The sequence below is a fragment of the Cottoperca gobio genome, chromosome 9 (genome assembly GCF_900634415.1).
Source record: "Cottoperca gobio chromosome 9, fCotGob3.1, whole genome shotgun sequence".
NCBI lineage: Eukaryota > Metazoa > Chordata > Actinopteri > Perciformes > Bovichtidae > Cottoperca > Cottoperca gobio.
The window spans coordinates 14,202,974-14,347,152 of record NC_041363.1 but is presented as its reverse complement, the minus strand read 5'-3'; the positions used below and the strand labels follow the sequence as shown (position 1 = coordinate 14,347,152).

The 144,179-nt window shown below is 40.0% G+C and overlaps 9 protein-coding genes across 12 annotated transcripts; 4 read left to right on the top strand and 5 right to left on the bottom strand.

The window, feature by feature from the left end:
- Positions 1 to 40,638: 40,638 nt before the first annotated feature.
- Positions 40,639 to 47,510, top strand: mier3b (mesoderm induction early response 1, family member 3 b). 4 transcript variants are annotated; one of them, XM_029439809.1, is made up of 13 exons: positions 40,639 to 40,735; positions 41,573 to 41,597; positions 41,895 to 42,040; positions 42,503 to 42,625; positions 42,777 to 42,900; positions 43,712 to 43,785; positions 43,909 to 43,981; positions 44,129 to 44,277; positions 44,481 to 44,562; positions 45,935 to 46,029; positions 46,149 to 46,276; positions 46,367 to 46,521; positions 46,955 to 47,510. In XM_029439809.1, exons 1-13 carry the CDS (start codon positions 40,727 to 40,729, stop codon positions 47,428 to 47,430), a joined length of 1,659 nt encoding a protein of 552 aa, XP_029295669.1. In that variant the 5' UTR covers positions 40,639 to 40,726; the 3' UTR covers positions 47,431 to 47,510. The 4 variants fall into 4 exon arrangements, with proteins under 4 accessions (XP_029295669.1, XP_029295672.1, XP_029295671.1 ...); XM_029439812.1 differs by lacking the exon at positions 40,639 to 40,735 and adding an exon at positions 40,755 to 41,174; XM_029439811.1 differs by lacking the exon at positions 40,639 to 40,735 and adding an exon at positions 40,755 to 41,390.
- A 2,389-nt stretch (positions 47,511 to 49,899) lies between these two features.
- On the bottom strand, positions 49,900 to 54,941 carry elac1 (elaC ribonuclease Z 1). Its single transcript, XM_029440517.1, has 5 exons — positions 54,692 to 54,941; positions 53,658 to 53,861; positions 53,061 to 53,119; positions 51,526 to 51,736; positions 49,900 to 50,995 (listed from the first exon to the last, which is right to left on the bottom strand). Exons 1-5 carry the CDS (start codon positions 54,846 to 54,848, stop codon positions 50,520 to 50,522), a joined length of 1,107 nt encoding a protein of 368 aa, XP_029296377.1. The 5' UTR covers positions 54,849 to 54,941; the 3' UTR covers positions 49,900 to 50,519.
- Positions 54,942 to 55,458: 517 nt separating this feature from the next.
- me2 (malic enzyme 2, NAD(+)-dependent, mitochondrial) lies at positions 55,459 to 70,862 on the bottom strand. Its single transcript, XM_029440002.1, has 15 exons — positions 70,715 to 70,862; positions 66,909 to 67,048; positions 63,612 to 63,745; positions 63,310 to 63,459; positions 62,868 to 62,943; positions 62,413 to 62,574; positions 62,113 to 62,326; positions 61,614 to 61,711; positions 60,485 to 60,598; positions 60,234 to 60,345; positions 59,528 to 59,670; positions 59,280 to 59,382; positions 58,888 to 58,958; positions 58,234 to 58,332; positions 55,459 to 57,911 (listed from the first exon to the last, which is right to left on the bottom strand). The coding sequence occupies exons 2-15, from the start codon at positions 67,020 to 67,022 to the stop codon at positions 57,753 to 57,755; spliced, it is 1,749 nt and encodes a 582-aa protein (XP_029295862.1). The 5' UTR covers positions 67,023 to 67,048; positions 70,715 to 70,862; the 3' UTR covers positions 55,459 to 57,752.
- Positions 70,863 to 71,849: 987 nt separating this feature from the next.
- mapk4 (mitogen-activated protein kinase 4) lies at positions 71,850 to 87,356 on the bottom strand. Its single transcript, XM_029440100.1, is given in 10 exon segments — positions 71,850 to 75,333; positions 75,510 to 75,605; positions 75,607 to 75,676; positions 75,879 to 76,098; positions 76,407 to 76,485; positions 76,697 to 76,779; positions 78,213 to 78,357; positions 83,341 to 83,516; positions 84,135 to 85,609; positions 87,012 to 87,356. Coding segments are annotated over 9 exon segments (2,193 nt in total). The 5' UTR covers positions 84,502 to 85,609; positions 87,012 to 87,356; the 3' UTR covers positions 71,850 to 74,376.
- A 6,113-nt stretch (positions 87,357 to 93,469) lies between these two features.
- On the bottom strand, positions 93,470 to 99,055 carry tspan36 (tetraspanin 36). The gene is made up of 7 exons (XM_029440442.1): positions 98,478 to 99,055; positions 96,110 to 96,301; positions 95,797 to 95,871; positions 95,561 to 95,656; positions 94,775 to 94,924; positions 94,443 to 94,526; positions 93,470 to 94,115 (listed from the first exon to the last, which is right to left on the bottom strand). Exons 1-7 carry the CDS (start codon positions 98,535 to 98,537, stop codon positions 94,035 to 94,037), a joined length of 738 nt encoding a protein of 245 aa, XP_029296302.1. The 5' UTR covers positions 98,538 to 99,055; the 3' UTR covers positions 93,470 to 94,034.
- A 2,176-nt stretch (positions 99,056 to 101,231) lies between these two features.
- LOC115014101 (protamine-like protein) lies at positions 101,232 to 102,122 on the top strand. The gene has a single exon (XM_029440752.1). The coding sequence runs from the start codon at positions 101,328 to 101,330 to the stop codon at positions 101,874 to 101,876; it is 549 nt and encodes a 182-aa protein (XP_029296612.1). The 5' UTR covers positions 101,232 to 101,327; the 3' UTR covers positions 101,877 to 102,122.
- A 2,601-nt stretch (positions 102,123 to 104,723) lies between these two features.
- mpeg1.1 (macrophage expressed 1, tandem duplicate 1) lies at positions 104,724 to 107,717 on the top strand. The gene is made up of 2 exons (XM_029440847.1): positions 104,724 to 105,282; positions 105,592 to 107,717. Exons 1-2 carry the CDS (start codon positions 104,833 to 104,835, stop codon positions 107,272 to 107,274), a joined length of 2,133 nt encoding a protein of 710 aa, XP_029296707.1. The 5' UTR covers positions 104,724 to 104,832; the 3' UTR covers positions 107,275 to 107,717.
- An 815-nt stretch (positions 107,718 to 108,532) lies between these two features.
- Positions 108,533 to 112,919, top strand: prf1.5 (perforin 1.5). Its single transcript, XM_029439563.1, is given in 6 exon segments — positions 108,533 to 108,868; positions 109,241 to 109,516; positions 109,699 to 109,970; positions 110,493 to 110,634; positions 110,817 to 111,071; positions 111,073 to 112,919. Coding segments are annotated over 5 exon segments (1,572 nt in total). The 5' UTR covers positions 108,533 to 108,868; positions 109,241 to 109,246; the 3' UTR covers positions 111,706 to 112,919.
- smarcad1a (SNF2 related chromatin remodeling ATPase with DExD box 1a) lies at positions 112,578 to 126,449 on the bottom strand. The gene is made up of 23 exons (XM_029439561.1): positions 125,999 to 126,449; positions 125,067 to 125,205; positions 124,858 to 124,987; positions 124,478 to 124,544; positions 124,085 to 124,179; positions 123,620 to 123,748; positions 122,549 to 122,627; positions 121,765 to 122,429; positions 120,843 to 121,039; positions 118,855 to 118,945; positions 118,349 to 118,448; positions 117,894 to 117,953; positions 117,661 to 117,736; positions 117,360 to 117,495; positions 117,004 to 117,135; positions 116,538 to 116,633; positions 116,050 to 116,167; positions 115,821 to 115,936; positions 115,462 to 115,650; positions 115,236 to 115,354; positions 114,752 to 114,934; positions 114,459 to 114,565; positions 112,578 to 113,791 (listed from the first exon to the last, which is right to left on the bottom strand). The coding sequence occupies exons 1-23, from the start codon at positions 126,105 to 126,107 to the stop codon at positions 113,730 to 113,732; spliced, it is 3,195 nt and encodes a 1,064-aa protein (XP_029295421.1). The 5' UTR covers positions 126,108 to 126,449; the 3' UTR covers positions 112,578 to 113,729.
- Positions 126,450 to 144,179: the final 17,730 nt, after the last annotated feature.

The window sequence follows — 144,179 nt, the reverse complement described above, 5'->3', positions numbered from 1 at the left end:
CAATATATAAACTTTGAACAAAGCTACAATCATCACCTAAATGGTTGGAGTGGGTGTTTTATTAAATGCATGTAATGAAGGTTTTCTTTATTAAGACATTAATCACACGTGTCAGACTTATTCAGCTGGAGTGTCCTGACATGAACTTTTGCACACAGCCTTCGTCACATCGATGCTGGATTGACGCAAAAGCTGTCATGTGCAGTGGATGAGCATCGCAGGCTGATCGGTATAATTAAGTGACTGATCTTTTTTTATTCAGTTTCTGTGATAACAGATTGTGCTATGTCTCCTTCAACTGCACCAGCACCCTCCTTTGTGATGTCAGTAGAGAATGTGACTTCCTCGAAATGGAGTAACGACCTGCTGACTCCTTTAAAAAAAAAAAATCCCATGGTTGTGTGTGGGCAGACAAAGGGCGAAGATAAGACTGAAGAGGAGAAAATGAGAAAAACTCTGCATGAGCTGCCACACCAGTGAACAATCTAAAATATTTAGCTTTATGCACCATTACATAACCTAACTTGAATTTATAACAACATTAAACAATATACTGGCTAGTAAAAATATTGCAAAAATCCAGCGTTAACAAATATTATGCTGTACATCCTATTACAAATGTAGTCATTGTGTACCAAATTCACGGACCGCCTCCAGATCTTTTATACTCAATGTGAAAACTATATTCATAAAGGTCCTCCGGCCAGTCCAGTATTCAGACCAATCTTAAAATCTTAAGTGTTATAATAATCAGAGATCATAAAAGGAAGAGTTTTGTTCATATATCCGTGGTTCAATATGGTGGCAGAAACAACTGTAGAACCTGTCTCTGCCCCCAGAAATTAAGCTTATTTGGGTTACAATTCCTGTGGGAAGCAAAGCTCCAAGAAGTCCAAAGGTCTTGCAGCTTCAACCTGCCCATCCTGTCATTATAACATAGTAGTTTCACAGATGATCATGAAATGCATTGGGTTGGGAGATAATTACTGTTTAAATTCTGTGGAATAGCAGCAGCAAAGTAGACATTGCATTCCACCCATACCAGCAAATGAAAGGGTGTGCTTTAGGCAAGTTCATTTTCTCCTACTCAAATTCCTCTTTGCAAAGATTCAACATGTCTGAGAGTTAGCAGCTTAGGGGACGGAGTTAGCTACATTTTATTTGTTCCAAAATTTTTTCAAACACTGCTCTATAAAGTCTGTACAGTAGTTTTTAAGATTGCAAATCTGCCTGTCTGTCTGTCTGTCTGTCTGTCTGTCTGTCTGTCTGTCTGTCTGTCTGTCTGTATGTCTGTCTTGAAAACGTGTGGTCCTTCTTCTATCATCCCATTATCCCACTATTATAGGCACATGGTTCAAAGGCTATGTAAGATTAACAATGTCACTAAATGTGGAAAGCAAGACATTTAGCAGAGATTCCGTGAAGTGTGGCAAGTGTTTAAATACAGCCCTGCCTTGTGGAGGGAGGAAACTCCAGAGGCTTCAAAGACAGCGTCTCAATCCTGTGACTCACATCAGAGATAGAAGGATAAAGCAAATGCCACACACACACACACACACACACACACACACACACACACACACACACACACACACACACACACACACACACACGCACACGCACGCACGCACACACACACGCACCATCCCCTTGGGATTTAGGTGGGACTTTATTGCTCAACAAGTTACCATCTGAATGTTAATATGCATCTCTGGATTCATGTGGGAGCTTTACATTCTATCATCTCTGCTAGATGCAGACAAATGTTTTATGTAACAATAATACAAAATGTAAATCATTGCTAGCAGATGCAAAATTGTTGATACAAGGTTACAGCTTGATTCCGTGTTACAGCTCCCACAATGTCATAACTTGCCCAAACACTTAAGTGCCAATAAAACTGCAAATTACATATTATCAACCCTCCTGAGTTAACACTGTGTGCATTGTGAAAATGCAGAAGTTCTTGTCTTTGGGAATGGTGTGTTTTGTTCATTTATTACTGAAAATACCTTTTTATTAATGAAAAAATGTGGATTACTATAAAGTTTGTTCAGAGATTGTAACTGGAAGGTCTGTGACACAACCCATGCACCTTTGGCATTTCTCTGAGCCCACAAGCCTCAATTCGGTAAATGCCAAAGGTATGTTATCCAAGATGCAGGGGCGGACAAATGGACTGTGGTGCCGGATGGAGTAGGATCAGATTCATGATGTCAGCTGGGGGAACATGAATCTCCACAGGACCAACTTTTAAACTTTGATGACGCTTCAGAGTGCTGGCATTTCAGGACACACACATACATAAACATGTTTTCAATGCAGCTAACGAGGGGAGAAAAAAAGGAACATCGCAATGGGTTTTTTTCTTCAATGAAGAGCAATTTATATTCAACTAAAAGTTTTGTGTAGAAGACAAACAAATACATCTGCCTTCTCTGTGACGTAACCTCTCACCATACCATGTTTATTCACATGTTGCTACATGCAGGGTATCAGCTGAATGTTTTCATCGAAAGCAGGAAAGAAGAAAACACCTTTCATTATGCAGCTGTTGAAACTGCTTTGGGAATGACTGAATGAAATGTCCTGTCATTGTAATGCAGACAGCAGTTTCAATGCAATCATGTCTGTCTGTTACATATTGCTGACCTCTTTGTGTGTCCTTGAGCTCTCATTTATGATAACTCTCTGCCTGCTTCAGGGTGAAATAAATGGTAGACAGCCAGGGCAAAGAGGAAACGGGAGAGTCTGGCATGAGGCTTGCATATATGGCAGTGTTTCCGGGGATTCGTCTGACAGCCCCATCAAAGAGCCAATCAATGCATCATCTTTGATAATACACCAGCAGTCTCCACTTCCTCTGCCATCGAGTTGAGTGGGAGACACACTACTGTTTCCATGGCAACTGGTATTCTCATCCTCGCCTGCACGTAAACCCCCAGCTGCAATTTATTTTGCTGTTCTTTTGTTAGTCATCTTGTATTGCGTGTACACTTCCTTTGTTAAGCGTTGTTATCATGTTATTTATTAAAGTTTGTGAAAAAGTTTGCCAGTGCACATTTGTAACACATTTGTATTTAATTTAAACAGAATGGTCTTCCTTCTTACACGCATGCCATTTTAATTATTCAACACCTGTTGATGCAAAATTAGTTTTGCATTTTAGCCATGTAGCTTTAGCATTAATCCATTTGTTTACAGAATAGCTTGATTGAGGAATGTAGTACGATCTGAATCTTTGGGACTTTGTGCTGAACTTACAGAATGCTGCTCACCTCAGAATTGTATCTAGTGATTTGTTGACATAGTTTGAGGTCTCATTTCCCACTTTAAGACGAAGCATTTTTCTATCTTTTCTTGCGTTGTCATTTGTTTTCAATCATGTTTATCTGCTTTATCCCTTTTGTTTAATTTTGCACCAGCATTATCCCATATTGTTACTCTCCGCTCCAGATACCCGCAGAAAGTGTCCACTTTTGCAAAATCATATACAAATTGTGACTCTGATAACATTGATTTGTAAGATTCAAGCTTGTTCTAGCTGCTAGAATTACAAAGGTATAGTCTATAAATGGGCTGTTTGAAATATAACAACATTGTACTGGTTGTTAAAGATAATTGGCTGCAGTAGCTACTATGGAACTAATGAATGTTTGAGAATGACTGGCGCAGGACTGATGCCTACATATATTTATGAATTCAATTAACCAAATGTCGCACAATAACTGTTGACAAACTGTCATTACAGTTACTGGTAACCATTTGGCAGGACAATAGCTTTTTCTCACTGTTTGTATTCCTTTCAGGGGAAGTGAACAGGAACACATCTTCCTGGATATCCTCTGTTTGGCCTGGCAGGCGAGATGAGAACAATAAACCAGATGAGTTTAGGAATGGAAGAAGGAGGAGGAGGTGAACTGCAGCTTCAATCTCTAGTGTAGTGTAGTGACTATTAGGTTGTATAGAAAGTAAATATGTAATAAGCAGCCCTATATATCCTTTGGCAGTTAAATATGGCCTGTGGGACAAATAGAAGGAAAGCCAAAAAGACAACAGAGCAGATATGTATGAATGTACTGACAAATTAAAAGATTTAAAACATTAAAACATGGCTGGTGTTACACAGATGATGTCATACAGCTGATGGTATAACATGGTGTTAGTGCCCTCAAGGGTCCGAAGATAAACCAAAAAGGTTACAAGATAATTAACAGGTAATGTTACAAAATCTTTATTGTCCCCCCAGAAATTTGGTTTGCAGCCATGATAAATAATTCAGTTACACATCATTAAAAGATTATTTATTTTTTATCTGACATAATTTTGGTTATTTTCTTGTGAAGTCCTCGACACTTTCACGTCTTCAGGCCTTAAAAAAATGACCATTTTATTTCAAGTCCCTCAACCAAAAATAATTATCCGACGTCTACTGATATTACGATTTTTAAATGACAGAACATGGTCCATCAACAAAAATAAGTTCGAAAAATAAATGCGGACATAAAAAAACCAGCTCACCGTTAACAACCTTTGATATGAAAAATAATCACAATTTTGAGACTGAAATCATCCAGGTTCATGAAACACCATAAACTAAATTCCAAAAGTTCTATTTTTTAAATGTATGAATGTACACAAGAATGTGTTTTGATTTTGCAGAGTGTATTTTAACATCCATATAAGGACATGCTGTCTGTTTTACAGATGAGTTTACTTTCCGTGCCAATGAGCAGGTGTTATCGTGCACTGCGAGGCTCTGCTGAGTTCACCTGTGTGACTACAGCGGCTAAGTGCAGCAACACAGACAAACAGCTTACTCACCCTCACTTCAGTGATGTGATGACTGTTGGTAATTGTAAGTTTTGTCTGTGCATCTGCGTGTGTGTCAACTAAAAGCCCACCTGCAGACCCATATCTAGGCTTGACTAACACCTTTTAAATGTAGCTGCAAAAACAGAAACAGATTCACTGCAGCACAGTGATTCAGTGGATTCAAATCCGTAGCCTTGTCACTGTGGAGTTTTTATGTGTAAGGGTTTTTTTTTCCCACATTCAAAGACATACAGCTCATGCAAACAAAACTCTAGACATCTGACCTCTCTTCAGGATGATTTCTTAGGTATAAGAAATGTGCTAAAGTGCTGCTATCATGTGTAATTACTGCTTTTTCCTTCCTGGGATGTATTTTACTCTTTGATCCACTACATTTAATTGACGGCTTTAGTTTCTAGTTACTCTGATAACTTAAGATCCAAACTACATCTGGTTCAAATATATAGGCTAGTTAGAAAATGACCCAAATCTAAAAAGTGTATTGTAAAACTGTTGCTTAAAACTGGATAAAATGTCAATTTATGACAGCTTCTGGTAGACAAACACAACACTGAAGCATGCACAGATTACAGCAGACCACATGAAATAGCCCGTTACCTTGATTGAAATGATGGATTCATTTAGGTTTAAGAATTGTAAGAAACATTGGTTTAGTGGTTTTCATTTTAACGCGGAAATGTTACATATTATATCTTTAAGTACATTTTTGTACTTAGACTTGAAATTTAACTGCAGTACAATTTTGAAGGCATAACATTATATTTATAGTGCAGTATGTAGGCTCTGAATACTTATCCACCAATGACTATATAATAACTACTGTGAAACCACACAGGAATGACTGTGCTGAGAGAGGTGGGTGTTGAGTGAACTGGGTGTGTTGAGAGATAGTTTCGGAGGGATAACTCACGTCTCTGTCTTCTTTCACTATACACCATGTACACACATGTTGTGCTGGCCCCGTGAATAGGAATAAACAGCTGTAGAAAATAGAGGAATGGTTTTATGTTCATTATAAGTCTGTGAACGTTGCTGGATACAATCACTTTGCATGAACAATTCTAGCTCTCAGCTATTAATAACTGGACAGAAAACATTCTCGTTGACAACTGTTCAAAAGAACAAATACCTTCTGCATAGGAAATCATGTCCACAAGTAAGCCTTTGAAACAGTATGAACAAGTCCAGACACACTCAGAGTCCAACCCTCACACCTCCCATATCAAGAATGAGGAAGATACTTTATGTAGTTGGGCAATCCCTGCGCCTTGCAGTGTTTTTTTTTTTTTTTTTTAAATCTGCCTCTGCCATCTATGGGTAGAAGAAGTTGTTGGTCATTGTCTCTAATGTTTCTTAATGTGAGGATTTATTGTCCAAAACCACAGGAAGATAATGATCTAGATACCATGTTGAGACGCTTGTGTGTCTGAAGTCACAAGGTGGGCGCCAGCTATCTTCCTTGAGACATGGAGGATAAGATATCTATCAGACTATTGCATTTGTCTCAACATCAATAGATCTCCACACACAGAGAGAAAGATATACACTCAGAAAAACACACACACGTACGTCAAGGCCTTTCCAATATATATGGAAGTATATCCGGCATCCAGGAGGAGCTGCAAAAAGCACCATAATTATCGTCATTTTATTTTTGTCACTGTCACCAAAGTTCAAGCAGAATACCAAGAATAGAATGCAATTTAGTAGAGGATTCTCAGAGACGTTATCTGTGATTCAACATCTGGGAATGAACACTGCCACATTGCATATTTCAGTTCATTAAAAGCTGTCAGGTATTTTTTATCGTTTCATCCTTTTCCAGGTTTTGAGTCAGCCCTCGTGCATTTATCTCAGAAGGTTTGATGCCACGATAAAGCTGGCAGTGTCTCTTCTGGTTTTATACATACTGATGATGTCATTACTCTCCAGTCATAGGACTCACACAAAATCAGATCACATGCTTACACGTCCATTCATAGGAACTAGACTATTTTCTAGCTGGCAGTAACATTCAAACGTAAAACTGTAGGCGTATGACAGTTTGTCTCTCTCTCCCTCTTTTTTTACTCAAAATAAATTAAATCTCCTCTCTGACGCATTGACTAGACAACATTATACAACTATGACTGCCTTCAGCATCAGGGTTTGTGTCATATCCTCGGCCGGAGACATTTTACTGCCAGCGGCTTCAGAGGACTGATGTCTTTAAAAATACATTAGACTTTTACTTTTGAAAGATTATGTAATGTGACGTGCTATGTTTAGTAACTGTGTCGTACTGTATTGTCTCAGCCCAAAAGCTATTATATTACACCACCAGCATTTGAGCTGCTCTGACAAGAAGTGAGATGGTCAGTACAGTACCTCAGAGCTTTTACAGTTAGTGTGTATGATTGATTAAAAGTCTACATGGATTCACTCACAAAAAAGATGTGGATAGGTGGAAGCTCTTCCCCAGAGATTGAGTTGAAGTTATTTTTCACTGCTTTGTTAGATTTACTTTGTCCAAAGATATTCTGCTTCAATGCACCATGTTGTTGTTTCCAAACTAAATATTGACAGTATTAGAGGGATAGTTCATAAATGCTTTAGCTTTTTAGAAGTGCTTTGTTTATGTAGAGTTTGCTAGTAATTAATCTGGAGTCCCACAAGGCTTGGTTTTTAGTATCAAAGAGTTTGCAATTTGTTCGGTCTGCAGATGACACAAACCTTCTTTGTTCCATATATGACTTCAAATACCAATTATAAATCTAAGAGGTGTTTAGATGTGAATTAAGTATTATATTTTCAAGGTGAATGGCATCCCCCCTCACCTCCCCTCAAATCGCATACTGGTTATAATTGATAATCAGTTGTATGCACACGCTGCAAAGTGGCCCTAAATTGAATTTATTGTTGGTTTGGAAGGGGTCAAGTTGCTGATGTTGTTCCACTAGTGTATATGTTGACATTTAATGCAATTTATTTTGTAGCCTAATATGTTCTTTAATTTAACAGCAGGATCATTTATCATCCTTTTCTACTTTTATTTAAGTACATTACACAGGTAGTCTATGCTTTCACTTTTATTTGAGTGTAATATTCTAGTAGCTACTCTTTCTCCCTCTGTCCCTAGTGAGAAGCAGCCACACTTTAGTTTGTTTAGTACCATTGTAGTCAGTTTCCTACAGATGTTGTGAGTGTGTTGCTGAAGGAGAAAAAAAAAGTATTTCAGCATGAGGGAGGGTTGAGTTCAAGGTAGTGTGTTGTTCGCTGTGAGCAGCTAAAGACAATGTGCGTAACAGTTGTGGGATTAGGAGATCAAAAGATTGTTGGAGGAAGGGGGTGATTGTTGCAACTGGGTAAGGGACTGGAATGACGATGAGGTGACACAGGAACCTGTGGTTACAGTCTATTAGCAATCAACAGAGCACTGGGGAAAACTGCAAGCTACATAGCAAGCCAATTAGGGCAAAGTGTGTGCATATAGTGGTGTGCATGTGTGTCACTCTGTTCATGATTATGTTTCTAACAGGCGAGACATAGCATAAAGAGCTACATGAGAATGAGAATGAATATAGTGTATTCCTGGAATACACAATATTTAGTCAATTAAATGATTTCATGTGACATCTGAAATTACTGAGAAAAATGAGTCATAGTTTTGTGATTAAGAAATGCACTGTACTTGACCTCACAAATGGCCAGTTGAGATGCCCAGTGCTGACAGGTAAATAACCAAATGACAAGAGAGCCATTTGCTTGCCAAATTTACCCTGTAGTGGGACACATTACGTGTTTTAGAATCAGAGGGGATCTTGTTGTGAATATTAACTAAGAGTGTGAAGAGGGTTTTTTTTGTTTCCTGTTATTGACTGCAGAGACACAAGTTCACAAAAAGTGCAGCTCTGAACAGCTTTTGCAAGGCTCTGAAATATGTCAGCAGAAATGACAGCTCATTATTCAGTTGTGGGAACATTATTACTATTTTCCAGTGTCATGTCTGGTCAAATTTGTTGAGTTGTTCATGTTGTCTTGTCACTTCCTGTTATATTTTGTACCTACCTCTTGTTTCTCAACCCAGATCCCTTTACTTCCTGTCCAGGTGTGATGTCCCTCCATCGTCAGCGTCTGCCTCGCCCCTGATTGTTTTCACCTGTTCCCACTCACCTCTTGTATAAATTGTCCTGTCTCCCCTTGTCGTGTGTCAGTTCGTCTGGTCATATCCTTGTAAGAGCCTATACCAGTACCAGCACCAGCGAGCCAAGAAGTGTGTTTTTCAGTGAAGTCTGTATATCCTCCTAGTGAGTGCTTTGATTTAATATTCTGTTTTACTGAAGTAAAGTATTGTTTTTTACACTTTACCTTTGTGTCCAGAGTCGTGCGTATGAGTCTTCCTTCCCTGTGTCTGAGGCGTAACATCCAGAACTTCAATAGCTTTTTCTCATGTTTATGTTGAATGATTTTCACTGTCCAGGAGTGGGATGAGAGCTGAACGGACAACTAACTGATAAGGATGTTTTCTGCATCACTATCCCAAGCATGTGTACAAAAAAAGTCAACATTTATAATGTGCTTATATACTGAAGTTGTTTTATTGTGGTTGGTAAATCACTCATCAATGCTTTACACAAATAGAAAATGAACAACAATAACATGTGGGGTTACCAGGTGGTAAATAAGGTGACTCGTCTCTTTGGCAGAATCCAAGCCAAAAAGTATTTATTGGTGGCTTACAGAGTCCACCCTGCAGCTGCAGATCAGTGAGTGCGTAAGTGATCACACCTTTCCTTCCAGCAGGAAGGAGTTGGCTGTCTAAGCAAAGCGCTTCCTGCAGCCTAAATTAACCCAATAGTTACTTTTCTGCCAGACCGTTTCCTGCATAATGAGCCATTGCTAGCTTCTTACAATGGAAATATGCAACTGTAGAGACCTAGCTTTGTATGTTATTTTCAGAAAAACTGTTTGTTTGCATTTCTTTTTATTTCACCTTGTTTGAAAAATGTACTTTGACTTAATTTAATCTGTTTTAATGAGCCACACTTGGTTAAATCAGTCTTGGTTATTTATTAACAATTCATTCACACCTTGCCTCACTCGCTGACTCGCCCTTGCTCTCTATCTCTCTGTCACATGCAGTGTTTACTCTCCGACCAGTGGGTGGAGCGGATTTAGCTACGCTTCCTGCACAACAGGAAGCAGTGAGTAGGGCAAGAGAGATGGGAAGGGCGCAGAGGAGTTGATAGATGAGCTCGTTTTACCCCATTGTCTCTGCCTTCCTCGACAGGTGCTCTTGAGCATTTAGCAGGATAAAAAAACAGTATAGTGGCTTTTCTGTTTGTTTTCAGAAGATTAGACATTATTTTGGTCTGGAAGAGTTTTGTGGGTTGAACTGTACGGGAAGATACTACAACTATGAACATTGAGAGTTGTGAATCTGAAAGTTTCTCTTCAACAAAACTGCAATGCTCCCAATAAATACAAAACAATGGTGAAGAAACATGAAAACAGTACTGCTACTTTACAGTTTTCTTTTCTTTTACCATTTAAAAGCAATACTCTATCCCTATACTGCACACGTTCAACCCCAGCCATTAACCTAATTACATTAACTGATCAATAGGGTAAATCTGGCTAGTTTGAAGTATTACATTTATCTAACTAAATAGATTTTTTCTCACAGCTGAAACCAGTTACTCATTTGCACTCAGGTGCAAATCAGAAACAGTTAGTTCTCAAAAGCACTTATATACTAAAAGGTTACCAATGATGATTGTAGTTATGTTATCATACAAGAAAGGGGTATTGTGAAATAGATGTTTTTATTGTGTTTTGTGTGAGGAATAATGTGTCCGCCTAGGTTGTTGAAGTTATTGTCTTAATAATGGAGGTGTATGTTAAGTTATGTTCTAACAAGATCAGGAGCTGTGTAGTTGTTAGTGATATGATGTACATGTGTAAAGCTCAGTGCTTGTGTTGTAACAGGATCAGTTGACTGCTCAGCTTGGGCTTGATTTTGTGCTGCAGCTGCAGAAAATGTCCGGGCATGTCTGACATGCGTGCAAGAATATAAGCCAGAATGAAAGAAAGAATTCCTCAACTGTTTGCCAGGCAGCTCAGAAGTTTTGCATATTGTCTTGCTCTCCTTTTATAATGTCAAAGCATGAAATAGTGCAAGTTCAAATAGAGAATCCAAAACAATTACTTTAAATAAAAATAAGTGAATCCAGTGAGCCATTACCCCAAGTGAAGGAGTTCAAGTACCTCGGGGTCTTGTTTGCGAGTGAGGGGACAATGGAGCGAGAGATTGGCCGGAGAATCGGAGCAGCGGGGGCGGTATTACAGTCACTTTACCGCACCGTTGTGACGAAAAGAGAGCTGAGCCAGAAGGCAAAGCTCTCAATCTACCGGTCGATCTTCGTTCCTACCCTCACCTATGGTCATGAAGGCTGGGTCATGACCGAAAGAACGAGATCACGGGTACAAGCGGCCGAAATGGGTTTTCTCAGACGGGTGGCTGGCGTCTCCCTTAGAGATAGGGTGAGAAGCTCAGCCATCCGTGAGAGACTCGGAGTAGAGCTGCTGCTCCTTTACGTTGAAAGGAGCCAGTTGAGGTGGTTCGGGCATCTAGTAAGGATACCACCCCTAGAGAGGTGTTCCAGGCACGTCCAGCTGGGAGGAGACCCCGGGGAAGACCCAGGACTCGGTGGAGAGATTATATCTCCTCTCTGGCCTGGGAACGCCTCAGGATCCCCCAGTCGGAGCTGGAGGATGTGGCCCGGAGAAGGGAAGATTGGGGTTCCTTACTGGAGCTGCTGCCCCCGCGACCCGATCCCGTATAAGCGGTAGACGATGGATGGATGGATGGATAAGTGAATCCATTTGTTGCATATTTTTTATCAGACAACAGATTTTGAGACAAGCTGCAGATTTGGAGCATAACCCAGCAAAAGAGAAGAGAACACACATGCACACACAAAACATTTTAATGTTTAGCATCATTATTGCTCTGAATGCCTTCAGCTTGTTCGTACCAGTCATTAGTTGCTCAATGGCATACCAACAATACCACGGGTGACTCACTTCTTAATAGCAGGCAGAGAAATGAGAATTAAGGTGAGGCTGCACCAACCTTTTCTTGCAGTACATTTTAAACAATGATGGAAAAAACAGTAAGAAAAAAACAAACCCTCCAACAACCTACAGTACATTCTGCATGTGCAAGTTTTGCTTACACCCCAGGCTAATTACAGGGGACAATGTCGGTGTCTGATTTGTTTTAGAATGTCACTGTGTTCTCACAGGACCACAGCTGGAAATGACTTTGTCACGGTACTTGGAAGGCTTATGAGAGAGAGAGAGAGAGAGAGAGAGAGAGAGAGAGAGAGAGAGATCTCCATCTGAAGAGCACTTTGATTGCTTTGTGCTCTACTAACTAAATTGATGTACAGTACAGGCCTCAAATGAAAATCTCAGGAGAGGAAAGAGAGGAGATGTTGGGCACATAATGTGCATGAGGCGGCCAGTGTGATGCTGTTGGTTACATGTGTGTTCCTGCCATCTGTGTTCAGTTATTTTGTACATCCAGACACAGAAGCACCACTCAAAGGAAAAGACTGAATGGATGGAAGTGGACACATTTCTAAGTAGCTAAGCAGCACAGTTTACTAGGTTCATCATATTGATTCTTCTGGGTAGCAGAAACGGAAATAAAAACACCACTTATCCAAGGAATGGATAATGGATTTTTTTTTGTTTTGCTGGAGCTCTTTGCATTGTCCCCATAGACCAGGAGTCGGGAACATATGAGCCATATAGGTAGTGTGCAAACACGTGACAAAACTGTGTGGCGTATGCGTGCGACGCCATGTTGGATGATATGCAAATCAACAATGGCGTCTAAAGCGAACAACTACAGCAATACAACTCCGACTTCTTCAAAGTATTGTGACTCTCTGGAGTCCTCTGCAAAGGCAAGATTCAGAGGAAAAAGTCAAAATTTGCGGCCGTGACCCGTACACGCTAAAGCCGTCGGATTATATTGAGGATTTAGATTCATTACCGCCGATTGAATATCCGGATATTGTGAACTACCTTGTCCTACAAACGTCGTGGGCAACCAACGCACAAATGAAGGCGAATGAATTGTGCTTCCTTTCTTGTGCTGTTAAATCCTCACGAGTTATGTTGCTAAACCAGTTTACGACGTTCGGTAGACAGCAACTCATCCCTCTCTTGTGGATCGTTGTTTTTGATGATTTTAGGAAATCTAAAGAACCGTTTCTCTAGGTCACGAGTAGCGTTATGACCACAAGTATACACTGCGCACACGATTGGCATTTTCTTTCAATCTTAGACGTTTAAATACAAAGAAAATTACGAAGCGTTGCAGCAACTCCCACGTGAACGGGCGCAGTCTTGGTTGTGTATATCATCCAACATGGCTGATTTACGGGTTGGGACGTAAGCGTGACGTCACATGCACACGATCTATATGGCTCTTTCGATGACGCATTATGGCTCGCAGACAATTTTGACTTTCTGAATTCTGAATTTCTGACATTTTTTAAGATGTTTAACAAGTACATACTTATACTGTGTCATTTTAAAGTAAAACATTTAGCAGCGGATTTTGTTTTAGTTCTAGACAATGGTAGGGAAACACTGATACCGCTTTTAATACTCGGAGATGTGATATACTTATTAAATATATGGCTCTCAAGGAAATATATTTAAAAATATTTGGCTTTTATGGCTCTCCCAGCCAAAACGGTTCCTAACCCCAGCCATAGACTGTATACAATATGGCAGTGTGTCTCCATGAAATCCCCTATAGATTTCTGAAGAGCCGTTGTGAAGCTCAATGTGAGTGGCTCCGGCCATCGCCATCTTGGCAGTGATGACATTGCCTAACTCCCTGCTGACTCAGCTAATCCAAAAATGGCAAAGATGTGGCTACTCCCTTAATTAGGCCTAACTTTAAGCCTTAATATAATGTAAACGGGTGAGCTATATGAAATATTACGGGATAAATTAGCAATAGAGACAAATACAGTTTTTTGTACCAGGCTGTAAACATGTTTATTTATGCTGTAAAGTTGGACATTTTAACATAGGGGTCAATGGGGATTGACTCGCTTTTGGCACCATCCTCAAGTGACGATTTGAGGAACTGCAGTTTTTTGGCACTTCCACGTTGGCTTTATTTCTCAACACCGGAGGTTGCCACTTGGTTGGCATCCCCGCTGACCTTTCAAATGAATGAGGGGGCTACGTTTTTTTCATGCACGTTACAGGAAACACACACCTCCAACTCCTCAGCCAACTTTACTGTGCCCTGGTGTTGTGTGGAAAACTACTCACACCATGTAGAGCATACAATAATACATGTGGCTGTGGCAGCTCGCAATGCAGCAGCACTACTTACCACCACACAGGAGAGCGGGAGAGATAGGGGGGTGGGGGGAATATGGGGTATCACATGAGATATAGAGATAGGTAGAGATTTAGCAGAGAGCTAATGTGTGAGGTTGTCTGTGTATGTGTGTCTGTTTGATTAATTACACTCCTGTGCCCTGGTGTTGTGTGGAATACTACTCACACCATATGGAGCATACAATAATACATGTGGTTGTTCATGGCATGATGGAAAAAAGCTGATAATAGTCTATTTTATTAAAATGACTGGGTATGTTTGACAACACAAATCACACTTCTTGTTACCCGCAGTACCCATAGGTGTCACCAAATAAACCAGGATTTAAATCTCAAGGATTATACTTTAAATGCATTTCAAGACTATAATGTTCCAAAGCAAAAATGACTCATAACAACTGACAATACTTGTTTGACAGGTTACATATGAGGACTGTGGTGAAAGTGATACATAGAGATCACACAGTTTATGTGGTGACATATATGACATCTGAAATATCTAGCCTTAGGCTGTGAACTGGTGTCTCATGAGACGACAGGGACAGAGAACAAAGTTGTGTGTGCGTGTGTGTGTGTTGTGTGTGTGTGTGTGTGTGTGTGTGTGTGTGTGTGTGTGTGTGTGTGTGTGTGTGTGTGTGTGTGTGCGCGTGCGTGTGTGTGCGTGTGTGTTCCATGTTTGTATTGCATGTCCACACATAGTCAATACCTATGACAGTGACAACTTCAAACCATTGAAACGCTGTACATTGATGGCCTGAGGGTCAGATTTCTGATTTTTCTGGCTTTACTGCAAGAGAGTGAAACACATGGAGGCATGGCTCCTGCAGCATAACTGGAATTATCATATTTTCCAAGCAGGAGCTGAAGCATCCTGCTTTGCTTGAGTTGGCATTGAAGTGAGAATTAGCATCTTCTGCTCTACTGAACATTTGAATGTCTTTACAAATGCCATCTGTGTTACTAAGATACAGCAGGTATTCAGTGAAAAACAAGCAATGTTACAGTGCAGTCAAATCCTAAAAACAATGTTTATAGTATACAGTGTATGGATTTCACATGAAACTCCCAGAGGAAAAGTAAGCCCGGAGGATGTGCATGACAAAGATTCATCATTTATGTTTTATAAATAAAGCTGTTGTGATTTGTTGTGTTGTAATTTCAGGGTTATTGTCAAGATAATGTGTCGTGCTGTGTTTACCTTTTTTTCCTGCTCCTTTCGCTTTGTCATGATGTGTAGTGTTGTGCTGTTGAAGGCTTTGTTGTGTGTTGTGCTGTGTCATGATGTCTTGGGTCTTTGTCTATCAAGGCAGACAGTGAGACAGGCTGTATTACAGCTCTAATGAAATCTGTCAGCACTGACTGCACTCAAGGGCAGCTCGCAGTGCTACTTACCACCACACAGGAGAGCGTGAGAGATAGGGGGGTGGGGGGAAGATGGGGTATCACATGAGATATAGAGATAGGTAGAGATTTAGCAGAGAGTTAATGTGTGAGGTTGTCTGTGTATGTGTGTCTGTTTGATTAATTACACTCTGATGAATAAAGCACATGCCGTGCTGGGGTGCCTCACTCCAGTGGGTTCAAACCAGAGGAGCAGACAACCACAGCCTCCCTGCTAAGACCTACTGAGACTGTCCAGAATACTAATGTGCACAGGAGACAGAGGGAGAGGGAGAGATAGAAGAGACAGAGTGATGAGGGGAGTGGAGAGGGAGAAGGAGAAAGCTAGTGTGAGGGGAAACACACAGGGGGAGCATTAACGACGTGCGGAAATAAATCCCTTCAATTCTGAAAAAACAACAAAGAGATTAAAGAAAGGGAATGGTGAGGAAAAGTGAAGGGTCATTGAGGTGAAGAATGAATCATCCGAGATAAAAGGCCAAACATGAGTGAGTACAGAATTTTCAAAGCATCATGCATGACATATGCTTATGATATAAACATGTCTTCTCAACACCATTAGTATTATATTACAATATTGAGGTCTGGTAATGTGACCATTATGTAGTTTGTGAGGAAGGAACTACATCAAACATAATCAATACGTATAAGTTAAGCATGACAGTTCATGGGTTCTATCTTTGTTTTGATTTCAATTCCTTATGTAGTTTGTCCTGCAGGGAAGAAATCACATAAATGATACCTTTAAATGATGATAAATGCCATTTTAAACATTTGGTTTCGAGTATGTCAAGGACACATTTTAGATTTTGGATGCTTGCTCTATAAAAGCTGCCATGGCAAATGAAAATATGTTAGGGCTGGAAGAATATCTAGGTATGAATCATGAAAATAGCTAAAATATTACAAAAGCATGTGACAATAAAAGATAGTCTGACAGAAGGGGAGATAAAGTAGCCTGGGTTATGTGCTGTATACAAATCTCACTCTCCACTGTGCTCCATTTATCGTCTCTCTACGGACGACCACCGAATGCAATTCAAGTTAACAATTCAATAACAAAACAAAGTGATGGATTGTTCGAGTCATTTCCAATTGGGTAAGTAGCAAGAATATGACATCATCCTCACTGCTTAGCATGCCATTAATTTTCAGGGTGTCACGTAAATACTGATCACTGCTGTGTGAAGCTGTTGAGCTGCATTTCCTGAATACCAAAGCAGGTACTTTCTACTGCTCAGTGATTCCAAACATTACCACTATTCTCATGCAGGGAGTTTACACAGTGTGACATTTTCATGTCAGAGATGGATACGTAACATTTTTTGTGATTCATTCTCCGGTTGTTCTGACATTTTATGCTCTTTTACCAAATGCAGCCTTTCATTTTTCATTAATATTTTTGGATTTGCTTTGCCCTCTGTCTAAGTTGCATAGCAAGTCTTGCGAGGATCAGTGCCCCCCAGGTTACATAACCCTGGCACACATTTTGCAAGTCCAAGGGAAAACTTTCTCTTGATCTGTTTGTTGTGGTCTTTCCCAAGGTCGAGCTGAAGCTATGAAACTCATATTAACCACTGGCATCATGTAGTATCTCTGTTGTTTTTAAATTGTGAAAAAGGACTTTAAATCAATCAAAATGATTTAGTTTGGAGAAAATGTTCATCAGGTGTTTCCCGTGGTATGCTTGCTCAAACACAACTGAAACACATAAAGGTATGCTAAAACAGGGGTCCCCAACCACCGGGTTGCGGACCAGTACCGGGCCGTGGATCATTTGGTACTGGGCTGCACGGAAAGAATAAAACAGGTTTTTTTTGTGTAAACATTTTATTTACATTAGTCTGGAAGGTATTTTCTTTTGAAAAATGACCACTTCCATTTAAAAGCCAACAAGCTAAATGAGTAAAAAACAAAATGTCGTTGGAGCGCTTCTTTGAAACGGGGGAAAGACTCAATGATGAGACAGCAGAAGACTTCAACCCTACCAACAAAAATAAAGCTGCTTTTAAAAGAAAACACCAAGAGTCCTGCTTAAATTACAGATTCATCACATCAGGTGATTCACACGCTCGACACGAAGGACAAAAGCAATTATTGAAGGCCACCACTTAATCAAATGTGTCTGCACTGAGAGCATCATTCTTAGCGGCTAACCGCATTGCTAAAGCTAAGGAGCCCTTTACTATTGGTGAAGAGTTGATCCTGCCCGCTGCTAAGGACATTTGCTTTGAACTTAGGAGAGGCTGCAGTTAAAAAGGTAGCACAGGTTCCTCCTTCGGCCAGCACCATAACTCGGTGAATTGATGAAATAGCAGAAGACAATGAGGCACAACTGTTAGAGAGGATTAATGAGTCACCGTGGTACGCAATCCAGTTTGATGTTGATAATGAGGCAATAATGGTTATTATATTATAATATTACAATGTAATATAAATAAAGTGCATACTATAAAATGGAATAATTACATCTACATTATGTATGTAATAATTAGATTATATGTTTTGCTCTTTGTGTGTTTTTGTTTCGGCCTGTTCGGTAATCCATTATGCTAAACTGGCACTGTGGCTTGTCAGTCGGGAAACTAGTATATCTCTGTTTCTGCTATGATCGATTTCTTCTGGTATGGTTGCTGAATATTGCGGCTTAAAAGGTCTAGAAAGCAAACGTTGCTCTTTGATTCTGAGGGGCTGTAGTTGCTCTTCAAATACTTTATCTGGCTATGATATCAAATCACATATTCTTTGACAGTTATCAAAACTAATGAGAAAAATACACCATCAAAGTAACAGCATTAAAAATATCAATTCCAAATGTAGTTCTTTAATAGCCTAAAAGGGTTGAATATTTACTGCTCATCAAAATCAAAAGCAAATAGAATTCTCTGAGATCTCAGTGGACAACATTAAAATAGAAACACTTCCTCCCATGTCAGCAGCATTATTAGTCCTGTCTTACTGAGACACTGAAAAATACAACTTTATCAAACACGTACAGTCTCATTGCAGCGAGGCTTGTTACCATGACGAACACTGGCAATGTACGTCTCATCATCATCATAATACATTTGCTTTAGATCATCATAGCTACGTTTCCGGTTGTCGTATCCAAGGAGACACGAGCACAGATGATGATTCAAGGAGCTGTTTATTCTTAAGGTCACCTCTGTCAACTACAGCCTCCCCTGCTTACATGAGTCACTCTGAGGGCTGACACTGCAGCATTTCAACACTCACTTCAAAATAAAATAAAATCCTTGCTTGACATAAAATATAACAATAATGCTGTGGAAGTGTGATATGACAAAGACAGCAAACGACGGACTTTGCAGAAGAGGAAGACTGCGGAGACTATGCAGTGATGAAGATGATGATGGTTTAATTAATTAGGTCATGTGTTTGAATACAATTTTGCGTATAATGATGATGTATGCCAAGAATGATGACATAATATATACAATGAGGAGAATACAATTAAAAAAAAAAGACGTTTCATAAAATACAATTTCTAATTGATATTTGTGAAATGGTAATACTATGGTAGTATAATGCTTTGCAAATATAGTATGATAAAGACAGCTACAATGAAATTACATGATGATGTAATACTTTATATGATTATGATGATGGTGATGAGAGATGATTTTTCTTTTCATTGTGGAAGCTGCTTAATGCCAATGTGTTTTTTATATGTTCATAAACTAGGAATATACAATGAAAAGTAATGCATGTATGTCTTATTACTGGATGTAAAACAGTAATATCCTGCTGTTCATGATGCACAGAATGTGGACCTTTTCACTTGATAGTGGCTGCCAGTGTTTACATGTCTGCTCCAATCCACCCAGCCTTGGTCCCCTACAGCCACACACAAACACACACAGACACTTTGTCAAGAGTCATAATATTCAACCACCAAACAACACTAGCCACCATTGCCCCATGTGGCCATTACCTAACACCTTTGACACACATGCACAGATGCACGGTGTCATACACACACATGCACAAACAGACTACAAGTGCACAGATGCATGCTACACGCACATTTCCAGTATGTCCTTAGTTCACCCTCTCTCTTTCTTTCTCTTCCACCCACACAGACACACTCACACACACACACACACACACACACACACACACACACACACACACACACACACACACACACACACACACGCACACACACACACACACACACACACACACACACTCATACAGTCAAATAGAGGTGGAAAGTAACAGTGCATTTTCTCAAATAATGTACTGAGGTACTGGCACTCAACTAAATGTTAGGATGATACACTATACTTATGACATTATAATACAATAATCTGATGGTAAGTCTACATGAATAACATTTTACATGATAAATATAGTATTGTCTCATAAAATATTATCAGATCATAGAAATACACATTGCAGCAATGATATAACAATCTCTAAAAGGAGCATTTGACCGAGTGAGCACTTTTACTACTTACCGTAAGTATATTTCACTGCCAAAAATATGATTACAGACTTGAGTCCTCTCTCTCTCTACTATACTGAATACACAGAAACAGATGATACAATTGCTCCCATCCCTCTGACCTTGCTGACTGCTATTTCCTCTCATCCAGATGGAGTAACATATAATTACAACCAGTTAAGCTGCCCAAAATCCTCTCTTACTCTTCAGGCAGCTTGAAAAGATTGTGCTGGTCTTTCAAATCTACAGTCTGTCTGGTAAAGGTCACCCACTCTGTTCCCCTCTCCTCCATCTTTGTTATTTTTCTGTCTTCTGCAGACCATAATGCAGTGAACATCCTGGATAGTAAAAACCCAGGAGACTGTTTGAAGACTGACCTTTTTTGTAGGTAAAAACAAAAAAACTTTTGTTTTTTTAATACATCCAAGTGGACTTTTTCCATTTAAGAGAAGAACTACTTCAACATGTAGGCTACAATGTGTGTCTTTATCGACAAACTGACCATCAGTGGTCTTTAACTAAACCAGGGGCTTTCTGGTGTGGTGAACTTTCCTCCACTAACCACAGCGTTCAGGACAACAAGCCCCTGTGTGCGTTGTCTAGCCAGCTGCACTCTATGTTTTAACGAGGACACATGTAGCTCGGTAAACAGAGGTGGGAGCTAGATGATGGGTTGGGGGTCTAGTGCGTGTGTAAACACGATGGAGAGCAGGTCGGGATAATGCTGGCTACATCAGGCATAAAGTAGGAGACAAATATTTACAAATCCAAGCTTACTCATTAATCAAAGAAATGTGCTTACAATAGCGTAGTAAAATCACAACTGTTTTTACTATGAGGCATTATGCTCGCAGATGTTCAGATGCTGGTATGCTGCATCACATTAGAGACGTCTGAATAGATGATGCAACATATGTTAGATTTTTGCAATGATTTTGAGAAACCAGTATGTAAGAATATCCTGATACATCAAGGTTTATACATCACTTCTCCTTTCCAAAAAAAATCATTCAGCCATTCAGCCATATTGCATAGGTGTTAGAATACAAAATAAAATCAATTTGTGGTAACAAAGAAAATCACCTTTTAAAGACATTTTTAACTAGTTACAGCCCAAGACTAAGCATGATAGACTGTAGAGAATAGAGCAAGAACAGCGTGTGACAAAGTAATAACCACACGTTAGAAGCCAAGAACATTGCACCCCCCCCCCACTGTCTGTGTCTCTGTGTCTCTCTCTCCATGATAGTTGCCACTAATGACTCATATACTGAGGTAACAAGATAATATCCAGAACAATGACTCGTAATAAGCTTTAATTAAGCTGCTGGTAATTTCGCAGACATGTATTGCTGACAATGTCAGTGAAAGGACTTTTTATCAAAGAAAAATCTGGGAAGATCTAGATTGTTGGATCATTATTGGACATAAATAAGCATATTCATTATAATTAAACAGGATTAATATAGCACACAGATATTGCAGATATTATATATAATATAACACCATAATGAAGCATTGATTCTGTTTAACTGTGTGTGTGTGTGTGTGTGTGTGTGTGTGTGTGTGTGTGTGTGTGTGTGTGTGTGTGTGTGTGTGTGTGTGTGTGTGTGTACATGAAAATACCTAGACACAAAACATATTCACATCAGGCATTATAGGTATTAACATACAACCCACCCTACACAACTGTCTTTACAGGGGTAAGTCATACAATTTACAATTTTGTGAACCTGACAGAGTTTTAACTGTGTCACTCCAGACTGTCCAGAGAGCCAGTTTAGGTGCATGAATGGGTTCCTCTCTATGTGCTCTTGTGGACCAAGACCTAAAACCACCACAACCAGAAATTCTTTTGGGAGACCTGAAGTTTTATCTTCCATAGATGGAAAGACTACAGTAACAGAATGTGTTAGAAAATCAAAGTGGCGTTGGATTAAGCTGGATGCCATGAATCTCCGACTTTCCTATCAAGGAACGCTAACTTTCTGGTCAAGAACTTAGTTCTTGAGTTTACCTTTCCTACCCCTATCAGGGCCATACCTGCACTCCCTGTATTGCTGTCAATTGTACAGCCTAAGTAATTGAGAAATGTCATATCCATTAAACATATTATAAAAGCTTTGTTTATTATGGGTTTAGAGCCAAAAAGAATTGACTCCACATGCAATTTCCCAAGGTGTAAGGACAGTTAATTATCAGAAAGCCATAAACTCATGTTAGTCAACTGTTTGCTAAACCTAATCCTGAGGGAACATGAATGAATGTACCAAATGTCATGGCAATCCTTTCAATAGTTATTGAGACATAACTCAAAACCACAAATGTGAATCTCATGGTGGCGCCAGAGGAAAAGTAAGGGGATCACCAAAGTCAGTAGGTTTCATCCGTTCAATCCGTCTAACAGTTGAAATGACCTTTGGCTATTCAGTAACATGTGCTTGGAATTGTTGACTTTGAAGTTCATGTTTTCTGATCTAATGATAGTTTCCAGTGATGGTTCCTCTTAAACACAGACTGTTGTACTATCCTGCAGGTACCACAGGGACTTTCCCAAGGGATTGGTCGTGTTTATTCCTTTCACTGTTTGTTTCACATTGTTTTGCTCCTCCAGCTCAGTCAGTGAGAACCAAGGCCTGCAAGGTCCTCCCCTTCCTCCCCCACCAGCCCCTACCTCTTTCCTCTAGGTTAAAAACATCCCTAGAAGAAAGGCAATTTTTGCCTCTAAGAATCACCTCATCCATTGTTTTTCAGACTTAACGCTGAAACACTGTTAAACATTGACTCACTGAATGACGTCTACCTTAGACTGCATCTTGTTAACAGCCAGAGAGAAAACCTGCAGTCTCTGTTGATAGAACATTTTGCATTGAATCACAGAATAACCTCAACCTACGAATTATTACCTGTTAATCTCTGGACACTACAGTATGTTGAGGCAGACTGCTTGAATATAGTCACAGAAATTTATTTTGAAAAAGAAATCAAAAGGATGTTAATATATATATATATATATATATATATATATATATATATATATATATATATATATATATATATATATATATATATATATATATATATATATATATATAATCCTTTTGATTTCATTAGCTGTGTGCAGTTTTATTTTCCAAAATAACTTTCATGAGAAAGTTCATGCAACAAATCCTCATCCTGTTTTGTTTCCGGACTTTTTGACCTGAGCTGTACGTCAGAGATACGTGAATAAGACCTTGAAAAGCCTGAGGCAAGTGAGTGTTACAAAAGGATTTGTAATTCAGCATCTGTCCCAGCATGCCGCCGTCTTAGATTCTGTAGTAAGAGCAGTAATTAAATAATAACTGATGTATTACCCTGCATAACTACATACAAGTAAATATAGTTTGTAAAATGATTATACTCTGGTTTGCATGCACTCATGTGGCAGACTTTGAATTGCCCAAAGGTGTAAATGTGAATCTGACTGAGAACATACTATACGAAGGACAGGCTGTACCTATCCAGGATGTACCTGTCACGGTGGGGAAAAGGTGAGGACTCAAATGCAAGACGAGGAGATTAACAAAAAGAGGGCTTTATTCCAAAAAGCTTACAAAATAACAAAAAGTAAAAAGTAAACTGAAAAGACAAACCAGGATGACACGGGGAGCAAGAGGAAGCACGAGGAGACATCTGCAAGGGAGACACTTAGATGACAAGGAACACTGGGAAAGACAGGGAAACAAGGAGGCCCCCGATCTGGAGGCTGGGCAGGAGGCCGGCGAAGCAGCTCAGGAAGCCGGCAGAGAGGCCGGGCAGGATGCGGGTGGAGCTGCTCAGGAGGCCGGCGGGGAGGCCGCGCTGGAGGCCGGCGGAGACGCTCAGGAGGCCGTGCTGGATGCGGGCAGAGCCGCTCAGGAGTCCGGGCTGGAGAAAGCACTAGGGTCTGGAGAGGAGAGGGGATCGAAGGGGTCTCGGGAAGAGAGGGGAGCGATGGGGTTGGGGTCTCGAGGGACGGAGGGAGCACAGGGGCTGGGGGATGGAGGGATGGAGGGATGGAGGGAGCACAGGGGCTGGGGGATGGAGGGATGGAGGGAGCACAGGGGCTGGAGGGATGGAGGGATGGAGGGAGCACAGGGAATGGGGTATCGAGGGACGGAGGGAGCACAGGGGCTGGAGTCTCGAGGGACAACGGGAGTAAAGGGGCTGGGGTCTCGAGGGACAACGGGAGTCTCAAGGGGCAGCTGGGGAACAGCTGGGGTCTGCAGCAGTCCGGCATCAGCTGGAGCGGATGTCTACAGAGATCCAGCAGCGGGGATGGGGGTCTGCGAAGGTTCGGCAGCGGGAGTCTGCGTAGTCTGTCGCGGCCCAGCAGCAGAAACAGGGGGCTGTCGCGGCCCAGCAGCAGAAACAGGGGCTGTCGTGGCCCGGCAGCGGAAACAGGGGGCTGTCGCGGCCCAGCAGCGGAAACAGGAGTCTGTCGTGGTCTGGGTCTCTTGCGCCAAGACCTGGAAGTGCCCTGGAGACTCCGAGGACCTCCCAGGGCCAGGCGAGTGCCCACAAATGGCTCAGGGACTGAGTCTGGTGCGGCCTGACAGTAGTAGGAGGTTGCCGCAGCGCGACTGGAGAAGGGAGTTGCCGTAGCTCGGCAAAAGGAAGTGGGGTGGAAGGATCGGCAGGGTTAGGCTGGCAAGGTGGGGTGTCCACAAAATCCTGAAGCCACTCAGGTAAAAGGCTCTTCAACTCTAGCTTCTTAGCAACCTCTTTTCTCGCCAATCCAGGTGCAGCCTGTTGCATCCTCCAACAGGGTCCACTCACCAAACATTATAATTAAAGTGTACACTAAATCATAGGTCTCCTCGTCCATGACATCTGCTGAGTCCATGTTTCTGGTCAGTTCGTACTGTCACGGTGGAGAAAAGGCGAGGACTCAAATGCAAGACGGCAGACAAGGAGATTAACAAAAAGAGGGCTTTATTCCAAAAAGCTTACAAAATAACAAAAAGTAAATAGTAAACTGAAAAGACAAACCAGGATGACACAGTGCGCACAAGGAAGCACGCAAGGGTGACACTTAGATGATGAACTGACAAGGAACGCTGGGAAAGACAGGGATATATACACAGACACTAAATGAGGGGAACGAGACACAGCTGGGGAGAGAAGCTAAAACACAAGGGCAAGGTGAACGGACACAGGAGGAACAAATCAACAATCACAGAGGGAAAACACACAGACAGGAAGTACAACTAGACATGACATAAGGGGGAGTGAGCACTTCAAAATAAAACAGGATATACATAATCACGATCATGACAGTATCTAAACATTTAATCCAACGCAGTCTGGCATAGACATAAACCCCTAAAGCTTGAATAACAATCAGAGGATGGAAGATTCTCTCCGTTCCAATTCATTATAGTGGGGACATTTCTGCCATTAAACTTACCATCTAAGACTCAACCACTCTTTCTCAGGCAATGCAAGAAACAACCTGTAAATGAGACAGCTTTAGAGTTATTATTTCCCCTTTAAATTAAGCTAACTATTGTTTTAAGATAGGATAATCACATGCCAAACCAATCTCTGCGTTGTAAGATGAAACTGATATCTTATCTGACTGTTGGTTTGATGGCAAAAATAGTGCATTTCCTAAAATTCCTTTAACCACACAAAATACACATAGTTGAACTATAGTGGTGCCCTACCTAGTTCTGCTTTAGGATTATAAAATAAGGGTGTGTCAGTGTTTTCATATAAGCACTCACTGGCAGATGCCCTCAAACCCTCCTGCAGAGGAAACACAGGAAAAACAAAGACACAACACACATTTAGTGAACAGTCTCTGTTGTCATGCAGAACAATGTCTGAGCAATGACAAACTAAAAACGAGTTTTGGTTTAAATCTTAAGACCTACTTTGAGGACTTTGTGTGACATTTATATTACAGTTTTTTACAATTGCTAAAACACAAAACCCCATCCTCTGAACCAAATCATCAGTTGCCTAAACCCATTTGTCGAATCAACCACTGTTTTAGCAAAACCCTAAACAAGTTCAAGTAGTTAGACATTATTTGCAAAACTCTAAACACATTCTCCTTTACTTTAAAACACAATTCCCACTGTGATGCACATGTGTTGCAAAATGCCAAACACAGGCAGCAAAAGTTGAACACAACTACAACACAGTTTAAACACAACGACTCAAAATTGTACACACATGTTTCTAATGATGTGATCAACCAATTTAACACACTATATAAGCAAGTTCAGAGTGCACATATGAATACCGACAATGGATAAAAACATTTTGAGAGGCAGAGGAGGAAGAGGAGGAAGAGGAGGAAGAGGAGGAAGAGGAGGAAGAGGAGGAAGAGGAGGAAGAGGAGGAAGAGGAGGAAGAGTACAAGTAAGAGTACAAGTAAGAGGTGATAAGAGAGGAAGATATCAGGGTCGAGGAAAACCAGAACCATCATTTCAGATGTAATCCGGGCTACGGTCACAGACCATGTTCTTGTTCATGGCTTGACAATGAGGGAAGCAGGACAAAGAGTGCAACCAAATTTGAGTAGGTTCTCTGTGGCCACCATTGTAAGAGCATTCAGAGAATAAAACAGGTACAATTAGAGATTGTTTGAATTTGATTCTATGGAAAGGGCCCATGAATAAATTTTTGTAGATGAAGCAGGGTTCAATCTGACAAAGAGGAGAAGGAGAGGCAGGAACTTAATTGGCCAACGGGCCATTGTGGAAGTCCCTGGTCAGCGTGGTGGCAATGTCACCCTTTGTGCGGCCATAAGTAATTGGGGGGTTCTCCACCATCATGCAAGCCTGGGGCCTTACAACACCGAGCATCTTCTCACAAATCTGGTGGTCTTCGGGATTTTCTGATTGATCGTGAGCAAAATAGCAGACTATTTATGTTGTAGTCTGGGACAACGTCAGCTTTCACCGTGCAGTCCGCATACGTGAATTCAACCAGCGCTTCATAAATGTTTGCCTTCCACCATACAGCCCATTCCTCAACCCAATAGAGGAGTTATTTTCTGCGTGGCGCTGGAGGGTCTGTGACCAGAACCCCTACACCAGGGTAAACCTCCTACAGGCAATGACATTTCCCCCCGTTGCTTAGCAAGAGAAAACATTGCGTGTGATGTAGATGAAGTCCTCTGGCCGGTCCCAGCACAAAGGTTTGATGTTGTTGAAGCAGAATGAATCGTATTGAATGTGAAACTGTTGGTGTCCCAGCCTCTTATAATCCTTCTGTAAACTCTGATACAAAGCTGTCCTTGACATTACTCCCTTGTTCACATTTGTAATGTTAAAGCAGTGAGTCATTTTGAACTTATGAATCAGAGGAGGGTGCACACTTCCTGTTAAAGCCGGCAGTTCAACATTCTGTAGTCTTAAGAATGTGACACAATCATCATGCAATGCAATGCCAATTCTGGTTAACCTGTAATACATGAGGCTCATGCAGGCGATGGCCTAGTGGTCTAGTGATACTGCTTCCAAATACAATACCAGATGTGTTGTGTGTTCAATACCAGGGCTGCCACCATTGTACCCCTGAGCAAGACACTTAACCCTGAGTTGCTCCAGGGGGACTGTCCCTGTAGTTAGTTCACTGTAAGTCCTGTAATGTAAAAAAAAAACAGAATGGTATTTTATTGTTAGAAGGGAGAATTACCTCGCACAATCTTATGTGGCATACCGGAGACATATCAGTTATTTTATAGCATTTGGTTCTGTGCTGTGGTTTCCTGTGGGTTCCTGTTGAATAGTCTATTTGCAAGTACTGTATGTCCTTGATGTTTTATGATGTCATCACTCTCCCACTCATATCCTCAGCTAACACGTACATTTAGTTAAAAATGGTAATAACATAACAGGATTTTTACAAATACTGGCTTGCTACAGAGACACACAGGTGTGTGAAAACTACACATTCACACATACGGCATTTGTGCAAGCCAAAGCCCATTCACAGAGACAGACATTCCCACACAAGTGTGAATAATCAGCATAGGCATTGCAGAGAATGCAGAGTAATGTTTAAAATATGTCAAAAATGTTGTCATGGAGCTATTGAAAACTGGGGGAAATGTGAGTATGCATTGGTTTTCTTTGCAGAAAGCAGCACATGATTGAAGTGTTTCTCTTCCACTAAAGTAGAAATGCCTTTTCACTGGTGACGTTTGACATGAGTGACCCCAGCTTCGTCCACACTTTGTCCAATGCAGTTGTCCTGAACTTCTACCGCAGAGATGAATGTTCCCCAACAAGAGGAAGTTCTCTGGCTCTCACCTATTCACCCTATGGGAGAGGCTTCCTCTGGACTTGCTAAGGGGGAGGCTTCACCACCCTGTGTGTTCAAGGGATCCCAATGATGATTCACTAAGGTAACTTGCTCTCGAGCAAGTTATCCTCTCCTCTTCCTTCCTTCGACGAGCAACATTTCACACTCCTCCTCCTCCCCCCCCCCCCCCCCCTCCTTTGTCAGAGAAGCATCGCTTTTTTTCAAAGTGAGTCACAAACGGATGCACAGATATAGAAGTCCTGTGTGGGTGGATGGTGCCCCTTGTGCTCAGCTGCTGTTATTGCATATGCTATTAAGCTCATCCAGCATCCTTTAGAGACTATGAGAAAAGACAACTCCCCCACATTTTCCTCATTTTCAATAATGTTTAATATGAATTGTGTGAAATACGAAGTTTGGATGTTCTCCATGAGTGTCTGGACTGTTAATAAATAAGGTATTGTTTGACAAATGGAATCACTACACACCAATGCACAGATTAAATCTATTTATCAACATGTCCTGGACCCTGGACTATTACAGTTTAGTGATACAGCATAGAAGTTAGGCTGTGTTACATAACGTTGAGTTTATGATTTGGTTATAGCTGGTAGAAATATTGGGATGGACATTTGTCTCAGAGGTAATTTGCTTTTAATAATTCCGAGGTTTCCTTTACTATTTCAACAGTCCCTTGCACACACAATACACAAACAGTATCCATGCACACAAAAATGTTTAATTGCACACCCATAATGTACGTATATTCCCCTTTGTACTCCGCAATGAGATATGATCAGGATTTAATGTACGAAACAGAGCATGAGTACTCCACACCCAATCTTCACAGTTGAACTTGACTGGGCGAGGGGTTTAAAGTGAGGAAAGGGTGGAAAGGGTGGAACCTTCAGAGTGGAGGAGGTGTGATGACATCCTTCCTTAAAGGAAGCATATGGATGGTTGAAGAGAGGAAACCAGCTCCTCCAGAGGGAAAAGTAAAGGATGTGTAGAGGAAGTCTAATTGATTACGAGAATGTGAGAGATTTATTTACATTCTTTAAGTTAGTGAGTATCATAAAGACACTATATTTCTATGTGTGTGTTCTATGTCTTTTGGAAGGTGTTTTAGAGGAATATTAAATACCTTGAGGCACGATTTCTTTCGAATACAAAGTGTAGAGCAAATGTAAGAGTCATTTGAATACATTGTTTACTGGCATTGCTCATCATCTGATGGAAGATGTTCTAAACCATTATGTTATTTTCTTAGGTAAAGTGCGTCTTTGTTGCAGTTTAAATATTTAATCTGAGCCATAAGGGCTTCCAGTCATGACGGTTTTAAATGAATAAGGGTGATTGCATTTTGTCAGATTTTGTAAAAAGATAATGCGGGAGGAGGGAAAAGGACTGGTGATAAATCCCACAAGCCAATATTCAGCGTAGTGTTCTACATATAGTTACATTGTGGATCATCTTTATGATGTGCTCTACACATCATACCATCATCCAATTGCCAAAATATGTTTTTATTTTTTAACATGTAATTCAATGACATAATAATGTCAGTGTTGATTAACATAAAAATTCTTACTTGAATTTTCAAAGGGGATCATTAAAATTAGATTCTTCTCATGTTTTAATAGATTCCCTCTAAATCTTTCAGTCTCCTCTCTCACTAAAATCAAATGCAGTCTGAAGTGCCCACAGGTAAATGAGATTGTGTATGTTCGGTGTGATGGACTGGCAAGATGTCCACCGTAAGCATTCACGGATAAGCCCCATTCGCCTGCGACCCTGGGAAATGTGGGCCAAGTGAGGACCAATTGCAATGCAATTATTGATATGACATTCAATCATGGAAATTAGTTCCACTAGGCTCTGGCAGACTGTGAGCATTTAACAACTGATTGGAGTGTTACATGATAAATGTTCATCAGATTGGCATGAGGGTGGAATATCTTTCAGTCTGCTCAAGTGTCCGGAAACCTTTTCAATCCCAGCTGTTCTATCACTGGCTGATAAGATTGTGATAAGTAAACATTCATCTACAATCATCAAAAAATGTACATGATCTGTGTGCTGTATGTCTTCACAACCCCATGTGAGTGCTTGCAGAATCTGCATGGTTATTAAATTGACTTCAAATCTGCTAAAAAGCCCAGGGATTATCAGGATCACTGCACAGAGACAATAACGGGCGCAGCTAAGATGTCTCACCAATTGTATTATCTGTGATGTAATTGTTGATGCCCAAATAATATCCTCATCCATTCTCAAGAACCCTTTCAACATGCAGGCATGAGGGCATCAGTCCCTCAATAAGAATGGGTTCATTAGGTGTGCACAAACTGCATAATCCTACAAACCCTAAAATAACTTTTGATTGCTCAGTGCAAGAATGTGTTTTATGTTACCCTTATTCTGTTATATTACGAAGACCGCAAGTATTTCTTGTCTTCGAGCCTGTACAAAATAACCTGTACATTGCAATATCCTTGAATAGTTTTGCACACGTACAGGCAAGGGTTTTTTTTCCTTGGAAAGGAAAGCAGATGTGCTTTTGGTTTTATCCCATCATCCCCTGGGGGTCATCTTCAAATCAGAGAGGGGCATCCTGAACTCAGGCTGGGGGGAATCATGAAGGAAAAGGATGTGTATACTGTGTTTGTGTGTGTGTGTGTGTGTGTGTGTGTGTGTGTGTGTGTGTGTGTGTGTGTGTGTGTGTGTGTGTGTGTGTGTGTGTGTGTGTGTGTGTGTGTGTTTGTGCTTGCAAAAGCTCTTTAGTTCACAGAGCTGGGAACAGCTGCAGGCAGGACTTCCTCTTCTGCACAGGAAACAAAATGGCGGAGTATGGGAGGCCTGGAACAATGCTGTGAAAGTCAGCCACCACCCAGGTTAGGGAGCACTATGCTTGTGAATAAACGGGCAGAGAGGTGAGCAGAGCACGTCCCATCTACTGCTGCAGGAACCACATGTTGGAACACCTTACCTCCAATGGACTTTGTATAGTATTCAAAGCAGTATGTTTCCATAGCAGGTATAGATGGATGTAAAGTAGATCATGTTTAAACTTGAGTTAAAACATTTTTCAAATCACTTTATAGATGTTCTGTTGTCAGATATTGAAAAAACATCTTGGAAAATAATAAAAACATCAAACCATATGTTCACTACATTACATGATTAGGTAAAGGTAATCGATGTTTGATTAATAACATCAAACCATATGTTGACTACGTTATAACAAAATGTAATGGTAATGGATGTTTGGTTATTTAAATCCTCATTTATTATTGCTAATTCAACAGCTTCTGTTCCTGAGGTGCATAAAATATTCAAAATAATGAAGTGTAGTAGGAAATTGCACACATCCTAAAGCACAGTGTACATGATCGCAAGGCAATGCTTGAAACAAAACAAAAGATATCTGATTACAACCAACAAAATAATGAAGCAAATGAAAAAGAAACAGTCACATTTGCTGACAGTTTCCTCTCACAATCACTTTTTTGTCACTCATACTTTTGTCGTGAGCATTCTCACGTTTCAAAACTGATCAGAAAAGCAAGGAGGATGGAAGTTTACAGCTATGTCTTTGTTTTCAGGATGTTACACAGGCACTATATTTAGTCTCTCAGAGATATAATAATCTGCTTTGTGCCTGTTTTGTATCCTTTGTGGATAAGGAACTGCCTTTCCTATCTGCCACTTTTCTGTGGCTGGAGCCTTGTTCTCAAATAATTGACATTGATTGTAATTGGAAAAGAGTTATAATATTTGAGTGCCAACTTTTAAACATAATTATACCTCTTTATTTCCAGTGGTGCATCAGAGATGGAGGAAAGGAAGGGATGGAGGCAGTGTGGAAATTTAGACAATGAAAAAATGTAGGCCAAGCTTAGAAAACTAAGCTATTACGTAATGTAACACTAAATACTACTCCACCAGAGATTTCCGTCCGCTTTTTTTACTTTTCCAATCTACCCACCTACGGTCTCCCGATAGTGCCCTCGAAAATAGAGGTGTTATAAAACTCACATTTCAAAACTCAGGGGGAGGTCACACATTTTGAACATTATGTCTGATTTAAAAGACTCCATCCTTGAGGATTATCAATGAGTTGCCTCTTTTAAAAATAGAATTGTAATGCTGGATATGCTCCTTGATATTTTTTTGTGGTTCTCTACAGTCTAAAGAGTTCAGAGATAGTCGACTGGTTATATTCTCACATATTTTTGAGCTATTGTCCTGGGAGTCCATGTTGCAGAAAACATTACGTTGTTATTTCCTCACTCTGTCTTCCTCCTTACAGTTTTACCAAATTTGAAAGACAAACTCATTTAAAATATGACAGGGAAGCAACGGTATTTTGTCAGATAACAATCTGATATCTCCACTGCACAATCGTCCTCCATCACACATATTTGTGGTTGAAATTGTGAAATGGCACAGAAAACTGCTGCACTGTCTCCTTCAGCACAGGAAATTAAAAAAAAATCACATTAGGAAATAATTATGGACACTTTTTCATCTCCTTATCACACTTCACAGATGGCTTTTATTTCCAGACACACACCTGTGGATGCATCTGAGCTTTCTTTTTATATAACTGGCCTCCTATTAAACCCAAAAAAGAAAATGATGAGTTTAGATAAGTGTGATTTGAATGTAGAATGGAATGGAATGGAAAATACATTTTTGGTTCCTTTATAAAGTCAAACATATGTTTTTCTAATTCATCAAGCAACAACGTTCATATCAGTTCAACCACCAGTAAAATAGCATATTATAAGTCATCTAAGTTTACTTTATGTAAAGGTCCCTTAACAGCGTGGCTTTCATCCTCTTATCATAATTTAACTTATAAAAAGAGCCAGAGCCAAATGGCCAGTCATCAAAAGTTACTGTCAGCCAGAACTCATTATTGGACTAGAATTAGGTGCTAATGTTCTCTTTCAGTGTTCAACTTACATAACTCTATCCTAAATTAGATTTATTGGGTTTCTAACCAGAATTATAGAACATCACATCAGTTTTAAATCATAATCTAATTTCTCAGTGTACTGGTATTCTCACTTTGAAATGTTATGTCCAGCATGCACATACAGTAAAGTATGAATCTAAAGAAGCTTTATGTGAATCATTTTTAATGTAATGCATAGTGGAATGAGTTTATCCCAGTCATGAACACTACCGGTAATTACTGTATTATGGTTTTTTTATGTTACCTCCTTTTTTCATGTTGTGTTCTATGATGTTGATGAGCAATGGGAGAGAAGTGACAGTATGTCCCAAACTGAAATTAGGATACGAGTTTGTAAAGACAACACTCGTGTACAGACATTGATTGACTAGAACAGCGAACAAGCGGTTAACACAACAATTACTTATAATTACCATGTAGAGTTTTTGCAGATAGTTGCTTATTTACACACCAAGATGATATGGAGCAACCTTAGCATTCATTTGGAGCTGTGTTTGTGTCAAAATGTATGTCCAACATTTACTCCTGGAGGAAACCTCTGGCTCTTTAGCCTCCTAGACGCTTCACTGTTTTTACCAGCTAGTCACTAACTTTGTCAGTCTGCCATTTGGAGCTGAGCAAGAAGTGTACAGTGGGTTTATCAGAGACCTAAAGCAGCTGGAAACAAACCTCTTTAGACCGGTGAGACTGAACCAAATCAGTAAAGCAAAGAACCGTGAACACCAAGACAATTAGATGTAAGATGTTAAAAAGCTCTGCAGAGCTGAGAGGAACTGCAGAACTGGATGATAATTATCTGTGGGTTTGTCACTACAAGCCTTTTCACATTACATAGTCATTTTCTGACTTGAGTTTGGTGTTATGACTCTTCACCTACACAACTTCACAATCTTCCGTCTCAACCAAACAAAATTAAAATGTCCTATACAAGTATTTGCATGTTGAAGATGTACCTGCATGGCTTTCACATTTTAAAAATGAAAGATTAAACTGTACAAGTCTTGTGCATCCAATGTTTTATAGTACCATGACAGTTACAAATTCAAATCATGTTCACTTGTCAAGTCATTCAGAAAACTGACAATGTCATGTATTAACTCATTATTAAAAACCACAGTCTTTTTCTTTCAGCATCTTGAGAGCCAGTGTGTAGGAGGCTAATAGCGACAGCAGTCTTTTATAATTTGGCAACTGTAAGAATGAGAGTTGGATGTGTGACATCCGAAATCATGTGTATTAAAAAAAAAAAAAGGTGAGAATTTCCCAAGTTTTCAGCCTCTACGTCTTCTGTTCACTTCACACACTGTTCCTGTGGTAGAATCTTAGGTTACTATGGAGACAGGAACACCCACATGCACCGTCATGAGGCGCCTCTTATCCATGGCAACACAGCTGTTTCCTCTATCCTTCACATTTGGTGCGCATCACTTTGCAAGTTCTGTACAATGCTTCAATCAAAGGAGCTTTGGAGCAGAACATCCTGCCCAAACTGCTAATGACCTTCATCATTGCTGCGCTGATAAGTGGCTCTGAGAATTGCCACCGATGTGAAGTAATTTTTGAGCGATGCAACTACATGCTCACAGGCTTTAGCCTCTCATGTGGTTGAACTTTGTTAGAGAGGCTTCTGAAAGAATACTTTTAAAAGGAGCATTAAGAAAAGAGACATCATAAAGGTTTGTTGCTACTGGAACTAACACCCCATGATCTGATTTTTATTTTGCCTTTAGCCCATACCCATACAATGCAAAGTTAGATGATGGGGGACAAATGAGTGAGAATTACATTCTTTGGGATTGGAAATTCTTTTAAAAACACCCTTAGTGTGATTACTCTGCGTCATCTTTACAAATATGGGCATTTCTACAGCTGCTGTTAAAACACGTCATTCTAAGAAGTAATCTCATATGAAACATGTGAGGACAACATGACGCAAGTGACGGATATATTCAAACACCTACACAAGTAATGCGTCTGACTACAGAAAGAGAGGAAATTGCAATGCCCACTCACTATTACTCCGCCTTCAAGTGAGCTCTCGCTGTTCAGCGTTCCAAGCATTTACAAAAATGAGCAGAGCACAGGCTTAACTGCCAACTTTTTACTACAGGATTACAACATTTCCAAACTCTTAGACTGGATGTGTACTGATAAGCACGGAGAAGCATTTAAGGTTTTCACATAAATGTCTGTCTGTCTGTCTGTCTGTCTGTCTGTCTGTCTGTCTGTCTGTCTGTCTGTCTGTCTGTCTGTCTGTCTGTCTGTCTGTCTGTCTGTCTGTCAAGTCACAAAGTAAAAGGTGGACTCTGCTGTGCTGTGATGAAGAGCTCAGTGTGGGGCCGGAAAGAGAAGGAGCACTGCTAATACTCAGAGTGTTGGTCATTGCATGTCCTCGAAATCGCCAACCCCAGCATCACCTGAGAAGACACGATAGATCCCAACAGACCAGAGAAGTGTGTGTAACTGCTCATAATGGCTGCATTAAAGTAATGCTGATGGGCGCTTTATGGGCTGATTTATAACAGATAACCTCCACATTATGTTACACTATGGGTTAGTGTAATGAAGAATGAAATGTCCCTATTTTCACGAATCTCCTCCGGTCGATTATGTTGCTGTAATGTAAATGATAACTTCATTTTTCTGAACTCTTAGAGTAAGGTTGTTATTGACACTATACTTCCCATCTGTATTAAAACACATTTCTGCAACGGTATTATTTGACACACACTTGTAGAAATGGGCTGTTGAAAGTACTTCATTTCCATAGAATCCATATTCATGGAGAATTACACTTTCTCTGCAGCTGTTACAGTAATACATTTTATGTAATGAACATTTGAAAGCTGAAAGAGTCAGCCTGGCGAACATTATTCCGTGTAAACATATTATTCAGTCTCTCAAATCTCAGAGAGACTGGTGTATGTTGTTATATTACAGCAGCACTGACCTATGGGCTTCACAGTTAATATCTGCTTTCTGACTGTAACACACTTGCAAATGTAATGCTTAACATAATAATAATAATATTAATCACAGTAGCTTTAAATGTCACAGCTCAAATGAATCAATATGTGCGAGACAGTACATTTGTTTACAGTGTTAATTATATCATGTTGCACATCATAATTAATGCTTGTCTCCCCACCGACCAAGCTTTCTATGATATCTTCTTTATAGAATATATCAGTCAACAAGTCAATGTCTGAGTTGCATATGAGGAGTTTAACTTACACTTGCCATTGGAGACCTTCCATTCCTTCCTTTTGGACATTTTACTGCAATGTACTCTTTGTTGATGTATGTGCTGTAACTTACATTATCAAAGATCTGCTAATGATTTGATGATGTGATGTGATGCTTTCTTCCAAAGATTTTTCATGCAAAATCCCCATCCTTCATTCTTCCTTATAAAATATAGAAATGTATACATGCATTGCAATAGCTTTCAAGCTTTTACTGAAATTCCCATTCACTATCGCACCTTGTATTTGTTGCTTATCAACAATGTAAAGTTAATTAAACTGGACTTATTTTCACAGGAAAGTTGTTGATATAAATCTAGATATGTGCAATCCCTTTTCTAGGATTTCTTGTATCATCCTACAGAATGTGCAACAGCTTGTTTGCATTACTCATCCATTATCTAAACTTTAAACTGGCGAAGTCCTTCAGAAAGGTCTGTTGATACCGCAGGACTTGCTCCGAAGCTGCTGACTGTTTAGTGATCTGCACGCCTGGATAAATACTGTACTTGGAAACATACACAAATCCGTGTCACTGAACATGTTGGAGTTTCACATGATTCACCCAAGAACATCAACACAACACAGCCTGACTGAGGGTGGTGTTTGGAGCACAAAGTCAATGGAAAATGCTAAAGCTGAGTCATGAAGAACTCACAGCTGTCACACATTGCCACCTGGTGGCTTGTGTAATTTACTCAAATTATCAATTTATAATACACAGTGAATTATTTCACAATGCTGACTTGACTCCATAATGGCACAGTATGCAGTAATAAAACATGAATATACGTATGTTGAACGTTTGCCATGCTTTATTTAATGGCTTAACAGCATGATCAGTTTAAAATAAATCTAATTTGAAGTTTAGTTTTAAATATTAAAAATGTCTGATAAAGCTCTGTGGTTAACTGCCTCTTTAATACAGTGTGTGCTGATATGTTTTTATTAGACACATGTGTTACAAGTGTGCATTAGATATTTATATGAATTCTACATTTTTTTATACTAAATGTCCAGCTTGAAGTGTTATCCGAGTGTTATTACAATCAATAAATATGCAGCTGATGTGTCCATTTGGTCTGAAATATAATTGATCATTATGAGGAAGTTATTAGTATTACAATGGATTTGCTGTCCCTTAGACCCTCTAACAACACATGAGATGAGTAGGCAGTTGCTGGACAACCACAAAACCAGTGTAGGTGTGGGCCAGTGTTAATCAGCCACATCCGTTGTATACTATAACAATGGATTGTGACCCGCTGTCACCCACCTCTTCATAATCTACGTCAGAGGATAACTTGTTGACCTGACAGTTTCAATCATTAGATGAGGGCCCACGTCTTCCTGACTACATTGTTCTGTAAAAGTAGGCTTAACATGGGCTTTCACATGGCTATGGTAATCATAAATCAGATGCAGAGAAAAGAGAGATGAGAGACAGATAGAAATGGCTGCTCAGAAGAAGAAGAATATCAAGAAGAAGAAGAAGAAGAAGAAGAAGAAGAAGAAGAAGAAGAAGAAGAAGAAGAAGAAGAAGAAGAAGAAGAAGAAGAAGAAGAAGAAGAAGAAGAAGAAGAAGAAGAAGAAGAAGAAGAAGAAGAAGAAGAAGAAGAAGAAGACAAGAACTATTACATATTTGTTATAGTATTTTTTATTATATCTTTTTCATATTTCTTTTGTAATTTTATATTCTATATTTATATGTGACTTTTTCAGTACTTTACCTGTATTTTTATTTCCTCTTAATATGTTTATTATATGCACCATAACACCAGGGAAATTCCTTGTAAGAGAAAACCTACTTGGCAATAAACTTCATTCTGATTCTGAACTTTATCTGGTTCAACTTAGGATCCTTATTATGGTTCAACTTCCCTCAGGTATAGGTTTACAGTTGTGGCCTGTGAGGGGATGTGCCTCTGAACTGTCTGAACACAGTGACTCATTTGTTTGCAGAATCCTCTAAACGAAGCCCACGCTCCCATTCTGTTTTCCAAACACAGAAGTGTTTACTTGCTGCAAAAAGTTTAGAAAAAACCATGATCCCAATAACAAATTAAATGGGACCAATATGTAAACAACAATAGCCTGTGTGACTCTGTGCTATAGTGTAACTGAAGAGTTTGACACCCACCACTTGGGTCAGCATGGCTGATAGTTGTATTCTCTGCATCACAAGATAAAGATGTGTTGATGCAAGATGAGTGCATAGGTTCATGCATGTGTAAGTTAATGTATGCATTTGTGTGTCTGTTTTTGGATGTGAATTTAAATGCGTGACCAAGTGTGGCATCCAATACAATGCTGGCAGTCCTCACAAGCCCAATCAAGCTGTCAGACCCTCTCCTTTCTCTAAAGTGAATAGGTCCAAGATATGAGACATCACCATTCCAATTCTAGCTAAATATCTCACCTTATTTTTGACATGTTAGCTGAATGCCCAAACTTGACAAACATGCATATACTGCCTTTTTAAAGACAAAATGGAAGCTCTGTACAAAAGAAAACCTTTCACCTGCCTGTCACACATAAAACTTAATTAACAGCGCATGTTTAAAACAATGTAATGACAGCAAAAACACATGACTAAGACTATGTTATGCTGCAGGAAGGACGTCCACCTCCTGATCAGGATGTGCAAGGAGGTAGTTTGTTGCTAGCTCCCTGTGCACAAACATCGGCAGATAGCATCAGCAGTAGCTGGTGTAGGGCTCACCTTGAACTATAGTAACATGTAAGTGTCTTCAGATTCAGCTGTGCACAATATAACATTGTGGAACTTTTGAAGACCCTGATATACACAACCAAACAACAACAAAATGGGTAAAATAGCTGATATTTAAGAGTGTAAAGTGAAGTCCACCTTTACCTGTGCCTGCCCAAAGCAACAACCTGTTTTACACATTACTATATGATACAATGATGAGGTTTCACAGACATCCAGGAAGGAAGGAGGGATAAAGGAGAGATGGAGTATATCTCAGTGGTGTGAATAGAGTAGTCATACTTTGAAAGGGTACGTTTGCCCTCTGCTGGTCTGTACACACACACACACAAAAACATTATATTTAAAATGTATTTCTGAAAAAGATTACTGTACATAATACTTTTCAGTATTTAATCAAAATCATCATTTGGCATCCAACCCTTGCCTCAAAGGGAGAGTTCAGATTTATTTATTTTTCAACAATTACAGTTACAGTTACAACCATATGAGAAAACCTTAGGCACAAGAGGACGGAACAAGAGTTGTCTGCAGTTTCGTGGCCACATTATTTAGAGATAATAATTTTTTATTTGTGTCAGTCGTGAATAATTAAATAAGAAGCAGACTATTAACTGAAATAATGAAAATTTAATTTGATAAGAGAAACACCAATTAAACAAAAAAAGAAAGAAATATCACTTAGCTCTTTGTGAAGTTTTGATCACACCATGTAGGTGATTTGTCACTTTTTTTGTCAGCCTATTTTTTTTTTTAAAGACACTCCAGTGTTTGGTAATAAAGGCTATTGTAATGTATTAATAGCATATTAGTATTATAGTAGTAAGCTACTCTATGTTAAAAATGACATTTGATGAACAAAATGATAAAAACAGAATGCTAAAATTATCCTGTAGAATGATTGGCTAAACTGAAAACCTCTCTAGTTCCATTTGAAGGCATTGTGACCACAACTAAAAGTTTCAAAGGAATACATAGTGGCAAAATGTTAATGGTGAAAAATTCAAGCTTTTTAAATAGCGGCGTGAAATGTCATTGAGGCGAGCTGGAAATCAGCTGGGATGTTCAGAGAACATTCTAGGAATGTTCTGGTAAATGTCATTGTGTAACGTATTAACAGACTCAACGATATAGCATTAGTTCATTTTAGGAATGTATTCGAAATTGTATTCCTAAATGTGTGTTATTATTTTCATACAGTAGATTTACGTTACCGTTTATATATGAATACCGTTAGTCTGAACAGTGGTTGGTTTGAATGGCGTCACGACTAGAACGGACACCTGGATCTCTGATTGGTTCAGAGCGCTGATCCGGGTACTGCGCTAGAACGAGCCCATTAGCTATTAGGTACCAATATGGCGGAGGTAAGAGGGAAAACAGGGGAGAAGCAATCGATCTTAAATCGATATTTTAAAATGTTGTGTACTGTATTTTTCATTTCTATGGTATCGATTGAAGAAACAATAGTTTTTTACTTCTGTGTAGCGTGTTTCGTGTCATAATTGTCATTTTAATTCCTCTAAAATATGCTTGAATGTCTGGACTGATCCTTCACTACAAGGCCGCTGCGCCTCGCTCAGCTGCTTTGGTGTAGCGGCTGTGTAAATTGATACGTAAAATTTACGTTAGCTTGCTGGTTAAAGGAAATAACAGATTGTGTCGTGTTTGTTATGAATGGAAATGTATATTTTCTATTTGGGCTAAATTAGCGGCACATGTAGAGTAAAGAGCATCCAACTCTATCGATTGCAGTACCGAGCAAACGAAATTAGTGTTTACATTTTTCGATACATAACGTTAACGGTGAGCTTTGGTGTTAGCGTGCTGGCTAGCTAACTGTAAGGAGCCGACACTGCGTAAATCATACTATTCCTCTTTTTTAAATTTATTTTTTACTTCTACTGTCTCTTACGAAATGAATCGTTTTAATGTCAGGGATAAATGCACATTTTGCTCACAATTGTCGTCCTGTGTTTAGCGTTCATCCGCAGCTAACGTTTTATTAGCCACCTATTTCAGGTAACATTAGCGGCAAATGCAGCTTTCCTGCCCTATCATTAACTATTTTCGGTGTTCACACTACAGACCCATAAAGACATTTTTCCTGCTCTGCTTGATTGAATATTTGACTTTAAAGTGCTGGCAAAATAGTTGAAGCAATGTTTCCAACTCATTTATGCTCTGGTTTCATTATTTTGCAGGCTTCCCTAGGAAGTTCAAGTCCAGGTAAGAACACCTCTGCCATACATTGAATATTAGTATACACACTTTATGATGTACTTCATTTCATTTCATTTCATTTCAATGTAATTGTATTTATATGTTAATGGAACAATTAGGCATAACATAAATGTCAAGAGGAGAGCAAATGACTTTAAAATGTAATGCTTTGCTAATTGTTATATTAGTAAATATGTGAATGTGTTTTTTTAGCTCTGCATCTTTAGTGTAAAAATGTGAAAACCTCATTTGCTTTATTAGTCGGATAAATTTTAAATAATTTTTTCTTTCTCTCGCATTCAGTTGGCTCTTTATCGTCAGAGGACCATGACTTTGACCCAACAGCAGAAATGTTAGTTCATGAGTATGATGACGAGAGGACTCTGGAGGAGGAAGAGTCACAGGAGGGAGGGAGAAATTTCACCTCGGAGATTGCAGACCTTGAAAAGGTAAACTAATAAATTCCCCAAATGCCATAAGACAATTGCTTAATAAATGCAACACATTCTGTGATTTTTTTAATTAGTTAAATCAGTGTGTGCACATAAAAGTATGTTGTTAATGCGGAAATATTGACGCTCTGTTGTCACTGAAAAAAATAATTGCTTGTATGACCTTTTTAGGATGACAAAAAGGGAAAGGCGTCTGATTAATAGCTGCATATGCTACAATTAATAAAGGTCAACTAAGTTTAAGTACATATACATTCTGTTAATTTCATTAATAAATTGTCTCCTGGTGACAGCAAATTAGTGTATAATTTCTACGTGCAATTAATATATTAAGTGGAATGCATTAGGTTTTTAATTCCAAATGTTTTAATGTAATTTGGATCATATAGGGAAAATGCACAGTAGCTTTACTTAATTAATGAAGCACTAATGTTGCATCTCCTCTTGTTTTTCTACCAGGAAGGGAACATGCCTTTAGAGGAGCTTTTGGCAATCTATCGCTATGAGGCCTCAGCAGGCTCCAGTATAGACAGCTCCTCTGGAGACCTTACTGATGAGCTGCCTGACATGACTCTTGACAAGGTAAATAACTGCTGTAATGAAGTGAATAAATAGATTTTGGAAAAATTATAAAAAGTAAATGTGTATATATATTCAATGTGTTAGTTAGATATTCTGTTGATTATCTCTTGGTCTGCTCCAGTCTAAAATGGATATTATTCTTTCTTTCTAGGAGGAAATAGCTAAAGACTTGCTGTCTGGGGACTATGAGGAGGAGACCCAGTCATCAGCTGATGATCTGACCCCCTCAGTCACCTCCCATGAGGCTACCGATTTCTTCCCAAGAACACTTCGATGTAAGTGACACGTACTTAAAAAGTCTGCAGCTTTGCATGATTAAATATTTTCATGTAATACAATGCCATGCAATAATTAAAAAAGAAGCTACCAGATTCAAGACATAGGGCTGCAATTATTACTGATTAATTAATCATTAATTAATTTGTTAATTATTTCATTAATCATTTGGTCTATTAAATGTCACTATTTCCTAATTCTCAGTGATGTGATTCACCGTCTTGTTTTGTCGGATCAACAATCCAAAACTAAGAGATATTCTGTTTCCTTACACATGAGACAAATAAAAGCAGCAAATCCTCACAATTCAGATGCTAGAACAAGTGACTGTTTGGCATTTTTACGTGCACAGAGAACTACATTAGGTTAAGTGTGCCACTGATTGTTTTCATTATTGGTTAAGTTAATTTAGTCTTTAAAATGTCAAATAATGAGAAACATTTTTTTTGTCACAACTTCCCAGAAATCGAATTAAGGAAACCCTTAAATATTCACATTTAATAAGAACCACATTGGGCATTTTTGCATGATTAACGACTCATGCAATTAATCAATACAAATGATTAAATCATTCTATTGATGGACTAATCATTTCAGCACAATAACATATTTTGTCAAAGTACAATATGAACAGGTCTTAAACTGGTTCTGTATGCAATAGATTTAGATGAAGTTAAGTATGTTGGAGGACATTAATGTTGTTATTATTATTAATATACCCCATGTAGGTAAATCATCAGGCCTTAGACACAGGAGGTGCCATTGCAATTCAGTACAAGTCGGGTAATAATGTGTTTATTATTTTACCAGCCAACGCTATCTCTGATGGTGATAAAGAGTCAGAGTGTGATGAAGATGGCCCAAGCCCAGAGGACTCCAGAAAGGTAAATGACACAATTTTGAATGCATTAGGATAGGGATGAAGAAAGACTCTCATGGTTTAAGTCTGATTAACACTGGTTTGCTAAATATGCTCTGTATTGTCTTTTGTTTGTTTTTTGTCTTAGGAAATAATGGTGGGAACACAGTTCCAAGCAGAGGTTCCTTCTGGCCTCTGTCACTACAAAGATGGGGAGAAAGGTGACTGCTGCTTTTTGGTTTTCAGCATATGTGCCGGACATAGTCTTACAGTTGTAAGACAAGCTTACAATGATTATATCCATAGAATAAACACAAGATAATATACATAAGGTAACTTTTCTTACTTTGATGTACTTTGTTATGCAGTTTATGAGGATGAGGACGACTTATTATGGAGCCCAGGTATTTTGCCAGAAAACAAGGTTAGGATTTTCCTGTCTGACGTGTTGTCACGGACAACAGATGAAAAGACAGGATTTGACAAACCGTGGATGCATGTTCGAGACAATGAGCAGGTCAGTCGTGTCTTTATTTATCAATCTGTTTAGGTTGTAACACAATAATGAGCATGGTATGAGCAATGGATGTGAACTTATCCAGTGTTTATAATTTTTCATTGACCATATACTGTAGCAATTGTGCTGTTAAGTTTTCAGATTATTTGTTTCTACGGTACGTCCAATATTCTAGTCTTGACCCCTCCACTCTTTCCACATAGGCTTTGTATGAGCTCGTCAAGTGCAACTACAACACTCGTGAAGCACTAGAGAGACACTGCAGCCGTGTAAAGTCCTCAAAAGGTAAGCACAGGGAACAGTTTCCTACTTCATGCATGATTAACCTCTTATCGTTTCTGACCTGAGAAAAGAAAAAATATATTTATTTCTGTCAAACTTAATCTTTTAGGTTTCTAAGTTTTGACACAGTTGATAATTGAGTTAAAACTGCCCAATAAGTTTGTCTGATATTGTTCTGGATGAAGTGTTGCAGATTTGTTGTGCTATGGTATTTATTTTATTTAAATATTTATTTATATTTTGGTTGTTAGCAGAAATAAAATTAAAAAGCAAAAATCTATAGTTACCTTTTTGTTAGATCATGAATGTCCACAGCAAACATAATGCCCATCCAGCTGTAGCTTTCAAGATTTGTTTGTTGCACATGAGCAAGCGGATGAAGGAAGTCGGATAACCTTTTGGGTTGAAGTAGAAAGCCTTTTTATTTCACAAAATAATCTTATTAAAACACTCATGAGGGAAAACGGCAAAATAATTTAATGGGGACGTAGCATTTAAAACTCACTTTCCCAGTGCTTGTGCACAAACATCTTTAAATGCAAATAGAATGCATTTAGAAAGAATGATTAAAATTCAGGAAGGAAGTCGGATGTGACATTTATCTGACGCCAATTATATTGACATGTACTAATCTTTTAATTTCTAATGAAAGATATATTCTATTCTTATTTGGATCACATTATTATATATCCCAGAATCTGATAGCAATTTAAATGCTGTTTAAACTGTAAAGCAGTTTTTACATGAATAAGAATATCCCACTGTATTGGAAACCAATATAATCCCTCTCTTAACAATCCCAATGTGTGACACAGTCTGGGCAGTGGGAACACAGCATTACTTGTTCTTTGACAGTTTCATTTTGACGAGTTCAGAAGTTCTTCTGTCTCACCTCTGATGGCAACTGTATTTGCTCAGTATTTGACTTTTACCTGTCACTATTGGTGAATCAACTCTTTCACAACATTTTCAATATTATAATGCAGCACCTGCAGATTTGCCCATTGATTACCTTTCATATCATACAAATGTGCACTTGTTTTTAGAGTAAAACTAATGATTAACTTGCTCATTAGCATGCAATGAGCTGCATTTTATGTGGCAATTAAAATCTAAGTAGTTTTGAATGTCTGTACCCGTTGTGCTGTATGTACTGTACATACCAAAACATCTACCCAAACCGGATAGTATTTCATACTTTTCCCTTATTTAACTTGGGAGAAGAAAAAGTATAGCATCACCCTTATATGTAACGAAAAACAATCCAATCCACCATTGTTGTTTTTTTTTTTGGTGGGTCTACCGTTTCCATTACATAACGTTTGCGTGATTAAGCATCAAAGATGTTTTAACGTATTTCTGGTTTAATTTCTAGAAAAATCCCCTCCATGGTCGGAAGAGGAATGCAAGAACTTTGAGCATGCACTACAGATGTATGACAAGAATTTTCACCTCATACAGAAACATAAAGTGAGTATTATTTCATGATCTTACAAGATTCCCCTTTTACACATGCATGAAAAGGTACACGTGTAACACTGAAAGTTTCTCATCCCTTTTCAATGACTATTTCCCCCCCCCCCACTCAGGTAACAACACGAACAGTAGCTGAATGTGTGGCGTTTTACTACATGTGGAAGAAGTCGGAGCGCTTTGACTTCTTTGTGCAGCAGAATCGGTTTGGGAAGAAAAAGTACAGCAGCTATCCTGGTGTAACGTAAGTTAAAAAAATCTTTTTGTTTTTGTTCATGTTCAATACAATGAGCTCTGAAGAAACTTACCATTCAACATGATTGTTTGTGTCCAGTGACCTGATGGACAGGCTAGTGGATGAAGCGGAGGGACTGGCAGTGGACAGTTCCTCCTCCGTGTGTTCAGGCGCAGGTGGAGGAGGAAGGCTGGAGACCACCACAGACCAACAGCTCAGCCTGCTTAACTCCATCACTGCCAGCGACCTCACAGGTCAGTCGTGGGACCTACTTTTCACACTACACTATGACATTTCTTATGGCATACTGTAGTATGACATTTTTTCTATGACTTATGGCACACTGCTATTATTATTACTATTATTTATTTTTTGGCGTATTATGTTGCAAGCTATTTTGTGACATTGAATAATATGCCTTTTTTATTACATTTTAATGGCACAGTATACTATAACTTTTTAATTAAATCAGGAAAAGTGCACGTACACTATATTTCCCATCTCATCAGCACATCAAACTGCCAAGTTGTCCACCAAAATTGTTAACTTTTAAAATGTTTAATCAATTAATTATTGTCCTTATTATTTCCAATGAATTATTTCCCCCTGAATCAACATGTTACTTGACCCGAGTCTCTTATTGCTTCCAGTTATTCAATGTTAATTGAGTGTCTTGTCTCTTTACAGCTTTGAGTAACACTGTAGCCACAGTGTGCAACCCTTCAGAGGTTGGTTGCATGGACTCCTACAGCTTTCCTCCACTGGAAAGTCTCCATCGTGGGTCCCTGAACCACGACGAATCCCTTGGGTTCCCTTCTAATGGCGCAGATCCCGACTGCCTCAACATGCTAGACGCCGGCTTTTACCACTCTGATCTGGGCCAGCTAGGAGGAGTGTGCGTCAACAAGGACTGTGAGCGGCCCTCCAAGAGACTCAAGATGGCCCTGCCTGACTCCTTTATCAATGACGTGTCTGTGGGTAACCTTGGAGTGGACTTCGAAGCGCGACGGACAACAACGCACCACCATCGAATCACCGGGGCCAAAATGGCAGTGTCTGTCACAGACTTTGGGAGCTTGGCAGGCAGCGGCGAGCCCAACGGTTTTCTGGGAGCACATGCACGGCACCACACACAGCACACTGCGGCACTTCAGTCAGAGTGATCTTCCTCATCTTCATCCCTTGTTCTTCCTTTTTGAAACCCCCTATCCGCTTGTACATAAGACTGACCTCACTGGGGAATCCGATTTGTTTAAATTTTATTTTTATTTTTTATATATATATATATATATATATATATATATATATATATACCTTTTTGTTTTCATTTTTTGTTTAATATGACATCAGTGATGTCTATCATATAGAACTAAAATCTTGATTTCTCTCAAGAGTTTATATAGCCATTTATTTTATTCTCGTTTTGCAGTCTTGAGATGTGTAAAGTCCATGTACAGTGGGGCCCAGAGGCTGCAGTAGGAGAGTTGTATCTTCCTCCCATCATCAGAGCTACAGTATGTTATCCTGCCATTCTTTTCAGCTGCCAAAATTGGCTCAGTTTTCTGCCTCTAGTGTCAGTATTTAGTTGCTTGTCTTTGTTGTTTGAAGTGGTACTTTTTTTTGTGTGTTTGGTTTACAGGTACTTTTTAGTAACCAGGCTGGTGCAAATGTTTTTTTTGGTCCCAAATAAACCTGACTAGATATTGTATGAAGAGCAACACTAGCATGGAGATTAGCTTGGAGAACAGGAAGTGTGATGGCTTCAGCTGCTAAGGCCTTCCAGTTTGGTTTTTCTTTTTTCTTTTCTCCTGTGGAAGCTTGTCTGCAGTTGTTCTGCTCGTTTACTTTTTTTTAAAACTGTTTAAAGTCGCCAAACTGGAACATGTGCATGTTTGCAAGAGTATTGAAAAAAAAAAAGTATATTCCCATTTAGTCGACACAAATTATAGTCCCTGATTCATAGTTCTATTCCATTTTAAACAGCTGATGGTGAAGACTTGTGCAGAGTAACATAATGGGAGCCACCTTGTTCTACAGTTGGATTGTCTTTTTTTAAATCCTGTTTCTTTGTTGGAGGGTGTTAGTCATACAACCTTAACTGCAATATTGCAATGCAAAGATATTGGTTAATTTAATAGTAATCATCAGGCACTGTAACGTGTGTATTTATTACATATACTTTTACCTTTTTTGTAAGAGTTTGCTTAATAATTTCCCTCATGCTAGCTACTCTTATTCGAGTTCAACTGTATGTGTCCTTTAGTTGTAGTAAAACATGTTGGAATATGCTCCTAATTCAAGTAATGGCATTTTCAGACCACTTGGCAAGCTTGGGTAAACCTGCTAGCAGTATTATCTTTTGATTTAAAGCCACTCAGATTTTGTATTCAACCTTTGCCTAATCTGTACTGACTAGAGAATGCCTTGTGTAATCTAGTCTACAGTTTCTTGGAGTCTAGTTGCAGAAATGGAGATGTCCTCTCTTGACTGAAGTCCATAATTGTGAATTGTAAAATGTTTAGCGGGTCATCGTCAGTTGATTGGATGCAGTAGTAGTGTTTACTTAATTTATCTATGCATTGTGCTACGAATAATTAGTTTATTTCAGGGGTACATCATGTTTGTCATGTCCATAAATCTAGTTATTCTCCATTATGTGTGTGTACAGGCAGAATTCATGCTTATAAATCATTGAGTTTGATCAAGTATTTACTTTTCCAAGCCCAGCATCAGAGGAGATATTCACATCTGCGTTTCATGTAAATAATTAGCAAATAGCCTTTAAAAGTCTATTAACTGACCTCTTACACTTGTGAATCTATGTTGATACAAAGGTTTTAATTTGATTCCTTGTCAAAAGGCAATAATTTGTAGATATGTACAGATATTTTGGGTTTTGCATTTTACAAGTTGACTTGGTGTTTATATTTTGTTTCTCTTTGAAAAGTCAGAATTTCATGGACGCAGCTGAAACCACGCATGCCAGCTGTGTCTGTTTCTCAAATGTACCACTGATAACGGCTTTACCTGAAGACGTATTGATATTACTCAATGTTGCAATTTTGCCTTCAAAACTTGCAGCCATGTGTAAAAGACGCTCATCTTCCTTGCTTCAATTTTCTTTTCTTTTATTTAATTTTTTTTTTTTTTAAACATCTCGTCTATATTTGTCTTTATGGTAAAGGGATGGCTGCTGCTCTAAGTATGTGGAGTGCTAGTTTCTCTTTAAATGCAATGTGCATAATGCAGTAGGTCCTCCGAGCTCTTCTAGCTTTAGCAGTGCAGTGATATTTATTTCACCTGTGGTTTGTACAAAGACTCAGAAAAACTGTCAGAATGTAAAGGCCATTAAGTAGTAGAAGTAGGTTTTTCACCACCCTGTGAATTCTCGAAAATGTGATATTTTATTGATATCTCTGGTATGAGACTTGTGTGTGCAAGAAAGCACCAAACAAATTTATTTTATATTTTGTATTGTGTTTTGAAGTTTAAAAAGGAAAAACATAGCAGTTGTGGTTTTGAAAAAAACTCAGTCCTTTCATGAAAACAAAAACACCTTTGTGAATAAAAACCTACAAAACTTAAATGTATATCCAGAAATATAGACAATCAAACATTCACTATGAGAAATGTTCAAGAAGCTATCTTTATTGTTTATAAGAATTGTACATAAACATTGAGTTGTTTTTTTTTCTTTTGTTAAACATTATTTTGTATTTTCTGTTGTACTTTAATACCTTGTGTACAGATCCAGAAATAAAGCTCTGGAAAAAGTTGAGAGATGATTGTATGTTCTTTATTATCGCACTAAAAGATGTGAGAATATGGAAAGAGTGTGGTTTCAGTTCGGAGTTAAGTCAACAGTACAAACTGAAACAAAACACCAAGACTGAAACCTACCACGTTATTATTCATACCATGAGTATCATTGGGAGAATTTCTACCAAACGAGCAAATTTACAATGGCTGCGACAATTTTCTCAGCAACCCTTGAGCTTGACAGTACATCTGATGATGAAAGCCGTGTAATACGGTTGAAAGCAGAGAAAGCGAGTAAGTGGACCTTGAGCTAAGATTGTTTTGTCGACTGCTGTTTCCAAGGTCAACAGTAAACCCAACATGGACACAAGAGTTAAAAGTTTGAGCATCAGTCTCATGACAAAAGGAACAAACTCCATATGCTGATGAAGAGCGTTGACCTTGAGCTGAGATATACTCTATCATGAAGCAATGTAAAAACTAAATTAGAAGTTCATTGTCTTTTGAGAGGGATTTGCAGAGTAAGAAAGTCCTCAGCCAGAGTCACCTCTACACCACTGTCCTGCAGAGCATCTTCTGCCTGTCTCTTGAGCTCTGAGACATTATCCTCGTCCCCTTCCTTCTGCATTGAGCACGGTTTGTACCTCTGGCTGAAGTGGTACAGCACCAGCCTCTGCACACAGCAAGCCCGAGCCATCGTGGCTGCCATTGTAGGTGTACTGTGTCCGTGGTCCACTGCTTTCTCTCTGTGCTCGTCCCCAAGGGTGGCCTCATGAACCAGAACGTCCGCTCCCTTGCATAACTTCAGTGGTCCATCACCAAGAACTGAGCTGCAGTCTCCTAAGATGCAGACTTTCCTCCCAGGAATGGCTTCTTCCAGAACTTCACTAGGCAGGACGACACGGCCGTTCTCCAGAGTAACAGACTCGCCAGCTTTCAGCCGCCCATAAAGAGGCCCTGGCTTCACACCTGGGGCACACACAATTAGACCAATCATTATATTCCACAACTAATCTGACTAAATTTGGGTCATAATAGTCATTAAGAAAAGTCAGAGTATATAGTATGCCCCAAAAATGTCATTATAGAAGTCATAGTACAATATGTCATGAAACAGTCACAGTATAGTATGTCACACAAAAATGTCATATTATAGTATGCCATAAAATAAGTCACGAAAAATGTCATAGTAGTGGGCCATAAAGAAATTAAAATTAAAGTCACAGTATAGTATGTCTTAAAAAAATTTCACAGTATATAGAATGCCATAGAAATTGCCATAGCATAGTATGTCATACATTTAAAAAAATACAAATACATTTATAATATAAATATATTATCATAAAAATGTCATTAAAAAAGTGTCATAGCATAGCAAGTCATAAAAACATTCATGATATAGTATGTCATAAAATTGTCATGAAACAAATCATAGAAAATCTATAGACACTACAACTGTTCAAGTCAAGAAAAATAATTATAAAAAGTCAGAAAGTTACCTAGTTCCTTTAGGAGTTCCGTCTTAAGTCTTCCGGGACGATCATGCTCCTGAATGCAAAAACCAAAGGAGGGGATGCGGTGAAACAACCTGCAGGCCTTGACCACAAACTTCTTGTCTTCAAAGAGGAAGTAACAGTCACTGGAGACATCCAGTGAGATCGTCCTGCCGGGCTGCTCCTGTGGGTGCAGAGGGCCGCACTCTGCAGTCATCTGAGGAGACACAACGCCAAAACAATAAAGATTACACACTCCTGTGTGGGTCGAGAACACAGTCACAACTTTTCAATGAGTTCAATTCAATGAATATTTGATGCCAAATAAGGCTAACTTTCTTTGTTGACATTTATTGACAGAAGTTTTAAATTGCACATAATAACATTGCAAGCTGGATGCATATGAAGTAAAGAACATGCACAGACCTTACAGAAAGGAAATTATTTAAGTATAATGCATGGGGACAAAGTACACGTGGATTTTGTTAAAGTACGATAGGTTGAAGCCCATTACATGCTTTTGGTAGTTCAGGGCGGAGTTGGGTTAAAAAAGAATCCACACCAGTTTGAGTCGGGTCGGACCAAAACAAGTTTTTTCATAGGTTAGCCATAAAGACTGGCCTCTTCTATATCATAGATACAATCAATTCAATCCAGACACTAATATTGGCATCATATATCGGTCCGGTCCTATTGACAGTGAGTTGTATTGTGCTTTGCACTATATAGAGCACTAAAGGCCCTGTCACACATATCCGTATGACAGAAACGTGTGCTGGCGTATATGAAAATTTATCAGAGTCCAAATACTTCCAACTTTTCATCGGATCGGAAAAGTGAACATATACAGATACGCATGTCTAACCTATTTATAGCGCATCACTTACTAATACAAAATGTATCAGACGAATGCCCAACGAATGCATAACGGATACAAAAATATTGGCAACGCGCTGGTGTACGTAGATATAAGGTAAGTATAAGTAGTATTCGTTAAGAGCTCACTGTGTTACGCTGGGGTGCGTTGTTGAACGCTGATGTTTTGAGCATGTTCATAATTACCGGACGTACCCGACGTGTGCTTCATAAGATATGCAGACGTTACACATAAGTGACGTTACGTTAGACATACGTGAATACGGAATACGTACGTGAATACTTACGTTTTAAATAGGTAAGTGATAAGCTATCAATGTTTGACATACGTATAATAATTTGTTATGTATTCGTTATGTATACGTCAGCTACAACACCGCTGTGGAAAAGTTGGACGTATTTGGACTCTGACACATTTTGAGCTAATTTTCATATACGCCGGCATGTTTCTGCCATACAGAACTGTGTGACAGGGCCGTATGTCTGGCGTGTTCGGCGTATCGTCTGCGTCCTTCAAACGATCACAACTTACCCTTAATTTATATCAACCTATTGCTGATATTTCGTATGCGCCAGCATACGTTTCGGTCATACGGATATGTGTGACAGGGCCTTAAGGTATGATTTAATATCGCGCAGGAATGAGACCAAAATCATCAACATACCTCCAGGCTGAGCTGCCCCTCTTCTGGACTCTGCTCCGTTGTGGTTTCCAGCTCATGTACTACAGCAACATACATAATATCAACGAGAGCAGAGTACAATAGAATTAAGTACAATAAAACAAGAACGATAATAATGAATAAAGTCAATTAAGCTGGAAGTGGTGGTTTAATTTGCCGTTGAAAATACAGCAAATAAAGAAAGCTAAAGCGTAAACATGATAGCTATAGTATAGCTGTGATTTGCCACCGACGGCTGAAAACCCGGTGACTACGCCCACCTCCAGTCTATGGTAGCAGTGCATTGCATAGCCTACACACTCAAAATGCAGAGGAGGTTTGCTCTGCTGCTTCATGTATAATATACATGTTATTGTTTTGTTTCTTTTATAAAATTAACTGAATTGAATAACTAGTATGCAGAGTTATAAAACGCTGTAATATCTTCTCCTGAACGGGGCAGTCACACTCACAATTAAAACAAAAGGGACATTTCTTGTCAGAATGAGCAACCCACAGTTTACATTGACTGTTTGTGGTAAAACTAATAGATCACCAGAGTGGACACATTGGAGCTCAGGTTGTACATTTTGGACTTACCTGCATAAGGGAAAAGCAGCTGAGATCCTGTTAGGCCAAGTGTCACCCTTAGAAAGTGTCGGAGACCTCGGGGCCCGTAGATGTCCACACAGTTCAGGTTCTGCTGCTCGGGGTTGGTGTTGAGGCTCACAGTGCAAAGGAGACCAGGCAGACCAAACAGGTGATCCCCGTGCAAGTGGGATATGAAAACCTTGGTGATTCGACCTGGGTAGAAAACACCACATACTGAATATACAAGAGGGGACAGTTTATCTAATGTAAATTAGATTGAAAGAAGTAACACTGGATTAAAATGCGGTAAAAAATAAGATATTATGTTGATCAGAGGGTACATTCACCTGAGATAAAAGAACGCCAAAGTCTCGTCTTAGCATTTCATCTTCAAATGTGCATAGTTAAAAGACTGGAGAGGACACAGCATGTTAAGACAGAATCTCACTTCTTACTATACTGTGAGAAATACAATTTGAGAGAGGTTTTCTTTGAAAAAATAAATAATATGTATCTTTAGAAACTGCCATATTGATGTGGTCAGAAAAGTCAGTGTGCAATATTAGCTGTGAAATATGTTGACTGTTGTCAAGAGAAACAAAGTCTATAGTGACTGATTGCATCTGTAACAGTATTACAGCTTCCCGTGTTAACAATTGTTATTTAATATTTATTATATTGTAATATATACGATTGTAAATTTTAGCAATATTCATTGGTAATGAACTGTCAATGTTAATAGTGTTCTGTACTACTTTGGCAATATAGGTTTCTGTCATTCAAATAAATCTCAGCCTATTTAATTATAAAAGTACAAGTTTACAAGTACTCATGTCATATGACTATAGGTATGTACCTATTTACCAGTACATGTACATCCTCACCAGTTCAACAGTGTTGATTATGGGATGCAGAGTTGGAGGGGGGGGGGGGGGGGGGGGGGGGGTGGAAGGTAAACGTTATATTGAAATAACAGTATATTTAAGGCTGTTTTTCGAGAACCTTTCCCAGAAACCTTTAAAGGTGGGGCAGGCTGGACTCACCGGCTCTGAGTTGGCTCTTCATGAGTTGTGTCTGTGTCCCCTCCCCGCAGTCAAACAGCCAGCACTCCCCTTCTGCCCGCAGCACCAGAGCCGACGCCCCGCGGTGAGGGGACGGGTAGGCCGAGCCGGTCCCGAGGAATGTCATATCCATGGTCATCCTCCCAAAGTTACAAGACAACAGGTGAAAACTGTCTGCAACTGCATGCCATGCTATTGTAAACAACAGTCACACGGTGATGACGTACCACGAGCGACGGTGCGGCGTTCAGGTAAAGTCGGATATGGCGGTTATCTAACTTGTAATATAACTGTGTAAAGTGTATATTAGTTTCATTCATTTGAAAGTCCTTCTGAAACACATCTGCTTATCTTGATATCTCGTTTATGGCTGAAATACCGATTTATGAATGGAAAATAACGAAACGGAAAATAATGTTAATGTTTTTTAGTTTAATGTTAAGGTTATTTTGTCTCCCATAATAGGAGAACATTATCTTGGAGGAAAGAAAATTGCTGACCAGAAAATACAATAAAACACAATGTAATAAGAAATGGGCAATTGATTTTTCTGTGAAATTTCTCATCGGTTCAATTCAATTAATTGTTTTTAACTTAACCCCATACCAAGACTAGAACTGGGACAAAACAAATAACACATAACAGTGATCTTTACATCTTTAACAGCAGGGAAAACAACACTACATTTGGATGAAGTAACTTGCTCAGTCATACAAACACTTACACATTTAAAATCAGCAGCCAAAAGAACCAGCGTAAAACTGTTTATTCAGCATACATGCTCTGATTATGTGATTATGAATAGACACTGAACATCGTGCAGGCACTTCAACAAAAGTGGTTAAAAGTCCTAATACATTATCCTGAGATTAAAATGTACAGTAGCCTAGTAGACGAATGCATGATATTGCCAATGCCCTTGACAACAGTGTCAGACTATGAATGAAATAGACAAATGAGTAGTTTTAATATACCTAGGTCATTCGCCAGACTTGAACACATTTTAGCTGCAAGGGTATTCGTTTGTGTTCAGTGTATATGGATTTCTCAATTATCACATTTGACATTAAACTCTTACATTTAGATTAATATTATACTGCAGTAGTCTGACAGTACAGAGCAAACATATTAAGGTCTTATGGACAACAAGCGCAGTACATTACATCAGCATACAATTGTGAAATATTTGATAAATATCCCTGGAATATAGTCAAAAAGGTGATTATGTCAAGTTTGTGACCTTTCACAGTGGGGCTATTTTGTCACTATATTTTATGCCAATAAAATATGACTTTTGAATAGCTCTTAGTAAAAATTAGTAAATTGCATCATGTACCACATGTGCAAAAACTCCTGAAGAACTTGCGTATTCTTATATATGAAGGCATAAGATAATGTTTGTCACTACCATTTTTTTAAATGAATTTTAGAGCTATTTATCCCCATCTGACACTGCAATGTAATCGGTTTTATTCTATTTAAGCTTATTTTAATCTGATCTTTTATTTTACTCTCCTAAATCTTATTCATGCGTGTGTCTTTTCATATTGGCTTGTGTTTTTCTTAATGCCTTTTATGTTTTATATACAGCACTTGCAGAATATACAAATAAAGTAATCTGCGATAATGTGATTGTGTCATCAGTTATAATTAATGATCAGGATAAACCAGAACAGTAAATAGTAGCCTAGCCTGTACATGTGTTGTTGAATATGTTCCAAGGAGTGAAACCCAAACACCAAGCCTTCGAAACACACGTGGATGTACTTCACAACTTTATAAACACTCTTTCAGTACAGTCTCAGTTTCCACAAAAGGGTATATACAGTACACAAAATATAGTTTCAATGGAAAATACTATTTCTCCAATTGTTTGATACTGCACATTGTTTCCTTAAATATTTAGGGTATAGTTCATATTGAATTCATATATCACAGTGGGAGGGATTCCTCTCACCACAAGTTATTAAAAGGAGTGTCGATGGCAGGTTTTCTATTGAATATACAGCACAAGGGCAAAACATCTTCATACATCCCCGGAGAATAAAATAAATTCTGAATAATTAATACAATTTGACAAAAGCATTAAAACATATAAAATGCTGGAGAGGACGTTGGTTTCTGGTTTTTAGATATTATTTCCATTCAAATTTCCCTTTAAAAGGATCTCATCTTAATTTCTCGAGTTCTTTCTTTAGATGGTCCCTTCATTTCTCCACTGAGTAACATTGTTTCCTCTCCTTTCTCTTTTCCACACACATCAGAGTACTTTAACCCTCTGCTCTACAAATAGACTCTTAAACCACAAGTCTTGCACCCAGCATTGGTTGGATCAGTGAAGCCACCAGAGGCCCACTTGATGTGAAAAAAGGTAATATCCGTACTACGTTTGGCTATCTTTAGGTTGCATCAAATTAGAGTAATCTTTACATTAAACATGGAGTGTCTACCTTTTTAAAATAAGTGAAAAATATATTGTACATTGCTTTTTCTAGACTTTTTATGCCTAAATAAGTCATTTCTAGTATCTTGTAAAAACTCATCTTAACCTTGAGCGATGTACAGTGTTTGCTTTACTACTCAGCAACATTTGATTTTCCTAGTGTTTAAATAGTTGGATGCAAGTTTGGTGTTTAGGTTCCTGCTTGATGAAGTATATGACAACCACAGAATGTCTCTTAATTTACTGTAATATACCACATACTGATATTATTTCAGTTATTATAATTAAGTATAGATAATTAAGGTTTCAACAATGAAACCATATTTCCACATTCATTTCTTCCCACCACCAGGTGGCTCTCCATGTGCTGTTCAGGTTTACATGTGACGCAGAGTCACTTTTCTGTCACTTTTCTGTCACTTTCCACGATACCTTTTCATAGATTTGATATGACTAATTTAGTGCAAATGCAGTAACATTGCTGCAGTAGGGGACTTGTACTGTCTGTTTTCAGATGTTTGCACTAAGATAATTATGATCCTCTCAAAAGATCTGTTATTAAGAGTTAAGTGGGAAAAAAGGGCACAGTGAGGGTCTGGTCTATTTCTTGGGGCTGAAGCTGACACCTGGCCAGTCGTAGGTGTCTGGCACGAAGGAGTCGTAGTGTGTGTCCCACACAGTAGCACGTACAAATTTTTCCTTGTCCAAAGGCTCAGGGTAGCGAAACGCCATGCCTTTAGCATAGACAAACTCCACCACCTACAGCAAGAAAGAGAAGGTTGAGCATTGACAAATACTGAAAGGGCAGATACAAAAAGAAAAGACCACCATGGAAGATAAACTGACCAAACGTTACGGGACAACTACAACCAAATATGACTGGGAAGCAATGTTTCATCAAAATGTCATCGAACTGAATGTTACATTTTACAACGTTTGTCAGGATTTGATGGAATATAAAAATCAGATGCGGATAGAAGAGGTTACCGTTAGGCATTAGCAGGTTTATCAAGAGCTGAAACATTCACATGGGGCCTTTAGTTTTGTCAGCTAACAAAATTGTAATTTTCAGGAGACTTGCCTTGACAGCCATCTGGATAGAGACCTCTCTGATGTTGGAGAGAGGAGGATAGAGTCTGCCTTCTTCCAGCTCTTTATCTGTCAGCTGCACTGCAAGGGTCTGGAAGGAGAATAAAAATACTTTTAGGCTGAAGATGAATTACTGAGGTCGGAAGAAACAGTGAGATAAAAGCTACTAATGTTATTTGCCAACAGTTTGCCATCTACACAAGAGTGAAGACATACATGTAACATGTGCTTTAAAATAAGACAAAATAAGAATATATAAGAATAATATTTTAAAAATAAGAAGCGTTAGATCAAGTGACAGAAATACTATTCATATTACAAACACATGACAGTGTCTTCTTCATGCAACATATTTCAATATTGAACAAATAGTTAGATAGATATCATCAGCAGTCAAATGCAGCCCAGTGAAAGAGGGAAGAACACAGATCAGCCTTTAAAAAGCTCCTTATTAGTTAGCCGTTAGTCTAGAAAGGGAGGGAACAGGAGATCATCATGAAAGGGTTGAAGAGGGTTTCTATTACCATACACAGTGTATGCATACACGACAGAGTCAGCAAGAAAGTGCAGGATGGAGTGCGGGAAAAAGTTAAAGATAAACTTCAGCAAGTTTATAGAAGAGTAATACAAAGTGATGACTTCACACCTTGGCAGCCTCTAGGAAGACCGTGTCACTGATGTGTCTCACTCCACTCAGGATCACAGCCAAAGCCACACCTGCAATGCAAATACAGCATCTTTTAAAACACAATATTTACTTTTTTCCATTTTGCTTCATCAAATAATCATCTAATTATTTAGCCCAGTGGTTCCCAAACTTTTTCTGCAGACTTTTGTAGATAAGAATATTTTCGAGCCCCCCCCCTTGGAGCCCTGTCACGAACTTGTCCATGTTATGCTATCCCATGGTGCAAACATTGTGCAAACACTAGGCTTTGGTTTCTTCTCAACACTGTAATTGACAGTAATTTGTATGTCTGGGGAATGTGTACATAATAAATACTCAATTCTGGTCATTAATATATTTATTTTTTTCACCTGGGAAGATGTAAGCGTTGTTCCCTTGTCCTGGAGTGATGACGCGGCCATCACTCAGAGTCACTGGACCAAATGGACTGCCACTGGCAAAAAGACATCTACCCTGTGGGACAAAGAAACAAAGTGTGAAAGAGTGATGATGGAAAAAGAAAGTAACAATAACAGAGTCTGATTTGGCAGCAAAGGAACACTTAATGCTTAATTTCAGAGTTATTTAAAAGAAACGAAAGAAAGAAAGAACTGTGTACATCAGTGAGTGTGTAGGCGTCCTCTGCTGTGCATTCTGCTTTAGTGGTTGGGTTACTCAGGGCAAAGATGATTGGTCGGTGGTTCAGGGTTCCCATGGCTTTGATGACATCGGGGGTGAACAGACGTCCAGCTCCCGACACACCTGGAAGACAAGGCAAGTTTATTGATATCGCACATTTCAACAGCAATTCAAATTCAAAGTGCTTAACAGAATATCAAGACAAAGTGCAAAAGAAACACATTATGAAAGCACATTTAAATATAATTAAAAACTGCCATTAAAAAGCCAAGAGAATATAACATTTAAAAAACAAGCCAAAATAGAAAACAACAAGAATAAAAGTTACAGTGCAGTGTGAGAAATGAATAATCATTTGATTTACTAAAAAGACCGTGATTTCAAAGAACTGAGAGTGGAAGAAGGGAGGAGAAATGTTTCTTTGTCGTTTGTGGTCCATCATTACCACACAAGCGGAGCCCACAATTGACAGGATGATTTATTGATCTGATTAATAATAAATATCTTAAATATAAAATGAAGTTATTCAAATGACCTGATAGAATCTCATGCATACATAATCATAACAACTGTATTACAAACAAGAGCATATTCATTATTTTATTCAGTTTCAGTTTTTTTAATAATGGCTCAAATTTACAAATGCATATTACATGTGAGGCTTCAGAACATGAGAAGTTCCTTACCAATGATAGCTGTGGGTTTGATGATGTTGACGGCATCCAGGAAGCTCTGAACATTCCCTGGACTGTCATGGACAAATGCCTCCTGGTTAGAGTCTGTTTCCTGATGTCTGTCCTGGTGGCAGCAATACATCAAAACAAATAAAGTTAAACCTCTGTTCACTAATTATATGGTATATCAACGGTGCGCCAGACAGGAAGCCCGACAGACATGTAATGTATGTTGTGGTTGTGTATGTGTCACACAGACTAACCTTTACAAGTAAGCCGTGTTTATCGTACAACCAGATCTTATTTCTAGCCTCAGTATGGGACATCCCCAACTCCATCATGGCCATGACAATCAGATTGGCAATACCGAGTGCAGCCTAAGGAGGAAGTAACCACATCAAGTTAAACATTAGACAGAGTATAATACTCTTATCCTTCTTTACTTCTTTTTTTTATTGATTTTGATGTTCAAACAGAAAGTAACAACAACAGCTCAGTACCATATACAGAGGGCCTTTCTCATTTCTCTTTCTTTTTTTTTCTCCTCAACTCCTCTATCCTTGATCCTCCCGCTTGTGACCCGGAAATCGATCTCAGCACTCTTGAAGGACATCCCCATTGCTAAAATGCATCTGGAGAAGCGAGGACCGAGGAGGCTTTGCTAGAGGAGCTATGAGCTCGATGTGTGAGTAGGTGTGTGTGTGTATGTGCGGCGGAGCTCGATAGACAGAACACGTCTCTTAGTTCGGTTTTGTTTCCCCTTCTTACCTTTTTATGGTTGTAAATAAAACCGTCAATCCTTATTCCATTTCCCCATTGTAGTAATCCACAGACAGAAGGTACGGGAAATTCAAATTATGTTATCTCTGATAGTGCTACGCTCTTATGCGACTACTCTGATGGATAAATGTATTGTTTGATTTTCAAATCGCAGCCTTATGTTGTTGTTGTTATTCAGCATTTCTGACCCCCCACAATGTTCAACAGCCCCCTCTGTCACTGTCCTGCATCTACATTCTTGCCACGTTGTGAATTTAATTAAACGTGAATATATAAGTTGTCATAAACACTGTTATGCGTATCTGAGTGTATCATTAAGGACAGTTCCAGTTATTTTGCAATTGGGACAATTTAGAGAAGCTGCTGTTGTAAACGTACTGTACAAATATTGAGATGTAAACAATATGTAAAATATTATGTTACAGCTGTGTATATTAATTGCATGTTGAAATTCAGGGAGGGATTCCTTCGGTATTACCAGCTTTGGTCAGTTGGGGGCAGTATGGCTTTTACAAATAATCTTTATATATGGGACTTTCAATTTACAAAATGGAGAGAAAAAAAAACAGAAAAAGGCCAAATTGACCAATTAATGGATAAATATTATCTTACCTCTCCAGCTCCCAGGAAAAGCACCCGGTGTTCAGTGATGGGTTTGCCAATGGCTCTCTGAGCTGCTAACAGACCAGCAAGGGCTACAGCTGCTGTGCCTGGAAACATGTAACAGTAAACAATAAAAGTCTCTGCTTCAAACAACCAAACAACTACTATTTGTTTTAACATGACTCATGTTGTATGACTGCATTTCACCTTGCCACAGGTGAGTTTTCAAAAACGGTCCCTGCTCACAACTGTATTACCTTGCAGCAGTAATGTGATTGAAAGGTCACAATATGTTCACTGTAATGGATTATTTAATTCAAGCAAGTCTCAGAATTTCTGCTATTGAAATGAAAAGAAACCAACAGAAGGCTGGAAAGAAGAAAATCAATCTAAAAATGTGGTTATTTAAAAAAACCTCTGTACTAAACTTAATTCAGTTATGATTGATTGAAAAGGTCAACTTTATGGCATTATGTACAACTCCTAAGTGCAGTACGAAGGGGTGAACCTTGGATATCATCGTTGAAGGTGCAGTACTTCTCCCTGTACTTCCTGAGGAAGCGGAAGGCATTGTGGTTCCCAAAGTCCTCAAATTGGATCAGTGTGTCCTGCCCGTATTTGTCCACCACAGCTTCCATGAACTCATCAATCAGATCATCGTAGGCTTGTGAATTATCTCGCTCCTGGTACAGGCCCATGTACAGCGGATCCTTGAGGAGAGTCTGATTGGAGGGCGAGGACAAACATATGAAGCATAACACATGTCCACGCATACAGTATACAGAGAACATTCACAACATTCACCTACCTCATTGTTTGTGCCAACATCGATGGCCACAGGCAGACATCTCTCAGGTCTAATGCCGGCACAGGCGGTGTACAGGCAAAGCTTTCCGACAGGGATGCCCATTCCATAAACACCCAGGTCCCCTAATCCCAAAATACGCTCTCCATCGGTTACTACTACTGCCTACAGGAAGAGGCAGGTTGAAAAGAAGTACATTAGTCAGCAAAAATTGCAGATTAACATTTCAAAAGCACACAACTCAACAGTAAAGTGGACCTTAGCCAGGTGAATTAAGAAGACTTCCTGTGAAATGTATCATTCTGATTTCTATCTTTTCATATGTGTACAGTCAAAATGTCTATAAGTGAGTGTCTCCATACTCACAGTTCAATTTTAAAATTAAAAAATCCATTTTTAAGTCTGTGGGTTTAAGAGGGATGAATGGCTCTAGTAGACTGAGGTTCTCAGGTACTCACTGCAACATTAGTCTCTGGCCAGTTGTCTAGGATGGAACGAATGTGTCCTTTGTCCCGGATGGAGATAAACAAGCCTCTGGTGAGAGAAACAAGACGATGAGTTGTCCACTTTAACATTCATGGTAAGATACTATTTTCTACAAAATAGGAAAACAAAAAATATATCTCTAATACAATAACATCCATAACATTATTTTACTTCAGGGTGTTGACAACAGCCTATAGTGTATGCAGAAGAATCTGTAGAAATGCTGACTATTGGTGTTACGTTTTAAATGTTCCTCTCCATGTTAAATATTCATTCCTGAGAGTGCAACAGGTACAGTATGTCAGCCACCAAAGTAACACCTACATTAAAGGCTCAAGGCTATAGCAACATTCTTTGTACTCTTATTGTTTCTCTTTCAGTAGTTAATTCTTAAACGCTTCACTGCATGCTTACTTGGGTCTTCTGAAGATGTGTCCATAATGTGTGCAGGCAAGGCCTACAGTGGGAGTGTAGACAATAGGCATCAATTCCTCTATATCTTCCATCAGCACTCTATAGAAAAGCCTCTCGTTCCTTTCCTGGATGCCCATCAAGTAGATGTACCTGTGTGGAAAAGGAGAAACACATAAAGAGATAAGAAAAGTTCAACCGTATAGAGGGAGATATTTAACATAAACATATGATTAATAACCAATGCATAAAAGCAAAACAGAGAATACTGTGTCTATACGGCTTTAAGATGAATATGTCTTTACTTCTGCAGGGGATCAGACATCTTCTTGAGATTATTCTGAAAGCGCATGGCCTGAGTGTCCTGAGTCTCCACTTTGGGAGGCAGCAGACCATGTATCCCCAAAATCTGTCGCTCTGGTAGAGAGAAGGCCATGCCCTGGGGAAACACACAGACAAGAGAGAGGAGTGAGGAGGGAGACAAAGAGAATTTAGGTATCGAGTTCAAGAGGCAGAATCGTTTTGAAAGAGTGTACTGTGGTTGTACAAATGTGTAAAGAGGGCCTGTTTGTAAATGATGTTTTCACACTGACATTTTCAACTTCTAAACTCTTCTTGTAAAGAGAAAAGTGTTCTATCCTCATATAAGTTCATTTCACATATTTGCCTGAATTAAATGATGGTATTCGACATGCATCTTCGCCAACTGAATATGATTAACCAAAACCTATGAGTGAAATACAATCTGTTAGACATAGGCAAAAGAGTGATCCCTCCATTGAAAGTTGCTCTTACAAATGTTAAATATTTGGTCTCCTGACTTTTCCTGCGGTATTATACACCTACAGACGCTCTAGAATAGTAAAAGAAAATAAGAATGATGTATACATTTTATAGACATCGCTTCACATGTTTCTGAGTATTGAGATTTAAATATAATTTCTCTCTGATGCCTGGAATTCACACTTAAAATGACCTAATCATCCCTCATAACAATAAAACAAAGAATCAGTTATCAGAACCCTTACTGCAGGAAATGTTCACGTACTAATATGTAGTTGTGTCACCAGAGGGCATACTGTATTACCTATGAGTCCTTAGACCGGGCTGACCTATTGACCTTTTACATGAGGACAGTTAAGTGGAAGGGGGGGGGTCAGATGAAAGCAATTTTGCAGTTGGGGAAAGGAAGGCAAAGGGGTAAGAGAGGGGAGTAGCCTCCAAGAAGCCAATAAGGAGGACTTTGGGCAGAAACACCCCATGTACTGTATAGAGGAGAGGGTCTGGCAGGAGGGGTACAAAGTGCTTTCATGATCCTGCAAGTGTATGTAAGCCTGAATGTGTATGTAGGTTTACGAACCCATCTCTGAATGATATATGGGCATAACACATGGAGGCCATAATGTCTGGGGCTGGGGCTGATTATTCTGTGAAAGTGATGAAAGCTGGTCTCCCCTGGCAAAATGCAGAGTCATGCTGATGGAGCATTTCACTTCCCTCAGCTCTAGTACTGAATTCAAGACGCTGCAACCTTCTGATATCTACTCTAATTTTTCTCTTTTGACCTGGAATTGAATGTTTAAATGTCTCTGGTTTGTTCTAATAGTGGTTTAAGCATTTACTTTGAGTGTGTTGAGAGAATCAAACCAGCAAAAAAAGGGTAGGCTAATCTATAAAATGTAAGACAATACATTTTTTTGAAAAGCTGATATTTGTTTGTATATGAATTTCTAAAATATTCTGTATATCCTATGATTTTTTTTTTTAGAAACGTATTAGTTTTTATAGCATTTCAAAATGAATATGGTTAAATGCTAATGCGGTTTCAAAACTAAGTGTACATTGGACAGAAAAGCAAAGTTATCTGTTTCATCCATCCTGCTTATAAATTTCATCTACAAGAATTGTATTTTGTTAGCGTCTACGTGGTGAACATTTGTTTTGTATAACTAATAGGCATACTGTACATACAATTGGGGCCAAGGAAGGTGGGATTACTGCCCTTTAAGCACATAAAGCATCATCTTATAAAATGTAATCTTGCTGACTGCAATGTAATAAACTATGCATTTCTGCAACACTAAGACCTTTACTGTTGCGGTGCGATGAGTCATTACAGTCGCGATTCAGCGTGCTGATGCAAGTCACATCTGATCTAGCAAACACAGACTTCCTTTGAGTAACCAGGATGTTGAAGTTTTGTCTTTGAAAGTGTTAAGTGTTTTTAGATACAAGACACAATGAACTCAGTGACTGTTCATGCTAGAAGAAATTCAGGAGTTATATAATATAATTATAATATAAATCATAACCATACAGAAATACTGTTCACAGAAGAAGAACATTAAAAAAACCTTCTTAAAGCGTTTTCACACTTGAGTTAGTTTTGATTAGCAAATGAGTTTCTAAACTAGACCCTACCAGATCAGGGGAAAAAAAGGTATCACCCCACCGGAAGTGCGACGTGGAATGAAGTTGCTGAGCGTACAGTATTTTTAGAACTATCAGCCAGTTAACCTTTGACCAGTTTATATGTGTGCTGGAATGTTTATATTTAGCACAACATGTGTAGTGTAGGCTGTCACTTCAAGCGGCGACAGCTTCATGTTTCAAATGTCATTTGTAGCTTTCAGTAACCCGACAAGAAAACCCAACCAGCCAAACAATTTACACCATGAATCAACAACGTCAAATGCAAGAAACAATGTGATACACATCTGTAATAGGTATTGAATATACATTCAGAGCGACTCACACCAGCTGAAATGTTTGTTTTTTTATCGGGTGATGTCCCCACCTTGCTACAGGAATGCAGAAGTGGCACCATTGTTGGGCGCGGTTATACATGCATGTGAGGGCAAGGCAAGTTTATTTGTACAGCACAAGGCAGTTTACATCGCTGTACACAAGAGGCCTTTGCAGTGCCAAAAAAACTGGGAAGCCAGTTGCACAGACAAATGTTTTCGACCACGATTTAACAGACATTTCTGACAACACCCAACAGTGATGCTGGTCTGAAATCCAACACAATGAAACAATTCAACCAATGCTTTTCAGCCGTCAACCAAGCAACTCTTGCGCAAAATGCCATAATGTTATCATCTGTTTCCATCAGTTGTTGGAAGCAGATTGTGTCGGCAATTCAGAAAAAGAAAATCACGTTTATCAACAATGTTTAATTTGGAATCTATTTAGAAATAGGAACATACATTTTCAGTTTTATTCACTTCTCTCTTCTCACTTCATCTTGTTCCAGTATTGTAGAAATGAAAAAAGTACAGCGGCTTTGGATATATTAGTAGGACATTATAAATTAGTTTAACAGCAGCCAAACAGCTGTTTTTCATCAGAATCTATCACTGGATTAGGGATTAGATTAATTGATGTTGACCATGCTGTCCGTATTATAAAACAATTGACAGCGATCTGTGTAACTGCATGTGCTTGCATGATAGGTTCATGCACTCAAGAGTTAGAGTTAGGGCTTTGTATTTGGTGATCCTCACATGGAAATTATGACACTTTGGAACACACGTTAATCCATCGTAACCAAAGAACATTATGAAATTCTGATACACACACAATGTCAGTAATCCACTCACTTTGTTGGTGCGGGGGTTGAGCATGAGGGGCTTGCCCTTCTCTTTGGTGTGTGCCCATCTGCAGACAGAGACACAGGGCCTCAGGGAACAGGTTGTCCTCAGCCTGGACAACATGGTGGACTGTCACTGGGGGAAAGATGCTGAGGAGGGAAAGAGAAACAAAGTTGTTTTGCGGGGACATCTTCTTCCATCTTCATCTTCCTACTTGAGAGAATTACAATTGATTTGTAAATGTTGGCCATAGTAAGTAGCTGTTGTGGTGCACTGAATATTACTAGGGTTAGGGTTAGTAGTATATGTTCAGTAGTAGTAGTTTCTATTACCATGGCTCATAACAGTCCTTCCTACAACATTCAAAGACTAAAAATCCACCCATCAATGTGAATGTTCATGGTGCGAATGAATGTGAAACAATGCTCTAGTCTCAACAGGTTGTTGAGAATTATTGCTTCAAGGTTAAATTATTCCTCTTTCTGACAGTCAGACAGGAAGTGCACCGCCGCCACAACCTTTGAACATATGACATCATCAGAACCTTATCGTACCTTGGTATGACAGTAAGCTATCAGCAGTGAACACTGTCGGCCTACTAACTCACTGTTAATCACAGAAGCCTACGAATGCACTCGGTGTGCATGGACAGTCCTAAACATGATGATTACAAATGCTTACAGCATTAATCCGGATGTAGAAAGAAGTGTTTTAGTGCGTCATCAGCGGGACAAAGCTTTGAAAGATTGTGATAATCCTTTTCGTAAAGAGCTCCAGAAGAAGACCGAGAAAACGTTAAATCATGATGACATCGGTCGACAGATGGGAAAGCTGGGAAGACTGGAAGATATTATAACATGTACCGAAAGAGTCCGACTAACAATCACACAAAGCACATGTACAGAGCATACCTGAAGGAATACATTTGCTCTACTATTTTGTGAGGGAAGTAGATAAAACAAGCTCATAAATAAATATACAAAACAGTATCTGATGGCACACCAACAACCATTACTGAATACTCACTTTACTAGGGGGCCCCTACCCTGCTTTCAGCTCCTGTTGGTGGCCTGGAATAGTATACTCATTGTAAGAGCTATGTCATGCATGTGACCTGTGATGGGCCGTGATACTGTGTTGTGTTGTGGTGGCTTCAGAAATAGGCAAGATAGAGCTACTCTGATATGCATTTGTAAGTTACAATTAAGAACAGATTCCCCCTCATGATAATTCTATATAGCAAAAAGTCATACCCCGGCTATGAACCCAGAAAGTAAATGCTTACGTCCCACCAAACTTAAAGAGCCAACTGACTGAAAGAACAAACTTAAATTGACACGATATAGATGCCATCTTGTGCATTAAATCTGAATGTCAAAAAGGGCTGATTGCTCAAGCATCCCCATATTACAAAGAAAGCAAAACAGACCACAAAAGGAAACTTAGCGAGCTCTGGCTCTGATTAATTGTATCATCCAGCTCAAAGTCCTTGTGGCCTTCCTTAATGTCAAGACCTGACCCGGAGGAAATGCAACTGGACCTTTAAGCAAGTTATGTGGGGAACAGCAACGTGAGCATTTTCACATCACATGCAGTTTCTATTTTAGTTCCCTGTTTAGTGACGAGACTATAATGCTAAAAAGAAGTGTTGCTTTTAAAAATACAACAATCACCTGCACTCAGCTGTTAAAACTACTTTATTATAATTTTAACCTATAAGCCGATCATACAGAGATGAGATAAACAAATACATTTAAAAAAGCATTTAAACAAGATGCCACTCACATGTTACATCAACTAGTGCTTGCAAAGGTTATTTACCAGTTCCTGTGTTCAATCACACTATGCTAGTTTACTTTTGATGAGCAGTCAGTTTATAAATTACCATTGATATTAATATTGCCAGCTGACAGAGCTTGACTCACTACTTGACTTACAACTACATATCCAGGAAACATTGCTTAGAAAGCAGCATCAAAGTCAGGGCCAAAGTGTCAGACTGTCTCACCAGCACCAACAATCAACTGACATTTTAATGTCCTGTTGATTTGATATACGGAGAGAAACTGCCTCGATGCAGCTTCTATAAATTCCAGTCGTTGTGTTGTACACAAGAACATTTTTATGGTTATTCAAATCTATTTTAGCTTCCCGTCTGTTTTTAGAACATATAAAACCTGAATACCTGATGAGCTGACTTTATCAGCATATCAGCTCCATGAAATCCAACATGTTCAGATTGTTTGTACTTACTTTTGTGTCTGCCAAGTAGCAAGAAAATTCAGGCACAGAAACGTTTGTATGCTGGTGCAACTAGTGTGAATGCACTACTTGGACACCTGACTGGATACACTTTAGGTTTAATGGCCACTGCTTAGAAATGTATAACTTTATGGCAGCTAAAATAGGATATTTCACGTCACACATCTCATATGTATTAGCCTACTAGTAAATGTTCACTTTTTTGTTCTAATCAAATGAGGAAACAGGATACAATCTGGCCAGACTGTTAAGTGTTGCATTACTGTTTCTGGAATTTCTCAATTTGTGCAAACAATGTGCATTGACTGAAGTAGGCACAAAGTAATAAAAGGTTTTATTACAAAACTTTACAGAGAGAAAGCCAGTGCACTCGTGCTCGTATGTTAACTATGCATCCTTTCTTAGTCTAACATCTAACTAAGACAGTCTAATCACTCACACCGACGCTTTCAAGTGTTAACTTTCTATGTAATGGTCTTAGAGGTGAACTTTATCGGGATCAGAGTACTCTGGTATGAAAGCAAAAGCAATATTAATAGGGCTGTCATCGAATAAAGAAATTCTTAATCAACTAACACTCTTACCATTTTTTCGACTACTCGATTAGTTGATTTAATTGACATATGTAAAACTAAGTTTCTGCACAAAGAGTAATGCAAAAGCGCCACTTTCAATCTTGGATTTACCAGAGATGTGCTCATAAGTTTCTTGGAAATAAGTCATTCAGCATGAACATTTTTTTTTAAAATCTTATTGAATAAAGCCCTAAATATAACAGTATTAGTATAATTATGTTGTTCATGTTTGCTCAAGTTTACAAACAGGCATTAGCCTAATCACAGCTGGGTGCGGCTGACACATACAGACTTGTCCATCTTGTTTAGTAACAGTTTCTGGCAATCTGTAGCAGTGAGATATATGCAACCACATTTGAAGTGATTATTTAGTGAATAAACTTTATGCTGCTGTGCTGCATACTAACATAGCATATGCTGTAAATGTGGTAATAACCACAGCAGGAACAGTAAAACCTTTGGTCACATTAGTTATATCTTTATGTTCTCATTGTGCTTAATGCACATAGGCTACTGATGCATAATGATAACGTGAAAGAGGTATTTACCCTCACTGTTTCTACTCCCATCTTCTGTTGTGGATGGAAGGAATGTTTTTGTATCTACGTTTAAACAGCAAAATCAGATGGACATGTAAAAAAAACTAACTGTATCTCACTACAGTGGTAAGCTAACCTTATTAGTTAGCCTAGCAATATCAGACACAATCAAACATGCAGCTAACAACTGCTACATGCGAATAAGATAGCTTATAACTACAACGGAACAAACTGAAAACGTTACAGCGAACTGGAAAAACACAGACAGGCCCAATGTTTGTAAATGTGTGTAAAACTGAAGCAGCACATCAACACGATAACCTGGTGATACACTTGCTGTCATTCATTTAGACCCACTGCTCACTCATTATTGGCTTAACGGGAAGTTCTTAGATGACACACACGGACTTTCCCTTTCTAAAACAAGATCTCGGCTTACCTGCTCTTGTCAGAATATTGCGGTTACTTCCGTTGTACAAGTTACTGATTATAAAGCATGTTTCTCTTGGAGGTCGCTGTATAAATGCTGTAGTTTGACCGCTTGGTGTGTCGTTTCACGGCAGCCACAGATGCAGCAGTGTTGGTGAGGAGACTCACGCAATGTGGAAGAACTTGGCCGCTCATCCAATCACATGTTGGGATTTCCTTCTTGGTTACCGTAAAGACTGAGACATGCGCAAGATTTGTTGAAAGAAGACCATCAGTCGTAGTTACTGTAAAAGAGAGATCTCATTTTGAGTATAAGTGTTTAGCTTTTTTTGTTTTGTTTTGTTTTTCTGCACGTTTTTTTGGTGACTTCTTAATGTCTGTCGGATGTTTGTTTTTAAATCCTGGTCCTGAGAGAAACAATAATTAATTTAGACTTAATCATTCAGTCTAAATTAAACAGTATGTTTATGTTTAAAATAACACATTACGTTTTTTCAGCATGACACATTATTTCAGTGATTTGTTATTGCAAAAAAATAAGCAAAAGCATAACATACAGTTGATGAGAAAAGATTATAAAATGAATTGCTAAACAGCAGAGGGCATTAGAGGTCTGCTTTTGAATGGTCAACTAACCCCAGATTTCACTATGCATTGGCAACATTACATTTACGCTGGGGTGAATTATCAACCTGCAACCTTCAGGGTCTTCAAATGCCCTACATCATGTGTTTCAGTAATGTATATTGTTGGTATTGTAGTATTGAGGAATATGCACCACCAAAGTAGATTACCACAAATCACATTAACATTCAGCCAAATTGCCAAAATAGTTAGAAAACAAAGGGAACAATAGGATTACTTTAAACTCAATAGTTCTCAATAGTGATCAGTCATGTGGTCATGGATAGATTGATTTTCACTGATGTTGATTCTTATTTTTATCGTATTTCTGTTTATGGTCTGTGCTGTTGTGTATGTGTATATGTTTGCCTTTTGAGTTGTGTGTATTTGTACGGCCCATCTAGGGAAGGCTGTCCCTACACAAACTAATCAAATACAAAATACCCTTAAATAATTAATTCCAGAAATAATTGTCATCTCAATTGGCATTACGCCATAAAAATAGAAAACATGAGGTGAAATAACACTTTAGGTAATGTTTTATTAATTCTTCAGCAAAAACAGAAACTGCAAAAAGAGCTACTATCAATCAATATTGAGCATTTAAAAACTCCACAGCTTTTCTCAAATGAAAAGCTGAAACCTTCTTAAAGCGTGAGTACAAAATAAACAAAAGCCCACATAAATCTAAATGTCCAAAAAAGTGACACATAAAAACAAATTTTAAGCTATTTGAATAGTTGTAAGCCATGCAGAAGGGAGAGGATATGTTACATTCAGCAAGCTGGAAGCATCGAGGTGTACTGAGGCACATTTTCTACATTACTTCACATACTTAAAATAGTTACAGTATGCTTGTGTTATTTGTCAATGATGTTATTGCTGGCTTAGGTTACCTGCGGAGGAAACTATATCATTCAAAATAGGTTAAAAACAAAACTCATTTAAATTAGTTTGACTGCAGCACAGCTTAAGTCTATTTCTATAAATAGATAAATGGTTCTGAATCACAAAATGGACAGTTTGCACCTTGACAGTGGTGTCGTTCCAGTTGAGGAAAACCTGTATTTCTGAATGTGCTAGTGACTCAAATGTGCTTCATGTCTACTGTGAAAATATAAGAATTTACCTGGCTTTGCTGTATCATAGCTTGTACTGTTAGCAATTCTCACATATGGCTCATACTATGTTGTGAAAGTGATGATCTGTCCACAACCTGTGTATGTTTGCCGACAGTGAAGGTGCAAATATTATGTGAGTCAACCTTTTTAGACCAACTTGACATGAGCATTAATATTTAACAGCTGTTAACGGCAGAGAAAGAGATACAGTTGCTGCATTGTGGAAAGTAGGATATCAACTTGACACACTATCGCTGTCCTAGTGTTCTGTGTGATGATGTGGATTGAGAATTAAAATGATTAGAGAGTAAGCGGGTATGAAAGACTTTGTGCTGGCAGTGTGTTTTATGCATCTCAGTATTGTGCCTCTGGGGTGCCCAATAGATGGACCCTTGTATAGACTGTACACATGTGGTACACCCACAGCAGAGCATTACATGTCAAACCGGGGATGGTGGAACCCTATTTCTTCCAGGTTACAAAATGACATGGAATATTTTAATTCCATTTCCATATCCAAGATGCACTTGATTGAGAAAGCATGAGGCTCAAGCCAACAGCCTTAATCTGTTAATAACTTACATCCGACTATATCTTTTACCTGATTTGGTTACCTTGAATAAATAACAATCTGAGGGTCTACTGTCTTCAACGCTGGCTAGAAAAGTATTTCAAAATATATGTTTTGGTTTTTTTCTGTTTCATATATTAATATGGTTATTGGGCAGCATTGAGGAGTTTTGAGTACAAATCATTTACTATAAAGGTTTGCAAAGGATCTACGTTCTCCAAAATATAAGCTACTGTTGTTTGCATTATAGCTTTGTGTGGCTAACAGTTAAGTGAGCAAAATGGTGACAGATATCTCACAGTCTAGTACAGAGAGGATAGTATCTTTTCAGTAAGTGTACAGAAGATGATGACCTTGTTTGGTGCATCAGGCAGACAAGATAATAAACTACTTAAGATTGAAATCGAGCATAAATTATTACGATAAATCATTCCACAATTAAACTAAATACAACTCACTCCAAATAAACAGAAAATTGTGATTCAGCAAATAATACTTTAGACATTTTAGATATCAATACCAACAGTCTTGAGAAATACTATAGATTTAAATACGAAAACAGTTTTATACAAGTTTACAAGGCATGTAGCACTGCAGTGACAGAGCTCATTAAGTCACTGTGAGAGTGTTAAAACAGTAACAAATAAAATCCTTATTGTTCATCACGCAGCACAATTTCACTGATTAGTTTTCAGTTAATACATTCAGCATTTGCCGTGTCATTATCATTATTCGGTGAACATCACCATTGGAAGACTGTCTGACGTTTCAAAAAAATAACTGACTGACTGACACACAGCAGATATCTTGTATAGAAACAAAATTCTAAAGCAAACTTAAAATAAACCTAAGTGATTCCTCTCCAGTAGGTGTTACTGTCATTTAGCACACATTAGCCTGGGTAACTCTTGTTGCAGTCATATGCAGATGTTTGCTGAATAAGTCGCAATCAAGTCAAGGTTTGACCCATCTTGTACTTGACAAATGACAGCAAACCACAAATACCACAATCATTAATTAGTTGATTATTTCTAGATATTCCCATGTAGAACAAATCCTTGATATTTGCAATGCTAATCATGGTTATTCATATTCAACCCAAATACGTTTTGACCTCTTATTGCCTGAGAGCACCACTTGACAAAGCTGCAGGGTTGCTTGTTTAAGTGAGAGTTTTAGTCACAGTGTGTAGCTTGTCATCGCACTAGTAACAAAAAGACTACAAACACTAAGGTCTAATGTTTAAGCAGCAGATTCAACCACGGACACCCCTTACTATGTAGAGCACTATGAGCATTTGGAAGTGCTAGCCATTATGAGGCTATACTGCGGTGGACCTGAAGTTAAAATTCAACATCAAGAGTTGGGGGCCTGAGGTGGAGGAGTCCTGTGCTCTGGAAGCCTGGGCACCTTGCGGTTAATGTTCGGCTGTTTGCTTTCTTCCCTCCATCCTCCATCTTTTAATTTCTTTCCGTCTGCTTTCTCCTTATTCTGCCGGCACAGTTTCAGTGCGCGGGATATGAACACGTCCAGGTCGAACAGCCGCTCTTTTTGCTTGACAGGAAGTGACTCCAAGGAGTCATCGTTTACTGGCTGAGAAATGGATGAAGTAGAAGAAAGGGGTTGAAATTCTTGGGAAGGAAAAAGTGGGAAGGTAGGGGGAGACACTGTTTGAGGTGACTGAGGGGGAATTGGAGAGGTAGGAGATGAGGGGAGAAGTGAGGGAAGGGAATTAGGGGAAGACGTGACAGGCTGAAGTGGGCTCAGTCTGTCTTCATCATATTCAGCTGATGGTTGCCGCACAACTTCCGTATAGTGGAAAACTGGAGTTGGATTGTCAGTCGGGGAGAGAGGGAGAGGGGGAGAGGAGATGTAGCAAGAGGGTGAGAATGGCTCCACAGAAGGACTTGGACTGGGTGAGTGCAGATGAGACTGGGTGCTCTCCACCCAGCGAGAGATCTCTTGGAATAAATCCCCCGTGTCCTCTTCTTCTTCCTCTTCTGCTTCCTCCTCTTTCATCGCTCCCAGGTCCTCCACGCTGCCACCAATAGGCTCAGCAGGCGCAGGGAGGCTGTTAGTGTTACGCTTCCAGTGAGACAGATCCAGGATCAGCTTAGGCTCTGAGTAATGTTGAGGCTTGCCCTCCCTCCAGGCAATTTTATCCAGATATGAAGGAGAGCCCACTTTGTAGTCACAGGAGCGGCCACAGTCCAGTTCCCCATACCCTAAACCACAGGCCCGTTCCAGAGAAGAGTGAGAGTTTTCCAGGAAACGTTCAGCTGAGCTGCTGTGGGAATACTTGCGTGGGTCGACCTTTATAATATAGATGGGGAGTAGCAGGTGGCGAGGGGGAAGGTGATAAAAAGGGGAGAATTACTTCCAGTTGTATTGTGTTTTGACTGATTCTATATATTCTTTATATTGCATTAATTAAAATAATAATTGTACAAATCAGTCAGTATGGGGGAAAATGACAAAGCATATCCAACCTGCGCCTCCTCTAACAATGCGACGGAACTGGCCCGGGGGTCTCTCTGCACCTCCTCATCCTCTGTGGTGTCTCCCAGGTCAGAGGTCATGTGGCCAAGGGGGCATGCAGCGACACCTGCCGCCTGACTGCTGCCAGGACACATCAGTTGATAAACTGTTCTCGTACCTGCAGGAGGGCAGAAATAAAGTATTCATATTAGTCTTATAATAACTTCGCTGACCAGTATATATTCAGTTATGTTGAATCTTTGGTAGTTTCTTGTATCTCATCATGCTTTGCCAGACCTTTCTCTTCCCTTTGCACTTGCACTTTGGATTTTTTATTCAACATATCAAATACTAGTGTATACAAATGTAAATCTACACACCTCTCCCAGTGGATGCTGGAGGCTTGACTGTTGCTGTTGCTGAGACTCTGCTCGGTGACGAGGCTGTCCTCCAGTTCGTCCTCGATGCGGAAGGGATGCGATGAGGTGGGCTCATCCTCTGGACAGGAGTACTGCTCGAGGAAGGGGTGGGTAAGCGCTGCTTTAGCTGTCAGCCGATCCATGGGGTTAAAGGTCAAAATACGCTGAAGGAAGTCCACGGCTGAGAAGAGAAGAAGAAAGGATCAGTGAGGGAGGAAGAAGATAATAAAATGTAGTGTCCATGTAATGTGCTCTTCTTAAAAATATATTCTTATGCATCTTTCTCTCTCAGTATAAAATTGTATGTGTTAGACCTCAAAGCCTCAACAGCCTACTCTATCATCTCTTCATCCTTCAAAGTTTGGAGAAGCTGCTGTCTTCAATATCTTTATTTACTTCTCACATCTTCCATTACTCTTATTTGTCCCAATTCTATGTTATACTGCTTAGCCTTCCTCTTCTTACCACTACTCAATTCCCTCCGCTCACCCTGAGCATCCACTTCAGGCAGCAATTCAGAAAAGGGTTTCTTGACTTTCCATCCATGACTGACATATGAAGGCATCACCTGGGAAACGAATGACAGAGTTAAAATATGTGCATTATTCTGCTGTTATTTCTTTTTGAACATTTCAAGGCAATCCCCTAAGTTTACTGTAACCTTGTCTGACTAAATCATTTTCAGTCTAAAGCTGCAAACATAACATGACAGCATGTTCCATATTTAAACAATCAGTTTGCAGACATATGACTAGCAGCAGCAGCCACTGAGGTGTCACCTGTAGCAGGTCCTGCCTGTCCTCCTCTCTCAGCACCGGCACTGTGTCGAGAATCAGCGTCATCTGCTCCAGCTCATGAGCTCCTGGTAAAGGGAATTGGCCAATCAGAGATAAGCAGAGAAGCGACATAGGATCAGTTACATAAGCAGAGAAAAAGTGACCAATTAGAGTCAAACAGGAATAATTTGGAGGTGTGAGCTGTCGAATGAAAAAAATGATAAGGTAAGGACGTTCAAGAACAAATGAACAGATAGGATGGAATACTTTGCATACAATTATTAAAATGGTCAAATCACCACTCCAAATATTAGAGCCAAATATTACAACACCCACTTCAATTGTAATTCCAGTGCATTAAAATCTGATAAAATGTCACTTCTTCCATCTTTTGTTTTGGGCAGCACTTATTTGCAGGTAGTATAAACAATTCCTCATCCTTCTATAATTGGCAGACATTTACCCAAACTATTGCCCAAGCCTAATATTAAACCTATATAGCCGAAAACATCTAACTAAGTTTGCTTCTGGTAAATCAGCAACCTGGGAGAAATCATTTTCTGTGACGCTCAACTCTTAAAAATGTTACTTTTGCCAACTGATGACTGGAGAACAGATATTATGAAGTCACTGACTGTGGTGTTGCCAGACATGCAAAATGCTCAAACTTTTCAGGTCAGAGCAGAGCTGAAGCATTTTCCCACACATGTGATACAGTGTGGATTTGCCCTTTAAATGTTTCCTTCGAGCTAATGGGCATCAGTAGGTGGTGCTATATCAATACATTCACTACTCTAAGAAATAAGCAAGCAGTGGTAGTGCATTTGGATGAGAGTGCATAGCTTCACCTATGGTAGACAAAAACAAAAATAAAATCTGGTGTTTAGGTGAAAAGCAAGGCAAACATCTCTGACAGTGAATGTATGAAATTCTAGCAGAGAGGAACACCAGGGAACAGATGACGCTATTGAGTTTATGGCACCATCTCTCTTGTGGTGTAGAGGGCTGGTAGAGGTCAAATCAGCCTGTCAGGAGGAACTACATCTGCTTCAGACAACGAGAATTTCTCTATCATCATTGTTATTCTGGTCAGGCAAAGAAGGAGCCTGCAGAAAGAGAACAATGTATCTTTGGTGGAGGACACTGTACAAAAACCCTCTCCTTAGCTCTCACTTGATGCCACCACGTCTTTTTATTCTTCATCTCTGCTTGTGAGAACTTTGTATAAGTTGACAAAGATGTTTTGAATACAGCTAATTTACATGAATATACAACTGTATTCACTTAGCCACCCAAAGAAGCCTGATTTCAATGTTCTATCTTATTTAGGCTGGTGTTTATTATTGCTAAGACGGTAAAGAAAGATCTTGCAAGGCTTTTATGTGTCTGCTAAATATTAATGATATCTTCAAATTTCATTATGCCATCAAATAAATGATGAGCAAAATCATAATGTTCCTGCAGGACATCAAGGTCATGAGTTTGTTAGAGGACACTGCATGACAAACAGTAGAGGTACCTGCAAACAGCATGCGTCCTGTGAGCATCTCAGCCAGTATGCAGCCAGCGGCCCACATGTCGATCGCCTTGGTATAGTTGTTGGGGGACAGGAGCAGACGGGGGGAACAGTACCACTTAGTTACCAGACCCTCGGACAGATAACCCTGGAGAAGGAGGTGACGGTGTCAGAAACGATAGGGAAAAGAGAGAGAAAGAGGTAAGTTAAGAGAACGATTTACTGTACTTACAGTACATTAGTGATGAGCATGCAACAGATCGGCTTGTTACCACTTCTTCTTTAGTAGTGTATTTGTAAGTCTTCATGCACTTGCAGGTGTATGGGGTGTTTCTCAATTAATAATTATTAAGCATTGTGAAGTCGGTAATGTCAGCTACAAAAAGGAAATTTGAGCTCACAAGGGATATTTTGATTTAGAAAAAGATTTAGAAATAATTCATTATTTTACATCAGTTTAATGAGGAATGCGAACGGGCTTCTGGATACACTCTGCAGTAGAAGACAGTTACCGAGTTTCACCGAGCCTTTGATGCTCTCCTGTTTAACACACGTCCTCTCATTAGTGCTGCTCCGACAACGCTCCCTTCCGCCTTTTACTTTTGTAAATGTTCACCTTGTGAACAACACCGATGATGACGTGCATGGCGATGAGCCACAAGGCAAATGTATTTGCCTGTTGCTATCAATAATACTCCCGTCACCTCTTATATATCACTACTCCTTTCACTCACTGTAATCGCTCCACTCTCTGACCTTACAAAATCTCAAAATCCCTGAACTTACTACATGATATTTCTATTCTTTTCCTGGCCTCGTTCCTCTCCTGAGCCACATTTTACTGCCCCAGGCTCTACAGACTGCTCAACAAAATATTCTTATATAAGGCTTCCACATTCTCACACATTTGTATATGTGTCAGGTCTAAAGGCTAACTTAATTTCAACACTACAATATTCATGATAGCATACTATAATAGGGAGACTGAGGACATATAAAGTTAACTTTTGTCTTACTGACATACTATTTTTTGTTCCCCCGAAAAAATTGATTTCTATGTTTTGGAAAAGGGGCCCGAAAATAAGGCAGGGGTCCTTGTCCTATCCTTTCCTCCCTCCTTTCTCTGTCCTTGCTGCTCTTCTCCCCTTCTGCCCTCTCATCACCCCTCCCTGCTGTTTCTATTTTCTGACTCTTTCTAGGCTTATGCCATAACGACAGCATTGGATTCACCCTTGCCCAGATGAGTTTTCATACTTAAAATGGATGTCAGAAATTGTTCTGTGAACTGTTTCACACCAGTGTAATTATCTCGGGCCACATGTAACACCAGCACAACATCCCACTCTCAGGACCCTCTGATGATTACATTTTAGATTGTTTTGTCTCAACATGTTTTAGATTTTACTTGACAGCTGTAAAGCGAGGCCCTTCTTCATATGTGAAGATGGCAAAAAAAGAAAAAGAAGAAGTGAATTGTGTCTCGGTTAGCAGGTTCATGACATGACTCAGAGCCTTAACTCATTGTGAGCCACCCACGTCAATACCCTCTTAAACGTCTCTTCCAGCAATGTGCCCCTACATAGAAACCTGCCTTTAGGGAGTTACATTACTCCTGTTCAATATGTTATAATGAGTTGCCCAGTTAAACAGAACTAGCTCTGAATAAGAGGAATATTGAAATTCAATTTTGCAGCTCTCTTTAGCCTTACTGTTTCTCTTCTCTCTACTGTTTGCTCCTCCTGTGCTGCCTCTCCTTTCATTCCTACTCTCTTTACCCCTACGTCATGTGCACCCTTATCTACTTCTTTTATGCTCTCTACTCCCTCTGTTCTGCCCTCACTGCACCTTTCTTACTGCCTCCCCTTCCCTCCATGCCCTCCCTCATCGTTGCATGTGTGCCAGCAGATGACAGAGCAGAAACTGATGCTGAGTGTTCAATGATGCACACACCTTGTCGTCTAGCTGTCTGTCCCTCTTTGCTGAGTAGTCTCTCTATCCCTGAAAGCATTTGATAGACAGTGTTTTTAAAGGAGTGGTCATGTTTTGTGTCAAAAGTACAACATTTTTAGGATGGAATTTTATTTGATGATAATTAAAAACAGGAAAAGAAACATATTTAGGTCTCATTTAAAAAAAAATTATGAAATCTGTGGCCAGCTATTCACAGCTATTGGACTTCTTCATTCCTTTCCTTTGCACTCGACCTTCTCCCCCCTGTCATCACCTCCCACGTTCCTCTCCATCCATTCCCTTAATCTCACCTCAGTGTTTCTCTACGTCATTATCCGCAGCTCTGACTGTCTCCGCTACATTTTCTCTTTTCTTCACACTTCACCCTATCCCTCTCCTTTTGCCTCCTTGCTTCACCTCTTTTATCACCTGTTTCGTCCCTCCTTCACTTCTTGTCAGTTACAGTTCCATTCTGTCTATTCCTACTCCCCTCTATCTCACTTCCTTCCCTTACATCCTTTCTTTTCTCTTTCTTTTCCAACACTCTCTCCTTATTCATCTTTCCTCTACTTATTTCTCCTTCATGAATAATTTCTTGGCTGGATCCAGCGTTGCCTCAGCAGGTGACATTCCCACATACACTCCAAGTTCCTACTGATGTTGACAGTAAACAACATCAAAAATAATGTTTTTTCTGCCTCTGTTTCCCTTCTCTCTCCTCTCAACCTGTCTGCCATTTTTTTGCCTGAATAAATGTTTGTCTGTGAGAGCCACATCTTGACTGCTTGTCAAACAGCCTCACTTCGATGCACTGCAGAGTCACAGTGTGCTGACAAAACTACTGTGATTACACAGACCAGGAGGTCATTCAACTGCAAATCTAAACCAGGCAATGTCACTGTAAAATATGACATAATATAAAACCTGATTACGGTTGACTGTGACGCAAAGACCCTGTTTGAAAGCAATACAAACAAGCCATAAAAAAACAATGTTTTATGACCAAATATCAAAGTTAATGCTATTTTTGATTTTCACATCACAGCTGATGTCAATACTGCCCACGTCTATTACCACAAAAATGATTTTGAGAAATGTTTGCTCTGCATTATTAAATAGCAGACAGGATGCTGGCACATTCACTGCAGGCATCTGCTTTGGTGTCAACACTGCATCACCAATAGCCCAGCACCATCTCACACGCACATCGTCATACACACAAGCACACACACATAACTCTGGTAACTGACACATGAACTGGGGCAGACTCCCAATATCCAACTACAATTTAAACCATGTCAGCTGTTTTAATTAGATTGTCATGCATCTCTTATTAGTTATTGATGCATCCCTGTAATCAAAGCTTTGAGGGTATTGTCTGCAAAGGAAGAGGCTCATGCTGCAGCACCAGATCTGTCTGTCTGTCATGTCTGTCTGTCTGTCTGTCTGTCTGTCTGTCTGTCTGTCTGTCTGTCTATCTATCTGTCTGTCCGTCCATCCATCCATCCACCCATCCACCCATCTGTCTGTCCATCCATCCATTCATCCACCCGTCTGTCTGCCTGCCTGTCTGCCTGTCTGTCTGTCTGCATGTCTGTCTATCTATCTACCTTGTGACAGTGCAGTAGTTCAAGCCTGAACAAAGTGTTCTCTGCAAATATGCAGCCAAACACAGAGTGCGGAAAAGAGTGAGATAGTTTCTGCTCTCCTGTATGAACTACCTTCATCGCTCCCACTTTTTTAAATCTCTTTTTTTTTTACCCCCTTTCCTTTTCTCTCCTCTTTGCACTTTTGCTCACCCTCCTTCTTTTTCTCCCTTTCTCTGCCTTTGACATACTTTTTTATCTCCCCTCCTTTCACCCTTTCATGACTTCTCATCGTTGCTCCTCATCTGTTCTCTGCCTCCCCCTCCTCATCCCCTCCAAACGCACCCCCTGTGTCTGTGCGCAGCTGATCCTCAGTCCCGTGTTCTGAGCTGACAAAGATCGCCTTTCACAAGAGCTCCTTCACTGCTAGTGTTACAGTATTGCTATGGGATCTCCGTGCATAATAAAGCATCACAATGGAGCAGTACATTGTCACATTCATCTCTCAGAAGCCTTTGTCTACAACGGACAGGCTAATCACAGGGTTTGATTAGCACAAAACAAGATACCAGGTTAGGGAAGAAGCTGTTAACAGCAAGGTTTGGGCTGGAGAAGAGGCCTTATATGAAAGACAGGTCGGCAAGATCAGACATGGTGCGTATTCAGAGATATATATATAAAGAAAGATGGCTTGGCTGTACTGCAATCGCGACATGCAGAATCCTTCAAAGCACACGTTTCAGTTTCAAGTTTGAGATTTAGAATTCCTGGCTGTATTTGGCCAGCCAGTGTCCTTTTTAAAATCTGGATCTTTGTCAGAATCAGACTAATGATGTATATGATGTCACCGGAGATACCACATTGAGAGACAGACATAAATTATTCTGTGTTTCAATTGCGAGGCCAACAAAACATGAGTGGCTCGCTGGGGTGGAGCTCGAGGAGTTGCTATCTCTTCCCTGATAACAGCTTTACCTCAATGAGAGTGAGCAGAGACAATAATTAATATTACAATACTGTCCCGAGGTTCATCTATCAGGAGCAGAATGACCCCCACTGTGTCAGACTGCAATGAGGAGAGTGAAAAATCCACCTAACTTTATCAACTTTGCTGGCTTGAATATTTATAGTATGATTCATTTTTGTAGAACAAGTATCAAAAAGTACCAAGACAAAATAACGCAGCCAACATTATGTGGACAGAGATCTGAACTGTTATGCTGGCTTGTCTTCTGAAGATTTTGGATTTACAAAAATGAATATAAACTTGTTAAGAGAGCAGGAGGCTTAAGAATAATGATCAGAGGCAGTTATTGGCTCTGGTCACATGTTCTACATCTACATGCCCCAAAAAGATCACTATGTGTAATTAGGGCTGGACATGTTTGTGTTCCTGATTATTACAAACTTCCATCTTATATGTTTGATCATCAGTCAAAGTGTTTTCACTTAAAAAAACAAGACATCCAACTACTAGTATATGCGTATAACCAAACCAACCTTCACACTTGATGTAATGTACTTGATGCAAGTGTAAATGTCTCTGCAGTTGGCCTGTGTGTGTTTGTGTGTGGTGGGGTTCCTTCTTCTCTTACCTTATGAGAATAATGAGGATCGACTATCCTGGCCAGCCCGAAGTCTCCAATCTTGAGCAGCAGTTGGTCTGTGTTGATGAATATGTTGGCAGGCTTCAGATCTCTGTGCAGGACGTTAGCTGAGTGGATGAACTTCAGTCCCCTCAGCAGCTGGTAGAACAGCAGAGTAGCGTGACCTGTTCAAGGGAAAAAGTTAGATATCAGGATACACATCGCTTGTATTCTCTCATGAGTAATTACTATAACAATGCTTACTCCTAACTGAGGTGAATATGCTTAGTTATGTTGAATTGAGTAAAGCTAGAATGGATAGGTTAATCCACATTTGAACTTGTCAAAAGTGAAATAATTAAAAACAAAACATGAATGAATGAAGGAAAGACTCAAAGAACAAGCACATTTTGGGTAATGACTTCATATGGGCCAAACTCTTTTGGCACATATGTCAAAATGATGGTTTTGCATCACTCAAACACTTAACAAACATGTTTATGTAGGATACAAGCAAGTTGAATGAATGCATTAACACATTCTGGGCAGAATTTGAATGTGATTTTCAAATGTGTGAATTGTGGATAAAGTACTATCTCAGTAAACAAGTCCCAAAAGGGCTGCCACTAAATCCACCAAATCACAGTGTAAACAAAGCCAGCAGTGCTGCAGAAACAAAACAGTAGTGTTTCAACATGAAGCACCACACTGTGAAATGGCGTTTTACTGTCCAAATTCAAAGGAAATAACATTTTTGATTGTTTATAGCTTGAACTTTCTATTTCCCTTTTGTTTCCCCATACCTGTGGGTAGTGGTCCTTGTTCGAGCAGCCGAGCCAGATCCGTCTCCATGCACTCCTGGACGATGTACAGGGCACTCAGTTGGGTCGGGTCTCTGGGCAGTGGTCGTCCGTACGGCGCCAAAACCTCATTAACACTCACCACATTTTCATGGTGAAGCCGGCGGGTGATCCTGACCTCCCGCAGAGCGTGCTTTACCGTCACTGCATCACGCATCACCAGCTTTTTAATCGCCACACGCTGTCCTGTGCGCTCGTCCACAGCTGAGAGGACCAGGCCTGTAACACCCGTGCCGAGAGGTCGAAGGTCAACAAAGTGCCCACCCAGATCAAAACCATGGAGGAAGAGGGGGGTCTCTTGTCTGGCCATGATCGCTCAGTCTGGAGGTCTTAGGGACAATGATAGATGATTCTAAGTACTTCAAGCTCGATGGATCCCCACACTATCTAGATTAAAAGTGCTTTGTTATTATCTCAAGCACATGATGTTACATCTTGCTGGTGAGTCCAGAACCTTAACTAAAGACCAGAATTTTTCTTTAGGTAGCTGGTGCATGTAAACCGAAATTCAGTACAATAACTAGTCTGGCAAAAGGTGGTAGCAGTTTTAGGGGGCCCACAAAAGTTCCAGAATTGGGCCCAGAATTTTGAGCTGAACAAAGTATTGCAAGCAGGTTAGAAAAGAAGATATGTTTCCTTCAGGCCCAAGAAGCGTCTTTGTGCATCATCTTCTCCTCCTCTTCTGGTCCTGTGTGGGCAGATTCTTAATAAATCGCCCTTTTAGTGAACCAGCTGAGAATCCACAAGGCACCACATTTAAAAACAACCTTTTAGGTGTTTAGAACAAAGAGTGTAAAGTACATGTTTAAAAATATCAACATTTTCCTCTTGACACTTGATGATGATGTCTGTTCCAAAGATGTTATTTGACGCTGTAGTCTGCTGCAGGAATGCACTTCTATTCTCTTATTGTATTTTCTTCACGCGCAGATAGTCAGGATATCAGTGAGTCTTATTAATACTACCCAGGGCAGGGGTATCCATAGAAACAGCCCTGTGTGGCTGATCCTGCTCTTACATGTGTAGATGCATCATGGGACAGCACCAGGCGGACAGGCAGTAATCCTCATCGACCAGTCAAAGAGTTCGATAGTGAGGCAGAAGAAAGGAGGTGGGGTTAGGTGAGGTGAATTCAATGAGACTCTGTAGGCTCCTCCTCTTCTTCCATGATACCAGAGTCTGTCAGTCAGACAAAGTCATTCAGTGCAAGATCCACAGTTGGACAGCCGCCAAATCCCAGAACTGTGGTACTATCTGTGTGTGCATGTGCATAAGTGTGCATGCATTTAATCCCTCAGTAATCTGCTTCCTGTTGCCTTCTCATAAATGTAGGGATTTCAGCATCAGGCTATGCTGATGCACTGTGAAGAGATACTGCCTATTAGCTGAGTCTCTTAACACATCTGCTGCCACTGCTGCTGCTGGGAAGGAAAAGAGGAAATGGGGTGAACAGAAGAGAAGACAAAGATGAAAGTAACACAGCAACAGAGCCAGTGTGTTAACAGGGTCTGTGTTGCAGGAGTTACCATTACATAACACTGAATGGCAGTGTAAACTAATCTACAATTTAATGTGCTTAGAGAGGATAATCACATCAATTTAGTGATGCTTTAATATCTGCTCTGTGATGCTGTTGACATTTCCAAGCAGAGAGACTATTTAACAGGATAGCATGGATTACCATGGCAGCATTGTTTTTTAATGAAAAACGCTTTTCTTGTTGCCTTTTCTGATTGCATCACACAGCACAACTGTCTGATTAAAAGTGAATCAATCTACCTGACATCTCATTTCTATTTTCACCCCTTAAAAAGGTCATATACAACAAAAGCATTGCTTTTCTCACACCCCTAGATCCCTGGGCTGCAAGTCCATAAAACAAATCTCTTGGCTGTCAAAGGACTGAGGGCAGGTTTGAGTATTGTCTCTCCCTTCCTTTTCTTTCTATAAAGAGGAGATGTGCACTCAATAACTGCTCTTTAACAGCCTTCAACATACTTACAAACACACTCCATGTTCGGCCAGGCTGATTGTCAGAGGCTGAGTGTAAGGTGAGAACAGCGAGACTGGCAGAGAGGGAGCGTTGACAGTGTTGCTGGGTGGGAGGCGCAGCATTGGGCTAACTTTATATATAATGCATAACCACTGGAGATGGCGCTTGGTTTTCTCACTGTGAATTTATTCTCCATATTTCTTCATCTTATGCAACCAGAATACAGGTTATGAATACCAATAATTTGCAGTTTGTTGATGCATTGCAGTAAAATGTATTAATTTACAATTGTGAAGCTCATTGTCAATTTTTTTTTAAATATCACACTGGCTTGAAATATCATTTTATATTTAGGTTAAGGCAGAAAATGAAACTATACTCTACACTGAGCCAACATGATGTGGTGATAGTAGATGAGAGTGTACATCATGTTGTACTCTGGCTTTGTGCAGCTGCTTCTGTGGCCCTGACTGTTTTCTTTCTCTTTGTTTTACTCTATTTACTTCCCAACAGGCGTTGAGGCAGTTTTAGTTAAGATGGGAAACGCTGCATCCTCTCTGCACACTGACTTCATGCGGCTGCCTTTGTGTGTCTGCGTTCCCGTAACGCCCCTCTGACAGAACAAAAACAGTGAGGTTGAAGTGCATCTAATAAAACATAAAGCCCCATTTCCAAAAAGAAAGAAAAAGTAAACCAACGACAAACAGGCCCGTGCCTCTTTGCCTCACCAACCAGCTCCACGCTATCTTATCTATGCAGAATATGTTCGGTGTGCAATAACAAGAGGAAAGAAAGATAACAACAGCAACCATCGGTAGCCTACTCACTGGAGCATTACGCAGCCGGCCGTCCACAAACAAAGATCCGGGGAAAAGATGTGAAAGATACGGGTCCTTGGAAGCAAAGAAAGTGAAACCGCATCTCTCTTTTGTGTCTCTGTGATTCAGATGATATGGGGGGAACAGCCGGCACGGGTCGGCACCGGAGTAGATCCACCGAGATGAGATAAGGCAGCGGCTGCTATAGAGCCGGTTATTGTGGGCGACTGTCCGCACTCAGTCAGAGGAGTGATCTGAGAGAGGGAGGAGAGGAGGGATAACCCCGATCAGATACATCTACCAGACCCGAGTGGCTTCACAAACACTCTCACACTACACCATGGATGATTAACTCTTCTCTCTCTCTCTCTCTCTCTCTCTCTCTCTCTCTCTCTCTCTCTCTCTCTCTCTCTCTCTCTCGCTCGCTTCTCTCCCCCTCTCTCTCTCGTCTCTCTCTGTCTCTGTCTCTGTCTCTCCCCCCCCCCCCCCCCTCTCTCTCTCTCTCTCTCTCTCTCTCTCTCTCTCCCCCCTATCTCCCCCCCTGTCTCGCTCTCTCTCTCGGACTCCCCACGCGAAAGTAAATCCGTCAATCAAACTCAATTTGTCGACAGCCCAAACCATTACCAGCCTCCAGTTTCTTCTAGCTGGATTATTATAGCTTGATCATTATAGTCATCTACTGTCCCTACAGAGGAAGCTAGAGAGGATCCTTTGTTTAGAGCGAATGGATATGTCTACATTAACAAGGATGCCACTGCATGTCAAGGACCCCCAATGAGAAATAATAGTTTGTTCATGTACAAGAGATCTGTAGAAAGTCTACACTGTAGGGATATACTGTCATAGAGATAGTGAAAAACAACTGCTATTTTTGTATTACTATAAAAAGAAAACTAAAACTAAAATGATTATTTTATAGGTGAAAATCCCAGTTGTTGTTCCACAAAACACCCTTCAAATGTATTTATCTCAGTGGGCTTTACAGACTGTACAGGATACGCACTCGCACCGCACAAGGAAAACCCCCACAATTAAAGGGGGAACAATGGAAGAAACCTGAGGGATCCCTTTCCCAGGACGGACAGATGTGCAATAGATGTCGTGTATACAGGATAAACAACATAGTACAAATACAACATTTGACAGAAAAAAAAGAGAAAGTATGGATGAATCCAAGATAATGTCAAAAAGGCTTCCTGGTGTCCGGCAGGACCAGGGCAGCAGGCCCAGCCACGATTCATGATCCTGACGTAAACTTTATCAGTGGCAACCTGCCACATGAGACACAGAAACTCCGGGGATGATGCTGAAGCTGGCAGAAAATGGCAAGTCTGAGCCAGCCCTAACTATAAAAAGGAAAGTCTTTAGCTTGCTCTTAAATGTGGAGAGGGTGTATAGCCGTTCCACTCTTACAATTTGATATACAGTATCACTCTATTCCATAGAGTGATTTTTTGTAAACGTAATGCACTGCATGGGTAGTGAAGATGGAGAGAGCATTACAGGAGAATAGCAAACACAGAAGTTTCTCCAATCTTTTCAGATTTCCTATGGGTGTATGGTATAATAGTCTTTTAACTAGCAAAGTCTCATAGCCTGTGGTTAGTCGAGGGTGGTAAGGTTAAAACAGCGGCGGTCTACATCAGGAGTATACTAAAAGGAATACTTAATACTTAATACTTAATACTTAAAGGAAGGATGTCAGCGACGTTGGTTCTTATGAGACTCAGTGCCGTGAGAGGAACAGAAAGAAAGCAGGTCATGGAGGATGTCATAATGATTATGCAGAGGTGCCACAGGATTAACAGAGAGGAGAGAAGCCAAGTCACCTAATGTAAAGTGACACCCTAATCTTATGGCTCCATCAATGAGAAGAGTTACAGGGATGGTTTGGGATTTTGTGTGTTTCTTTCTGCATTATTACATGACATACTAGGGCAAAATGGAAGATATCTAAGGACATAGCAACCCAGAGCATCCTGTGACCTTAGCGTTAAAGACGTCCCTCTCATTTCTCACCAACTTGGAGACGTCAGTCTTTTTACTTTGTTATTTCATAGCACACTTTAAGTTGAATTGTACAAGAGTGATGCATATTTTCTCCACTCGAGCTTCTCCATCCCTGTCATTACCTCCCACGTTCCTCTCCATCCATTCCCTTAATCTCACCTCAGTGTTTCTCTTCTATTTGTTTCTGTTTCCTAAGTGAATATTAAGGGGAGGTTTAATCAGAGAGCCGGTGCTGTTGGGTGTAAATAAAGTAAAGCTCATTGAGTTCAAAGAGACTTTACAATCTGTTAAAAAATACCCTGCTTGATCTCCTTTAAAAAAATAAGGGAACTTTTTGCATCAGATTATTATGTAGATCAAGCAAAACTAGTCTGTACATGAAAATATTTTCTGGGATTATGTGAATACATATTGTTTAGGAAAACAGATACATGTCTTGTAATTTGAACAAATACAGATTCAATCAAAACTAGATACATTCATGTATCATGTATTCATGCAATTTAATGTTTTAATGTAAATATCACAGATTTAATATATACTTCATTTACCTCCTTTATCTGCTCAGATTAATTTTTTCAGTGTTCCAGATGTGTATCTGCTCCGTCTCCTGTAGAGATAAAATGGGGTTACAAGTGAAATGTAGTGAAGAGGAAATTGTCGAATACTTTTGTTGTTGTTGCGTCAAGTCTCTTTAGATGTTTTTATTCAATAACAGGGAAGCTGTCAGAAAAAGTAAAAAGGAACATTTTGCAATGAAAGATACAATCGTTTCTTTCCCTTTCAAAATCCCATAGTGTTCTTAAAATCACATACCACCGGCTTAGAGCTATTTCATCATCTTATTTACATTCAAATCAGCGCACATCAAAATGTCACAGTTTTTAGTCTCTATGCCAGGGTTTTGATATCATGATGTGCTTCTGCTATGAAAGGGACAACAGTGCTGCAATTCAAAAGTGTATCTACAATCACAAAGGCATGAAACAACACTTTCAGGTGTCTCACATACGTATTTCACTGTATCATCTTACTGCACTGACACAGCTTCTGAAACATTGCATCACAAACAGACGTTATTTACAACAGGAAGATGAGATGGCAGAAAATAAAACTGCGCTCTGATGTACCAGCTATAGGTGAAAGTTACACAAATAGACTCCTATTAGCACTTTTTAGTCATTTGGGACATTTGTGATTTAAATTCCCTGAAACTATTTCCAAGAGAGGATTAACACAGATTCTTTTAGAAGTACTTCAAATGTAAGTTGAAGGCAGGAGGGGAGTCATTAGCAACTGGAGGTTAGCCAAAAACTAGATAAAAATCACTGGCATCTTTTAAATAACACTGCTCAAAAGAGACACTGAAAAGAACCAGGAAAAAGAGAAAAGGAAAAAACTGAAAAAAAAGAGCGTACATCAGTCAATGTGTCTTGAATGTGATGTTTTTCTGTCATCTCTAATTAACACTGATAGCATCTGACAAATGGAGACATCACAGTGTTAGCGGTGGGTGGCTACAGAAACACACACACACACACACACACACACACACACACACACACACACACACACACACACACACACACACACACACACGTTGTCGGCAGCACCTGCTCCTGATCTTGACAATGTGGGGTTATTATTTATGAGTGTGCGCTCATAAAAGAAAGAAAAAAAGAAGGGTAACAATTCAAATAAAACCTTGTCGACACCGTACTTGTTTGAATTATTGTTTCATAAAAATAAAGAATAATTTGCAATATAGTTTAAAAGCAAACTTTTTGAGGTGATTAGGGTTCTGTGCTACTTGTTTGATGTAAACAATGTGGCAGGTATGGCATAAAACAAAACAAATCCAGAAAATGCATTTGGTACTAGACATGTTACGCAAGCTATGAAGGAATTCTCTGGACAAGAGGCCTCAGATCTCTACGCAGACACAGACAAAGTGCCTGCCGGCCCTTCTGTCAATCTACCTTCAGCAGAGTGAGCAGCAGTATAGTGTGTGTGTGTGTGTGTGTGTGTGTGTGTGTGTGTGTGTCTGTGTGTGTCTGTGTGTCTGTGTGTGTCCTCCTCAGATTACCTCCCTCTAACAGATCCCTGTCTAAGTAGGAAAGGAAATAAATAACTTAGAGGTCAGGCTGAAATTTCCATGTGACAACATCTGGCTTAGTTGGCTCACTAGGCGTATGATGAATGTCTTTCCAGAGATGTGATGGCCCAGGGAGGAGAGTGATAGACGGATGAGGGCACATCTGTAGGTGTACAAAGATGACTCATAAGGGAACGCTACAAATCATACACACAGGCAGCTCTTACCCCAGTGAATTCAACACATCAGTTCTTTGTTTTTACCTTAAGGTGACAGACAGTGAAGTCTGAACAGTGATTGTTATATAACAGGGAAGAAAATGTGATTCAACCTCATGATTTCTCAGTATTATTCTCTCTGAGAAAATTCAATATTTCAAAGGTGCACTCCATTGATTTTACGTCCAGTTTATTTGTCACAGTAAACTTATTAAAACAGTTGTATAATGTTTAAACGTGTGAAACATAACCCAGATTATGTCATCAGGGTTATTTCAGAGACATTTTGAAAGGGTTTTTTAACAGACAGCCAGTGTTACGAACTGGTGGTGTGGGGTTTGAAAAAAGAGGGTATTAAGGAGTCCCCCAGCTTTATAGAGGCCCACTACTAAATCACTGGAAACTGCTTTTATCAAAGGGAAGGAGGTCAGTTTTTCTTACTTACAGCTTTCAGTTTAAATTCTTTTATATCCTTCTTTCAGCTTTCCAATAGAAAAAATCAGGAAAAGCATCAAAACATAACAAAATCCTACATCCCAAAATCCATACCCACCCAGATCTACACCTCAAAAACAGCAAAAAACACAAAAGAAATAAATCGTTTCACTTCACACATGGGGCCAATTGTCATGTTTTGGGATGGGAATGCCGCAAGTGCTTATTGTGAAAACCCACAAGTAAGCATTCGCCTCACCGGTCCATGTAGAGCATGCTGCTATTGTTTAATAACATAAACTAATAATCAATAAAGATCTTCTTGGTTTCTGTTCTTGCATTATTGACTGATAATAAACTTCAATTTTATTTGTTTTATTCACGGTACGAAGCATAACTCTGAAAGAGCACAATCTTCCTCGCTGCACCACCTGATATTAAGGGTTACCACAGTCAGATACCAGAGAGCCATTGGAGTTCAGAAAAACAAGAGCATAGAACAGAAAACAGAAGGAGAAGAAGAAAAGACACAGGTAGAGAAAGACTCATGACAAGAGAGAAAGGTGTGTTGAGAAACAGACTCATACTCACAGAGATAAACAGACATGAGAGTGAAAGATAGACAGAAGAAACAGACAGCTTAAGGAAGGAGGGAGCTGACAAGGTTATCTAGCCGTGTGTGTGCCAATAGTTCTTTCTGTAAAAGGACCGGCCTGTCTAAATGTCAACACAGCCCGGAGCAGCGAGAATATGCACTGAATAAGATATGCAGTCGAGAGATATGAGTGGGACACAGACTGAGACAGGGCAGCGGGGTCGTTTAAATCAGCTGAGGTCATTAATACAGGAGCAAACAGAGAAATATGGTAATCACATGTAGACACATAAATTGAAACTGCAATACAGGTTTCCTTAAAGTTTTGTAGACAAAGTAGATAAATAAGTGTCTCTTCAAGCTCTACACATCTGAAAATCATATTTATACCTATTGTTCTACTATCTGCATTTATGTGTATTGTTATTATTAAATATAATAACTCTAAACTCAGGAGCAGGTTCTTTAGCACCACCTGCAGGATTTTCTTTGTTACTGAAACGACTTACACAACAACAAGCTTGATAATGCATGATAAAGTGTTGCAGTCAATGCTAATATATATTTGTTTATTACAGGGATTGTGACTGGGAAAAGGGGAGAACATTAATAAGAAAAGCCACTTTCAAAAGGATATTTTAGATTTGAATTAAACTAATGGTTGGAATCAGTTGAATCTACAGCCCCATGAACAGGTCCTTTAATCTGTGCTCTGAGACGATTGGTGACGTGGGTGAAGCTGGACATACGTTTGTATTATCTTTTTGAAAATTGACAAGGCATATGTAAGATGAATACTCCTATCTTCCGTATGTACGGCACTAAGAGCGTCTTTATCAGAGGAGTCAGGAGGTAAGAGTAGAGTGATGACACCATGGGACACGTTTAATGTGAATGCTGCAACACCGGTCTGCTAGATAATAACCCTGCTTTTTGAAAAGAAGCTAGAAGATTCACAACTGTGTCCTCCTAATTTCATGATTACACATTATATACACGTGTGCAACTGTCAGCATGTCATATCTATTAAGACTATTGCAAAATACAACATGTGAAAAACAAACAACACAGAAGACAAGGCAACAAATCAATAATGTGATACAATGCACCAAACTTTAAAATGACTGTGAAACGTTCACCTTTTTAATTTAGAAATATAATAAACACAACCAAAGTCAAGCTACGTAGAACTGTCACGTAATTCAATACAGTTACCTGAACTGACCATAAAACTTATGTATATTTATCTACTTATAATATATATAATGTATTCAATTGGCTATAAATATTGCAACCCTAAATAAATTATTAAACCGTTATCCTTTCACAATCACAAAAAGGTTCAAATATAGTTTGGTGTCCTTCATCAGCATCATTTCAAAGAATAAAACAGTAGTTGAGCTGAGACACCTGAGAGACATTGGGCTGGGAGGGAAATTTAGACAATAACTCAAAATTGAAAGCCACATTCAGCATTAACAAGTCTGAGGAACATTTGTGAAGAAAAGCTCTGGCAAGATCCCCTTTATATAGAAACAAAGTGTGCCACTTGTGTATACTTTATATGGCATTATTTAAATACAATTATTTGCCTGTGCGTGTCTGTACACTGCTGAGTGAGTGGTCAGCAAACATAGTCGAGCTAAATTAAGAGGTGGTAGGGGTTTGCAGGAGGTGGTTCAGGCGTATAGAGGCTGGTAGCCGCTCCTCTGGCTGCCAGTTTTACAGGTGATCACACATACGCTCAGCATCCCAAAGAACTGCAACAGGAAAGAGAAAGGTAATCAGACTAAAGCTCTTAAAATCTCATTTCTACAGGTCCATGTGTTATGTCATGGGACAAGCTCAAGTACTTTAATTGCTATATTTGAATAGATTATTCAACATATCACACAGGTATTGCGAGGTAAGGAGATCCATGCACTTAGGATGTACTACATGGCATATAGAGGACAATAACATATAGCCTCCAAGTTACACCATCTATTGCACCGATTTCTGTGAAGCTCACTGCATTGTGATAACAGTGAGTGGGATCTACTGTAATGTTCATTCACAGCTGCTAATTTCTATGTGATCGTCTTTACCTTGATGATGGCAAAGCCCAGAACTACCATCATGGCGTAACCCAACACATCCTGTAGGAGGCGATCCAGTTTGGCCTCACAACCCTAAAATACATGCAAAGGTCCAGTGAGTGCACACATACTATACATATTAAAATGTCTGTCTGAAATGTAGCCTGTGCTTCATTGCCTCAGAGGTGGGAGACGATTTGATGACTTGTATTTTGAGTCATAAAAGCATTAAAAAAACAAACATTCAATGAAAGATAATTCCTGTTGCCAAGTCGCAGTTGGAAAATCAGATAAAAGCATTTATAAAGCAAAACTAAATATAGAGATTCTGTATGATTTACCTGTGTGTTAAGCAGGTCTGGTTGGTCCATTCTGCCAGTGCACTGTGAGGTGTCGTTTTTACAGCAGGACAGAGGCACTGTGTTGTTGTGGCTGTTGAACCAGGTGGTGTTAGACCAGCTGGTGTAATTCATGGCACCACAGCACTGCAGCTACATAGACAAAGAGAACAGACAGCAGTTAAGATAGAACTCAAGAGGAGTGCGGCAAAAGAAACGAGAGTGAAAAGAAGAACAGGAAATCCGACACCTTTATCTCATCAACCTATAGAGGTGAGCGAGTAACGGTAGGCTACAGAAGTTATTTAAGGATATGTGAAAAACTTTGAACTTCACACATACCACTGCATTTCCCAGAAAGTGCATTAGTCATTTATGTACTTTACTTGTACGTATTGTTGAAGACTTTTTCTCTTACAGTTAAGGCCGTTACAGTTAATTAGGTCAGGCCGGCAACATTGCATGATATTTTTGACGATATACCATGAAATTGATATACAGTGCTGGCCAGTAATCCAGGATAAATACAAATACATCACCAATGAATAATATAGAGTATGCTGTTTTTTTTAGTTGTTGTTGATTTAAGATGGCTTTTTCTCTTAAAACGCAAGTAAGAGAAAGAGGAGTAAACTGAAAGAACAAGAGAAGGAAATGAAAGCAAGCAAGCAATCAAGCAAGCGAGCGAGCGAGCGAGAGAGAGAACAAGCAAAGCAGAACAGGTTGAAGGGAATGAAAGTACATCAGAGGAAACCAAGCTATTTATATACAGGAGAATATATCACCAACATGAGTCTGCAGGTAGTCCACAGATTTGGTCTCAGCGCCCTGTCCATCATACTTCATGAAGACTTCATTCATCGAGCGCTCCAGGTCTGCGTTTATCTGGACAGACACGAGAATAAAACACAATGTTGGTGGCCATGTACAAATATGCCACAGAAGAAATTGAAATGATGGAGATTAAATTCCTAATAAAGTTTCCTGTCAGCAGCAAACATTGTGCGACGCCATCTGTGACTCACCTTGCCTCTGTAGATGAAGCTAAATACCAAAGCAGCCACTTCAGCCGCAAAGATCGCCATGATGATCAGAAAGAACTGGAGGGAAAGAAGATGAGAGAAGTTTAGAAGAATTTTAGTGAGTAAAAGAACAAACAAAACAAAAGCAAAGAGAAAGAGAAAATAAAAAGTGAAACAGATAAGAGATAACGAACAAGAAGATATGAAAAAGATAACGAACATTGTAACTGAAACAATAAATGTTTAGTCTCATTTTCACCTTAAGACACACACACACACACCACACACACACCAACCACACACCACACACACTTACAAAACTAAGGCCAACTGTGGACTCCCGGATTGTGGCACAGCATCCGACCAGGCCAAAAATGAACATCACCACGCTGACTGCGATGATGATGGCCGCTGGGACCAATGTGTACTTGTCCTGAATGAAACTGTCAAAGTTGTCATAGCTCTTGATCACATAGGCACCGACGTAGGCCAACGCTGCTCCCGCAGCCTGCAGGGAGGAGAAAACATGTTACACATCGAGGTGGTGAGCATAAACGTGTCTGAACATGGGGTTTGTCACATGATCTGTGTTTTTCTCTGTGCTGTAGTTGAAAGTGTCATGTTCATTTTCTGTACATTAAACTGCCAAAAAATAAAAATAAAAAAAACCTTCCATTCATGAATACGATATATGATTTGAGTTCTTCAGTTTGGTCCTGTTCTGTCAACATAACATAGTTAGTAAAAAACAAAATAACCATGATTAGCAGTTTGATCAATCACTATGAGAAAACAAAGATATTTGTTCTTTATCTTTATTATGTGCTGGCATCTCATGTGACACAGGATGTGAAGGTCACTGATGCGCTCTCAGATGTGGATTGGGCTTGAAGTCACACAATCGTGGCTTTTCTATAAGTCATGCTTCAGCAGTGAACTCATAAGACTGCACGTATGTGGGCCAATTTTGTGCATACTGTACTGTAGTACAGGCTGGAATCACAGAGGCTGTTTTAAAACCGATTCCTCATTTCATTGTAAAATGACACAATTCTGTTTTCTGGATCTGTTTAAGTATCTGGTCTAATAACCCCGAAGAAGAGAGGGTCAAAACTATAAAAAGAAAATGTCAAGAACAGAGAAATCTGTTAAACAATGGCTCGAGAGTAAAGCCTTTTTGAAACTCACTGTATCAGACTGCTGAGTGATGAAAGCTACATAAATACCACTTCAGAATCTAAACTGAATTGAATTCAACTCAAATATAACCGTTTGTGTGAATCCTGATTTTAAATGAAGCCGGAATACAAGAATATGTTGGGAGTTAAATTTCCCTTTTGCTTGATAGATGGAAAATTAGTGGTGAAAAGACGATGCCGCTAACTTTCATGTGTCATTTTCAGTTCCACTTCCCCAGTGATAACTTGAGGTAAAGATTGAGTGCCTGTCTTTGTTTTGAATGTGAGCATGTGTGTTTTGTCTGGCCTAACAATCATTCATCCTCCACATCAGCCTCATGACTCACTTCTCCTAATCACTCCACAGTCACGGGATCCCTGTGGGGTAGTTACTCTACCCCCCCACTCCACCACTTCTGATCTTGTTCCTAAGAAGCAGCACAAAGAGGCTTATACAACGTATAGCGCCCATGCACGGTGCCACCTCTCTGGAATGTGAGAAACTTCTGAGCCGATGTCTCTTTGTATCTGTGGAGATGATTTTAATGGGCTCCGGCGTGAAAAATGTACTAGTACTCCACAAATACACTTGTAAAAAGTATGATTTTGTTAAGACAGACGTACCACTGGGGCAAGCAGAGTTTAAAAGGACAATTTGATATTTTGTTTGATTTTTGATTCATTTAAAAAGGTATCTCCTAAATCCAAGTTACCGTTAATCTTGTTCAAAACATGTGGTTTCCTTAATTCATTAATGAAATAATGATGGGGAAGCTGATGATCAAAAAAATGATACCAAAAGCAACCAAATAAAGAAATCTGTTTGTTATAGACAGAAATAAACCATGCCCATGTTTACCCTTTCAAATGCAAACACACAGGCCAGTTCTCTGACACAGTAATCAAATTACGCAGACATCAGCCACAGACAGGCACAGAGGCTTACTCTGTCGCTTTAAAACTAATTTCCCCTGGAAACAGAGGAGAAACATGGTGAGTTTGCTAATATATGAGACAACAATTCAAACTGATTGATAACGATTCCCAGTTCAAGCTCTTTGGCTCATAATGTTACAGAAAAATCTGGTGAGTCAGTGACTTTATTGCCATTATTGGGAAATCTTACAGGAATTATTTGACTTAAAAATGAGCTACGTTATTGGGTAATCTTACTCATAGCCTTAAAGGAATTATTTGACTTCTTAAAAAGGAGCTAGGCAGATGTGAACTATATTAGGAAACAGGAAGAAGTTAGGAAGTGCAGTGTAGTGATGGCGACTGCCCTGGCCAGACAACTGCCAAGTCATAAATCTAATATGTAGGATGTAAACCTTAAAGCGCACAGGACTACCTGACTACAGAATAATGACAAATAGTGATTGACGATTGACAAAGGAAAAGCTATATTGTCGCAAAGCCACCAAACAGGTTTAAGGTCTCCTTCCTAGAGAGCCATCTGTATGGAATTTAAATCTCTGCAGGTGGAGAAATAACACCGCGTCTTACCCAAAATATCAAGCTGAGGAAGAGCAGGACGGTCTTGGAGGTAAAAATCCCGCAGTCCATGTTGTCTGACGGAGATGAAGAGATTGAAGGAGGACTGTGGACTCTGTGCTGCGGTACAGTTGTATGTGTCCCAGGGTGCCGAGCTGCTACTCATGCTGTTTCGGTCACAAGTTTTCTTGGTCTGTCTGCAGTGACTGTGATCACATGGTCACATGATTTGAGGAGGAGGGCTATGTAACAGAACCGGTCTTACAGCCTCGCAGCACCTCTCCCCCTGCAGGGAGGCTGCATCCCGTCACACGTGCTCCCTCGAAGAAGAGAGGAAACAATTCCACACCTATTAAATTACATTAAATTAAATTTAACGAAACAAGTTAAACTGAGGCTATCAATATCAATCAATCAATCAATCAATCAGATATTGTATTTTGGTTTGAGCACTTTGACAACATTGCGGGTAAACAGTTGAATACAGAACTACACTTTTACCTTGATTTATTGTGTTTTAGGATCCACTTTAAGTTGAAAATATAACTTTTTTTGTCTGATTTTCAAAATAAAATAATAAATGCATCCAAAACGTCACTGTAGGATAATACTCCCCTCTTCTGCTCCTCAGCAGTGAAAGATATCTTATGATCTGCTTTCACAAAAATGAGAAGACTGCAGAAATAATACACTGGGGACATTTACTGCTCCTCCTAAACAATGGTTTTATTAACACAACTGTAGGGCGGTTAGAAGCGGTTTTGTCTGCTGAAGCTAATGCTTCAAGGTGTATCACTGTGGCTCTGGTAGATACTTGTGTAACAGCTGCTCTTCTGAACATGAAGGCACCTTGTACTTTTAGAAACTACAACAGCACAACACTCTAAGAGGGGACACTTGTAAGTAGTACATTCTTTTGACACACAGAAAAAGCCACAAGAACCCTTCAACAGTTTCAATTCATCTTTGCTCAGGGAAGTAAAAGTGTTGCTTTAATCATGGGAACAGCATGTCAGTCACAACAAAATCAGATCCAAGCTGTGTACAGAGTATGTTAAAGAAGGCAAAGGGGCATGTGTTGGTGAGGGAGTTTCTCCCCCTCTCTGTCCAAGTTCTCTATTGAGATTAGTACAACTTTATTTGATCTGATTTATTTGCTTCATTCGCTCCACTACACTGCAGTGTTAGAGTGGATTTAGAAGTTTCTACATTCCTCAACTGCAGAGAAAACACACGCCTCTGACGTACAGTCGACATTTTCAAAAGTGGGGAACTGACTTGCCACTGACAAACTATCTAAAAGCACAACTGTATTTTTATCCGAAGGTCATTTCATCACTATGGTGTAATATGTTTTGTGTGTATTTGTGTTTTACAGAAGGAGGTGCTATCAGTGCACTACAGAAGGCAGGACTACATTTGCTAATCTCCTCGCTCACACACACACACACACACACACACACACACACACACACACACACACACACACACACACACACACACACACTCAAAATACACAAAGACATAGAGGGAAAAAGTGCAAAAGAGAGACAGAAATAGGTTATCTATGGTTTGAATAAAAATATTTAAGAGAAATAATATCAAAAAGTAACCATATGTTAGGTCACATTTTAAGTTTAAGGACTAACACAAGAGGCTTTGAACAGATGTTTTGAGTTAATAACGTGTTGTTAAAGTGTCTGTTGATAACAACAACAGCAACAACAACAACAACAACAACAACAACAACAACAACAACAACAACATTAATAATACTAATACTAACAACAATAACTGGAGAATCACATAAAATACTGATTTTTGACTCAACTATTGAATAATATAATCTATGTGAATACCTGCAATTTGGTAAAAAAAATAATTTACTGATTGTGCACAAATATGTGAAAAAATACAAAATGGCTACAAATAATATAAAGTAAATACTATTTTATGTTTGAAATCTGATTGAACATCAACATATCAACAGTATCAACATATACACATACATGCATAGTAATGTAAATGCATCCCTAAGTGGTCATTTGATAAAGAGTGAAAAGGTTCACAAAGACCCGGGAAATTAATCTTGAATTCGTTTTTTCAGCCGCCCCTCTTTACAGAGTGATAACTCTCTTTCTGGCTGAGGTCCATCTCCCTCCACACAGAACAAACATACAGTAACCTACAGTAATATGTTCGCTGTAATAATGATAATAATGAAATAAAACTTCATTTTTTGTTATTAATTTTTTTTCATATCACACTTTGAATAAAACTGAGCTGCCTCTGCGTTTAATGAATAGTTATATATGATGAGTTCACTGCCTGCAAGGCAACTGTGTTTCTTTGAACATCTTTCAATTAATTTAATTAGCAAAATCGGCTGAAATAAAACTAACTTTTGAATCCAGTATATGATAAATGTTATTATTTAATCTTGTTTCATTATCAAAGTCTATACTTAATTGTTTAAAGGGTGTAATCTTCTTAACATGTTCAAAATACAACTCAAATCACACTTTACAACTTCCAGTCTGTAATTATATAACAAACTTAAATATCATTTATTTAAATCGCGAAACAATAAGTATAAATATAGACAGTTCAGATTACGCGGATTCTTATGATGTGCTTTTTATATGGATATCCAACCTTTTACGCAGGCATTTTACAGAATAATCGAGCTGGAGAAAACACAAACTTTTATCAAGTTTGAGATGGAGAGGCGCACTGTGGTGGTGAGACTCACTCTACACGGTTCTCATCGGGGCTTTATAATGCGTGAACCTGTCAAGAGGACAAGCAGAGATAACACTCTGTCCCTCTCTCTGTAAATCTCACTCACTTGATCCTGGAATCATGTCTTCTGCTGTGAGTGTTTTGCCCTTGGCGGCTCGATCTCCCAAGAAGAGAGCCAAGTTTCAGAGGAAGAAGACTGGACTCACCGTGTCAGACCTGATACTTGAGGCCGCGTCCGCGTCCTCAGAGCGTGGCGGCGTGTCCCTGGCAGCCCTGAAGAAGGCTTTAAAGGCCGGAGGATACGACGTGGTGAAGAACAGAGCCAGAATCGTCACCGCCATCAGGCGCTTGGTGGCCAGCAAATCCCTGGTCCAAACCAAGGGCACCGGGGCCTCAGGCTCATTCAAGCTTAACAAGAAGCCCCCCACACCTCGAAAGAAGAAGAAGAAGCCAAAGGCGAAAAGGGTCAAGAGGGCCAGCCCCAAGAAAGCAGCTGGGGGTGCCACTCCGGCAGCCAAGAAGTCACCTAAGAAAAAGAGGAAGGCAAAGAGCCCTAAAAAAGCGACGAGGCCCGCTGCGGCCAAGAAGTCCAAGAAGGCAAAGAGTCCTAAGGAGGTCAAACGCAGGGTCGCCATGTCCACCAGGACCAGGGCTGGTGCCAAGAAGTGAAAACTCTCTTAATAAACACTGAATGCGACCAAAAGCCTTTCTGTTGACGTTTGGACCACACTTCTGCATTCATTTCGCAAGAACTTGAGCTTGCTTTAGCTATTTTACAGTTTTTCTACAATAGAAAACAATATACCTGCTGTTTTGACATCAGATTATCTGCCATCGTCTGCCATTGTTTGTAAAGAATTGAGCAATTATAGCAAATAATATAAATATAAATAAAATATATTTTAATTAATAGAATGTGTAGTGGGGTTTGATCTCAGTTTTGAACAAAAAGAATAATAATTTTGACAAACTGTATATAGCCTATAGCATGTGTCATATTCCCTCATAAAACCTGACCGTGAATAACACAGTCTGTTATTGAGTCAATAACATCATTTTTTCTCAGTTTTATATTGTCAATATTTAACTGAGAAAAGAATATCTTCATTGAGCCTTTACTGTTGTCAGATATAAATGACGTTTCAGGCAATGTTTACCTTTATGCTAGTAGGCCTCCTACTAAATGTCTGAGATCGGACTTTACTGCTCACTTATGAGTGGCCATCATATGGGGAGCAGTGACTGAGGGTAAAAGTGGGTGACGTGTGACACAGCCTCGATTCGCTCGATTCACAGTGACGCATTAGACGCGCGGAACGTTTTGGAGTGGCGCTTTTACGCACCGTTACGCACGGGGAGCAGGGCGTCCGATACTGTGTTTTCGCACACATTTTAACATTAGTAAGTGTTTGTTGTGTGGCGGACATTAACTGCTATTGTAGTCGCAAATTATCTTGAATACAACGTGTTTATGAGTCTGCGCTTAAAGAGAAACGCTATCTTGCTCTGCCATACAGCATACGCCTTTTGACGCAGAGACAGAGGCTGCTAAAAATGTGTCGAAATTCACATTTGTAACGTTTTAGTTTGTTTTGTTTCTGTCAATATGAACTGAAGATTGATATCAGAATAATACAGACTGGTCACAACACATGGAGACATTATGCAGCTAATCGACACTGAAATACTAAACAGTGAGGTTTGACGGGCGTGACGAGCCATGTTCGTTGGAGTTCCTCTTATCTCCAGCAGAATTAAAAACATGGTGCTAGGGTTTTCTGCATGTTTTCAATTCTGCCCGGCGGCTGAATATAGTTTTATCATCCACATCCAAGATTATGATGGAATTTAAGAGGCAGATTAAATAGTGGTTACCTTGTCTTTGATTCAATTTGACATTAGAATGTGTACATGTGGACAGAGGTAGAACTTCAACTAGTAATGAGTCAAATATATAACAAGTATTGAGGAAAGCTATGGTATTTATGCACAACTCAATGCCTTTTTGATAGTATATGCTGAAGTAGTGAGGTCTTGAACCCATAACGTGAGGTTTATAGTGGGCTATGTAGTGACTCGCACAGCTGTGGAGTTCATCAGCTGTAAGGTTTTGTGTTGCCATCTACTGGCCAGATTCAGTAACAATTCATTCGCTGGAGAGGAAGTCGAAAAAGGACTGGGAAGATTCACCTCAGATCAGTTTACACTAAGGTTATTCATTTACTGTAACTAACTGAATTTGGCAACCATGGAGTTACTTTTATGGAATTATGTTCTCCTTGTATGCAACCCAAATGTAACTTTGAATTTCCCCCAAAAAAACTATAATATACAGAATCCGTAATATGTAATGAGATATTCTAAATAGAAATTAAGGTTAAAAATGTTAAAATATTGTTTGGATGATGGTTAATAAAACGAAAATCACAAATATTCATGTAAGCAAGCACACATTTAATTTAGCGATTAATTACACAAACAAATTATATGGGAAGAATTGAAAAAAGTTTGCACAAACAAAATGTTAATAAACAAAACAGTAACATAATGTAGTATGTAGTAAAACATAGTTTTAGTATGTTAGTATGAACTCACTAATAGAGCATTTAATAGATCACCTGCGATCCTGTCTGTCTTAACATGTTTTTCCAGAGGTGGGGTGTGGTCAGATAAGTGATAAATGATTTATACCATGTCATTTAATAATCCAATAATAATGAAATGATAAAAATAGGGAAGTTCCTCACAGGTGAAACTAGACAAAACATTGTATGTTTCTTATATTTCTCTAAATATACAGTACATTTATTGTAATTCTGATTACAAGTTTATTCCTACATGTATTGTTTTTACTTTTGTAGTTTTCTAAACATTCAAGCTCATCCTTGATTAATGGCTGATGAAGTTGGGTGGTGACACAAGAGTCATAAATTCTCAGGACATTTCCAGTGACATACCCTCATGTGACTGTTTACGAAAACATGTGAAAGCACTGACACTTCCTTTTAAGCATATCTTGGTTTTATATCTGCTTTATGTTCCCTTTAAAAAGAGGAAGTCTGTGAAGATTTTTTCCATAACCTTAAACATAGAAGAAGTATGTGAAACAGAGTGTTTATAAACCTATGCAGTGTAACTTTAAGCTCTGTTACGTTAAGCTTAATTTCGTTCTTAACAGGCTGATAAGGTCTGCCACGAATACATCTGTTAACTCATAAACAGTAAAACAAAGGTTAATGACTCTGATTGTAGGTTTTATGATATATCCTTTAAATATGGTCTTATCATGCTATATCACAGTAATTGCAGTATATAAAACACAAGTGAATGACTCTTATTATAGGTTCTATGATTTGAATATGAATTTATCCTACTGTGACGTTATTATTATGCAATATAAATTAAGCTTAGTCATAATTTATGAAGTGTTTTTCTGTTAATAAGTAGCCTGAAGTGCTTTGTGTGGTAAAAACAGAACAACTGCAGACATGCAAATGAAAGTAAAACCGCAATCAGTTCTTAAACTAGATGTTTCTGTTTGTCACATGATAAACTGCATAAGAGGAAGAGGACGTTGACATGAAGCTTATAGTCCGCTGTTTCAGCCCATCCTGACACAGTCATCATGAAGGCAGCAGTGACCCTCTTGGCTCTCTCTCTCCTTCATGTCTGCTCTTCAGTTCCTATCAGCCGGCCCACCAACTGGCTCAGACAATGTCGTGCCGCCACCAACCTCTCTATCACAGCACTGGAGGTGCTGCCGGGCGGAGGCTGGGACAACCTCAGGAACATAGATACCGGTCGAGTCATGAACCTCAGCTATTTCCAGTGCCAGACCACCGAGGACGGGCTCTACCTCATCCCAGATGAGGTGTTTGTTATCCCCCACAAGGAGACGGGTGTGGAGACAAACTCAGAGATCATCAGCTCCTGGCTGGAGCATAAAAGCTCTACATCTCACTCCATAAATGCAGACATATCCTTCTACTCTGTGCTGAATGGAAAGTTTTCTACAGAGAACCAGAGGATGAAAACCCATCAGGTTAAAGACTCGTCAACTACAGCCAGAGTGCAAGTAAGTTTCTATTCAGCATAGTTTGGATGAATAAAATAAAAGGTATATATAGTTGTGTATGAAAAGCTTTGTATTGTATATGTATTTGTATAAAATAGTACTACTCTATCATGGATTACTTAACATTAAAAAAAACATTGCTGTGAATGTGACAGTGTGAGCCAGAAGGCTATTTTTCATCTGTAGTTCCTGCACAGATGTTACAAACGTCACCTTAAAATAAAATAATACGAAATGATACGAATACAAAATGAATAAGCTGAAATAAATACAAACTATAACATAATCATGTAATTTCTTTCTTCAAAGGTTCGTAACTTTATCTACACAGTTAAGGCTTATCCAGACTTCACTCTGGATGCACGTTTTGCTCAACAAGCCAAAGAGATAGCCGATGCAATTGAAAACAACCAAACAAGGAACGCGAACTATCTGTCAGAGAAGATGGTACTGGACTATGGAACCCATGTTATCACTAGTGTTGATGCTGGAGCCACTTTGATTCAGGAAGACTACCTTCGTTCCTCATATGTGTCGGACAGTGTGTCAGAGAGTTCCTCTGTCAAAGCGCAGGCGGGGTTAAACTTTTTTGACAAACTCAAGTTTGACATAAGCAGTCAAAATACCAAACAGAGCTCATCACTTCAAACATATCAGTCCAATATTCAGTACTCTCTTATCCAAAGCCATGGAGGCATACCTTTTTACCCTGGCATCACTCTGCAGAAGTGGCAGGAAAGTACCAGGAACAACCTTGTTGCTATCGATCGTTCAGGATTTCCCCTACACTACTTTATAAACACCAACACCATTCCTGATCTGCCACAGCCAACAGTTGGTAAAGTGGCTGTCGCAGTGAGTCAGGCCGTAGAGCGATACTACAAGGTCAACGCGCGGCCTGGATGCGTCAATGTCAACTCAATCAACTTTAACTTCCAAGCGAACATTGATGATGCATCATGTGATGGCCCTGCTACAAACCTCAGTTTTGGTGGTGTCTACCAAGACTGTATTCATGTCAGCTCAGATGCAGGTCCACTATGTGATGCCCTGGCCCAGAAAAATCCCGAAACAGGAGATTTCTCCTGTCGTTCGCCTTACGTTGCCACTTTACTGAGATCAGAAGTGAGGCAGCAGAGCTACTCTTCGTACGATTGTTACGACCAAAGGTACAGGTGTGGGATTTTTCACCTATCACATTGCCATCGGCAAGTTTGTCAGGACAACAACCACGTTCGCTCTGCTCGCATCAACACCTACTGGTGCTCTGTAAGCGGAAAGGCCCCAGACAACTCGGGGTATCTGTTTGGAGGCATATACAGCCCCTCTCTCCTGAACCCGCTCACCAATGCCAAAAGCTGCCCCCCAAACTTCATTGCAGAAAAGTTTCTCTCGGATGGCCAAGTGATCTGTGTGAGTAACGAGTATGAAACCGGCACCAGTCACTCGGTACCATTCGGAGGTCTCTTCAGCTGTCAGTCAAACAACCCGCTGGCAGGAGATCAACGTCGCTGCCCTCCTAAGTTCAGTCAGCATCTCGCCACAGTGAGCGACGGCTGCGAAATCCTTTACTGTGTCCAGTCAGGACTGTTCACAGGTGGGCAGCTGCTTCCGATCCATCTGCCTCCTTTCACTAAACCTTCACTTGTCAGCATGCAAGCCACAAACACTGTTATGGTCATGACTGAAGGAGATAAGAATTGGGTCAGAATAGGGCAGACCAAGGCGTGGAAATTGGCCAAGCCAGAGGAAATCAAGGAATTTGTACTGAAGTTGAACCCAGAATTGAACCAGATGTCTAGTGGGGGAAAGGCAGGGGTTGCTTTTGGGGTGATTGGTATGATGGTGCTGGGGATCCTAGTGACAGTAGTCCTGGTGAAGAGAAAGAGGAGGCTGTCTGGGTTTAGGACAGCTAGGGGCTATGAGGAAATACGTGGTGAGGTTGACTGTGATGAAGGAAGAGAGAGGGAAGCACAGCAAGATGAGGCTTGAGAAAAACACAGTTTAGAGGCTTAGCACCCAGAAGACTGGGAAGACTAATTTAGTTTTTCACTTCCTTCTTAATTCTCACCTCAGAAAGAACCATCATGAATCAATACTGCCCTCATGAGGCTGAGATGCACAATGTCATGTCGTATGTAAACATTTCTTTATACCCCATTTAATAGCCCGAATGCTTGATGCAACTTTGTACCTTGTTTGTACCTTGTACCATTCATTAACATGTTGTTTGTACATATTTTAACAGTAATTGATTAACATGTTGTGATGCCTTTTTTCACTCCAATATATGAACAGAAACATTAGATTAAGGATGTATAATGTTCTTTTTTACTTTTTGTATCATGCATGCTACACAAATTGACAGTTTTGATAAATGTCAGTTAAACTTGTCTGCACTTAACTACTAATAAAAGTGGCACAAAACAATTCAATGGATCTATGTCTTAATGTGTATACTGTGCTTATGCTTTGTAAGTCTCTGTTCATGTAAGAAACACCCTAAATTAAAATAAAAAAACTTAGCGGTCACGACTGTGCTTACAAGGCTGTTTACAAACAAAGACTCTTTTTTAATCTCGCAAGCTTTACAAATGGAGTTATATCTTTGAGCCAACACATCATGACATAAATCCTATTCACACCGCAGAGTGTTGAGGTTAGTACAACATGCACAAGTCACAGTTGAAGTGAACTCACTCTGTAAGCATGCATACGTCTGCAAACCGACTGGTTCTCTGAATAAAGCAACATTAAATGATCCCTCTTGCACAGAGCGCAGAGAAACACTTTTATCTTCCCTGACCTTACTAAGAAAACCACAAACATTCCACTCGCATCTATAAACAGACAATGGCCGAGCTGACCTCATGGTGTTCAAAGGCTATCAGTACACAGACAGACCAGCTCAGACATTAAATACACACACAGTCACTCCAACAGACAGACACACAGGTACTGTACACTCGCATGCACGTTCTTACACATTTCTCTTAAAGAGTGCTCATGCCGACGTGCATCTTTTCTCTCGTGACTGCACAGGAATCTCCCTCCCCCACACATGCACTTGCACTTGTACTTGCACACACACATCCATACACAGCTGTGAGGGATTCATAGAGCTGGGTCATGAACATGAAAACAAACTCACTCATGCTGAGGGAATTGTTAAGGACTGGGGAAAGAGAGAGAGAGAGAGAGAGAGAGAGAGAGAGAGAGAGAGAGAGAGAGAGAGAGGGGAAGAGGGACATAGAGACAGACACGCAGCTCTGAAGCAGGGCAACTCCCTGCTTGGTCTTTTTCATAGGGTGGAGGACAGACAAAAGATTGCACCCAGCGGGCTTTCAGCACAGCAGTAAATCCAAAGCTCTCTCAACCGCGATTTCATTTCCAGCAGGATCAAGAGTTTAGTCAGTTTGCAGTTCATCTTTTATAGTGAGCTGAGTCATTGATGGGATAAGTAAAAAGAGGGAGGCACAACAAATGTGTTGGTTGTTAAAATCTGGAGAAGAATTTCAATAGGCAGTGGGACAACTCCGCCGACGAGGACACAATCTGAAGGACGGGACGTAGAATACAGTCCAAGGTAAGAGTGCATGTCCATGTTGTGGTGTGTGTCTCTGTTGTGCACGTTTTTAGAGTTGACACAACATCTGTGGCAGGATTACTCCAGTTTGTAAAGCAGAGAGGATTAGAAGCTCATCTGCATTTACTGTGGAACAGACATAATTCATCTTTGATTATTAGTTTGCTATCAGCAACCACTCTGCAGTCTGCTCACTTATAAACCTGTGGAAATTCTCTTTAACTACCGTATGAAGGCAAAAAATGCTGCCAACAATAGGCTTCATATCCGACACTCGTTTCATGTTAAAGGGGATATTTCATTGCAAAGAAGTCATCATTAAAATATAGACTTTACTGATGACTTTCTCACCTTCCACGTTGTTACATTTAGGCAACCATGCAAGCTGGAGGATACCAACGGAGCAACGTCGTTCTGTTTACATTGGCTTCACTGGTCCTGTTTGAGGTCTGCAGGGTCCAGGGCTGTCGCATTGCCTCAGGGTCAGAGTGTGAGAAAGCCCCATTTGTCCCGGGCCACAACCTGGCAGGGGAGGGTTTTGATGTGGTGCGGATGCGTCGAACAGGGGCATATGTCATCAATGTCAAAGCTCATCTGGCAGACAACGACAGCTGTACACTGTGTCCAAACCGCTTCCAAGGAGGACAGGTGAAAACTATCAAACTCAGCCTTCTCTTCTCACTCTACAATCCCTTCACTTAAATCCACCCAAACCACTTGGCTCCTCCTGCTCTGTGTTTTTTCCTCCCTCTGTATTCCACACTTCCTGTAACTATTTTCTTCCTCTACCTGTATCCCACTCAACATCCTGCCTTGTCTCTCCTCCTCAGATTCAGAGGCTCCCAGCTGCAGTGCTCGACTGGCGTCCCTTCAGCCGCTGCAGTAAGCAGCTTTCTAGCGCCCTGCACCACTCTGTAGAGTCCCTGCTGCGCAGTTCCAACTCCCTGGTGAACAACAACTGGGGCCTGGGCTTGAGTTTAGATAATATTGGCAAGGCAGTGATGGGAGGAAGCCGCTCTGACCTGGCAAAGTTTGCTCGTTCGCAGCACAGCGTGGATAAGGCCACTTTTGCCATCCATGAAATCAGCTGCACCTACTACAGGTAAAGAGGAGTGAGGTTGGTGTGCTTTGCAATTATATGTAATTTGCTGATTGATGTATTATTACTGGGATTATTTAATTAATCAGACTGATATTCAGCACTCAAAATATATTCTTATGATAATGGAAATGACATCAAATGAGTATGGATGTTATTGTGGAAATGGCCGTTCCAAAATAATATTAGTTATTGCTATCTGCACATTCTAGCTCATATTGTTTTGCTGACATCCCCTGAATTTAGAGAAGGCAAATGTATTGCTAGCATATATACTGTAGGTCACAGATGTGTGCAGATGCTTCTTTGGTTTTCTTAGGAAAACAGACTTTGAAAAGAGCATAGTTTAAGAAAAATGGTTTTAAATTAATTCTAGGAATGAACAGGACAAAAAAGAATATATTTTTGCAAAACTTATGGTGATGCCTTAAGGTGAACTTGACCGTTTATTGTTTCTCACATAAGAATGAAGATTAAATTCTCATTGTGTTACGGGTAAACTCCACATGGCTTTTGTTTTTTCAGCTACAGGCTGGCTGATCACCCCCGGCTGAGTGCAGAGTTCACAAAGCATCTAAAGAGACTCCCACAGAGTTTAAACACAAGCCAGGACAGAGCCCTGTACAGACGGCTGATAGACACCTATGGAACACACTATATACACCAGGTCAGTGGTTCATACAGTGTTATTTTACCACCTTAGTGCTGCAGAATGTCTTTTTGATATAGCAGTTTGTTTTGCAAAGTGCAAATAATGCTGAAGATGATGACGCAGGGAGGGACGATGAACCTTGTTACTGATACGCCAAAAGGGAGTTTTCAGCCTTCATTATGTGTTCCGTCTCCTAGGTCCAGCTTGGTGGTAAGGTGAAGAGAATCACTGCCTTCAGGACCTGCCTGGCCACACTGAAGGGTTTCTCCGAGTCCGACATCAAAAACTGCCTGAATTTTGAACTCCGAATGGCTCTTGGTTTCCTCCCTGGCAACGTATCCTTCTCCAACAAGTGTGACAACCTCCTGAAGGGTAACATGAGCATGGGCTTCTACCAAGGCTTCATGACCCATAAGATTGAGGTTATCGGAGGGGAGAGGTACTTCCCAGACTATCCTCTACCAGGAGGACCCATCTGAAGCATACCAGAGCTGGATGAGCAGCCTCCACGACAATCCGGATGTGGTTTCTTACGCCATCTTCCCCCTGCATCATCTGGTGGAGGACTCACAGATCAGTGCTAATCTGAGAAACACCGTCACGGAGTACATTAAAGATAACCAGCTGCAGGACGCACCGTTTGGTTTGAAGAACTGCTCCCCGACTCCCAACCTGGATCATCACTGCTGTCCTCTACGGGCCGGCAGAGGAACTCTCAGACTAGAGATCCACAGAGCTGCAGGTCTGAGGGCGGACACCTTCACGAAAACAGACGCCTACGTGAAGATCTTCTACAATGGCATGTACGAGGAGACCGAGACGGTGATGGACAACAACGACCCAGTGTGGAATGCGACTTACGACTTTGGATCGGTGGAACTGGGTCAGATGTTGAGGTTTGAAGTCTGGGATAGAGATGTGCTTTACAATGACGTAGCGGGTAGATGCGTCGTCTTCCCCGAGCGAGGAACTCACTCTCTAAGCTGTCAGCTGAGCAAAGGAGTTCTCTATTTCACCTACACCATCAAATGTGACTCTCACTTGACAGGCTTCAGATGTGGACGATACTCCCCCAATGCAGAGTAGTTATTAGATTCCAATGTGTTAATGTAGATTTTAGCATTTTCTTCATACATGATGTTAAAGATGTTATAAAGTATCAGATTGTTTCGGAAGAGCTGGTAAATGGTCAACATTTTGTATGAGACACAAACTCTCCCTTTTCTATAATATAACTTCAGTAGTTTTGTCAGCTGTTTTATATGTAAATGTGTTTTAATATTTCAGTTTTAACTAACCAAAGATAAACACCTTGTGCATCCATCGCACATAACATAAAGGGATTTTAACGTAGGACATTTACGTCAGCTTGAGTCGTCTTAAGTCTGATGCAATGACGTGTATCGATAATGCATAACCACCAGGAGACACACTCACACACCGTTTCTACAAACTTAACTCATTTCTTTGAAGTGGCAGACGTATGCATGTGCCATATACAGTAACACATGCAACACACTTAATTAACATGTATGCCCCCATGCACATACATATATGTACTGTATGAGCAAATTCATGGATTCTTTCAGAGCAATTGGATTAGTCCAACAAACTTTGTATCTTCCAGTCTGGAGATCTAAATGTCATTAAGCCTCATCATCAAAACAATAAAAAATAAGGTACAGGTTTGTATTTTTTGTTGTAATTCTTCACATTTTAAATTATTTTAAACTTGTTTTTAAATTAGCATGAAACTAAATTCTGATACTAAAGGGGGAATCTCCCAAAACACATTTCTTACATGGAGTTTAGTTCAATGCATTTGAAATGTTCACCAAATACATTGTTTTTGCCAAACCACTGGCAGTATAATATAATAATTTCATACATAATCAAAAGATACTTTTCCTATTGGCAGCTCCTCCTGGTGAAACTCTGAAGGGATGACCACATAAACGTTAATTCCAATTTTTATTATTTAGTTCAAACAGGAACCTATAAAACATACAAATGACTTAGTAAAAGCTTTTACACTTACAACACATTAGCCACTCACTGTATACAGTACATGAATGCAGCAGGTGCTTCATTAAATTATCTTCTCTGTGTCACTTAGCTCAAGATGTATATGGTAGAAACAGAAAAGAAACCAAATGAAGCACTGTTCTTATTAAAAGACATTCTATTTTATATTTTTGTTTTAGTTTTTCACTTGAAAAAACTGGAATTGTGTACTAAATGCACTAAACCACACCCACACGGCCATGTATCTTCTGTATAAAAAGCTGTTGCCAAGAAAATTGACTTAAAATATGAAATCAGGATGAAACTTGACACATTACACTTACAGAGAATACAATTGTCCAGATACTTGGCTGACATTCTGATGACACCGTCACTGTTTGGGTATGGTTTCAGAGCAAATGAATGTGAATAGGAACATTTTCTGTACGTCCCATCTGCGGCTGTAGATCACAAAAACGTTTTGATATCAACAATTTCTTCTTTTAAGAGCTGGCAACTAAGAGTAACGTCCATCAGGCAAGATGCAACACTGCCAGGTAGGAACGATGGTATACAAATCCATCATCCTCCATCTCTTTGCAGTTTCTGTACTACAACTTTAACATTTCACCCATCATTGACAGCCAGCATGCATCATTTTCCTTACCAGCACCTTTATCTGAATATGATTAATAGAAGGGTTCTGTGAACTTAAATAATACTTTAATTCAGTGACATGCTGCGTCACTGACTGTTTGGTCTGAACCCTTTCTTTCAAGTTTTTACAGAAATTCCTTGCGTAACATGTGAAACATTTAAAAAAGGCAACATTTTTGTTTTGCCTTTATACGCTGTTCTCGTAGTCAAAGTAGGCGCAGAAACTGTGTGCATGTAAACAATATTGTTTTAGGCACAGCTACCATGCTACCCAATAAATCAGATCTCAATATCAGAACCTTTTTTCATGGCAGCTTATGGTTCTCAGTAGTTTTCCAGCAGAGACAACAAAGTGTCTGTTTTCAGTGAAAACACTCAAGTCTGCGCAGAAACACAGGAATGCCATAATAAATGCATTTGTCCAGGCTCAAGTTTCATGAGTTTGCGTATCACATTCCCAGTGATGCTTTGAGCAAAGATGCCATATCTTCCGGTATGGCCCCTTCCTCACCTAAAGAAGAAACAATTTTTATTATTTTTTAATATCATTTGCAAATAATTCAGAAGGTTAGGCTTAACGCAAGTCAACTGGTTCAAACACTGTGAGCCCGGCGATACGGCTAACTGACTTGCCACGACATACGAATGTGCGACCTGGAAGAAAGATTGAACTGATATGAACATATTATCAATCCCAGTCATTTGGTTTGAACTGTTAAAGTCGCACAAATCTGTTCCCACTGTGTTTACACGGGATGTTTTCTGGGACTTTCATCAGATCTTAAATGTCAAAGTAATGGGTCTATTTTTATCATTACATTTTTCTATGCTTTTGGCTTTTTATAATCTACCATTTATCTTACCCAACAAATACTTATGGCCTCCTCTGCAGGGTTTAGGACGTGTTCTTCATTGGCAGCAGAGCTTTGTTTGACCTCAAACCTTACTGATGAACATTTTATCATGGATTTGTTTAAGTTTTGCAAAAGTCTGTTATTAGAAGAGTCAGTTTACGTGCTATAGCTTGGGTCTAAATGGCCAATCATCACAGCATTTTTGTTGTTGTCGTTTTGATCATTTAGATTGCGTAGTTAAATTCAAATTAATTTAATGTGTTCATTACTGAGATTATGTGCATGCAGTCAAAAAAGCGTATGCATGTGTCCACATCTCCTTACTGTCCGCAGCAGTCATGTCCTGCTCCAGCTTTAGTTTCTTCTGGCTGAGGTGCAGCATGCAGTCCTCTATGCTGTCCTTACAGATCAGCTTGGTCACCTGTACAGTCCTGACACCCACAATAAGTTAAATTAGTCACTACAGTTCTGAAAGGGAAAATGTTTACCTGAATTGAAAATCATTCTTAGTGTATTATCTGAAATTTGAATTCCATCAGAAACTGCATGCATATAGTGGAAGTGTTTTCTGTCCAATTATCATCATCGGGTAAAACTCATCCCAAGAAATTCCTTACTTGGTCTGGCCTACACGGTGACATCTGTCCTCTGCTTGTTTGTCATTGTATGGATTGCAGTCGATGTCATGTAAGATGACAACGTTAGCTGATGTGAGGTTGATGCCCAGGCCACCAGCACGTGTTGACAACAGGAACACAAATATGTCAGGATCCATGTTGTACTCATCGATCAACACAATCCTGCAGGACAAATAAATTATTTAATTACATGTGGCACCAATTTATGTTATCCATGGATGGATGGACAATTTATGTTATGTTAAAGAAGTTGAATATGATACATAATATTCCCTCAATTATCATTATCATTTATAAGTCAGTTATATGCAAAACATATGTGCTAGACTTACTGAATCAGCTGGAGGGTAACCAATATATATTTTCAGCATTAAAATGACAACCTATGCATATGCATAAGATTATGCTTCATGAGTCTGCCTTGTTGGCTACAACTGTCTTGAATGTGCTGTACAACACTGACCTGTCTGCTATGGGTGTGGATCCATCCAGTCTGACGTAACGATGCTTGAGATGTTTCATCAGCACCTCCACAATGTCCAGCATCATAGTGAACTGACTGAACAATACCACTCTGTCTCCCTATAAGACAGAAGAAAAAGTTACATGATACAATTTTTATTTGTTAGTACACACATCTGCACTCCTCCTGCATGCACCACAGACCTGGCTCTGCATATTGTATTCACCTTGTTTCTATGCGTGGCCAGCAGCTGTTTGAGGTGGTGAAATTTCCCTGAGTCAAGTAGAAGATCGCTTTCAAGCTGGTAGGAGCCGATGGAGGAGTACTGCTGGCACAGACGATGCAGCTCAAAGTCTGACATCACCTCCATGTCCTCCTGGATCAGCGCAGGGTCTGCATCGAGGTGAGTTGTTTCCTGTAAAAGGGGGAAGAAGTAGAACGGAGGAAACATTTAACAACAGGCAGAGAAATAACCCAAGAGTTGGAAGGAAAGAGGGAAGAGTAAAAGGAGGGACATTAGTGGGGAATAACTATCAAACAAAACACACTTTAGATGCAAAACAACCAAGCGGGAGTTGGACTGACCGTGATCATGAGTTTGCTCATGGCTATGAGCTTTTCTGTGGTGTAGTACTGTCTATGAAGCAGGGGGTGGTTGGCCATCTTCCTCAACTGCATCATCACATTACACAACTCACGCTCTGCAGAGAAAATGCATGGTGGGAAATTATTAACCACATATTTATTAACCAGTCGTTCACACAACATACTGTAATACCGTGATGTACAACAGGAAGCAGTAAATCATGCTTACTCTCGCCGTAGGTGGAAGCTTTGAGTTTTTTTAAAAGGGTCTGGTAGAGAACCTGCTGTTTCTCACTCATTGGGCAGGGCGCTATCTTCACTTCCTTGGCTGGCAGCTGCTTGAGGACCTGGAAAAAAGGAAGGACCATTATATATTCCCAATACTTACACAGGGTTTGAACTACAATTATTCTCATTGTGACCATCATTTAGCAAATGGTGATGTCCGAGAAAATCTTTTCGTGTGAAGTGTGCTTCGGGAGCATACTGAAAACAAATGATGAAGAAATTAAGTTGGTCACGTGTTTAACAGAATTTATTTGAAAGAATTCAGTGGATTTTAACAGTTGGACGCAGGGAAACCATTTCATTAAATTGCCCATACTTTTACAGCAGGTTGTTGGAGCAAAAGCTCAAATTGTTAAAATAAATTCTAACAGAGAAAATCATTTTTATGCCAGATTTCCACAAAACAATTCTGTAACTTTATCAACTCACCTCGCTTTTGACTCTTCGGAGGATAAAAGGTTTCATGATGAGTTTGGCCTGTGAAATACGATTTCTTTCAAAGCGGCTCTGCTCCTCATAGGATTTCTGCCAAAACAGAAAAGTGTTAGACAGTGTGGTCAGACGGGCCAAAAAAAACAAATAAACAACATTTTTCTGGGCTGGTTGTATAGCTTGCAAGACAAAACATTGTCTTCTTACACTTGATTTTAAAAAAGGGACTAAAAGACAGCTGAGGGAGACAATTAAGACAAGATGTCAACGTGATGATGTCTTCTCACAGCCTGCGCTGTTGCTTTTAGATGAACTGTGTTTCAGCATTTAAAATCCAAGCTGTCATATCAGAATATCTGACAGAGAAAGGCGCATTTTTTCCAAGTGGTATGCGTGCAGTTATTTGGTGTTATCCAGCTTCAAATGGCATAGCGGTCTAACACACACACACACACACACTCACCATAGAAAACATTTTGGAGAGCTGGTTAGTGGAGCTGGAGAACAAAGAAGGCATGATGAAGTTCAGAAGAGACATCAGCTCTAAGAGGTTGTTCTGCAAAGGAGTTCCTGTCAGCAGCAAGCGATGCTCTGCCTGCAGGGAAAGAAAGAGAGAGAGAGAGAGAGAGAGAGAGAGAGAGAGAGAGAGAGAGAGAGAGAGAGAGAGAGAGAGAGAGAGAGAGAGAGAGAGAGACATCCTACGCTGTTATGTTCAATACTTCTGGATCGAAATGCAAATCATTCTGATGACAGATATGAAGATACCACAGAAATAGGCGAATGGATAGAAGAAAATACAAAAAAGGTCAGTGAACTAACGTTAATCGACATAAGGTAGCGGTAGCGAAGAGAGTTCATGTTCTTCAGCATGTGACCTTCATCAAACACAGCATACGTCAGACGCAGCTTGCGGAAAAGGCTGCGGTCGCTATCGTTTCCTATGGCCATGTTATACCTGTAAAACAAATCAAGCAAGCAAAATGGAGTAAAACAAAAGTGCTCATTAACTTTGTGTTGAGGCGTGAGTGACGCATAGCTTCAGGCTCTTCATGGCCCTGTAGTCACCCGTACAGAAATCTGTCATATAGAATTAAGAGTGCGTGTGTGCGCATTTGCTCACGTGGTCACAATGACGTTGCACACAACAGTTTCATTGAGGATGTCGTGTCTGAGGTAGCGGCGGTCCTCCAAAGATCCTGCACAGAACATGTGGGTACACAGAGCTCATAATTGTAAAAAGACCTTGAATGAGGCTGTGTACAGAGTGACAACAGCTGTTATCACAGTTAATACTTAAGATTCCCAGATCAATTGCAGGGTTCATATAAGGAAGACAACATGAAAGAGACATACCACAATAGACTAGAACTTTGAGCTTTGGACACCACAGCTTCAGCTCTCTGACCCAGTTATCTGCAAGAAAGACAGAATTAAATTAGCATAAATCACAAATGAAAGAGTTAGATTTTTCTTTTTTAAGTTAAAAATAAGAAAGTAAAAAGAATGTGCTCCAGGACGTTCAAGAAACACAGACTTAAATACTGCAGTCTGAATAGAAACAAGGTAGTATCTATGGCAAATTCAAGCAATTAGTTTAGATACACCAGAACAGGTGAGGTGACAAGAGCATTACTGTTATAGAAACTACATCCACAATTTACCTCCTTACAAAAAGTCCTTTTGCAAACAAATTGCAATATGTAAACACGACCTTGGACAACAGACACCACATGCCGTTTATGCTTAACAATATCATCTAAGTGTATGTCACTAGGTCACTTAGTATTAAGCAAAGTGTGTGATTGTACCCAATGTAGAGGCCGGCACAATGATGAGGTGAGGACCGTCTATTCCATTCTGGTATAGATGGGCCATAAACGCTATAGCCTGGATAGTTTTCCCCAAACCCTGAGCGAAGGAGAGCGTGAAAGAGAAAGAGAGATGGAAAGATAGTCAGCCACATATCAAACACAAAGAAGACGCAATAAAGAAAGAGCCAGGTGGACAGGCAATATAAGATATTTGAACAGTTTCAGATCCCATTTCGATCAGTAAGAGTCCCGACAGATTTCAACAGCACTGCAGCTTCACTAAACCACAAAACACTCTTTGATAGTGGCACAGTAACAGTCGACTGGTGACTTAAATAAGCTGTGAGCGCCTGCCGTTCTGCTTGGCTTATTACATGTTTGAATTGGCTTATTAAATCTTTACATGTCCATTAGTTTTTTTACTTTGGACTTGCGATCAATGTCTCATGAATGCTGGTAGTGCACCTTGTCCCTTCCCACAGGTGCTAGGCTGGGTGCCTTACCATTTCATCAGCGAGGATACCACTCAGTTTATGCTCATGCAGAAGCAACAACCACTTCAGACCAATCAGCTGATAGGGTTTCAGTTTGAGCCTGAAAGACAAACAATAACTGACTAAGAACAAGAATTGCATCCCACATTTTAATTAAAAAAAACAAATGTATGATGGTTTTACATCTCACACACAGCCATGTCATGTTGTCCGTGTGAAAGTTCTTGAGCACGAGTGAAGGAGACATAAAGCCTGTAATTTGTAACAACTGCAAGTCCAAAATAAGCTGTGAAGGAACAACCTTAAAAACATTTGGAACAACTATCTTATTAGACACTTAATATATTTAACTGTAAGTAATTATCTTTGTTTGCAGCACAGAGTAATCATAGTGAAACTCTTCTGCCCACAGCTAAAATAGATAAATAAATATATAGTGTAAGATAGAAGACTCTATACGAATGCAGTCCATTTACTTTATAATAGGCTTAAATACACAGTACAGAATATTTTGTGCACTTTCTGAGCCGTGTGGTTATTTTCCATCAACACTGATGCATATGATTGAAAAGTAAGGATTATACATTACAGAATCAATAACAAACAAAACATTTTTTTTTTTTTAATCAGAAATATGTAGTAAAATGTATCTGTGTAAGGGTCCGTCAACAGGATTACGGAAAAAACTACTGGTCCGATTTTGATGAAACTTGGTGGAAGGGTGAAGCATTGGCCACTAAACTCATTTCATTTAGGAGCCGATCGGAATCATGGGGTGGATACACAAATGTTTTTTCACTTTTGTCAACATTGCCAGATAGGGACAGAGGACTGCTTGCAGGCCAGGCTGATAATCAGTCAGTCAAAAACTCCAGACTCTGTTGTCGCCGGGGCAGAGGTATAATGATGAACTCTGTTGTGTGCGGCCAGGCGTGTATGCAGGGTCAGAATGTTTGCGTGTGTGGGCGGAGGGGGACCTTCTAGTTTTTTATAATTTACTACACTGCTCAAAACAATTAAAGGAACACTTGAATCCGAGTATAGCATCAAGTCAATTAGACTTCTGGGATATTGATCTGGTCAGTTAAGTAGCAGAAGGGGTTATTGATGAGTTCCAGCTGCTTTGGTGTTAATGAAATTAACAACAGGTGCACTAGAGGGGCAACAATGAGACGACCCCCAAAACAGGAAAGGCTTTCCAGGTAGAGGCCACTGACATTTTTTTCCTCCTCATCTCTTATACACTAGTTTTGCATTTGTCTAGGGTCAGTGTCACTACTGGCAGCATGAGGCGATACCTGGACCCTGCAGAGGGTGCACACACCGCCCAACTCCTCCAGGATGGCACATCAAACGTGCCATTGCCAGAAGGTTTGCTGTGTCTCCCAGCACAGTCTCAAGAGCATGGAGGATATTCCAGGAGACAAGCAGTTACTCTAGGAGAGCTGGACAGGGCCGTAGAAGGTCCTTAACCTTCTAGAAGGTTCCAATCAGAAACAGACTTCATGAGGGTGGCCTGAGGGCCCGACGGCTTCTAGTGAGCCCTGTGCTCAGGAGCTCAGTGATGCCCTGGTCCAGATCTGGGAGGAGATACCTCAGGACACCATCCGTCGTCTCATTATGCATGCCCCAACATTGCCAGGCATGCATACAAGCACGTGGGGGCAATACACAGTACTGAGTACCATTGTTATTTGCTGCAATGGAATTTCAGCAAAATGGACGAGCCTGCTGCATCATTTTTCACTTTGATTTTCGGAGTGTCTTTGAATTCAGCCCTCTGTAGGTTGATCATTTTAATTTCCATCAAACGATGTGGCATCCTTTCGTTCCTAACACATTACCCAGTCCATATAGATATCCTGCATTCTTTTTTTCTTCCCCATTGAGTTCTGATGTAGTTTCAAAGTGTTCCTTAAATTTATTTGAGCAGTGTATATTAACATTTTTATGGACTACTCATAAATTAAGGTTTGCGTTTATGTGCATTTACTCACTTGCTGTTGAGTAGCTTGGGCTGTTTCATGGCCCTTCTGCCCGTCTCCATCACCTCAGTGACCTCTTTGACCATTTTTGAAGAAATGGTCTCACATTTGGACATCAGCCCCAGGACAACCTTCCGCTCTTTTAGGACAACTCTGCAGCCCTGCAGTATTTTTTCCGACAGTCCATTTTTCTTAATGAAGGAATCAACCTGAAAAAGGAAAAAATATACCGTTATAATTCCCACAATATGTCGAGTATCTAACACCAGGAGTGCCCGCAGTTTTTTGGCTTGTGAGCTACTTTTAAAATGACCAGGTCACAGTGATCTACCTGTATTAAGAAATGCTGCGACACGCAATCTATTAGCAAGTACTCTGAGAAGTCATTAAATGACCCGACAGTGGATAAGCCTTGCTATGTTTCATACATCTAAAATCAGGGCAAACACATCTGTAGTGTAGTGGTTTTAAGCCCATCTTGTGGAACACCTTATGAAGCCGAATACACATAATAGGTGCAAACAACACTGTTATTGTAGACTTTGGGTTATACAAAGATATTAAATAAGTCACTGCCCTATTATTCCAACATGACACCCTGTCATAATCATTATGCACCATTACTGTATTATGTACTCTCAGTTGACAGATATACCTTTGAAAAAAATGAAAACTAATTCTGATAAGAGATTATGATGCGAGAGGAGTCAGGAGGTGAAGAGTTCTGCTATTCCATATCCATAGATTGAAAGGAATGATTTGTCTCTACTTATTGAGCGCACTTGATTGCCTGTAGCTCTTTGTTTTTACAACTTTTACCATTGACAACTTGTGAAAACTGTTTTATTTGACATGAAGCAATCACCTGCATGATATCTATTTGAGCTCTCTCACTCACACTCACTCACACACTCACACACACACACACACTCACAAGGCTTTGCCAGCCATCAAAGGGCCTCAGGTCCAATATCTTCTGGGCCTTTTTAATAGAGCATCCAGAAATCAGGGACAGCTCATCGATTGAAGAATCCATGAAGAACTTGAACATCGCTTTCTTCATATCCGACATGCCACCTGTAGAATCCAGTTCCTCATCAGAGTCTTCAAACTCACTGCTAACGGCGTTCTCTTCATCATCATTTTCCTCCTCAGAACTGACACGTTCGTCTGAGGCAAGTGCCTTCCTCTTTCTCTCTGCTGCCTGCTTCTTAGCTATACTGGTCCCACTGGCAAATACTGACAGCATCTGAGAGGTAGAGGAAGATGGCTTCTGGGAGGAAGAGGTAGGTATTTTCATGACAAAGGAACTTCTATTAAGCCATGTAGACAGAGTGGAAGTGGGTTGTTCTTTTTTGTAAACTACACTGTTTTCTGATTCTGAATCGTCACTGTCATTTGTAGCATCTGTATCATCTTTATTGTCCTCATCCGTTTCACTAATAGTCATGTGGTCTTCTGAGTCTTTTCGATCTCTTCTACTTTTACTGTCTCCTTGATCTTTGGGGCTCCTCTTGTGGTCCTTGCTTGACTTGTCTTTGCTCTTCAATTTCCTGGATTTCTTTTCTTCTGAGTCAGGACAGCTGAAACTGGTATCATCTGACAATAGAAAAAAAGAAAAACGACTTTAGCATGAATCTGTATCTGTTTAAAAAGTACACATAGATGAGGTCAGTGAAAAGGCGGCTTGATTCAGATGACTGCTGTTGTGTCCGTACCTTGGTCTGAGAACATTTTTAGAACCTGCAGAGCATCCTCAACATTCCAGTCATGTTCCTGCAGCACCATCCGCAGCTCCTACAACAAGACAGGCATCACCAAGAGTCAGAACTAAAATACAAGATCCACTTTTTCTAGAAACAGCCTTACAAAATCTACATTTTCTTTTTCTCATTGTGGTCCGACATGGCTGTAAGGTAAGTTTATTTATAAAGCACATTTCAGACACAAAGACAATTCAAAGTGCTTTACATAAGCATTAACATACAAAACAAGAGAAAGATATAAAGTCAGATGTAAAGTCATTTCAAGTAACAGCTGCAAACAGATGAAAAACAAGTACACACGACTTAGGCAGTCATTGTTTTTTGGGACACTTAATAGAGTTTTTGTTAAATTTGCTTACACTAATAAACAGACACGAGGCTTAAGTAGTAGTGCGAGATGTCATAAAGCTAGAGAGCTGAATCAGTGTTTCCCCTAGGTTTACTGCTTTGGGGAAGGATTGCGTGCATGGCGTGGGGAGATTTTGTGCTCGTGCATTGCGCGGTTTCTATTTAGTTCTCCCCTCTCCTTTCTTCCGCTCTGTAGGTGTGTGCGCACGTGTGTCAGCTGCGAAGCCCCGTCCTTCGCAAAATGGAGCAAAGGAGAGAACGTGAATGAGCAAAGTAGACAGTACAAACTGAAACGTGCACATAAATTAGATCAATAGCATAAGCGTTTAGTTTATTTAATAAAAGAGCACCTGTCAATGTGAAAAGTGAGTGCCAAGACAATGGCAGCAGGGGAAACACTGTGAATGTTCTTATTTTTTTAAGCTTTTAGGCTTCTGGCGCTGTAACGTCACATTATACTGTATCATGTGACACAAACTCAAAGGCTCAGTCACAAACTTGCGATGGGATCACAACCAGCAGCAACCCCAAATCGGGCCAGGGGCAAAAAGTGTGTGTGTGGGGGGGGGGGTTTAACACCTGGCAAAGAGCTACCACCTCTGTGTTAGTTCTTGCCACAGTATGTGTCTCCAGGAGCAGATTTTTACACACATGCACACGTCTGTGTGTACTCACCTCCTTGTCCTGGTCAGGAAACCTTTTCTGCAGTCTTCTCACCATGGCTTCCTGCTTCTCCAAGCTGGGCTCTTGATCATTATCTTCATCATCTTCTTCTTTTTCTTCTTCTTCTTCTTCATCAGAACACTTTTGGTTCAAATACAAGAAAGGTCAATACAAAGCTGAGAGGAACCCCCCTTACCACCTAAAATAAATACAATCTTACTGAGATTTGCATTTGGCAGTGGAGGGAAAGCCAAAATTGTCATACAGATTGTTTACATCATCAGCCTAAATATTGTTATGTGGAAGTTTGTCTGTTGTGCATCTACCCTCAATAAATAATAATTTGTTTTTCTCTCATCAATATTTGCAAAAGTTTATTGGTCTGTAAAAACGAAAATACATTATTTTAAAACAATTATTGGACATAAGGCGGAACAAACCAATTTTGAACCATGAAGTTTTCATTAGTTATCTTACCTGCGATGGCCTATTCTTCTTATTAGGTTGAATCTCAACGCTTTCCTGAGAACTGCTGGATCCATCTGGCTTTCTTTTCCTGCCTTGGTCTGGGGCTGAGAAAACAAAAACAGCCAATGTTCTCAAAAGTAGTAAAAACAGCTAGGCAGGTGTGCATGTGTGTATTTACTGCAAGATGTTCCCCATATTTCGATATTGCTTTATGGCCCTGATATTATGGAATAAGTAATAAACACAAACAAAAATTATAAACAAACTTTTTGTTACTTTATAGGGTTTTGGTGGAAAGCTGATGACTTTTCTCAAACTATACACTAAACCTTCTTTATGATACGCCTTACAGGAATTGAGCATGGACTGTGAAAATATGCTTATGAAAAAGTAATTATTTACCTTTATCACCCAACTTTGAAAGGCATTCAGATACAGCATCATCCAATGAGCTTGTGTTCCCAATGACCTGAAAATGGAACAGATCAATGTGCTATGATTAGAGAAAAATCAGTATATTAAAAGATTAAAGGTTAAAAGATTAAAAGAGATTGTGTTTTATGAACAATGTTCAAATAGTAGCTAGTTGTTAGATAAATTAAATACTTTATAACACATTTAGCCTAGAGTTATTGTACAGTAAAAATCAAGATCTGATCAATCAAGGTTTGACAGCGACTAACACCGCAATACAGATACTGCAAATTAGCATAGGATGTTCCTGGAGTCGAACTAATATGTGTTAAAGGGTGAAAACTTGCAAAGCCTCAATCTCGACTCACCTCCATTACCTCCGTCCTTGTCAACTGAGGAAACATCTCCATTAATCTGTTACTGTTCTCCTGCATTTCGTCGTCCTCGTCCTCTGTGTGATCCGATGCCAAATTTTTGGATGATTTCCCCTTGGGATTCCTATAGAAGACAGACACCAAGACTGTAAAGCAATAGGAATCAGCATGTGAAAAACAACGTTATTTTAATTTACACTTACTTGGACTTCCTGGTTAGGTTTTGTTTGTTTTTGGTTTCAGAGAGGAGCTCATCCTCCTCCAAGTCAATTGTAAGGACTTCCTCAAAAACCACTCCTCGGGCATTGGACTTAGTTTGGGCTTTGACAGGTTTCATCTTAGCTGGAAAGCAAAATGGTAAAAACAAGTTAGCAGATGATTCATAGCAATAATGCACAATACAACAATTGTTTGTAAAGGTATAATGTCTTGTTCATTTGCAAAGATTGCAGCTACTTTGTTTTTTTATGGCAGATGTTGATGTTCTGCCGTTTGCCTCTCAGATGAAAATATGTCTTCATCATGACATTCAGATACTGAAGACTTTAGGCTAGACTTCCCTTCTATTGTACTGCAACTGAGAATCAGGAGTCACGCACCTTGTTGGTATCATTAATGAGCATCAATTGCTACAATGTGCAATGGCCGCATCATTTCCCTTTTTAATCTACATGGACTACAGGGGGTGATATATAATTGACATTTGAGATCTCATCAAGATAGTGTCAAAAAGAGTATTTGTGCTGGTCTTAGGGGATGCAGAGTAGAGCGACATTGTGTCAAAGCTGCAATATCGTTAGCCATTTCCAAAAAACCTTCACATTATTGGTACCGACACATTGTCTTCAAAAATACTGTGATGTTGTCTATATTACCCTGCTACAACACAGACACAAACATGTAATTGTAATGATAAAGCGGTTGAAGCTCAATGTAACGTTAGATCAGAAACAATGACAGGTTTGATAGACGTCTACCCCACTATTATTACTGTGGGAAAGAGTCAATTTAACCTGCAGCAAAAGACAGCATGTTAATATAATAATGTTACTTAACTACTGCTAACGATAGCATATTTAACACATCTGGCTAACAGCATCGTAAGCTAGCTTTAACGTCTGCTAGAAAACGTTACCTGGCTTGTTCTCCTTCTCAGACTCTGGACTTTTGGACCCGCTATCCTCTTCTTTGTTTGTTGTCGTCGCTGCATTCTTGTCATAACGAAAACGGTCTAAATTGAACATGTTAACAGTTCTGCTTCGTGTCTGACAGAGGCAACCCTTTGTCTCTTTCAAGTCAGTTGTATTTTCTGTCCTGTCGCATGAAGCACAATGTTCCTGTTAGCCAATAAGACAACCTAGCTAACAAGCGTCGGATGTTAGCATAGCGGCAAGGGCAGCAGTCCTGGAAATACGGTGGATTTAAACTGTGTCACTGCTCCGTTGTTTACTGTAACAGTTTGAAATTAATCGATTAATGAAACACTGATTTGATAACAATTACGGTCGTTTAATTCGGGGTCCTTTTTGTATCTGGACAGCCGGTTTCCCGCGAACTGGAGGATGCTATGCCGGCTCTACTCATTGGTCAGAGGAGGGCTAGGTGGAGTCAAGATAATGCACGGTAGCCTACTTCCGTTTTTGCTCAAATTCTGTTTTACAGGCTCAATACATCATTGCTTGTATTGTCCCCCACCCCACCCCACCAAGTCTTCCGTGATTTATTTAGCTTAGTCTAAAATACAAGGTGTTACGGTCTCATATGGTTACAATGTGGTAAACGGTGTTTTCCACCGGTGGGAATAAGAATAGGACGGGAACTCTCTTGACAGTCGGTCCAACATCGCTTATGAAACATGTGATGCAGTTCTCCAGGCCTGACACAGCGCTGTGGAGATAGGTCTGGCCAGTGCCGGCACTGGGTCTGGCTATTCGAGATTGATGTGGTGATGTAAGGTAATACATGAAGCCAAAACGACTGGATAATGCCTGATGTAGCCACATTACTTGTGGGCAGTGGTGGAAAGTAATTTAAGGACATTTACTCAAGTACTGTACTCTCGCCTACTTAAGAACAATTTGAAGTAGGCTACTTGTACTTTACTTGAGTGTTCCCATCATTTCAGACATAAATGTTATACTTTTTACCTCAATACATCTAGCCTTTTTAATGACATTAGTTAGCCTACTAGATGTTTTGCAGATTCAGATTAACAGTAGCCTAGAAAATATAGGTCTACGCAACAATTAAATGATAATGCATTATTATAGATAGGCCTATTTGTCCGGCAGTGGCTCAGTCAGTAGGGGCTTGGACTGTGAGCCGTAGGGTTGCTGGTTCAAGTCACCGACCCGACCTAAAAAAATGGAGTGTGACTGTTACTTGGAGAGGTCCCAGTTCACCTCCTGCCCTACAGTGGTGCCCTTGAGCAAGGCACCAGACATCCCCCTTCCCCCCTCACTCCCATTGCTCCCAGGGCTCCCTGTACATTAGCTGCCCACTGCTTCTAGTAGTAGACTCCTGGTACTAGGATGGGTTAAAAGCAGAGAACAAAATTCACTGTGTGCTCTGCATGTGTGACCATTAAAAAGAGGGTTTCATCCCTCCAATTCTATTTACTTGTACAGAGTAGCCTATTTCTACACTATTACTACTTTTACGAAAGTAAAATATTCTTCCACCACTGACATGATGGATGGCCATTTACTGTGTGCCTAAATTGTCTTCCGAGTGCCCTCTTCAAAGTGTAGGACATAAGAAATAGAACGTATTAGTAAAAAGTAGAAAGTAAATCAAATAGTAATGTCATTATATTTTCTCATGAATTTCTTAATATTGTTTGTCATCCAATTTGGCATATTTTCAGTATATAAATGCATTTATGTATATTTCTCACAGCATGTTTTGAGAAAGTATGTGTGCCAGTAAACTATAATAACAATAGCAAACCTGAATTAAATGTAGCCATTTTGAACTCTATTAGTTTCCCCAGAACCTTCTTTAGCAACGCTACAGACTTCTTCTTACTTGTTATTTTAGTCAAATTCACCGGTTGTCCACTAGATGCCACAAACAGAAACTGACAATTCTTCCGGCGAGTCAGAGACTGTCATATATTTACTGACCAAAAGGGGGCGACAGATAAACATTCTCTGAGATGGGATAAGAGTTTGTGAAAAGGTCTATCTTCAAGTTTACCGTACTTTTGTGAGGACAAACACGTTTTTACTGATTTGAACAACTATAAATACACTGCTTCTGAGGTCCTATACTATCCTATGTCTCTGTGCCCCAATGCAAGGCACAGCCTTCCTTATTCAAGGAGTCACAACAAGTTGATTAGAATGGACATAGAATATAATAGGGCAGAAAATAATATGATTATTAGGATTAATACAAGAATATCTAGATTATTATTAAGAATAATCTATGTAGAATCTGACATGAAATTAAAGTTAGTCCCTCTTAATCTGAAAAAGGTTTAATGAGAGCTGTTCAAAAGCTATTCTGAAGTTTAAGTGAAAGACTAAAGATTCTTGTTTTCCTGAGTCTGATTTATTTTTAAAACACAACCTCACACAGTAACTCGGCAGGTTCTCTTGGCTTTCTCGTAGCCTGGCTTTGGGAAAGAGTTGTGCATGTTCACTTACACATATGAGTCTGTCAAATAAAGTAGCTAAATAAATTGATAACATGTTCAAATTAACTTGTTACACAAGATTGTTATAATGTACATTGTTAATGGTAACACACTCACAATAATGTGTTACTTCCCTCAGAAGCTTTCTTCCCCTCTTTTCTTCATTTAGTCTTGATGGTCAAAGTCTACTACACACACACACACACACACACACACACACACACACACACACACACACACACACACACACACACACACACACACACACACAACCAAAAAAATCTGCTCCTCAGTATTATTGACAATTTGTAAAAAAACATTCTTTTTTTTATTGTTTGGTTGTATAAATATATATATATATATAAAATATAATATACATTTATATATAATGTACAGTATATATCAAACTATTTGCATTTGTCCCGTATGCTGTCCTAACTCACTTTTCACAGATATGTAAATACTTCAACACTAATGTATTTACACCTGTAGACTTTGCTCAGATACAGTGAATATATTATGATGATTAGGTTGGGTCCTCTCATCAGAACACCACAGCGCCATCCTGCCGCCTTACTGTCGCCCCAACCATCGTCATGGAGACCATGTAAGTTAATGCGTGTGTGTGTATGTGTATGTGTGTGTGTGTGTGTTTTTGCGCTACCCAGGGCACAATAGGCAGACTGACACAGAGTCTGATAGGGGTCATGACCCCACACAGCAGGAAGCTCAAACTGTGGCTCCTTGCCTTCTCCTGTCCTCCTGGTCAAGGTTTTTGTGTGAGTATGTGTCTGTGTGCGTCTTATATCTGCATTAGTGATAGACATTTTTTGTTGTTTATTTTCCTTTGTTTGTTTTGTTTTGTCAGGGTTCTTGCTTTACTATGTGGATGTCTATGTGTGTATAGAAACGCGCGCACACCCACACACACAGACAAGCAGGCGCATTTGCAACACAGAAATATAAATCACTAGGCCGTCCCAATACTGAGGCAAATCATTAACATGTGCGCGCAAACACACACATGCAATGATGATACTGTGGATGTTTTAATGGATGTTTTGGGTGGAGGCGATAACTGAGAAAACTGCCTGGAAACAATTACACTGCAAAAGAGAAGCAGGTGAAATGACGTTCTGCTGCTTTTAAAAACTAATTTTCAACTTAATATTAACAGTCACATGAAACACACACACGCACACGCACATGCACACACTAGAATAGATAGGTTCAGCGGGTGGGTTGGAGTTCAGTGTGCATACGGCATGTGTGAGTGCTTTTCATACTATACATACTGTATGCATGTAATATGCAAAAAGCTTGCATCTGCATATCCTATGTGTTAATTATGTGTGGCTTACATTTATATTAACTGCCTGTGTCAAGTGCATGTGCACGTGCATGCATTGCATGCGTGTCTGCTTATGTGTGTGTTTTTAAGGTTGACCCAACCATGGTGTCCCAGCGGACTCGTCACAGAGTCTGTCACCAACCAGTCACCATGGCGCCCAACTTGGCCGAGACCCGACGGCGGCATGAAGCACCTTGTCACCGTGGTAACACGTCTGGGATGTAACCACCCCTACCCCCCAAGAAATACACGGAAAGACAAACACACACTAACCTCTGAAACCTATGAAAGCTCTTTCTATGGGCAGAAGACATTTAATGATAAAAATGATTGTAGCCATCGACTGATCTGTCTTTGAGGTAAGAGACAGACAGACAGACAGGCAGGCAGGCAGGCAGGCAGGCAGGCAGGCAGGCAGGCAGACAGACAGGCAGGCAGGCATACAGACAGACAGACAGACAGACCACTACACGATTATTGCAATATCTATAGAAACATGAAATGTAGATATCATTGGCCAAGTTTGAACATTGAAAGTTCCACATACATACCAGCATGCATTGCTTGACAGCATTGTGAAATACCAAATTGAGAAGCTGAACCTGCACAAAGACATGTATAGAAAAAAATACATACAGGTGAGAAGCGCTGCAGAAGCTGTGCGGGGAGTTTTAGAGATATGGCGACTCTTTGTTCTGCAGTGAAAACATGTCACCTCACATGTCTGTTCTCTGAAGAGGGAAAAACCTAACCATCCACCTTTCAAGCATACCTGGGTGAGCGTTTGATAATAATACAGATAATAGAATAGGATTTTTGTTTTAGTATCACTTTAACCATCTGACTTACCTAATCGCTTTCAATTCTGGCAAACAATATCATAACAGAACATAACTCAAGCCTAGCTTATGAATAGCTCAAGACAAGTTAATGCAAACACTCTTACATTAACGTGAACATCACTTCATATTTATTAACTCATCGTATACTATACTTTATTTACAGTAAATGGCTTTGCTATAAACTCACAAAGTGGACAAAACTTTCAAGACTACTGCATGATCAATCAATATCATTTTAATTTTGGTGTACAGATTTGGCTGAACGTACTATCGTCTGTGAAACAGAGAGTTTGGGGCATGAAATGTACAATACACATACAGTAGTTTATAGAAGCAGCAAAAACTCCTTTGGATAGCTCCATAATTAATCCAGAATCCTCTTCAGTATCTGATAACTTATCAAACACTCATTTGACTTATTGATGATTTTGTTTAGTCATCACTCATGTAACCTCTCTCTCTTTTCTCTCTCTCTTGCTCTCTCGCTCACTCTGTCTCTCTCTCTCTCTCTCTGTCTCTCTCTCTTTTGCTCTCTCTCACTCTCTCTCGCTCACTCTCTCTTTCTCTCTCACTCTCTCTCGCTCACTCTCTCTCTCTCTCTCTCTCTCTCTCTCTCTCTCTCTGTTGCTCTCTCTCTCTGTTGCTCACTCTCTCTGTCGCTCACTCTCTCTCCCTCTCTCTCTCTTGCTCTCTCTGTCTGTCTGTCTGTCTCTCTCTCTCTCTCTCTCCCCCCCTCTCTCTCTCGCTCTGTCTCTCTCTCTCTCTCTCTGTCTCTCTCTCTCTCTCTCTCTCTCTCTCTCTCGCTCTCTCTCTCTCTCTCTCTCTCTCTCTCTGCTGGCAAAGAGAAACAGCAGCAGGGGAGAATTCCCATGTTGCTGGAGATGATTCGCTGCCGAGACAACCCACCAATCACAGAGAGACAATGACTGATCCTCCTGGCTGCTTTACAGAACATCAGTCAAACTGAGCTTTGTTAGGGCGGCATTCCTCTGCAAAGTTAATTTAATCTGTATCATACATTTATTTCATGGATATTTTGATGCTGTACACTGCTCATTTGTTTGTTTAGTCATGATAGCATCTTTAGCTATGATTGATGATTATTATTATTATTGTTTACAAGAAAAAAGTTTGCATTTGCCTCAAGCGTGGTGCAGCTAAAGGTTTGCCCTTTGTTTACTCCTTTCTATGGCAGCAGAGATCAGTGGCTGCAGTCAACTTGGTTGGGTCTGTCACATTATCACAGTGTTTTAATTAAACAGAAGGAGACATGCAGAAAGACAGGGGAACAATGACTGATCCCCAGGCTGCCTTACAGAACGTTGTTCAGACATAGCTTTGTTGGCGCTGCATGCCTTTGCATTGTCTTCCTGTCTACCATTGTTTGAATCAAATGATGCCAATTATGTCTCTGTCATTTAGACATATAATGTTGTGAGCTTTATGATTCATTATTCTACTTTGTCAAGTGGTTTGGAAACAAATATATATTGTTAACAGTACCAAGCAGTGGGTGTCCCAAAATATGGAGAAACTAAATATCTTCTCCTGCAAAAGGGCACACATGTTCATATTATTTGGTTTAGCAAATTCCTACTGTTTCCATTCCAATTCACAGAGATGTAGACATGGATGCCTTCTCTGACCAACATGAAGTTAATGCATACTTTCACTTCTACCTGTGGACTGTAACACCTTTTTATTTATGTGTTCAAATTTAAAGCACAGGCAATGTTGCACACATACCACAAGATTTGGCTTTGATCACTGAACTCATTTCACAAAATGATATGTGCTTATACAACATCACATGTAGTTCATCAATGGTAAAGTTATTGTCTGAAATAGATTTACTTTTAGTGTTTTTGGCGGACTTCTTATTCCCCTTCCACTGCCTCAAAAGCTCCTGCATTAAGGATTCCATTGAACAAAAATATGTGGGATCACAGTGAGTATACTGACATTTGCTTTCATTATCATATTTTATAGCAGTTTGAGAGACTTTATAATCAGGGTGTATAAACTTCTTCCAGTCTATTAATAATGCAGATGCACAGAAACGTGCATGTACGAGATGTAGCGACATTTTGATCTAATTTACCATATCTGAAGAGAAGAGAAGAGAGGAGGGGAGGGGAGGGGAGGGGAGGGGAAAGACAGGAAGAGAATGAAAAACTCGTTAAACTTTTCTTTTAGTTGGCAGGCTAGCTGAGACAACTGTGACTGTGTGTGTTTCTGTGTGTGTGTCCTGGTGTCTCTATTCTGTAAGCTGACAGGGAGGTTGAGACGACTGAGATGGGAATGTCAGCACAGGATCAGCAACCCTGCTGGTGGACACCAGTAGGGGGTCTGTCTCCTCTGGGACGCCTCTGCATCCAAATATGTGTGTTTGATAAGGCGTGTGAATGAGCATGCGTGTGTGTCTTTGTGTGTGTGTGTGTGTGTGTGTGTGCATTTTGACTTATGTGTGTACATCATAAATGTGCGTGTCTCCGTGAATGTTAGGGGCCAGTGTCTGGGCCTTTTTTGGGGGGGGAAGGGAGGTTAGCTTGGTGACAGCCTCAGCTGTGTTGAATTGTGGGAGAAAAAGAGCTGACGCGACGGGAGTTGATGTCTGACATGACCCCTCTCAGCGGGCGCACCACGGGGAGCTGGGAGCTGCCGCTGACTGAGTGTGTTTGTGTGTTTGTGTGTCTGTGTGTGTATGTGGGAAAGTGAAGGAGAGCGATGGAGTTAGAAAGTGAGCAACAAGAAAAGTAAACAGGAATCTTGACACTTATGAAAATTAACTTTTCTTTCAAATCCAGATTTCTCTGACACTCCCAGCAGAGGAGTCACTCTGTGTGTGAAACCGCACCTTGATGGACGTGATACTTGAATTCTGCTGTGTAACAGAATCTTCTCTGGCCCTTTACCTTCTCCACCTTCCATTTTCTCTCCCTCCATATCATATACCTCTTCCTGACCTTCTCACTCTTTGTTGGTGTCCCTGTGCTCCCTCCTTTCGTCTCTTTCTCTCTTCCTCGTCTCTCCTGAAGGTGCATTGAGGTTGGTAAAGTGATCTACAGGGTGCTTTGCTGCTGCTGCTTGTTGCACACGGCATTTTTCCCTCTCTTTTACCTCATTTTGCGCTTCACAGTTTCTCGTCTCATCTCTCATTGCATCATAGCTCTATTCTTTCTTTCCTTGTTCTCTTCTACATACCCAATGCAACACACACACAGAAACACACCTACGTCCCTTTCTATTCACTGTCTCTCCACTCTGGGTCCACTGCTTTGCCATCAGTCTCTGATAAGTGCCCACAAAGCCCCCACTGTCTAGTGTGACCCTCTATTCTTCCCCTATCCCTTCTCTCTCTCTCTCCTTCTCTCTCCGTCCTGGAGCAGCCAAGCGTGAGGTAAAGAGGAGGGGCCGTTTATCTTGTGCACACACCCCAACTTGTTTTACGTTCACCCCCCTCTCTTTCTCTCCATCATACTTTTTGTTTCCACTCGATTTATGCTCCGGTCACATCCTCGTACTTTTTTCAACTTTCTGTCATTTGCTTTTTCTTTCCTCTTTCTTCTTCGTCTAACTTTCCTCCGCTCGCAGGGAGACCTTTCCCCCGTGCTCTCACAATGGACGCTGATGCTTTTAATGTGGAACAATGGGACAGATCTGAAAGGTTAGCCAGCCCTTTGCACTGTATCCCCATGAACTCTCCTCCCTTCACTGATCCTTCTCTTTCTTCCCACTGCCACCTATACCTGCCTTTCTTCTCCACCCAACTCCTGGATGCTTTCATTCTAAAAGCTTTATGCTTTATGTACATCTTAAACTAAACCAGATGTAATCAAGTTTTTTGTGTACATCTGAAATGATTCTCTCTCTCTTGCTTCATTTCCAAGTCTGTCCTTGTTTTCTCCCCCTCCCTTTCTTTTCCATCCACTCCTGTCAATCAGCAAGTTAGTCAGTCAGTCAGTCTGCCAACCATCACTCTAAAAGTCTGAGTACTAATGGGTCTTGTTAGCCACTTAACTGCCTACCTGCTCTCTCTCTCTCTCTCTCTCTCTCTCTCTCTCTCTCTCTCTCTCTCTCTCTCTCTCTCTCTCTCTCTCTCTCTCTCTCTCTCTCTAAGTATGAATAGAATAACCCTAATGGTGCTTGTTTGCCACTCCACTGCTCTCCCTTATCCTCCCATGGCTTTATCACTGCTGATCAGTGTACCTGGAGATAAGTCTCTGTGTGAGTGTGCCGTATCCTCTTCCTTGAGCTTTTATCAGTCCTAATCAGTGCACCCGGAGTTCTCTGTTATGGACCCCGCCTGAGAAGGTCATGTTTTCATTCGCCCCAACCGGCTCGCTGACCGATAAGACAATTTGTCTGGTGGAAATCAGAGAGGCCTTTTCTTGGTCGTCTGGGGGAAGACAGATGGAGGAAAGAGATCGAGAGGTGGAGACGAGAAAGAAGTAACATGAGGTGAAAGAGGTAGGCCTATAGCATGTAGAGAGAAAGGTGGATGTTTTTAGCACTGCAAAGAGGAAATATTGATGTCTAAAGTTGAGGCCATGTTTGTTCATCTTTTCAAAACAAAAGCACAAGACAAAAGTTTACGGAATGGATTTAAGAAAGCGTTTGTCTAGCTTATTCACATTACTTACTTTAGTGGCAATTAGCATTACTTCCAGGGCAAGTGTTAGCATATAATTAGCCAATTTATAATGTTTATGTTGTGGGGCTACAAGTTAAGTTGGAAAAAGCCAATTTTAGGACTGACGGTATGATTGGTGATGTCTAAAAATGAAACATCATGTTTGAAAACACCAACAGCACAAATAAAGCATATGTAACAAAACCTTTGTGTCGCTTGTACAAGTAACTTGCACGCTTGCAGTGTAAACAGCAACATGAACTAGAGACCATCTTGCTGTGGGATTACACCAGACACTCTGCCTTCATTTTGATCTCAACTACACACCTGTAAAGTTTTGTGACAGAATCTTGCACGGTCATTACACTATTGTGGTGACAAAACCTGTGCACAGACATATACACATCTGGCAAAGAGCATATAACAGCATCTGTGGTAGTTCCCGCTACAGTAGCTGTCTCCAGGACAACATGTTGCCATGATGACACACACACAGACTCACAAGGTGAAAACAAAACCAGCAACATGCTTTCATCAAAGCAGCTTAACACGCATGTAAAGCTGCTTGTTTTGCTCAATTTCAGTTTGACTTCGCTGTCTGCCATTCTTAATCGCTACTATAAACGTTGCAGCAACCATTTTACATAACTTGCTGTAATTAAATTTCATACCTGGAAGTAGCAATTCGCCTGTGATGAAATGGGAGATGATTACCCCACGCTAAACACAATATTTATGCGTGAAAATGGTAATAGCTTTCTGCAGGACTAAAGCAGTATTTCACTGAACAGGATCGGTTCAAGAACAAGTTTCGGCCCCTCTCCCCCTCTGCAGAAGGGTGTTTGCTGCTAGAGGACAAGAGGGAAAACTTTCCACACTTATTACCAACCCTGATTAGTGCTGCAGAGGCCATGTGAGGTTGTCTCAAATGTTTAAATACAGAGGTGAGCAGGCATATATTGCAAAACAAAAGCAAAAACAACACAAATCACTACATCCCCATACTTTCTGATGTTTCTGAAGAGAAGTAAAACCAATATGTGCAAACAAGTAGAACTCTTCGAGTGGATACTTCTGGACATTCTCATCAGTATTCACTCCCTCTCCCTCAGGCTTCCCACTCTGGCCCTCACTAATCTAATCACCTCCTCTGCAGACTCACACAAAGCCTCCAATAGTCCAGCAACAGCCCCTTAATCGACACGTTATTGCCCACAATCACATTTACAGCACAGAGGCAAATCTGCACAGATGCGATTGTGTCGGCTGCTAATCCAATCAAAGCCCGCTCACTTCTCTTTTACTCGGCATCTTTCATCTTCAAAAACAAGGTGACAGTGTTTTAATTTTCATTCTCGGGTTACTCTCTATCAATTTACTTCACAGTGTGTGGTGGAGTTTATGGAGCGGGACACATGTAGGTGCTTTTTATTGTACAAGCTTTTATTTCTCTCCTGTGGGAAAATGAAGAGCAGGGTTTTTGGTTTAGATGTGATTAAAATAGGAGCTTTCTGTTATTGTTTATTCACAGAGGCAGTGTCTATTAGATCACACTGGTAAGATGTGTTCGAGCCTGGCGGTTTGGTGCTGATTATTTGGCTTTGATAATTAATGTCGGTCAGTGGGGTCAGTGTACAATAAATGTTTTTCAGAAGGCAAAGATCCTGCTACTCTGTTGTGATTGGAAAGATAACCGGCCTTTGTACTCCGGGAAAGGAAACAGGGCTACAAACACAGATGATGGATATTCAAACTATTTTGAAGGAAGCAATAGAAAATCACTTTGCTTTAACAAGCAATATGCAGAAATGTCTTATCCCTCGTCAACGCCTTCAATCTCATCTGCTAAATGTATCGAAGCGGCTTATGGCAATCATTCAATTCAGAAAGACACACAAACTGACAAGAGACAAACACACAGGCTGACTTAACCAGCCACTGAAACATGGGAGCGTGTAACTGTGTCATTGTCTGCCCCCTGCCTCCAATGGTCTGACAGAAAGGACACTAGGCCAGGGGTGTCCATTGTGCTGCCTGCAGGATTACTTGATCTCCCAGGGGTCCTGCCCCTCTCCGTCTCCACTCAACTCACTCACACCCACACTCACGCACGCACACACACACGCACACACACACATATAGAGGCATAGATGTAAGAACATTTCAGTTCTTAGATCTCTTTCATGCAATAAAAAATGCAGCCAAATGCAATCTTTATCTTTACTTTACTTGTATTGGCACACTTCTCTCTACTTGTTAACACATTTGCCTGCTCTGCTAAATATCTCCACCGACTACACAGTGAAAGGATACACATAACATGTACAAACATGTTGAGAAACGTTTTAATTTATTTAATAATCTACTCTTTATCATAGATAGGTAACACTAGGGATTCCTGTTTTAGTCCTCAAAGTGTGCACACCTACTCACAAACTTACTTCACTGACTACCTGGTCAGCAAAGTGGTATGTCAGGTGGTCAATGGACCATCCTTAGAAAGACATGGGTGGACCTCTTCACTCTCTGGGGGAAGAATGTGTGTGTGTGTGTGTGTGTGTGTGTGTGTGTGTGTGTGTGTGTGTGTGTGTGTGTGTGTGTGTGTGTGTGTGTGTGTGTGTGTGTGTGTGTGTGTGTGATCCAACCCCGGGTCTCCAGGTCAGAGTTCCTGACACACACTCACACCCAACTGGGTGACAAAATAATTAACTCTGACTATGATTGACAGACAGTTCATCACACTGACACACACATACACACAAGAAGGGGGCATTACTTTCCCATTATCAAGACTGATGACCTGTGTTCTTTGTGTTTCTCATAATAAAAAATAAAGAAAAGCATTTCAAAGATAGTTAAATAAATGACTGTATTAATAGTAATGATGATGCATGTCAACATTGTCATAGTAAGATAAATATCAAATCCACAAACAAAAACGCAAGAAGATTTCTTTGTCCATATGGGCTGAATCTGAGATCACTATATCAAAAACAGTTGCCAGCCCTTGAAGCTATGCATGCTTTGTACAAAGCTTTTTTTCTTTTAAGTTTTTCCTAACATAACAGACTCTGTCACAGACATTCACCTAATCACACAAAACATGCATTGTTTAGTCATATGACTATGAGTAATCACTTTTATTTTTGGCCTTTGTGTGTTAATCTCCAAAATTCTCATGTTACATAGAAAGCAATGGGATGACTCAAAACCTCATTATCACCCATTATACAAATGTCACACGTTGTCACTTACTCATAGGTATTTATTTTCATCCTACTCATTCCTGTGATATTTTCTTGTCAAACTGTCACATTTAGTGTTAGGTTGCTGCTAAATTCTGTATTATCCACCTCTAAAAAGGTGAATCACAAGTCTACTAAACTCCTCTCCGATTGCCCATCATGTGACTCTTTGCCTATTGCACTCAGATTATTACAAGAAAATGACATTGTTTAAAATCTGAAATGGGGAAAGAACAAATGAAAGTGCCTTAAAGAGAAAGAAAGAGGAAAAGAGAGGGAGTATCTTGTTCTTGGAGGTACTATAACACGGACAGCTCTGTTTCAGATACCATGTTCACCTTTGAAGGGTGCACTTAAAAGTGTGGGTGTGTGTGGGGTGGAGAGGAGGCAGTAAAAGCGGGTCTGAGTGGGTGGATAGGGGGGTAACCTGTGGATTGAAATGGTGTGCCTCCCCTGTCTGCCCTCCATCCCCTTGATTCTAAGAGGCCGTTTTTCTCTACGGCCACAAAGGGAAAGGGGTCGGATTGCGCCCGCACATTCACCGGCCCACTTTGTTTTCAAATGGTTTTGTTTAGTTGTGACACTGTAGACACCCAACACCTTCCAAGAATCTGAACTCTTCTGTGGGGGAGTACAGAGGGCGGGTGAAGAGGTAGCGGAGGGGAGGTATGAAGGGACCAGAAAGGAGGAAATTTTGGGGGTTGGAATTTCTTTTATGGGAATTGGGATTCAGCTCCAGCATCATCTGTCTCTCAGTCTTCCTCTCTCTTCAAGGTTTTCTGTCCTGACACCTTACTAAATAATGTATGTTTTATATGTTGCCTCCTGCGCCCCACCCTGTTCCATACGGCTCTCTACTCTGTCCTCTCCTCCAGCGCTCCCTCGTGCCCCAAGGCATTCACACTGTTTAATCTTTTCCACCTCCGAGAGTTTAAGCAGCTTAACACAGCAGGACTTGGACTGCTCAGCCTAGAGTATAGGCTGATGCTTGACAGCTAATATAGGACTAATGCTAGGCTTAGCCCTTACTTTTACATGGCACATTCTGCCAGTCTATTGATGTGTGTGATGCCCTACATGCATAATCATGTGAATGAATGATACAAATACGGACTACGACACACACAAGTGTACGCCAACTCATTCTAAATCCCTTCTCCTCCTAGAAAAACACTGGTCTTATCAACTTTAACAAACTGATAAATTAGGTCATAATTATTTGGCTTGCCGTATGGATCATGTTCTATCTTCTCTAGCTCTAATCTGCTTTCAAAAAAACATTAAGCATTATCTAAAATAAAGGCTTTTGAAACAGTGTCTACCAAATTAATTTGTGATGCAAGTTATGTACTGACATATATTGAATAATCTGTGTATTATTTAAATGGGAAACATCATCTCATACGTAGCAATGCACAGGGACAGGCTTTGTAAATGCTTCATGATATGCTTGACAAGGCAGCAGTACCTGAGCTCACTAGGGCCATGGAGTCAATTGCTACACATAGGCAGTGCTTTGAAGGGCAGGGGTGCGTGCCGTGCCGGGATGGGGGTGGCACACACACACACACACACACGCACACACACACGCACACACACACACACACGCACACACACACACACACACGATCCAATCCACAACCATACACACCACATCCCAGAGGACGCATGGTGCAGTGGCGGTCTGCAATTCCGACCTCGCCAAACACCATCCGACTAGGGTCAGCTGAGTTCACCTGCTATTCTATTCACTCTTTGAGAGGAAAAGTGCATGTGCATGGAGAGAGAGAGAGAGAGAGAGAGAGAGAGAGAGAGAGAGAGAGAGAGAGAGAGAGAGAGAGAGAGAGAGAGAGAGAGAGAGAGAGAGTGTGTGTGGGTGAGCGAGAATGAAAGGCAGCAAGAAGGGAAAATTACTTAAAAGATAGAGAAAGAGTGTATGTCTGGGAGAAGAATAATGGATAAAGAGACACGGAAAGAGAGTAAGGGAAAGACTATCTGCTGCATTAACCTTCCCCTCCACAGTGCCAGTATGAGTCCTTTCTGCACTCCTCTTTCAGCAGAGAGGACCCAGGGGATGGTAATGCTAAGCCCCACTCCATTCTTCCACCAGAAACTTTGATTTCCTATTAGGTTCCTCCTGATGGGGACTGATGGGGAGAGGAGGGGAGGAGAGGAAGCCAGGAAAGGACGGACACCGAGATGGAGGGCGGAGGAGAGAAAAAAAGAATGGAGGAAAAAAAAAGTGAAAAGGGGCCAAAAGCAGAACAAAAAAAGGAAGGGAAGAGTAGAAGAGGGTGGCAAAAGTAGAAACAGATGCAGCAAGAGCATAGAGGAGGAAGATGGAGATGGGGAGGGCTGGCCACACATCACATGTAGCATGTCCGCTGTGTGACACTGGCTGTCTCTGTCCAGGGTACTGAGGGCTTTGTTTACACCCAGCCCATTTCATACTGACCTTTTTCAGCTGGCAGACATACAGACTGAGGTAAAAAGGCGTACTTGGTAGCAGACAGCTTGGTATGCATACTGACAGGTGAGAGACAGTATGACAGTATGGTTTGTAAGGATTCAGATAGATAAGAAGGCAGGCAACAACAAAGTACGCAAAAAGGCAGAAAAGTAGAAATGGGTGTGCAGACAGGGAGACTGGCATATCTGAACTAAAAACTATGCTGGCAAGTGAACAGAGACACAGAGACACATTTAAACGATAATGCTGGACATATTCTACATTGTTCTTATTGTCAAGAAATATCGCAAGATGACCAAAACCAACAAAGTGTTGGACCATCTCAAAATACTTTCCACATTTCCTAACCTCTCTGTGGCTCTTGGTCCCAAGTCAATTTGTTCCCACTAAGGATGTAAATCTTTAAAACTGAATCACAAATATATAGAAGTCAATTGCACATTTTTGGGGGACTATTTTCAGCTACAGATATTGTGAGCTGTGCAACAAGTAGTTGGAGCAGTCAAACAGTATATGTGGGATTGACACAAAAAAACAACTGCAGAGCCCATGTTTATTATAGTGAAAAAACATGTCACCCAGTGCCACAGCGTGGCTCATTTATGGAGCTCTGTGGCACAGAGGAATACGCTATATCAGGATTTGGCTGCACAGACGATACTTGTTAATAGGACTAATTCATTGTTGATTTTGGACTTTTCCTTGGACTTGTTGACAATAATAAAAATACAGACTATCACCAGACTTATCATTTAACACAGATAAGCAGACAGACAGTCAGGAAAGTGAACAAATGGACAGAAGGTTTGTTATTCCTCCTCCCAATGGAAACCTCATAACTTATAACTAAAATCTTAGCTTGAGGGTCCATAGTGAACTGTGCCAACAAAGGTCCATATTATTATCACAATACATGGGACACGTATGTGTGGCCTGCATTTTGTGTCACAGTGCGTGACCTCCCATGGGGGCAATGCAGGAACAAAAACCTTTTGCTATACGAGAAGCACAAGTTCAACCGATCTCTGTTGTCGCCTCACTTCTCTTACAGATTTTGCATAGTTGACCCCATTATGAAGACAAGCATAGAGTTTTCTGGAAGACTGCAGGACGTATGGCTGATTTAGGTGGACACGTGACAAGTCAAGAAACTTTCTTTGGGTGGAAAGATTCATCAGAATCAGAAATCAGAAAATGAGCTAATGAACGTAGATGAATACAGCAATTTCTCCAGGTAATTAATTTTGAAAAATATATTATCTATTAATGGTTATCTTTCAAAACGGCAACAGCTACTTGTCAGTAGTTATAATTCACTAACCAAAGCATCTTCCAAGACAGGCCCTGTCGATGTATTGCTCTGGACTACAACATTTATCTATGTTTTTATGATAAGTAGTTCCCATATCATGTGTGGGAAAGAGGGATGAGACAAATATTTAAGTTGTGAAGGCGAGACAGAGAGATATGGAGACAGAGACATACAGAGAGAGACAAAAGGGAGCGGGAGAGAGGTAGTCAGAGGGAGAATGATTGATTGATGTGGTCAGTGAGGCGTCACTGATCTCCAGGGGAGCCCGCCCTCCTTCCAAAGAAGAGGATGTGGATTGGCCTTACTGGTGTGAAAACAGGAATAATGCAGCACTAATCTGGAAGGAGGAGGAAGATAAGGACGGCCAAATCAGCTACAAACAAACGTCAATGAGTCAGGAAATTTCCCGTGTTTACACTGAAAATGGATTTTCATTTTACTAGTACTACCTTTAACCCTATATGGTCATTTATTTTATGCCGTGTTTTTATAGTTCAAAGCCTGCATTTGGGAGGTTGGAAAGCAACATAATATTTATACATTTTAATGACACTGAAACAAGTATTAATGCAATTGGGGAACACAATTAAGTTAAAAGGAAAATGTCTCACTGAAAGAAATAGTGAGTGTAACAGGTGGAATTGGAGCTTGAGCTCACAGTCAGTCAGACGACCATTGTCTATGTGTTTGTGTTACCCTGCAGAGAGGCTTGCTAATCCGTTACAGCACTAGGAAATGTCCTGCTGTATTAGCTGTGTTATCCTGCTGGGATCTTGTGTCTCAGTAAGGGTCCTTTCCTCTTAATGATGCCCTGCATAACCAATAGACAACAAATATACTGAGAAATGGATAAAGATAAGACCATCTAAAGGAAGTTTTTGTAACTCTCTATAAACTTTAGGGCTTACATTTTCTATATAATGAATAATGCTGTAATTATTTGGATATATTGTGATTAGAATTTATATAATTCAAATTTTAAGCAACTCTTAATGAATAAAACCTTAAGTGTAGGTATTTAAGTTATTTTTGAGAGGGTTGAGGTTCATACACTGTTACATTTCCTGTCCATTGAAAAGATCTGTGTTAATCCACTTCCTTCACTTTGGGAAGCAGTGTGCTGTTATTTTAATCTAGCATAGTGCTTGTGGTTTCTGAATGTGCCTTGCAGCTATTGTTGTGCGAAGGAGACCACTCGAGAAATACATGATATCACCGCTCCTCTGTTAAGTGGGTGATGTGTGCAGTTGGGTGGGCTTTTTCCTCAGGACTCTGGTTACTGAGGGCACTCATAAACAAGCAACACTTAACTAAACATTATTAGGTAACCCTAAATACACAGCATGTGTGCAGTATCATCATTTCAAGTGGCTGTATTATAGTTGTGATGGTAACAACCAGAGTTTACCGACATAATTCAGCAAATATAAACACCTGTTTAACAGGCATTTAATGTTTACATTTGTTCTTTTTATATATGTTTAAAAGACACAGGTCAACCAAGCATTGCCTTAGAAATTGCAGTTAATTAAAAAATAAGTATCTTACAAACAGTCCGTGCCTTAAACTTAGAAGTGAAAGTCTCGAGTCTTGCGGAATAATGTCAGTTGAACTTGGTTCCTTGGTTCTGGATTTGAGGCGAGACAGTTTAACACATGGACATTGACGTTGTTTAACGCTTAATGCTGCAGCATTGAACAGTCTGTCATCTGATATACCTGGCTGGTTTATGCAGTAGGCCAAAGGTGTGTGAGTACATGGCGTGTTGACAAAAAGGGAGCCCAGACGCAGCTCATTCTCTCTGATTGTGTGCATGTGTGTGT

Bases quoted from the DNA above. Each gene is read 5' to 3' on its own strand.
- elac1 (XM_029440517.1), bottom strand. From the start codon at position 54,848: ATGACCATGGATATGACATTCCTCGGGACCGGCTCGGCCTACCCGTCC. The intron at 51,737-53,060 runs GTATGTTGATGA...GTGTCTCCTCAG, and splicing joins AGGGGCAGCTCAGCCTGGAG to ATGACTGCAGAGTGCGGCCC. The intron at 50,996-51,525 runs GTAACTTTCTGA...TGTGTGCCCCAG, and splicing joins GGAACTCCTAAAGGAACTAG to GTGTGAAGCCAGGGCCTCTT.
- LOC115014101 (XM_029440752.1), top strand. From the start codon at position 101,328: ATGTCTTCTGCTGTGAGTGTTTTGCCCTTGGCGGCTCGATCTCCCAAG.
- tspan36 (XM_029440442.1), bottom strand. From the start codon at position 98,537: ATGGACTGCGGGATTTTTACCTCCAAGACCGTCCTGCTCTTCCTCAGC. The intron at 96,302-98,477 runs GTAAGACGCGGT...TCCTCCCTGCAG, and splicing joins TCCTCAGCTTGATATTTTGG to GCTGCGGGAGCAGCGTTGGC. The intron at 94,925-95,560 runs GTTGGTGATATA...TTGTCTATGTAG, and splicing joins TGGACTACCTGCAGACTCAT to CTGCAGTGCTGTGGTGCCAT.
- mpeg1.1 (XM_029440847.1), top strand. From the start codon at position 104,833: ATGAAGGCAGCAGTGACCCTCTTGGCTCTCTCTCTCCTTCATGTCTGC. The intron at 105,283-105,591 runs GTAAGTTTCTAT...CTTTCTTCAAAG, and splicing joins CAACTACAGCCAGAGTGCAA to GTTCGTAACTTTATCTACAC.
- mier3b (XM_029439808.1), top strand. From the start codon at position 41,531: ATGTTTCCAACTCATTTATGCTCTGGTTTCATTATTTTGCAGGCTTCC. The intron at 42,626-42,776 runs GTAAATAACTGC...CTTTCTTTCTAG, and splicing joins CTGACATGACTCTTGACAAG to GAGGAAATAGCTAAAGACTT. The intron at 42,901-43,711 runs GTAAGTGACACG...TTATTTTACCAG, and splicing joins CTTCCCAAGAACACTTCGAT to CCAACGCTATCTCTGATGGT.
- me2 (XM_029440002.1), bottom strand. From the start codon at position 67,022: ATGTTGTCCAGGCTGAGGACAACCTGTTCCCTGAGGCCCTGTGTCTCT. The intron at 63,746-66,908 runs GTGAGTGGATTA...GTGTTTCCCCAG, and splicing joins TCAACCCCCGCACCAACAAA to GGCATGGCCTTCTCTCTACC. The intron at 61,712-62,112 runs GTTCACCCCTTC...ACATGTTTCCAG, and splicing joins CTTCAACGATGATATCCAAG to GCACAGCAGCTGTAGCCCTT.
- smarcad1a (XM_029439561.1), bottom strand. From the start codon at position 126,107: ATGTTCAATTTAGACCGTTTTCGTTATGACAAGAATGCAGCGACGACA. The intron at 124,180-124,477 runs GTAAATAATTAC...TTGTTTTCTCAG, and splicing joins TTCAAAGTTGGGTGATAAAG to CCCCAGACCAAGGCAGGAAA. The intron at 116,168-116,537 runs GTGAGTTGATAA...CCTTTTTTCCAG, and splicing joins TCCGAAGAGTCAAAAGCGAG to GTCCTCAAGCAGCTGCCAGC.